The sequence below is a fragment of the Pezoporus occidentalis genome, unplaced genomic scaffold (genome assembly GCF_034315485.1).
Source record: "Pezoporus occidentalis ecotype Australia unplaced genomic scaffold, CSIRO_AGI_Poc_V1 ctg18, whole genome shotgun sequence".
NCBI classification, from domain to species: Eukaryota; Metazoa; Chordata; class Aves; order Psittaciformes; family Psittacidae; genus Pezoporus; species Pezoporus occidentalis.
The window spans coordinates 7,554,392-7,698,570 of NW_026913640.1; the positions used below are offsets into that span (position 1 = coordinate 7,554,392).

Here is a 144,179-nt window from a genome sequence, read left to right on the forward strand (position 1 = left end):
TTTTTTTGCTAGGTTTACTAGTTTTTAGTTCATTTAAGAAATGAATCCATAGGTTTTCTTTCTTTTTCTTCCTTTTATTTTTAATTTAGTACTGCACAAGTAACCAAAGAACATATGTGACACCGATAAAACCCTCTTCTCTGCCTGTAAGCAGTATGCCAGCTTTAATTGCTGCTTACTGACTGCCATGCAGCGTTCTTGTTACTTTTCAATAATTTAAACAACTGTTATAGACATCTGGTACTTTGAAAAGCCTGATGCTGTACAGTGATTTCTTGTTTGCCATCAAAACAAGTTTCCTTATCAGGAAAAATTCACCCTAGTGTTTCAATTTGTTCATCCTAAGATGAACAGAAAAGACACCTGAGATGTTCATAAAGACCATGAGATAAATATACCTTCTTTTTCTTTTCATTTATGGTGGAATGTTTTGGCTTTTGTGCTTGATTTTCAGTTTATCTTCTTCTCAGGGCAGACAGCGCAGAAAAAATCCCTCACTTTCATGGAGCAGGATCCCTATGCTGCCCCTTGCCACTGCCATTTGCCCAAGCAGCAACATACTGCTCACCACGAACAGATGCTCAGCCTCCCTCCGTTCCTTCTGACTTTTTAGTTGTTTTGAGACACACACAAAAAGTGTCTGTTGACCATCATAAGGAGTTGTGGAGTTTTCAGTTTCAGAGCTATTCAAAACCTGACTGGACATGGCCCTGAGCAACCTGCTCTAGATGAAATTTCATTGGCAGGGGTTTGGAACTGCATGATCTCCAGAACTCGCTTCTATAAGTCTGTGAATCCCACATTGCTCCTTACATATTTTTTTTTCTCTTGTGTCTTGATAACACCCAGCCTGGAAGGACAATAAGCAAATATTCATCCAGCAAAGATTCTGGCTTCCAGGAACTCTTCCCTAGCAACCACTCCATCTGAAAATTACCATGCATTTTTTGAGTCCTGGGATGCTTTTCATGTCATTGTCACAAAGGGGACCACAGCCTTAATGGACAGCACAGGAGACAGAGCAGAGATGATGTCTATTTAAAGGTTGGAAAATAGGATTTCTTTCCTATGACATTTGGTCATAAAACAGTACTTGGAAGAGCAAAATAATATGTTCCAAAAAGCAATCTGAGTTAAAATACTGGCACAGTTCAGACATTTTAGAGGAAGAAAAAAAAAGAAAATGAAAGAGGTGTTATTCAACTACAGTAGTTCCGTTTCTCCCTCCTCCCCACCCCCTAATGAAAACAATGTTTTTCTAGGCTAGAGATATCTGAGAAAGGAATTAGAGGCAAAAAGCCTTAAATACATTTTAGAAGAGTATAGAATCATAGAATAGTTAGGGTTGGAAAGGACCTTAAGATTATCAAGTTCCAACCCCCCTGCCATGGGCAGGGACACCTCACACTAAACCATATTACCCAAGGCCTTCTCCAACCTGGTCTTGAACACTGCCAGGGATGGAGCATTCACAACTTCCCTGGGCAACACAATCCAGTGCCTCACCACCCTTAAAGTAAAGGACTTCTTCCTTATATCCAATCTAAACTTCCCCTGTTTAAGTTTTAACCCATTACCCCTTGTCCTATCACTACAGTCCCTAATGAAGTCCCTCCCCAGTATCCCTATAGGCCCCTTATGCATTAACCTTTCCCCCTTTGATTGTATGTACATATTCCACATAGTTTTCTAACTCTGGTTTCGAGCAGAGACTTGAAAGGGTGTTCAGCCTGAATTTTTATTCTGAACTCATATAGGAGCTCATTTGTTTTGGTTTCACCTTCTGGTTTTCAGTTTATTTTCAGTTCTTTTTGTACCATCAGAGTTTGAAGTTCAAGCAAAACAGAAATCTTACAGTCCCCTCAAATCACTTTTCACTACTTTAAAGATAAAATAACTGATTTTTTACAGGCTTTTACAGGCTTTTAGAACTTCCATGAACCCATGTACTTTCACCTTGCAAAAAAAAAAAAGGCATGAGTTTTTAAAAAAAATCTGAAAAAGTTATGAGAATCCTGATCTGACCTAGTACTGTAGATTAACACAGGTTTGTTCATTTTACTAAGTTACTTCTGTTGTCGGTAAAGCTTCACCACTTTGCTAGTCATGCTGACCTAAGCAGTTGAAGTGTTGTCAAAACTTTTTGTTAGGTAGAGCTAAAACACTGACTAAACAAAAAAACTACTTGTTTGCTTCTGACCTTCAGAACTGCAAGTGGAAGTTAGTGTTCTTATAATGGTTAAATCCGAAATTTTTCATATTCAGAAAATCAGGCACTTGAGAGTGAGCTGTTCTGAGTACTGCTAGGTAAATGTGGTCCTGATCACAGAAAAGCATTTAGTCAGCTACCCTGTGCACTTCCACTGAGGCAAATTATCAAGAAAAGGGAAAACAAAATAATGTAGCAATTGCTTTTAGTCTGACTTAAGTACTTTAATGTTTGCTGAATAACCAACTTTTATTACTTAGGAAATCTGCAGGTGCCTCTTCCCCATTGTCCAGGGAACAGTTTCATTTGTGTTGCTGATCACTACAATTATGCCTTGAAATCTCTGAAAAAGTCAGCAATAGTTTTCTCTCTATGAGAGAAAAACTATGAGCTTTTAAAATTCTGAAGCCTGAACAAGAGGTGCAAACCGCTAACCCCTATCCTGAGTGTTCAACCTGCCCTGATAGGAGTCATGAATGAGAACAGCTCAGCATCAGTCAAAACTTAATAGTCAGATTGGGAATGTAAATACACAGACCCCCCATCATCATCAGAGAAACACTGAAAAGGAACCCTGAATGGCTAAAGTAGATCTGCCTAAGAGATATGTAAATCTAAACTGCAAAGTTTGTGCAATTGGAACGAAAAGAGGTGTATGGCAATGTGTGCAATATTTTTCTTCCAAAATCATGGCATTCACCTAGATCTTCTCATTTCTTTCATGGTGAAGAAACCTAAACTTCAGAGAAAGGTTTTTCTGTAGTGCTCATTTGTTTGCAACTGGAAGCAACAGGCTTTCCTCATGGGCTCTTGAAAACAAAGTCTTCTGTGAAAGTGTCAGTTGTTCTGCCCTTTATCTTCTCCCCTCACTTTTCTTATCAATGCATATGACTTCCTTTTGCAGCACTAGGTGGAGCAAAAGAGAAGTGCTGAACAGCACATCCCAGCCTTCAGGTTGGGTTAGTGAGGAGCTGAACGGAGAGGAGAAAGCTGTGGAGGATGGTAAGTCTGAAGCTGGGGCCCCAAGCTGCTTTCACAGACTTGAAGATCTCTTGCACCAAAGAAGACGTGAGAAACTGAAGCCCTGCTCTGGCTTCTGGCTGCAGAATGCATTCAGTGCATCTTGCCTGATGGGGTTTCTGGCACAGTAGGACATTTTGGTGGGATGTTACTGCACAGGAACCTTAGATGTTTTGTGGGATCCTTCTGCCTATGGTAATGCTGTCTGCTTGCAAACCCTTCCATCCAAGGGCAAGCTGATTCCATTATGTTTTGCTATCTGAACTAATGTGTACGAGCATGCAGAATGTGAAGAAAACATAGCAAAAAAGATGCTGTGCTTCTTCCCTGGCCTAAAGATCTGATGCAGTTATGTTACTGGTAAGGTCATCAGTGTTGAAAGCAGTGTAAGAAGCCATGACATGCATGGTCTCGCTCATAGAAACACTGATGTCAGTGCTCAGTAGACTTAGCTTTCAACTGGGAGGTAAAATCAAAAGTCAACTGGGGGGCTTGTGAAATAATTGAAAAGATCTTCAAACATATTAAGCAGATTAGGTCTCACAAGACAGCTGTATTAATATAAAACCTGTAAACTTAAGGATACCATTTTCCATTCACTGTTGCCACTCAGTAGTAGCACATCAGTGGAAGTTCAGTTTTACAGTACATTAAAGCAGCAGGTTAGCAGTTAGACAAAGGGGTCATTGAATCCTCTGGTGGGTTCTGCAGAACATAACGAAAATATACTGTAAAATATCTATGTATAAATAACTAGACCCATACAAGCAAAACTGTAATAACACGTTTTACAAGCAAAGATTATGTCCCATTTTAGACTTGGCTATCACCAAAGCCAAGTGCCAGAGAACAGGGAGATTTCAAGTAGTGCCATAGTGCTCCCTGGTGGAAGCAGAGTATCATGTGCTTCACTAGGCAAAAGAGAATCTGGTCATGGGAAGTGTTTCAATGCAAGGATGATAAAAACAGAAATGTAAGCTCCAGAATTTGTATCCTCTGGAAAACTATTAAATCTGCTGGACTGCAGGCGATATCAGGAGCTGCAAAACAGTTTCAGAGTGGAATGGTGTTTGTGGTTAGCCCATCATTAGTATGTGAGGGAGAGGAGAGGATAGAGGAAGGGGAGAGGAGAGGAAATGAGGGGAGAGGAGACTGATACGTAAATATTCCTGTGCTTGTAGCTTCTATTTTATGTTCTACTATTAGGTAAATTAATGGAGAACTACCCCGAGCCTAAGAGAAGGCTTAACAGGCAACATATCACCTAATCATAAAATACATACAAAGGATTTACTGTTATTGCTTTTAAAGTATTCAGGATTTTCTTTAAAATGCACGAAGGTGTTAGTCAGTGACCTAAACTCTGTTTAAACTGATTTATTGGCAAGCACATCTCTCAAGGTACGATTAGAAAACACAACCATAGCTTTATCAGTCGGAAATATCACACAGACATAAATGGATGGCATAAACATACAAATAAATAAATTTTAAATCAGATGTGCATGTACATATGTAATAACTTACTGGAATTTATTTTAGAGTACTTCATAACATTAGTGCTTACAGGCAGTGAATGAGATAGCTCAACGTCTCATTACTGTTCAAGTCCAAGATATAAAGAAGATCTTTTCCTGTTCTAGAGGGCTTAAATATTAAGTAAAGGAGAATAAGCATAAAGAATTATTATACCCTTTGTCAAAGCTGAAATTAGGTATAAAAAGCCTGAGTCAGTAAAACGCATAAGCACATGCTTAATTCTATTCAGTTCTTCAAACATTTTTATGTATTTTGCTGGATGAAAACAGCATTAAGGACATTCCTATCGTCTTCACTGGATGAGGGTTATTTGACTTGTTTACACTCAAGAAAGGACTTCTGAGGCAAAAATAAGAATTTGCCTAGGAGCTGCCCTTTCTAGGCCTACTATCCTAAGCCCCTAATTTGCAAGTTTTAGTCACCCAAGGCAACCTATGCAGGCTCTGCAGAGTAAGTAACTGGATTTAGTGAAATTACCTACAGGGAAAAACACTACCTTACATTATCCTACCCTGAAATCTATGTTGGTAGCATGGCAGGAAAATTATAGGTGAGGTGTTTATGAGGGGAACATATCACAGAACTGCATCTGATGATTCATTTGCCAGAATACCATATTTTGGGTCAATATTTGCTGTACAAGTTAATGTTGGCTGAGCATTAACATGAAACAAATGTGTCTCATAGTGATATCTGCCAATATTTAACAAGGAGCTCATGCAAACTTTTCTCCTTTGGCCTTTTATTAACTCTGCTTCAAGGACCTGTGTCCCTGAACACTGGAGACTTAGGGCAATGGAAATCTGGACATTTCTTCTTCACTATTGTGAAATCAAGCAAGAAAACAGCAAACCAACAAAAAGGAGAAATAGTATACCCTTGTTTCAGAGAACACTGATAGCCCAGAGGAAGTTTGCTGGTGCAGCAGAGCACATCTGTACTTGGGGCACAAAAGGAGAATTAGTATTTCTAGATATAGCTGGAATAATTCAAATCTAGGTTAAAGCATGGTTAAGATGCTAAAGCATCTTAATGGAGCCTAATGGAATAATACTGAGGTGTAAACCATGAGCAGCAAGAAAATAATTCCAACTCCCATTTGACTTTGTGGCGTTATTTCTAACTGGATATCCAGAGAAATTTCTTCCTGCTTGATGCCGGACCAATTTTGTTGCCTGTATGTTTGATGGTACTGGTGGCGTGGAGAACCAGGTCATGAAAAGACACTGCAGGCTCAACCTTTCTGCCTTCACCCTCCAACTCCTGGATCCCTGCAGGATGTTCAGTTACTTTGTTTCCCACACTCCCAGCTGCTGAATAGTAAAAGCAATTGTGAACATTAGTTACCATTTGTATGAAAAACAAATCACCATGCATTTCCTTAACATCACTATTCGTGTTCATCCAAAAGAATTTAGAAACTGGACTTCTCTTACACAAAAAAAAGATGAATGAAGTTGTTTCCTGGAGCTGAAGGAATTGACTCTCCGGGGCTCATCTGTTACTCCTGAGAGATGTCAAACAGCTCTCCGTTAAACTATATAGTGACTCAAACTCAGATGTGTTTTTTCCATTTCTTTTTAATGACATTATTTTCTGTCTATAAATTCAGGTACAGGTACAGGTTTGTCTATTTACCCATCAGTTTCTTTTGGAAATTACCCAGGATTTTTTCTTTTCCCCTAAAGTAATTTGGTTTCCAGGCAGACAGATTAAATCCCACTGCAATGATCATTCCTGTAATGTGACTCACGTGTTGCAATGTAATTGATCTAATTGACTTAATTCTGTAAATGAAGAGGAGATTATTCAAGAAATGTCCTTGAGGAAACAAATGTATGCACTTCTGCAAGTCGTTTCCAGAAAAATCAGATGCAGCAAGTGAAAATTCAGTTTAACTTTCCCCTATATGACCACGCGGTGGCCACATAACCCTAGTGATGCGGGATGCTGCTGCAATAACACAGAAATCGCTGGTAATTCCAGTACCTCTTTTCTATGCACCCCACAAGAAGAGAATTCATCTACACTAAGGTCTTCTGTGCAAATCCTACAAACTCACTAACATCTGAAAACTCAATATAATTCCACAAAATATGCCATCTGATTATTGGACGTCTGGTTATTTAGACTGAAAGTAGTTGCAATCAAAATATAAGAAGTACACATATAAATGGATGAGAATTGTAAACAATCTTGAAGAAATCCTCAAATTCCATTTTAAAGTTCTTCTGCAAATAAGTGAATTTACTGCAATAAACTATGATATTTTAACATTATTTACATTTTACTTTTAATGTAAACATTATCTAAATAGCATAAACAGTTTAATGTAAACATTTATTTTTAATGTTAACATGTAACTTAAAGATCATAAACATATTAATGATTAATTCATTACATCAGTTTCTGTACTAAGATTGTTTTACTTTAAAACAAATACCATGTCTGTTCTGTCAAAATATTTTTACAGAGAACTAAGCTCAACCCTGATGTAGGATTATAGTGGGCACACTTTAATCATTACTACAGTACTGATTCAATCCTCAGGACAATACCCAATGCCTCCTGGCAACTGGGGATTGCGTGCAGGTACTCCAAACACAGCCTACAGGAACAGGACCAAAAGGGTTTGATACACATCACCTGCTCTCCTGGGATGCCTGGGATACGCCCAAGAGCTGACTTCAATCAGTTATCAAAACATATGTCAAAATTCAGAAAAAACTACATATAAAAGCCAAATACATAGAAAATTGGGTGAAGTCAACCTGTTAGACTTTTAACTGAAACTGTTGAGATGTTATTTTTATTTCCCCTAGGAATAGTATAGCATTCTTGGGAGAAAAAAAATCAAAACCTGAAAAAATGAAAACCTTAGCATTTTCCACTGAACACACCAAATAGTGAATAAGAAACTCTGCCATGGGACCTTGTAAGAATTGTAACCTTAATGCCACACGCATCCATCATCTGCTGTGAGCAGGTTGCCCTGCAAAACAGGGGTCTAGGTGAGGGAAAGGAACTTACCAGGAGCTGCCCATAATACACACTGAAACAGGTCCTTTGGCCAGGATTCTGTCCCTTAAACTGGATGGAGACATGAGGCAACCAAACCACATCTCCCATGAGGCCCTGTGGCACCATATACAAAACAAAATATTTTTGATCAAAATGCAGAATCTTTTCAGGTTTAGGCCTTTTCCTTTTTGGTCTAAATAAGTATTGAAATTTTCCATGGAAAGCAAATACTTCTCTCAAAATACATACTTTCTCTCTTTTTTTTTTTTTTTTAATTGGAAATAAATTACAAATGATGGGGTTTGATCTACTTGCAAAATATGAAGAAGCATCTCAAATAAAGTTAGAAAAATTGATGTTTAGAAGAAACTTCATTTAAACTTATTAAAACCCTATAGACTGCTGTTGTATGTTATCATATTTCATAAAAATCAGTAGCAAGAGCTTCCAGGACTGCCCAGCTTATTCTTAACCTGTGCAACTCACTGGAGGTGATCCAGCTTTTACAGGGCTGCTCTTACAGTTTCCCAAAGCATGCCATAGCCAAACCAGTGCCCACAATGGACTAAGTTGGGGGAACAGGATGCAGATATGACAAGCCAAGGCTTCTCCATGGTAAAGTCTTATCCCCGCTGTCCCATGGCATAATACATCTGCCCAGGTCTGCTGGCAGCATCCTTCCTACATGAATCTTGTGCTGCAGTTCTTCTCAGGTGATTGTAGCTTCTGCAGATAAGTACAAACTATCAACACCGACATGGTAGAATTACCTTCCTTGCTGCAAAGAGGATGATTTCCAGCCTGGGTTAAAAAGAATGTGGGGTGAGCCAGGGTCCCTAGGTGGGTGACCTAGCCCAGACTTCAATTACCTAGACAGCCAGCTGGTAAACACACTACTACTACAAGCCCGGATCTAAAGCACAATGTTTAAAAATCTGCCAGTGACTCGCCAGGGAAAAGAGATCATGCACAGAATTCCCTAATGGACATATCTATTCAGCCAAGGGGGAGAGGACAGGCAGTGTGCAGCTGGGGTGGGGACACTGCAGACAATTTCTGCCATGTCACAGAGGCAAATTCACAATGCCAGAAAACATCACCGAGGGACTATCACTCTGCAGTTTCCCACACCGTTTCCTCAGGATTTTTGCACCAGGCTGTAAAGTCATGGGATTTAGAGCAATGAGAAATTCAAGTTCTTTCTGAAATGGCTTTGTAATAATGAGCATTGTCTTGGAAAACTGTAATCATGTCTCGCATATTCCTGAGAAAATGCCTTCATTGAGAAGGGATGCATTTCAGGGAAATACCATTATTGTTTCAGGTTGCCCCTTTGTGTGTTCAATAAATCTTCAAAGTGATTGTAACTATAATTCATCTGGGCCGTGGGCAGAAGGAGACAGTTCTCCCAAGAGGGGGACAGACTACATGTGTGTGTGGTCCAAGAGAAAGCAGCTTTAATCATGCGCTGAAAGTAATAGGCATTGTACTGTGACTAAATTTACTGTGCTTTCTGGCAGACTCTTTCTGCAGGGAGAAGTGGTGCATTTCAAGCTCTAATCTTTGTTTTGTCTGTAGATTTTCACTCTTTCTATATTAACTCAATACTAAGGGCCTGATCTTCACAAAATGGGGCCCAAAGTCAGCATCTACTTCTGCAAACTCAAGTACCTAGCACATGTGTGTCTGTGTGCAAATCAGAAGTGACTCACAAAAAGCTCTGGACACGTGGCTCTGCAAAGTCCCTTTTTGCTTTCATGTATCTTATAGATTTTACACAACTGTAGTTGTGTTTCTGAGAATAAGATGCTGGCTATTTAGTACAAAGATACATTTTATTCTCATCTCATCTCATTGCCAAAGTGTGGTTAAAGGCCCCAGCTCGGCTTTTCTACAAATGTAATTAACAAAGCTAAAGTCTTTTCAGAACTTTTCAGGTTTGGTCATCCTCTTTGTACAAAATTAAAATAATTAAGGCTAAATCCAAGCATAAAATAAAACCATAAGGCCCTCATTGTCCTCATGAAATGAACAAACATGATGTGTTTTCCTTAGTTTGATTTATACCATCAGCATTTGGAAGCACAGTCATTGTTTAGCAAAACTTGCCAAATGTTTTCTATTTAATTATACCATGCAACCACAAACTTTCAGGAAAAGATTCTTTATTTATTTACTTAAGTCAAAGAGATACAACCAAATAACTTGACATTATTCTCAGAGAAAAAAGTTAATGAATAAGCAGTATTTATAAGCAACGTAAGAAAAAAGTAGTTGGATGGTTAGTTGTTTTTTTTTGTTTTTCTTAATTTATCTCAGAGCAAATAAGAGGGAAATGCTGAAAATGGGACAGAGGGGTTTTTATTTTAATTGCAGTAAGTACAAAAATCAGTAAATACAAAAATCTATAGAAAAATTGGGGGATAACACTGTAGTGAAGCTGTGTGTCATTTTATGCTGCAAAGAGCAAGTAAGGGGTGTGTAACATGCTTCCTCAGTCTTCCTTCTGTCCATTTGTCCTTCTGCCCTGCTCACTGTCTGTTGCAGCCAGTCCATGCTGTCAATATGGAGTTTGGCTTTACTTAGCTCTGAGAAGAAAGTGTCTCATTGTCAAAAGATGTAACGATAGAGAAGTTCAGATTCTTTCAAAGGTAGATTGTACCTTTATAAATAAAAATATCATCTGAAATTGCATTATTTTGAGTCATAAGTATAATCCTTTAGGGCATAAACTGATCAACAACAGGCTTGACAAAGGAATGTCTTCAGGCAGAGTATTATTACCAGTGATGAGTGATAAGTTATGTTATTTTCCATACAGAAGTACTGTCTTGCAGTCAGAATGGACTTTTAATTTATTAGAACAGCATGACAAGGAAGTAAAACCTGTAATGCATTTCCAAGAAAAATGGGCTCGTGTGCATAAGGCATCCACTCGGCACAGACAAGGCAGCAGGCACAGTGCTGGAGTCACTTTTCAGATGGCAGACAGTTTTCAGATTTAAAGCAACATTAAAAAGCCACCTTAAACTGGTCACTAAAGGAGGAAAGCCTTCTGATCAGAAAATTCTTTCCTCCTCCAAAAATATTCCCTCCAAACTCTTTAGCTCATAACCTCATAGCAGGATTATGATGTATCTTCTTTTGCTTTCCATTGCTTTTGTGGTGGGAAAAGCAGCTTGACCCTAGTAATTCTTTCTCTCAGATTTTATTTTTCACAGGTCTTGGGGGCTTTGGTCTGAGCAGCTCCACTCCTGGCCAGCACATTGCCACTTGTCTAACACATCTTGTTAGGGGACTGAGAGTGATTGTCTTACTTTGCAGCTCCTGGCAAGAGGAAAATGGGCTCACAGGCAACCAGAGGCTGCTGAGTGCCCATAACCGCTCTGGAGCAGTTGCAAAACAAAAGAAAACTGGTGTTTTCAAAGCAAAAATAGTGTCCTTCAATACACAGTAGCATGGCTGCCACTCCAGAAGGATGGGCTGCTGGACATTACCAGGGAGAGGGTAGATAATGTCAGTGTCCAATCTTCAGGTGATGAACTGGTGGAAGTGGTGGTGGTGAGAGACCCTCAGCCCCTGGAAGTTCTCCCCACACATAATGGTGACAGCACACAGAGGTGTGGCTTTCAGCAGCAAAGAGGGGACAACGTCCCAACCTGTCAGTGGAGAAGAAAGGGGTGGTAGAGCAGTTTCTGAAGGCACCCCAGGACAAGGGTGAGCTCAAAGCCTGCAGGGACAGAGCTGAAAAGTCCCCCAAAACACAGACTCAAGTGTTCAGCCTTCCCAGATCCTTCTCCTCCATGTGCAATTTCCTGAAATAGGGTGTATCATTCTAAGTGTTTTTAAATGGCTTACACATCCCTCATCGTTATTTTAATTTTAAAATGTTCTGCAGAGCTAATTATTTTTAATGGTTGAAAAAAAAAAAAAAAAAGGTGTGGTAAAATAATATTTTAACTCTAGCAATTTAAATTGAGAACTCCTGTAAAATTACCAAGTCTTTTGAACTGCTGTTCAGAAAGAGATATTCACTTTTATCACACTCACTCCCTTCTTTATATAATATTTAACCCATGAAGCTGTAAAGGTTATACTTTGGAAGGTTTATTCCTCATCCTGCTGTTATGACACACAAATAAGTGACCAAGTAAGCAGGTAAAGCTAAATAAACGAAGCTGGAGAAACACAAGCCAAAGTGAAGTATTGCTTGTTCTTAATCCTGCCTCATTTGGGGCACTTCTTTGTGAGAATCCCAAAGTAGCTGAAGATCCCTTCAAAGAAAAGCTAGTTATAGAAGACTTATCCTTGGCGCTCATGTGATCAGGTAATGTACTTGATTCACACAAACAGGTAATCCACAGGGCTGCACTCTAGACGGTTAAGTGGCTTTAACATAAACTCCTATTGCAGAGGGCTGGAAAGCAGATAAAAGCTTCATTTGTCTTCTGAGCCCTTGCCGAAAATCTGCCCATTATACAGTGCAGATCTATAGGAAGGCTTCTGGTGCCTTTTTGATGTGGGGGATGGCATGCCTTCAGCGAAGAGTCATTGACCGGCGCTCTCCCAGCTCAACTCGACTGTGCCCCACGGCAGGATCAGACCATGGGCAGGGGCTTTGCTCTGTCACCTGGCACCAGCGAGCTGCATTGGCTGCTCAGTCGGCCCAAAGGCATCTCCATGGGAGGATATGTCCCTTGGTTCACAGATAGAGACAGCAACAAAGGTTTGCTTATGTCTCCTATGAAAAATAGTTTTTTTGTGTCAGGATATTTATCATCTGCTCATGTCATCATTCCTGGGTTTTCTGGTGACAGTTGTGGCATGGACAGCGTACAGAGCCTTTTATCTGTGGATGTTAACATTTCTTTGAAGACTAAGCACGAAATATATTACAACAAGTTTACTGATAGAAGAGCTGGAATGACTTCATAAGAGAAGAGGATCACAGAAACAGACACATAACTGTTTGTGGCTCTGCTTAGAAAATAAAGCTATGTTCAAAAGCACAAAACTAAACAAATTTTGCATTCGTTTCAGAGGTCTGAATTTGGGACACAATCCACCCCTCAGTGAGCCAGCAGGAGTCTTCCCATTTAATTCAATGAGCTTTTCATCCAGCCTCTGCTTGGTCTTAAGTTCTTTCTGATTAAACTTCTTTCATTCTTTCTTTTAATGCAGACAGGTTTCAATAAAGTTGGCATGCAGTACCTGTTCATCACACCCTGATACATGAGCTTCTAAAAGCGATGCAGGTACCCAGAGCCACTTCCCTGGGAGCAAGGACAGCTGTTGTTCCCCCCAAGCAGCTGCAGTGTGAAGTGGTGGGATACTGTCAGCCTCTGCATCTCCACTGCTTCCTGCAGCTTCTCATGCTCTTATGGTTTAGGAGAACTTTTATGTCAAAGCTTGAATTGTGGCAAGTCATGTTGATACTTCCTGTTTTCTTTGAATACCAGCTGTTCTGGGATTGAGTAAGTAAACCATCTGATTGACAGAAAACACCGGTTTTGATCCCAGAGTTTTGAGTTTATCTTTTAAGTGATGCGCCACAAACCAATTTGCAACTAACGAATGCCCATGTCATCTAACAAAGCTGAATCTGTCACTGTGATGCTAATATCTAAAAGGGAATACTGGTAGCTCCTGGAAACCAGTAAATGCATGTTAAAAATCCCTGTTCTGGAAATCTCCTTATTTAAAAAAAAAAAAAATGTTTTCTTTCCACTAAGGGAATTCGTTAAGTATGGGGCAATTTGTGCTGCTGCTGATGCCATTAAAGTATTGAAAATGTGTTTCTGAATGACGTTAATTCATTACTTTTCAATTCTGAGCTTCTGGAAGCAAAAGACCACGTGGGCTGCATGCCACTGAGATACGCTACACCAGTTCTGCAGTCTTCAAACCCTTCATGATCTTTTGTGTTTGCTGGTAAGGGCAGCCCACCCAGCATAAAAAGGCATGCAAACGATTTTAACAGACAAGCATTGTTTTGACCAAGGTTTCCAGTGTTAAACTATCCAGAAAGATTTAGACAAATTTTTCCCTGTGGTAAAATGCCTATGTTTGTTTAAAGATGAAGAGAAATTGAAATGCATTATTTATAGCCTAAAATATCCTTAATATTACACACGTGTATTTCACTTAATCATTGTTTTGATAAATGCCCACACTGCTAAACACCTAATGTACAATAGGATGTGGTTCCCTATTAAATTAGCAGATGCTACAGTTTCTGATTGTTAATGATGGACCTGTTTGCCAATAAAAACAACTGATGGATCAGCATGTGTGCTACTGAACCTCAGCAAAAGCTCAAACTAATGAGGGAGAGAAAAAAAAATGCTTCAGGTCACAGTCAGCAGATGGGAACTGGCCAGATGTCTGTCTGGGGCAGGAAAAGTGCAGCATGTATTTAAATACATATCTATGTTTTTATATAGCAGCAACCACTGGGAAGTTCAAAAACTTGGATGAACCAAAGTAATGATTTTGAAGTTTACTTTCACAGTTGGGGTACAAAAATAGGCAAAAAGGTTACATCTCTAAATCTGAAACTTCAGCTATCAGACAGTTCTGAAATGGTCATTACATGCAATTTAAGACACAAGAAGTAAAATGTTGCAAGTCAGATGAAAGCCGCATGAGGTGATTTTGGCAATATAAGATGTGGTCTGCAAGCAGCTTAAAATGAAATTGTGTTTTAATTTTCTCTTATGTTTTTTATTAAGCAAGACATGTTATAAAATGTAACATGTCTAAACATTTTTTGCTGAACTGTGTGACACATGCAAATGAATGGAGAATATTAGCTAAAAAAGATGAAACTGTGCCAAGAACTAAGTTATATGGTTACATATTAAAAGCTAAGTTAGTTAATTTCCGAAACACACAGGCAGTAAATGTACAATTGAAAATGTCAGGATTTTTTTAATCACATGCTACTGCAAAATTACACGTTTCATATATCTCTGAGTAAAATAAATAAAACCTGTTTATTTTTCACTGAAAAACTTGCACTTCTGCCCAGATGCAGTAGCCCAGTCACACTGCCTCTGAGAGATTTATTCATCGGCTAAAAGATATGCAGGTCCTTAAGTGCCTGACTGGACTGGGGCCTATAAGACAAAATTCATTATAAGTAGAAATGCAATTTGTTCATGGATTGAAGCAATTTGAGCATTTCATTTGACTCCTCTATAAATGGAATTTCCCTGTACACAGTTCACAGCAAGCATATTTTTCCACAGGGGTCTGATCCAGACCTCACCGTAGTCAATGACCACCTTTCCACCTGCTTTGTTGGGTTCTGGATCTGTCCCCAGCCTCAAGCATGGTGTGTCTGCCTGCCAGCACCAGCTCTGTGCTTCCCTCTAAGGCAGAGTGTGCTCAGCTAATGAGTGCTTTGCTGTTACTTTGAGGGAGCCATAGCACTCAGGAAGGAAGTTGCATGGGGAAAACCATGTGTTATGTTTTCTGATGTCAACATTAAGCAGGCAATACAGGAATATTCCTTTGGAGAAGTGCCCTAACTTCTTAGGACATTTGGGGTGCAGAGGGGTCCCCACAAAAGCAGGATGGAGCAGGAGACAAATGGGGACATTTTTTGCTAAAACCTCACCTCCTGCTCTTGCACCTGGAAAATAGGCTGAGCTATAACATAATAGTGGTGAGAAAATGCTGATAGCAAGTAAGGACAGTGCTGGAGGGCAAAAGGAAGGAGGAAAATCGGAGATACCTGTCTGCCAATGCCTTCCTTGGCTGGTGCAGACACCACTGGACGCAGTATGATGCAGATACACCCACACGGGGGAAAGAAGATTGTTGTCAGACAAACACTGGTTTCTGTGGCTTTTCTCCTGCCTTCATATCCTCTGTGCCCAGGCAAAATCCTTGTTATTCAAGAGCTACAGCTAAGACAGCTGTAGGACAGGAGCCTGTGTTTTGCCTTTCAAAACATTTCAGGAAAAACCTACCCCATGAATCCTATAGTGTCTGTCATGGTGTGTGTGCTTTGCATCCAGCATGGTTCTGTGTCTAAAACATATGCTGCTCACTCATTAAAACGTCTGAGATAAAGGTAGATGTTATTCAAGCACAAGGGAGTTCCTGTTTGATGGTTTGACTGAATAGCAATAGAAATCTGCACCTGCACAAGTTTCTGCCAAAACTGATCTCACACAACTGTTGATCTTGATTAAATTCATTAGGCTGGAAGAGATGGATTTCTATACATCTTATTGTGCATGTTTTATGGGTTATGCTCCTGCATGGAATATAAGGTGGTTTTTGTTCAAAAGACAGTAGGAAAATCATGCTGAGACCCAGGCCTGCTTTAGAATTCAATGTATTCAGCAAAAACTTTGGCCAGGACTTATTTTGGACTTCAGTAAAACTCTATTATAGGAGTTTCCGTAAGTTTAAAGGAACTCTCTGAGAGTTTGTATATATTATAAATCCTATTCTGTACAGATTTTGCCTGCAGTAGCAAAGTAGCAACATTTTTCAACGATTCTGGCTTAAGTTATAAAGCTCTATCCTGGAGCGATGAAATTAGAAAAATACTTTACAAAACCAGAGCACAGGTCACATATTTGCAATATCTTTCTTTAGTATTAGCCCTCTTTGAAAGAAGTTTTATGTCACAGCTGCACAGCACACATTGACTGGTTGCATCCAAAATATAGAAAATAAATCACGGGTTTGTCTTCACTTTTGATAACATAAGGAAAACCAACAGGCTGATACTTATTCCTCCCTTCTGCCTGTGCTGTGGGGATGTATTTTGTATATGTATATACAGACATACAGAAACATACAAATCTAATTTCTGCCGTTTCACTTTCCTTTGATTTACTGTTGTACAAACAAAAGGCTTGAGACCTGATTATAATCTTACTAAGTTAATCAGTCTGTTTATGTCAGTAATTAATCAATTTTGCCTGTAGAGGCTCACAACCTGCCCCAAGGTACATAATTTACCCTTGCCTTTCACTTTGCATCATCATTTGCATCAGTACAAAGGGAGTGTAGACACATGTGCTTCTGGATTCTCTGTTCACCCTTCACTCATTTTGCACAGAGGTACATGACAAACAAAATCTGTGGTCAGTAGAAACATGAAACTGAAATAATATAGCAGCATAAGGAGTATGCCATTGTCTGATGTGAAAAGGGATAATGGCTTTGCCCATGTCCTGGTGAACAGAATCCCTATCCCACTGAGCAACCCTGCCAGAAGAGGACCAGGCGGTGCTCCTGTCAGCAGATGCATCAAAAAGAAAGGGATTGGGTTACTCCAAAGCACAAGCTCCCCTCTTATCCGTATGGCTCATGCAGCTTTGCACTGCCAGAGATAAAAGTCTAAAGCAGCACATTTTGGGGAGCTCTGTATTGTTGTGACTATGCTGAGGTGCACCTATGGAAACGCACAACAGCTTGTCATGACTCATGTTCTGGCCCATTTTGTACATGTGTGTGCCTAAGCGTGCACGTTTGTGTACACATGGGTGTAGCCTTATAGAGCTAAAAACAAAAAGATGTCATAAAAGTGGAGAAACAGAGCAAATTGCTGAACTTCTAGGCTGGAGCTGCCCTGAACTCAGAGCAAACTGTTTATAAAGGAATCATTTTAATGTGAGGCAACCCTCTCTGAGATAGAACACGGGTATTTTTTAAGAAGAAGCAATGACATGATTCAACACTCCATACCAAGAAAATACCCTGCCTGCTATAACAATACCTTTTAAAGTAGGATTCATATGCCCATTCAAACTGAAATCTGGGCAGAATAGGTCATGTGAAAAGGAATGATATCTGTAGTAAACCTACGTTTCTTTAAAGCATGTGTCATCAGTATTAATCTAAATAGGGTTACTGAGTTATTGGATTTTACAAAATTTAAGAAATTGGTGAATATTTGGTTTAAAAGAATTTTTCCTGCTAACATTTCTATGGCAGACTCAGGAAGAGATCACAAAATGAAACCAGTGTTTTCAATACAAAGTGTGAAAACATTTTAGTCCTGACACATTAAAAGAATCTGAAATACCTCAGGACTAGAAAAAATAAGGTAACCTTTAAAAAAAAATGGGAAAAGTGGTAAAAACATTTTCACACACACTGGCACTGAGGACTTGTGCCTGATGTTAAGAAGAACTTAAAAAATATTTTGGTTTAAGCAAAAAACCTACCAGCCAACCGCTTATTGCTCTGTATGTTGCCTCAGTATGTTGATGAGAACATCAGAGCTGTCCTTTCTTCCTACTGCTGCCTGTCACTGAATAAAAACATCTTTCAGGCTTTTGCATTGACAATTATTATCCAGCTACGCCAAGTCTGTTTTTCTAAGGTAGTATCTGAAGTAATTTCTGAGCTGAATAATTGTACATCCAGATGAAAATTTCTACATTAGAAAATGTCTATGTTCTGATATTCTTAGCTAAAAACGGGTTGAATAACCCTGAGGTGGTGCTTATTTCTCCTCACTTATACAGAGACTTACCCAACTGACTCACATAAGGTGCTTAACTTTGAGACAGGGAAAGGGAGGTGAAATAAATCCTATATTGATATGCACTTAGTTACTTTGCCTGAGTTATTCAGTATTAGGGCTGCACCTAATCAGGCACTCAGGAAAGGCTTCACCCCAAACTTTAATGTACTCACCAGGAAACAGGAGAACATTGAAGACAAGAGAAATGACTTGGCAGTATTTTGGGATCCTTCCAGATAGACGCAAAGGATCCTTCCCTGGGGATATCTGATCCCAGAAGAGACCATAAGACTGTGCACAATACCCTTGGTCAGAGGAATCAAAGGCAGCTGAGAGCAGCCCAAGGGGCAATGGGCTTGAAACCATCCTCTCATTTTATTCAGAGAAAAAACTTCCACTGACTTCAATGATGAAGTTTTATCCATTTGCAAAAGACCATACAGCAGTGACACCCGTACTGTGGTTATGATGGGGATATGGAAGTTCAACATATTCTCAAAGCAATTTCCATATTCTTAGCATATGGCCCGTGCACTGAGCCCTTATTTGGGTCAATGAGGGTTTCTCATGCAGAACAAGCACAGAAAACATGCACAGCCTGTGCCTGAGAAGGGGCATATGCCTGCAATAGCTAAACATTTTAACGGGAGAAACACACTTTAATGAAGCAGCTAACTGCATAAGCCTGGGCAGGTTTTATTGAGGGCATTAATTTACACAAGATGTATGATTGTGTTCTCATGAAATCTGCCATGCATAATTACTAAAGATGTTAATAAATAGTCACCAAATCAGAACAGCTGGCTATGATGATATCCAGCTTTTCTTAAGAAAAGCCAGACTTTAACCTCACCACCATTAATACTGTGAAACATACTCTGGCCAGGGCATGTGATGGGATACCCTAAATAGATGACTATCCATTGCACTCCCCATCCTGGATAGTGCAAAAAGGCCTAAGGTTGGCATTTTCTTTGATGTGGACCTTCCAGCATACTTGCCTTTAGTTGAAAAAAATAAAACCCAAAGCAAATCCCTACAAATGATGCAAAGAGAGGAAGGGTTTCTGTTTTCCTTTGAAGTCATGTGAGACATTCAGATACAGAGATTGATGCTGCTTGAGAATGTGGCTAGAATGTAGCTGCAGTCAGTTTTCATCACTTCTTTGATAAGTGTGATCCATTGAGCTTATATTAAAACCACAATTGTGTGCACAGAAATTATTCCTTTTTCTGTATATGATATCAGAATGTTTTCATAATTTATGTAGCTAAAAGCCACTTTGCTTCCATTCACTTTTTGCTAGTTCCAGCTAGCAGTTTTAGAAGTCAGTCCAGCAAACTGTCTGTGTTCTATCTGTATTGCAAAGGCCAGCAAACCCACTCTGCATTTCTTGTTTTATTAATTACAAATTTATTTATTCTGAATTTCCTCCCATCCAATCACATTTCTGTGTCCCTGCTTAGCGTGTTAATGAAGTATGGTTACTCAGATGCTGTTCATGAAGTTCTGCTTGTCAATATATATTATGTGTCAAAAATCTCCTAGCTGGGAGCAGAACCAAAACGGGGGATAACATATTGTTATGGCTGGCTGGCAGCTTGGCACCTGGAGAGAACTTAAATTTCCTCAGCAAATAAGGACTGACATGAAGTTCATGAGCTAACATTCACATAAGCATCGTACAGCGCTCTCCCTGTCTGGATGTATCATCCAGCCTCTTTTGATAGATTGTCTTTCCCAGTAGTTGTATTCCGCACTCAGCTCACAGAACCACAAACCTCCACTTCCCTTAATGCTATTGCATTTGTCCCAAATGGTGGTGTCCCACCATTTGGTGGTGTCCCAAATGCTAGAAGAAAGCCTTACGCACTGGGCATTACCTATACTGGCAAGCTCTTCCTGCTGTTCTGTGCAACCATTCAACCCCAAAAATCAAGGACACCACAGGAAAGTCTCCAATCACTTCTCCCCGATGATTGACCTTTACCATAATCTTTCTGTGGAATTCTCCCTGTCCTATTCAAGTGAGTGACTGGCCGAACTGTTTCTTCTCTCAGGTCTGTGCCCAATCCTCCAGAGCCTTTACAGATGCTTACCTCACCTCCTTTCTCTCACTGACATTAGCTTTTATCAGGGGCTTTTTCATGGTCAAAACTGAGCTGCTTATGTTTTGGCAACTGCCTCTCAAGGCACATAAAACTCCAACCGCACCGAATTTGCCTGTGGCCATCCTGACCAACTGCTGGCAGGCTCCAGCCTCCAGACATGACCCAAAGGAGTTGGCTGCCAACCCCATAGCCAGAGTTTTGGAACACCAATAACCCCTTAAAAAACCACCAATCCCTAAATCTCAGAGATGACAGATTGCGGCAATTAACTGTGAGAGTATGCAGCTCCCTTTGTAACCACAATAGCAGCATCAAATTTGTAGGTAACAGCAGGCTCCTTTGATAAAGGCTTCTTCCAAGTGCCAGCCTGTACACTTCCTGTCAGGAGAAGGACTAAAAGCATTTCAAGGGAAGAAAAGTGGCAGTGGGCAAGTTACGTACCTCAGGAAGCTTATTGTAAGATGATGCTTTTATAAGTGTAGCATTTTCTTGTTTGTGTTTATATATAAATCCGAAAGGAAAACTTCTGCATAGTAGCATTTGACTTTGAAAATGCAATTTTCTGTAGCAGCTCAACTTGTGACCTAACGATCCACTGAAAAAGCCACAGGAACATATTTTATTTGAAAGAGCACTTCACGTTTTTCCCTGTATGACAATCAGAATTATTAGTCCCTTTAATTTAGAATTAGATATGTTAAGTGACAAACACAAAAGTGGACCTATCTTTTCCTTAGATTGGTAGATGTTTTTTCATTTTGTCTCAGCTCTCTACTTTTTTTGATTTTCAGACTCATATTATGAATACTCTGAATCTGCTCTCCAATATATTACAAAATAACATGGCATTCTAGCACTGCAGATGCACTCAACTCTAAAAAAGGTTAATAAAAAATTAAATCCTGATTTCACACAAAACCTATCTGCAAAAACAAAATACATTTTGCATGTTCTGTTTTGTCTCACTTATTGTTTTTTTTAAGGGCTCCAACATATTTTGTCAGAATCTGGATTACATTTTTCATTTTAGAATGCAGAGATAAATTATGGAAAATAAAATATGTTTGTGACCATATTCCCACCTGCAATACTGCTTAAAACTTTCCAAATGTTGAAAAACAAGACAGGCAGTGTCTTTTTTTTTTCTTCTTAAACCCCTGCTGACTGCTGAGAATTTTATCAAGGATGGATGTGAAGAAAGATTAGATTGAAAAGCTTCATGGTTTCCACCCATGGACTGAAGAGAAAAAAAGCAAAGAGGCTCATTATTTCTCTTCTCACATCTATCATAGCGATTACTGTACTCTGAAAATTGGACAGATATGCCAAAGTAAAAAGCTGCTTTTTTTTTTACCTCTCTCCATATTATACGAGATTTTATGTCCTCCCAGAGTAGGAGTGAAAGGAACCAATGCAAATAGATTGTTTATTATAGATTATGAGAATAAATTTTACTGTGAAGTCAGTAATTTATTTATTTTTTGATGAAAAAGTGGGCAGACAGAATATCAAAGGACATAAAAAGCAATGTGGAAGCCCCTGGGGAAGTTCAGAACAAAATATTAAATTGAAGTAATCTGATTTGAAAGCAAGCATCTCAATATGAAGCATGGAACTTAGAACTAAATGACACTTCAGAAAAAAGCAAAACCCGTGATTTGATTTAGATCCACTAGAGACAATTTTTAGTGGAACTAGAATGATTTTGTGCTTTTAACTGACAAGTTAGAACTGTTAATTTAAAAAAAATGTCAACATTTTGTGGCCACTTCTATCACTGAGTCCTTATCTCTGGATTTGGAAGCACACCCATCTTCACTACTACATGTGTGTTTTTCTACTTTGCCACCCATGGGGCAAGCTCCCCTGTACTATCTTAAAGCAAATATTAGTTAAGTTTATGAGGCTGTTTATTTCATGGTAACTTGTGAATGATTAGTCAATGCAAAATCACTGCCTAAAGAAAGCTGATGTCTGTTGAATGAATTGAAAAACTGTGGCCAGGAATAATATATCTAGAAGTCAAGAGAGTAATGATCAAAACTTGGTGTTCTCCATAGTCTTGCAATTTACCCCATCTTCTTCCTCCCAGACAACCTGCCCTGATTTTATGTAGGCATATAAGCATAATGATTTTTCTTGCTGAGATGTGAATTGAGGTATTTTCTGCCTTATGTTAGATAAATCTAGAAATCCTAATCTTCCTTGTCTTCTCTGGTAAGCCCATGCTACTTAAAATACTAGCTCCATACACTGAATTCTGTCATAAATCTTCCAGTTTTGGAAAATAGCTGGAGATCCTTTTTGTATCACAATCTGTATAAAAAAAGTTTGTTCTAAATTTGAAAAATTTATTAGAATGTACTTTCTGAAATTATATTAAAAAATATGAAGCCAACAAACATCAGTATGTAACTCTGTTTCAATTTTAAAATACTTTTTAATAATGAAGAGTCCCATGCTTCATGAATTAGAAGAGTGCCATCTGAATGCTCAATTCAAAGGCAGCCCTGCAGAAACTTCTGTAATTAGCAAGTGAGGAATCTGCAGATACTGACCAATAATTTGACAGTTGCTGTAGCTGCTATGAGATATTTGCCAGGGAAAACTTTGAGAAAACTGGTGAGTCAACTCCAGTTTCTACTTATGGTGATTATACTGCTCCACATTTTGAGTCCATTGCGTGACATGCTTTGTGTGTCCATCAGTGACTTGTCACACAGTCGTGTTTCCAAATTAATCAAGCATAATCATTCCATAAGTATAGACACTGAGGAACACAGCAGCTAAGAACACATTGCACAAACATGAATGCTGTAGCGGTGTCATTGCACAATCTTTTTTTTTAATTATTTTTAATTGAAAGAAAAAAAGTTCACTCATTTGTCTAGTAGCTTGACTTGGACTAATCAAGATAACTTGTACCCTGAATAACATATTTAATGCCTTAAATATTTTTTTCACAAGACAGATCCATTTGCCTTTTTCAATATGAATGTCTGCTCTCCTGGACACAATGGATAAGGGCTGTGTCTACCTCCAAAGAGTGCAGAAACACGTTTCCTTCATGGCACTTCCTGGGACAGAGACTACAGCTGTACTCTTATTCCCAAGTAGAACAGGATGAAACATCCAAGGGCTGGTGGGCTCATGGAACAGCAGGGGAGTAACCTTATAGTACCTCAGTTTCATCGTTGTCTTCCCTTTCCATTCCTGGAGCAAGAGAGTTCTTAATTAAGCATATTATGGTCATGATCAGGAGCTCCAAGCAGAACTCAATCTCTAATGTCCTACACACATGTAAGAAAACATCGTTTCCAACCTTGCAAAGAAAGACACCTTTTCGTCTAAATAGGACTGTCTGTTCTGGCAGGCCATATGTTGCAGTCTTACAAAGCCCATTTTGGCTTTATCACAGTTTTGCTTTCTGGGACATCTCCACTGAAGAGACGCTTGCTGAAGAAATTGAGGCAGACTGAGATTTTTGTTTTAAATTATCCTCCTTCTAGCGGGTGAACTGTAAATTACTGCTTTGCCATGTGGTGGAGCTGGTAGACAGCAGTTCCCAAATTTCATATTTTTTTCGTTGTGGAGGTTGTTGTTATGTTCGGAATCTTTCTTTTTTTTTAACAGTTTTCACAACTATGTTTAGTCTGGCAAACTACCTATAAAACTTAATCTTTGCTTTTGTATTTATATTATAAACCCTCAAAACTAAAGAAAACATCAAAGCTTGATTTTTGGGGTAAGAACTGCCAAGTCTGACAGCAGCTTTCCACACCAATTCTTTATGACAACTCAACTATTATTCCATGAAGAGCAAAGTCTCTGAATCTGTAGATCTCATTTTTCAATTTCTAGATGACAAAAGAACTTCTAAACCACCGTCAAGGATGGTCACTTAGAGTAACGTAAACAGCATAGGTAAAGCTGGAAACACATCTCAGAAATAAAAGATTGCAGTGATTTGTGTCTTAGCAAAATTCCTCATTTTCAGCTCATGAGAAGCTGATTTTGGGGATATCAAGTGGATCTAGATTGGACCAACTGAGTGCTGTGTTCTTAAAGTAGCCAGTACCTCAGTGATGTGCTGTTGTGGAGACACTTTCTGCGGTTTTCCGGTCCTGCTCAGCTTGCAAGGCTCAGACCTAGGTGCTCACAGTAACTCTTCCTGGATCTGCACAGTGTTTTGGAAAGTCCTGATAGGTTTCTGCCCCAACTTTTCATATAAATCTTTCCAAATGTGGTCCTCAATGCATAAGAAGCACCTCAGAGAGAAAAAGGTCTTGTGATTGAAACAGCACAGTATAACTCAGAATTACTAATCATATTCTCTGCTTTCCCATTAACCATCTGTGTTGCCTAAAGCAAGTGGTACAAGTTTACTCCTCTGTAACACTGGCATAATATTTGCCTGCATTAAAGAATTACATGTGTAAAAATTCATTTGACATTCTCAGATAAAAAGTACTTTGAAAGTATATGGCACTATGGTCATTAATACTTTCAGTTTTCTCCTCATGTTATTTTCTAGACTATTTATTATTTTACACTTCTCTCACCTCTCAATACAGTAATCAACTGTTTCATTCCTGAGAAACTGCATTTTAGAGCATTTCATAGAGATGTTGGTGGCATATGGTCAAATTCCAGTATGACCAGTTTGCCAACTGAAATTCTCCCAATAGTTTTAAGTGGATTAAGTACTTTTCTCTTCCTCTAATGTGTTCAGCAAGGCTGTCCACCATGAAATATCCTTTGTGTTTGATTCCCATGTAGCTGTGCGGTAATGAAACGAGTTTATGTTTCTGACTGCTTTGACTACAAAGTAGTTTGAATTATTCAGGGAAATGCAAGACAAAATTAATAATACTGACACTGTGTATAAAACACGAGTGTCTGAAACCACATTTGTGAATAACTGTTTTATTTCAGATTCCTTATGGGATGGCCCTTGCACATTAAAAGAAGACATATCCTGTCCAATCTCTTGTGTGGATTTTAAATTATGGAATAAACCAGAAATTCACCTATTTCTTTTCCTTGCCTGCATTCCCATAGCTTAAAAATAGTCTTATTTGTTAAAAAAAAAAAAAAAAAGACATTATGCACAGTTTACAATGTGGATGGACTCAGTGAGAATCTATTGGATGCTAGATTTATTTGGGCTATTACAGAATGCTCTTTGAAAGCTTATTAAGAATAGTACACACAGCTATGTTAACTTTTAATGGGTCACTTACATTTTTGTGTCTGGAGAAGAGCAGGGTACTTACATTTAAAAATCCCCAGAAAAAACCTACCACAAAACCCACCAACATTCTGTGTCTACTTGTGGTCAGTTGTAAGAAAAATGATGACAGAAAAATTCAGTTTTAAAACTGAGTTTGAATTTGAACTATCAAGGAGCTCATTTGGGTCTGGAAGTACTAGCTGACCTCATGTTTACACAAACTACAGTGACAAAGTATATCTGTGGATTAAACAATGAGGGCCAGATTTTTAGCTAGTGCAAATTGTGGTAGGTCCAGTGAATCCAACAGAAATAAACTGATTTATGCATCTTTTAAGAAAGAAATTATTTGTTTAGAGAAAAAAAAAAACTTTTTAAACTCTTCACACATATATTTGCATGGATTCAGTTGTAACACGAACGTTTAAAAACTGTGGATAGTTCACCTTTAAAAATGTGTTTATTGTATATGGATCAATCGTGTGAAATAGGGACATGTTCTTTCTGTATAAGAACACATTGCAGTAAACTGAACATATATTTAAAACTTTTAAGCCCAACAGGACCTTGAAGGGTTAATTTAAAACAACACTTGATTTTTCTTTTTTTGCTTTTTTTTTGCTATGTGCTTTTAAAAAAGGGTTTATGTAGGACATGTTGTTCACTTGATGTTAAATTTCATCTTACAAGGGTGTTCTGGAATGTGTTGGAATAAATCTCAACAGTCATATTCCCTGAATAATAGCTAAATGTTTGAGTGCAATAGGAGGTATAGCTCAAAATCTTTCATGACCAGAAAAAAACTGTTATTTTAAGACTCAAATACTTAGTGCTTTCCTGTTTTCTCTCAGCATTGTATCAGTAGGTACATTCTTTAAAAGCAATCACATCTTGGTTTCTTTAGTCTGCAGAAACCCCATCTGTGTATGCTTCTGATAGAAACCAGATTCTGCACTGTGGAATCCGCTGGAGCAACATATCTGCAGCCTGTTTGTGCATATTCTCCACCTCATTTACATATAAATTACATAATATACAACCTAGGGACTGGTTTGTCCCCTCAACAGGGAGGTCATTCTAGGAAAAGGGGGTGCAGAGGTGAAAGCCACCCCTGGCCCATGCTTTTCCCTGGTAAGCATGGAGTACCCATCACCCCCAAAGTGGGCAAGGTCTGCAAAGGTAGGCTGGGCAGCGGCTCAGCAGCAGCGGCACCCACCTGGGGTTTTCCCTGGGACTTGTGTGCTGGCAGCTGGTGTATGACATGGACAGAGGTGCAGTCTGTCTGGGAAGGCAGCAGCTACCACCCGCTGTTGTTCAGGCATGAATTCCTCAGCTGGCACAGTTGCCCTAAAGCCCTTTATATCTGTTTGATCCCCATCTCCCTTCTTAGCTTTAAAAGTACTTCCTTGAGTGGTGTAATCATGGGGCAATTTTCCTCTCATGCCAAGTTTAGATATTGTATATACTACTTATAAGTTGACTAGGGTGACATTGTTTCCCAGTTCCCAGTGAGATAGGGATCAGACCACCTCTGTGCAGCTCAAAGACCAAAGCGTTGCACCAGACAGCACAAGATTTCTTCAGAACATTTTGGAAGTGGAAATTGAAGTCATTTGAGGATTAGTATTTTGTTAGATGGGGAGATGAACCCCAAAACACAACATCCTGAAATTGCTCGGCTGTTGTTCATTGCTGAAGGTTTGAAGGCAGAGATTGCAATCTGTTCATGCTCTATCTGCCTGCCGCAGAGTTTGCAGAACAACAAGCGAGACAGGTCAGCACTGGCCCCCCTTTTCTCTGTCTGTGTAACCTGGTATTAGTGAAAGAAAGCAAAAAGGTTTAAAATCCTACTTGAAGTGGATACTGGTTACTTAAGTCAGCATTATGTTCAGTAACAACAGACACAGCTGTCTTGACCACACACAGACCATTTTAGCAATTGCCAAAGAAAAACACTTGTTATACAGCCAAGTCTTAAATTATGGTAAGCAATAAAATAACCAAAGATATTTTAAAAGAAAGCACATCAGTTTCATTAATATGAAATTTACCTTTCAGATAATTCTTGACTTGCAATAAATATACATTTGCCAGTTTTGTGAGAAAAAGACTATGGAAAGTAAGAATTACTTCATAAAAATATGCTAGCCAGGATTTTATATGAATGGAATTTAATGACTATGCAATTATAATCTCTAAGTGCATGTAATTATTAAAACAGAAACAGACACACAGTCTTCTGCTTTCTGTAGCATTTTTTTATTTACTTAAATCAGATTTGTAATGAAAATGTGTACCAATCATAAAGCTTGGAAGGACAGCAAGTTTAGGCTTAAGTTCAGCAGAGAAGTTGAATATGTGTGTATAATTGAGCATGGACACAAGCTCTTTTCTGAGTCTGAATCCTAAGAAAAGCATACAAACCTCGTCAGGGAATTTTTGTGTTTTCAAATATTTTGAGTTGGGCAAGGAAAAGATGAATTTGGATTTACCCAGATCGCTTTAGTTGCATGTAGTTTTGCCATGCTTTTGCTTTTGGAAGTGGGGGAATGTTAATTTCCAGTTTCCTTCTACTCAAACTCCTTCTATGTAAAACTGGATTAACAATCTCTTGTTGGCCTTTAAAAGTCACACTATGTTCACAGTATGCCTTTAAAAGTCAGTCTAACGTTACACAGGAATGTGTGCTCCAGGGAAGGAGACTCCACAACCTAAGTCAGTCTAGTGCTGGGGAAAAAATGGAGACTAAAACACTGCACAAGGCCATATTGCTACCAAAGAAATGAATGAAAGAGAGAATTATGATTCAATGATTTCCCAGAAGTATATGCAATTTATGTGATGTTTAACCTTGTCCAAGCTCCTGGAAGCCCACAAAACCCTAACTGCTTCTCTAAATCTGATTTTCCTCCTTCAAGGTAGATCCGAAGCTACATGGCATCAAAGAATAGCATCAAATCTCTCTGCATTTGAAGGATATTGCAACTTAACACTTCTCTACTTTCAACTGAAAGTCCACCCCTTGTTCCTACCTGCATACCTGCACTATTCATGTCTGTCAACATTAGGTGTAAAGCATAGTCTCACAGCCCATGGGGGAAGGGACATTTAGAATCATAGAATCATAGAACAGTTAAGTTTGGAAAGGACCTTAAGATCATCTAGTTCCAAACCCCCTGCCACGGGCAGGGACACCTCACACTAAACCATGTCTCCCAAGGCTTTGTCCAATCTGGCCTTGAACACCGCCAGGGATGGAGAATTCACAACTTCCTTGGGCAACCCATTCCAGTGCCTCACCACCCTTACAGTAAAAAACTTCCTCCTTACATCCAGTCTAAACTTCCCCTGCTTAAGTTTTAACCTGTTACTCATCGTATCACTACAGTCCCTAATGAAGAGTCCCTCCCCAGCATCCTTACAACTTATACAACGAGGTGGTTGGCAACAGCCATCACAGCTTTACTACAGGGAAATCCTGCCTGACCAATTTGGTGCCCTGGGACACCACATCGGTGTTGAGCTCAAGGACCCCCTGGTACCTTCATCACTCTTTCTCCTCAGCTCCAGTTACATGGTACTCCAGGTTGTTTTTTCAAGGATGTTTGTCAGTGGAAGTAAACTGAGAAAAAGATTGCAGTTTTCTTTAAGCAGTAACTTGTGGATTTATTTACTACAGCAAATTTTAAAGCGTAGAAAAAATTGTATGTTTAGGTACATTTCAATGCCTCATGTCTGGCAGTGTTAGAGGCCCCTGCATTGCCCGAGATCCTTTATCTCTCCCTGCCTTTTGCAAGCTGCCTCTCTCTCCAGGACAAGGGAGCCTAAACTGTTTCTCTGTCTCTTTTCTTCAATTCGCTCCCTGAAGGAGCCAATTAAGGACCTCACCAAATAATAAACAAATATATTCCTACTGTCATTTGTCAGGAAACCTCCTGTTCCACCTCAACATACAACATAATCCAGATGATCTGTCACATGGCACCTTCACTGGTTTGGTTCAGACTTAAAAAGTAAGTTTGCCCTGAACGCCAGCCAACTGTGAGTCTATTAGTAGGTTCCATGTGAAGTGCCCAGTATCAAACAGAACTCACAACTTACATGTAGGTTTCTCAATAATTAAATTTCTTCACTCTTCCTCCTAGGTCTCTGGAAAAACATGAGATTTTTCCTATTTTTTCATGACTTAGAAGTATTGCCACTGCATAAAATATGGAGCATTCACATTTAAACCAGGAAGAATACTTAGCTTTCATTGGGTTGAAAGCTATTGTGGACCCCACAGTAGCCCCCAAAAAGGGAGAGAACACCAAAACAGAGCAGGAGAACCACTGTCATCAGCAGGAAGAAGTTGAAGACAACTGATCAGGATGCCTGGAGGAACTGATGAGGGTAAAAGCATTGGTGCCTAGGAGAGAAGAAAGCCTCCATCACAGAGGGCAAGAGTACAAAGCCCATGGGAAGGTACTATAAGGACTGAAGGAAGCCGCTGGCAGGAGCAGGAGCAGATCAGGAGCAGCCTGAGTGTCAGAGCAGCAGGTCGGGACAAGGACAAGGCAGTTCGTATGGCTGTGCCTCACCTACCAGCCTCAGAAAGTGAAGTGGTTGCTTACTCACCACTCAAATTATCCATTACTCCATGTTTTTTCAGCCTGAATGTGGGAATTGAGCCTTGCTATTTTAAATTAGAGACAGTTATATGAGCACCACAGACATAAAGTAAGAATTTCAGTGGCAATACTTCGGCATCCTGAGGTGATTCTTTGACTTGTACTTCAATATCACTCCAAGTGCTTGGTAATAAGGCAGGACTTAATTTCTGCATGAGTCAAATGCCATACTGGTGTAAATAGACACAGTCACACTCACTGCAGTATGATTTAGTGTATTTGTATCAGTGGAGGAATTTCCTTCCATTTAGTGAGACTTTAAGGAAAAGAATATACCAGAAGAAAATACAAATATTTCTTTTCTTATCCACCAGTTTCTAAACTTAAACTTACTTCCTCCTATGCTGTAGTATTTTAAAACCAGAACAAAGAGCCGATGAGAGTAAGCACAGCTATGTGCTAATTTATAACTGCTCAGAGTAAAAGGCAGCTCCAGCTGACAGTAGCTTCAAAAAAATTGTGCCTCCTGTAAATTAGGGTAAGGGAACTGATCACTGAAGGTAAACAGGTGATGAAATACTTCATTAGTACCTCATTTGTAATTTATGTCTGCTGAAGTAGTTGACAAAGAATCAAAACGTAAGTGGTAGATTTCTCAGAAGTGTAGCCTTTGAGGTCACTGAAGTGGATTAATTATAACCCAGTGTAAAGCACAGCCTGTCTCTGTGTCAATTACCAGTATTTGATAACTGAAATTATGTCAAGCTCTGTTCTTCTTCAAGATGCAGCCACACATTTTAAAATCATTATGACTGTAAGCATGAGCTTCACATAGCTAATGAGTTCAGCTCATTTATTAAAGTTCATTTTGACTTAGATAGCACTTGAGATTCAGAGGGGAGTGGGTGGCAAGGGATCCAGTACTGCAAAAATAAATGCCTTTCCTTTTCCCCTCTCCCAGTCTTGTGCGGGAGAAACAAAGTAAGTTCACTTTCCAAAGAATCGTTTAAATCTACTGTAGGAGAAAGACTTGAGGCAGTCAACTGCTATTAAATATGACCTGCTTCTAATGGCTATCAGAGTTCTAATTATTCAGCGAAAATACTGGGCTTAATGGATACCTCCTGTTCATATTCATAATAGCAAAAGGACTGATAACATATCTCTGCCACATTTTGGGATTTTCTTTCCCTTCTTCCTCCCTTTTTCACACTCTTCCCTGGAACTGCACAAGCATTGGGTAGGGTTAAATAGCATCTGTTCATATGTTATCAAAACCTACCACACACTCTTTGGTGAGTAACTCTATCTTCCATGCCTGTGCAATCTGCTGCCAGCACAGCAGGCAAGTAGTGCACACTCGCTGCATCCTGACCCACAGCAGCACTGCCTGCACACAGTAAGCAAACTTTGAAAGCAATGGCTTTGAGGTTGTCTTTTCTCATGCGAAAGCAAATAATAAACTGGTCACCACAACACCAGCTTTGCTGCATGTTTCATGTGCACTTTATTCTCAGCATACCTGCTGCACCAGGGCCCGTGAAATACCTGGTGATGCTGATTCCCACTTCTGGGAGAAATGTGGTCATGTCTGGGCTGTATGACCAAACAGAATGGCTCCAGCTTCAGCTGAGGTCAGACTTTGACCAGAGGCTAAGGAACAGTGTTTGGTCTAGTGAGATATTCTTTCACTATTCCCTGCTTTCACCTGAAGCATTTCAGTTGTAAATGTCTCCCGCTGAAGTAACTAGTAATGTATGATCCTGTTGCATAGGTAATTCCTAATTCTTTTTGCTCTAGATAAATGATATATATTCTGGGGTCAGACAGTGTTTTGAGTGGAATCTCACATTCATCATGGCTGTGACTTTATACGGAGACATATTCCAGTATTCATCAGCAATCTTTTAAAGAAAGCAACAAGTTAGCTCTTTGAGGTGGACATAGTATAATCAGAAGATTTTCTTCTAAAGAATAAATTTCTTTTTAAGACTAACAACATGTGGTACTAATGTTTAAAGTATGAATTTTAGTTTGTCAGTGCAACTCATCATTACTTATTATACATTGTGAAATCATTTTAAGATTCTTTGTGCATCTTTAAGCCAAAAAAATATCTGACAACCACCCGAGACCTCTACTATGGTATCCAGAGTAAGTATACAGCTGTGACTTAAACCATAGATATTTAACCTGAACCTAGTGAAAATAATTGAGGAAAAGATTTATTTGTGTCTCTGATCTAATAATACTCTATTCTCCAGCGGAATCAATCATGCCAATTTGCATCGGATTGCAGTTCATATCTTTAGTAACAGGATAATATGGTTGTTAGTTTTAGAAGTACCTAAATGGATTAGGTATGTGGAGAGAGACTGAGTGAAATATTCACCACAGGGTGGCTTTCTGGCCCTGCAGAAATCAGCAGAAGTTACAGCATCTACGACAATACATATGGGATTTCAAATCTCTTATTTTAGCCTCCACTGTCTCAGGGAAAATATTTTACTGGATAAACAGCCAAAATATTGAAACAATCCCTTCCTAAATATTTTGCAGCAATAAGACACTGATTTCTCCATGGCATAAATCAAACTGTTACACTTTAAAACATTCATTTCAATATAAGTAAATAAAAATATGCTACAGATTGGAAATGAGGGAAGATAACTTGTATGAAAGGTATTACAAGCTAAGTCTAGACTTACCTGCTGGGAGAAATGATGGCTTCTGTCCAGTCCACACCTCCAGTTTTCTTTTCTGTGAAAATCAAATTGCGAGAAGGTAGGAGGGAAGAAGGAGGGACAGCTGGTGCATGCCTGTGTTTTGTCCCAGTAGGGAGCTGGGATGTGAGAATATGCAACTGGAAAATGGAAAATTCTCCCCCCATCCCTCATCAAGATACAACTAAGTGCCCGCAGTGACCAAGGAAATGGCTTTTTTTTTTTTCCTTAGGAATTCAAAAGTGTTTCCATTTTTTCCACTCATTTGGTTAAATGCATCTTTATAGACTCAGACTTTTTCAAAAAGCTGGGCAATAGATGGGTTTATTTCCTTGTGTGCCACTTTAATGGTACTGTATTTGAGATGGGCTTAGTAACTCTGATGACTCAAAGTCAGGCTTTTACAAAGGTACAGGAACAGATTTGCAAACTCCTTGTGTTTCTGTAAGAGCTCCTACATGCCACCAGACTAATGGACATATTGCAAAACCAACTCCCACTGCCTCCCAGTTCCAATTCTGCCACCTGATCTTCGAGTTTCAATAAAATATCAGTGCCAGAAGTTCCGAGGACTTGCAAAAAAGGTTTCATGCTGAAACCTCAACTAGGCATCAGTCAAGAAACACAGACAGAACAAACTGATTTTTCTAGGCTGCTGCTCATGCTTTCTGTCCCTTTTAGCAGACATTTATCCATGGCTGGTAGGAATTTGTGTACGTCTAGAAAAGGTGTGCGGCTGCACCCGCCTGGGGAGGGGTGTGACAGCTGGCCCCGTGAGATGGGTCAGGCAGAAGCAGATGGCCCTGAGCGACATGGCTGGCGTGGAGACAGATGGCAACACGGGACAGCTCGGGAAGGGGGACATATGGCAACATGGGATTGGCAGGAGCACAAGTCCTTACACTGGGCCCAATTACGGGCCTGGTGGGTCTGGATTTGCCTGGGAGAAGGTAAAAGGGCTTTTATGTTTCTCCATCCCTCCTCAGACCTGGGCAGGGATGCCATGGACCACAGGATGTGACCATGGCTGTGTGCTGTACAGTCTGGACAGGGATGTCAGCCACTGCAGACTGCTGAGCCTTTCTAAATATTTTTTCTGTTGTAGTTTCAGCATCTAACAAGTTTTCAACATTCTTACGCACACTTATATGTTTTGATTTACATCAGCACATGGTTCATCAGATAAAAGGCAACATGTGCACCACTGAGATTTAATGGGCTGATTTGGCATGCTGTTGTGTCCTTTGAGACGTGTAAGACAAATGAATTTGCCTGTTCATCATCTTAGAGAGCTGCCATATAATAAGTATCAAAAATACTTAAAACACAGAAAAAAACAGAAAAACATGTAACACTGTAACATATCCATTTTATATTCGCCCTCCCATTTTCCCTAGTCTTGGGGTGATAAAGACACTAACTGAGAAATTTGCTTCAGTTCTGAAGGAGCTTTTTAGGCATAAATACTTTTTCACCGCTAACCACTAACTACCACATTGCACATCTAGGGCATAATTAAGAAGAATAATAAATTAGGAGTTGGATGTCTTCCCATATTATTTTGAATATAGGAGGCAAAATTAGAAAGCCTTACACGCTGAACATTATGGAATATATGAACCTAATATTTGTCAGTATGCCTCCTGTATTTCTTTGCATTTAATATAAGTTGTCCACCCAGAAATGACACCTTTTGTGCATATTTTAAATATATGCAGGGGAAGTAATTTGGTTTGGTCACATTAAGCTGCTGCAGGACTCAATAAATAGCACATACAGCACATCCTGCTTCCCTGGTGAGAGCAGGATGAGATTTTTTATGGACAACATTAAGTATATTGAGTAAATTGCATTCACCATATTACACTGTACTGTATATAACTATTGCTATTCCTTTTTCACTTTTTCAGCACACTTCATCATTGCTTTCATCACCTCTTTTATTGAATACAGTGTTAACAGAGCAACATCCATTACAGAGGTATAGGAATTAATTAACCTGAAGCAGTTCTGATCTCTGGATAGTGAATATAACAGATTTGGTGTTCCATGTCACTGAGGCCAATTTCCTGCCCATGGAAAAGAGAGCATGCAATCACAGAATACTATAGATTGAAGCTCTTGTTAATAGGATTAATTTTCTTTTTCTGGGAGGAGGGGAAGGAAGGGGTGAAAAAGTTAAAAATTATTCTCTAGGTTTTGGAAGGGATTTCATTTATTCTAAAAGAGACTGCTCTAAATTGTGAAATACCTGTACAGATGTGGATCTGGACTGCTCCAAAACCACAGACATGTTCAGAAATGGGTTTTTGTGGTCCTATCTTATTTAGATACAGAATCAATGTCAAGATGGAGATTTGTACTTTGAAATCCTTCTGAGCCAGATTGACTGATACCTGCTACTTCCTTTTACTTTTTGCAAAAGGGGACTTTCACAGTTCCTATAAGGGAATTATTTTAGCCATTCAAGAAATACAAAAGTTTTTATAATGCTTTTTTTTTTTTTGCTGAGTATATTTACGTATTTAAGTCTTTCATCCTTGAAAGACTAGAAGTCTTGCTGCATGTGCTTTTCATACCTGTATGACAAATATGGCTGGGTTTGCTGGTAATAAAAATGCGCAGAGGACTTTCTGTATCTATTGATCAATAGCATGTTTTTATCTGATACTGAATATTATCTCTGAGATTGCATATATCTTTATGAGTACTTGTCAGGCTAGTATACAAACACCAAAAGGTCAAAGTCACAACTGATGTATGTTGGGATAGTGGCACTCAAATAGATGGAGCTATGACAATTGATAACCACTGATGACTAGACTGAATATTCAAGTTTGACAATTATTTTGTCTAATACAATTTCTTTAAAAAATCAGATTTATTTAAAAGGGTCCATTCTTATTGCCTACGTTTCCCATAGGTTTTAATTAAGGTCTCTTCAGACTCAGAATATGGTGTTTCTTTTCCTTTTATGCATGAATGCTTTCCTATATTTTGTTAAGGTTGTCCTTGTATTTCATAGCTGTGAAATGTCACTTAGTTTCACTGTCTTACTTGTTACAAATATATGTATTCTGCTCCATATGAATGACCTTTGGATGATACCAAGATACTACAGAGCTTATAAGCTTGCAATCCCTCCACAGAAACATCCTTAATAATTTTCCTGTGGAAAGAGATCTTCCCCACCTGCAATTTTGACATGATGTTTTTTGCCTCAGGAGAATGGGAAAGAAAATCCACAATTTATTTTAGTAGTTTGAGGCAACATTCTGTCCACTGCATTCAAAAGGCCCAAGATCCACAAAATATAAGAATGAAAATAAGTGTTTTCATAAGCAAAGCACCATGGTTAGTCACAATGCTTCCAATTTGCGACATCCCAGAAAGATGAATGACCTTGCTTATATTTGTTATTTTAGTTTTTCTAAGGGATGTATGATCAATGAGATTTTCCAAATGTATTCATGAATAATAATGTAATTTTAATGATATTGCATCTTTGCATACAGCAGATGATTATAAAGAATGCCAATGGGGACTGATAACTAGGTACTGTAATTGAAATCATGTCTATAAGAAATACTATAGCATGGCTTTGCGCATTTCAGGACTACCCAGAAACCAATATCTCTCCTGAAAATGGTAGACTGCCTACAGCTATCATTCCAGCTATTTCTGAGTAATGGTAATAGCTCTGGAATGACATCTGACTTGAAGCAGTCAGGTATTAAAATACCAGACAAGCACGGCTGCCTGTACCTGACTGCACTACAGGAGCAGTGATCTGTGGCAAAGTGCCATAGTATTATGTCCCTTTAAGAGGTACCCTCTGTGAAAGGCAAAAGTTCAAGAAGTTCAAGTAGGCTCAGTACTGGTAAGATCTGTTCTCTTATATCCAGCTTTTGTAAAGGGAGTTCTGTAGGTTTTTTAACTCTTCTTTTAGCAGTTGCACAAATAACGGTAGAATACTAGAAAAAGCAATGTAAATAAAAAAAAAACAAATTCTATTTCGAAAACCTGAAAAGTAAATATGAACTTTCCTAAACCCTAATGTAATGTATTTTTTACATTAGAAGAAATATATAATGTATATTAAGCTGAAGGGTAATGGTGAAAATCCCACCAATGTTGTTTCAGTCAGTTTGTTCTGGTTTCTCTGGCTGTCCTGTATAACTGCTAAGCTTCTTTCTGGTCCTTTTTTTTGTTGTTTTTTTTTTCCTTCTCTCTCTCTTTTTTTTTTCCCCGAAATAATAGCAATAACTTAGATGAAATTAAAGGTTCATATTCTTGGGCATCATCCACGAGCCTCAGGAATAGCTGATGAAATATCCTTGCATTTTAAACCAATTGTAGTTATCCAGTCAACACCATAATTGCACTCAGAATCCCTTAGGCCCAATTTGAGTGTAAGGAAAAGCTACTGTGCTATTGTTAAACTTCTTGGGTTTAATTTTTTACCAGCCAATAATTACAAAACACAGGAAATGACATGGTAAATGATGGAACTATTTTGAAGTGCAAATTTATGAAGCAGCTGCAGCAAATAAAGTGGTAATTTAATTAGGTTTATGTCCTAAAGCTGAGGTGTAGTGAAGAACATTTCTGAGATACAAGCTAATTCAAATCTGCAATAGTAATCCCACATTTAGTAATTTCACTGCTATAGCTCAGTTAATTACAGCATATTAGCAAAATAATGAGATAATTAATCTTCAAATGCAGTTCTTGTCTACATGCATATTACAGAAGAATTTGACTTATCCTTTCTTTGTATGTTTTTCCAAGAACAAGTTATGACTAATTTAACCTAGAGAAACCCTTCTTCACCAAAATGCCTAGATTCTTTTATTTTCCAAACCTATCAGGTTTCGGACAACTCGTTTGAACAAGAAAATACTTTCCTAATACAATCTGTGAGAAGAATCTTAAAAATTATTCAATTCATTTTATTTGTCAATTAAAAACTATTGCATCGATTGCTTTTGCTTTTATAAGCAGAATATGCAGACTATTGTTGAGCCATTTAGTCTGTCCTACTCCAATTTCTAGTAGAGCGGTTTCTATTTTCACTTTGAAAACATGTGCTTTTAAAACCAGATATCTATTGGCACACTGCATGCAGTGTATTGTCTATAAAGTATAGTACCAGAAAATAATACCTTTTCAGAAATATTGATTGTCATAACTTTATATTGATTGTCATAACTTTATATTTTCCAGTGAATTATTTTTATTTTGTAAATATTACTATAAGTATTAATTTTCTATGTTGAGCCTTCTATTTTATGCACAGAACATTCAGCATCACCTTAAATATATACATACCTTTTGTTCTTGCTTGTATGCATACTCAGCTACAAAAGGCAACTGCTGTATGAGAAGTGTGCTGCAATGTTTTCATCCAAAATTCTCTGCATTTTTTGAGGTTCTATCCATTGCAATATTTGCATTTCCCATTTGATTCATCATCTTACTCACTTTCCTTGCAAGTCTATTGGTTTGCTTCAACTGCTTTTATGACAGCCATGGACTATTTTGAGTTTTCAATATTTAATGCTTCCTGTTACTTTTATCATTGGTATAATTGAACCAGCTTTTCACATTCTGCTCTTACTTCCACAGGCTGTTTCACTGGGACCATAACCCATGAGCCTCAGGAGCAGATGATGAAATAGACTTGCATTTTTAACCAATTGTACTAATCCAGTCAACACCATAATTGCACCGAGAATCCCCTAGGTCTAATTTGAGTGTAAGGAAATGATGAGTAGGGTTTTGCATGCTGGGCACATAGCCACAAATATCACATTTAAATGCATTATTTTTAGTGTCACAAAGGCTAACGTATTAAGTAACTGCATTAAACCAGATTTTATCCTCCCATGGTAGGTGAGAAAATACATAATACTGGCAAAACAAAAGAGGAGGGAAAACACCTCCTGGGAAAGAGCAAGACTTCATATCTGTTGCTCCATCTTCCACATTTGGTCAATTCCACTTTGAGGAGCTGATGAGATCTGCGGGTCCTAAAACTGGTGGCCCAAATTCAACAGACGTGAAACTATGCACTTCCTCTCTAATAATAGGCAATGGCATAAAGATCATGTGGCTTTAAATCATTTTACCTAAACAAGAATTGCATAGTGTTTATCTCATGTAATTGTTGGCTTTGTAAAGTCAACTGGAGAGCTGGTATCTGTAGAAAAGGACTAGTCCAAACAATGCAGATGTTTGTATTCAAATTGTACTTTACTGGAAAACTTGGAGGATGATAAAACCCCCTATATCCCTCTTAAATATTCCTGTCTCACAATGCAAAAAGATGTGAACAAATGTATACATATATTTTAAGATGAGGGACGAAATAATAAAGTAATAATGTTGACTGTTTTTTTTCACTGTACCCTTGTGGCCTGTGTCATATCAGGCCTGGGTGGATCCAATACTCTGTAGATACCACCATATCTGTAGTCCCCTCTTTGCTGAAAAAGCTACACAGGTTTAGGCTCCGGGCATGACTCAGTGCAGAGAAGCAATCCAGAGGCTTCATTCAGTTAAACATACCAATTTTTAGACATTTACAGTGTTGTTTTTCTTTTTTCCTGTGTGTTTGTTTGTTATGATTTTGAGCTCCAATGGCTTTTTTTTTTCTAAGCTTCACCTTTAAACTGGAATTCCCGAGTTTTTACTTGATTGTGACCATGTTTCATGATGGACAGAAAAGCGTCTCCTGTTCTTTTCTGACTGTAGATGGCAATTTTTGTTCTGAAGTGCTAACCTCAGTAGTGAAAAATGTGAACCACAATAAGAGGAAGATGACCAGAGCAAGAGAAGCTGCCATGAGCCTCTTTAGACTGAGGAAGCATGCACAAGGCATTTTAACTAGGGAACAACAGAAAAAAAATAGGTTCCCTCCAGTTTGTTCACTTAACTGAAGTGTGTCGTGATAGCCCCAGTACAAAAAACAGGTCCCTCCACAGTCCCCGTCTTCTGCCCAATGCCAGCTGCTGGGTATAGGCAGAGGGAGCACAGGACTGCCTCAGCAAGCCTGCTAATCTTGCAGGAGGCTCAATTAGGGAAAGCTATAAGATATGGTTGCCTTCATATGTCAAGCTTTTTCCATGAAGACATTTCATTGAAGCTAAGAATGGGAAACAATAGTTGGAATTTCAAATTTCCACCACCCCTACTGTTAAAAATCTTCTGATCAGCTTCACACCCTTGCCTTGCCCACGCAGACCTATAGATTGATGGGGAAAGGCAGCCTTTTGAGGACTCCTTGTCTTAGTTTACAGTTTAGAAATTGCAGTGTGGGTTGTGGGAAGAGCCAGCTCATGTCACTGTGATGGGCTGAGGCAGAGTACAAGAAGATCTAATTTGTCACTTGTCTAAGGCTTAGTGGTTGATCTTGGTTAAGTGAAAGCACTTAAGTTCAACAGTGGAGTATTTTAACCCAAAGCCTAAAATTAGTTCCCAGGGAAGAGCACTTCTTTGTTTTTCTTTTACTTAAATGCTATGGAGTTGAAAATTTTTTTTCAGTAATTTTGTTTCACTCAGAGACTGGCACCAGACACAACTGAGGAGTATTGCCTGGGGGATGGCACTAATACAGGGCACTGGCTGAGAGATTTATAACAATTCCACCTTTCCATCACCTTTCCCCATAAAGTCAACAGACATATGAATCTCCTTTGCCCTCCCAGTGATAAAGCCACCATGTAGCAGAAACTGTTATTGTTATGTTTGTTGGCCAGAGGTGCGCTAGTTAGATGGGTAATGTTTGGTGACTCCCTTCAGCATGATGATTCCTCAGGAGGAATTCATAATTTGACTCATTAACCCCACAGTCCTCAGGCAGGTGTCAAATCGTTGTAACTGAATGGCAGTTTAAAATTATATGCTGGTTTTATGCAAAATTACTCGATTTCATAATACCTCATATCCTATTAATACTGGAACTGCATTTTCAATATAATCCCCTTATTATGCAAAGCGATTTTAGTAACAAGAAATACTTAATGTCATTTTTCTTCAATACTGTGCACCATATTCATTATTAAATTTCCCTTAGAGATATTTAATCTAATATTTTAAATATTTGTGGAGAAAGCTAGTCCATGACTAAGACATTAAAATCTTTCATCTGGTTTCCATTTCAAAGATGAGGAGGGTCTCTAATCTGGTTTACACTAACTGTCCTGGACTCTTGCTCTTGGTCACTGAGGCAGCCAAGTAGCAACATTAATAGAGAAAAATGTCTTATTAGAAAAGTGTTTACAAGAACTGTAAGGTTGTGTCCCTTAAATACATCCTTCCTCTCCAGAAGGTACTTCTCAAAAATCCTTCCTGTTTTGCAGGTCTTTACACTCTGGGATGATTCTAAATTCTTTCCTCGCCATTGCACCAGGCATCCAATCTTCACCCATTTCTCTTTTTTCTTTTTACTTCATGGAGTTTTCTACCCGAACTTAGACTCTTGTTCTCTTGAAATTGCCAGCCCACAGGCAAAAGACATGATTTGTAGAAGAGAAACAAGCTTCAACTTTTATGGCCACACTTGAGATTTATTTTGGAGGGACAGTTAGAAAATGTACCCTACATAGATTTTTGTGTTTTCCCACAGATACATGAACTGAGCACAGCTGCTGAAATGATTCAGCCCCTAATGGTATCTCCACCTCCATGGTGTGCTCTGCAGAATAACTGACCTTGATAAGAAGAAATAAAAGACTCCGCATGCAAAATCAAGGTGTTGGTATGATGACAGAGACATAGACTCTTTAACACAAGGCAGTGTATTTCCTTGGTAAAATATATAACAAAACAAAGTTAATGACCCCTTGTAGTGATTTCTGGTATTTCTAAAGACAGAGCGCTTCATAGACTAAACTTGATCTCAGGGTGCCTACTTCTGTCTCCCTTCACACAGCTTTCAGCTCTCTGTACCTCCATTTCTCCATTTGTAAACCGTAAACAAGAATTCATTATCCTTTAAAAACAATCTGAAAACTGTTGTTGCCACTATTATTAATTATAGTAAATGGACACAATAGTACATGTTAGGAGAAAAAATGTACAGAACTCTGTACAAAAATTATGTAGTAACACAAGCAGAAGCAGACAACACAAACCAAGGTAAGCAATCAAACATAGAGATGTAATGCAGGATTATACTTAGTCTGCCTCATGGTGTAGTTGGATTTTATCTTAGAAGCAACCTTTCTTCAAAAATGAAAGCCTTTTTAGTCACAGTTTGAGTAAGGATTGATTTTCATTCTATACATTGATTTTTCAGGGAGGCTGGGAGTGGAAATCTGATACCAATGAGATTACAGTGAGTTGTTTTCTCTCTAGGGTGAGGCAGCAATTCAGCAAGTATTTAAGTGTGTAGCTAATTTTAAGCATTTAAAAGGTCCCAATTAAATTTCCTGCAGAAATCTTCCAGAACACAAAGCTATCGAGGCCAAATGCTATCAAGCTCTATCGTCCAACCCCATTTTCCTTTGTTTTTCATTAACTTTCAGCAACAGCTTTTTACTTCTATGTGTGGAAAGTTAATTTTAAGCTGTCATACTAGCAGGCAGGTTCAGCAGAAGACCATGATCAATCCTAAAAGCATTATATTTCACATGATCATTTTTTAATGGAGACAAAAACATTCCCCAAAACTTCCTTCAAGTATGCTGGCACAAAGGATATTAAATTATATAGGAAGCTACATTATGCAGTAGAACTGTATCACTTTCAGCAGATGACTTCCTGCAAGTGTGGCCATGGAAAGTCCTGTGCATATTTTTTCCAAGCATATGCTTTGGCAAGACTTGTGTAATCCAGGAAACAAAAGGTTATTATTGTGTTTGAGGTTTTTTTTCCATCTTTTAGTTTTTCTCAAAAGATTCAAGGTCCTAGTATGTTCTTCAAGTCTCTCTCCTTTTTCCCTTTGGCTACACTAGTTACTCTTTCCCCACTCCCCAGTAATGTAAATATGTGACACTTGCTGGAAGTAAGCAAGAGTACATCATGATATATCTTGCATTAAACCCTCATGGACCTATGTGTCCCAGGGTGGATTTTCCAGCATAACCACTATCTCCTAGCACAGGACTCTGTGGACTCTGTGTATCAAACTCTATTGCATGATTTAGAGATGGCTTAAGAGAGTTTACACATTAAATAACAAGTGCTATAAGCACTAAAGATGCTTGGACAGCAGCTGCCTAATGGGCCTGAAACCCTGATCCAGTCAATAACCACAATGTTCTCATTAAAACTTTTTTACTCTTCTCATAAAGAAATTTAATCACTTAAGCAGAGAAGAAAATGCCCTTCTAAATGAGAATTAGAGTGTGAAAACCTACTAAGCATGAGATTGGAGAATGTGGTCTTTACTCTCTTGCCCTGAAATGGGGAAGTCAAACACATTTAATATATGTACTGTTTCTAATCATGTTTCCACATTCACTCACTACTTGTGATGCTGGTACCCTAAGCTGCCTCACCAAGACACATTACAACCTGAGGGGGTCCCACAGAGGACAGGCAATGACAAATATGCTACAAAAAAATCCAAAAGCACCTCTTCAAACAAGGGTCTAGTCATGGCATGGGTTCTGTAGCAGAGCTCAAACCACTGCTCCTCAGCAAGGCGGCACAAATCTGCAATACTTCAGCCAGAGAAATATCTCATTGCATGGCAAGTGCAGAAGGATGCTCTCATGCATCTGGACCAAGCCACAGAGAAGATTTGATGCATGCTAAGGCCATGGCAAGAACATAGGCTGAAAGAGAACATTCTGAGGGACTAGTTTATTAATATTTAAATGGGATTCATCACTGCACAAAGATTTTCTTTGTTTAAAGTCTCCAAACATGTGGAGTATTGCAGTCTGGGAGTCACTAGAAAGGTGAATAATAATTTATCAGGTAAATGAGTACATTGGTGTATAAAGAAAGCTGATTGCAGTTGGAAAGGTGCCTCTGGATTTGGTTTTGCTTTCTATGATACAATAAGATTTGGGCTTGTGCTGTAGTTGGCTGCCTTGCCAATGGCTATTTTTACAGGGGGTTACTGTGGAAAGAAGCCAATTAGACATAAAAGAATATTTAAAAGTGAAAAAAAAGCTTTCAGTGGATGTGGGGAAAGGGTTCTCTTGAGAAAACATAGCACATGCTTAATCATTTGAGCCATATTCTTCCCTCAGGTAAGTGTAAAAATTGATTCTTTCCAGTGACTTTGAATGAATTACTCTGCTCTTAACTGGGGGCAGAATCAGGCCTATTTTGTTCATTGGATCTATTAAAAAAAAATGAAAAAATTACTTTATTGCCAAGCATGAGTCTGTGCTGGACTGCTTTCTATGTTGGCTTCATTTACGTAAGCAGCAAAAGTTATAATCCCTTTTTCTCTGTCCTGGTTTGTATATTTTTTAATTAAAGCATGAAAAACATAGGTATGCAAAATCTGGTGTGAGCATGTGGTGGCTGCTTTCAGTGCATGAAAACAACTTTTTTTTTCTGTCTTTATATACAGTGTTATTTCTGCTGTCTTCACTGTTAAACTTGTGTTTTGTTTTTTTTTTTTAATTTGGAGCTGGATTTATTTAATCAAGACTTTACAGCTGGAAAAGATTTTGAATTTCAGTGCAAGGTGGGACACATTCAATGTGGATTGCTTGCATGTGCATGCATACACACACAACACACATTAGCAACTAATAAAAGATATCTCTTTGGTTCATTTACACAGTGGACATCAGATTATGAAAGGTTAAACCATTAAACAAATGCTAATGCACTCTGATGCCTGGACCTTGTCCAATAGTACCTGTAGCAGCTGTCAACCTAATTAAGCCAGATGTGTGTTAAGTGTAAACGGACCTCCCAGGAGGAACAATAACAGATTTAAGGTCCTTAGGGGGCTCAGGGCACCAATGCATATAGTGTTTCTGAAGGAAACATCACCCCTACCTTGTGAGTTTTCTGCTCATTAGTACATCCTGATTGTACTCCTCTGGGGGAGAAGTCTCTCTTCCTTCCAGCTAAGGCCAACAAGAACGCTCATTTTCAATTGAACCTGGCAGACATGACATTTACTCAACACTCTAATCTCTATTTTTTTAACCTCCACTTTACTCTGTCTATAACATTTCTTACAAGTGACATTTATCGTATGCCAATTTTGCCAAAACCCTCTAAGTATATGTGCAGACCATAAACTGATAGAGAGGATCTTAATAAGCATTTTAATATTAACAATCAAGGGAAATCTATAGAGCAGGGACGTATTATGTAATTATGAGCATGCAGTGTGCAATAATATGTTACAATATAAAAGAAAAGCCTTTTACAGTGTGAAAATATTATGTGAAATTAACAAAAAACACTTTTCAAATTTAAAACCTGCTGAAACTTGCAGCTGAATTGTTTCTTGTGTGCTGTTAACTGCAATATGTCCAGGAGAAAGAGGCTAGAGAAGTAGACTTGCAGACCTTCACACCTGGTCAAGGAAAGACAAGTCTCTGAGAGTTCCTGTACATGTTCAGCTTAACACCTGCTTTCCCACTCACTTCACAGCCAAGCTATGGCACCTCTTTCCAAAGAAGCAGAACTCATAAAGCTGCAGCACAGAATAAAATGGAGTATGGTTGCACTGGACCAGATCATCTATGATGAAAAGATGTCCTCCATGGATTTCCTGGGAGGTCTGTCCACCTACACTGTCTTTGGATGTAGCCCCAAGTTCTCCTGAAGTCACCTGTGATGATCTAATGAATATGTATGGTGCCATGTTGCCTTAAACAAACTTTTAGCTGAAAATGTGCAATCATGTAATAGTTTTGTTTTTCCTGGCACTCAGCATTCACTGTCTATTCAGGCATTAAATTTTCTTGCAGCTGTACTAAAATAAAGTATGTACGGGTTGGGACCCTAAGATTCTAAGTGTATATTAATGCCATATTCATAACAGATTACATTTTTTAATGAGTTTTCCTGTGAGATCTCTTTCTGTGAAACCAGAATATTATCCTTGTTATAACTAAGCACATTGGTATTGTGTTGGGATATAAATTGTTGAGCAGCCTTCCTATCCAGTGCTACAAAAGCCAAGAGGGCATGGAAGATCTTTGAAGACAGCAGGTTTCCCCTGTTCCATCATTACTGAGCAGTGCTAAATGCACTGTTTATTTGTGACCTTAATACCACATTTCCTTGGCTTACTGATAATAGGGTGGCCAAATGAATATGTCCCTAATGCTGGGAGGTAATTATTTATGGTCTGCCGAATCTCTACATTTTCAGTTCTGCAGTTCCAGTGCAAGGATGCAGATTTTGGGACCCAAGCTCCATGAGCTGCAGCTGCTGTTGGCCAGGACCCAAGACTCATTCTCCAGCAAGTGCCAAGCTTCTAAGTCAGGCTCTCACTTGCACCACTTCTGAACCAGCTCCTTTTGAGCTTTTCTGCAGTGCCAGGCCAAATAGGGGACTTACATAGTACTTTATACACTATATTAATATGATATATATTGATGATGGCTTGGCTTCGCAAGCAAAGATTTGGGAAGGGCTTTAACCACCCTTACTACAAGGACGATGACCAAGGGCATGTGCGATATGCAAATCTGGTTTGAAAAAAAAAAAGGGTTCTTAGGCAATCGGGAAGTGTCCGACCAGGACTGTCAACTCCTGAGCAATCTCGAGCTACCCATGCGCTGGTCCGCCCGCATGCAAGGTTGGATCTGCAGCTTCCCATGCACCTTTTCACCTACCGTTTCGACCCTCGCCTGTCCATACAGACAAGTGAGAGTGAGCCCTTCCAGCCTGCGCAGTGGATTTTTTAGGTGAGGCGTAGCTTGTGCAGAACTGGCCCCACCCTTTACACCTGAGGTTTAACTGCCACGGCCTAGCTAGCTAGGACGGTGACAGCAAAGTCCACAGGTAGTAGGTTTTGTAAGTGTCCTTCTCCTAGATGGAAGACCTTACAAGGCTAGACGAGCTCCATCTGCCAAGGTTTGAAGATAGGAGCTTTCCTTCTCCTATGAAGAAGGCCTGTCTTCACTAACGAAGATTCGGGAAGACCTTCACCCATGCATTCTGAACAAGACTGTCATCTCCTGGGTCAGTCACAAGCAACCGATGACGCAGTAGCACAACATCAAGTGTCTAGGCGGGATTCTTAGAGGCATTCAGTCATAAGCCTGCAGATGGTAGCCTCACTCCAGTGGCTCCTCAGCAAAGCGCAAGCACCAGGGGTAGATAATCTATATATATGTGTAGCATACACACATATATATAAAAATATACACACACATGTAATACCTTGCGGAACACATAAATTACTGAGGTATTGCCAGGATGGGTATTGGTATGATTGCTTCTCTGTGGTCAAGCACAAAAGGTAATTCTGCTGAGTTGTCTGTACTGCAGAGCCCTGTAGCACTTCAAAATCCCAGCTTGTTCCTAGCTTCCATGGGGATGTCTATTACAATATCCCACTGTGTCATGTAAAATGGAGAGGAAACCTATCTGGGTATTCATCTGAATAATTACAGTGCAGAAATCTAAATCTGAAACAGTCTTCCTAGACATCTTGTACCATGACTGGAGTAATTGCGGCACCTTGCATCCTAATGCAGAGAACTAAAATAGATCAGAGGGACAGCTCTCTCACAGTGCCTGCTTCTCCACATTAGCTGCAGATGTAGCCTTGTCTAACTGTTCAGCCCTTCTTCTGTATGGTAGGTGTCTGAGGTTACAGGAGAGGAGTTTCACTTACAGTTTCTGGAATGAAATAACTTTGGTAGACGTGAGCTAGATGCAAAGTCATTCAGCCCTGTTGGAAATAGGTCAGTTCCAGTAAAGCACAGAACAACAGCTCTAAGCAATTAAAGAGCTGCAAGGTCAAACCCTTTGGTGCCTTTGGAGTCTAGTGAATACAAGGATGGGTAATAGCTGAGCATGACATGTTGGATTGCAGATTTGAACTTAGTTTGCCAAATCCCATGAAAGGAGATAGAAGTCTCTTTAGGCACCTAAAGCCTTTATTTAATGAGGCTCAGAGTCCTTTAGATACTGCTGGTGAAATGCTAATAAAGTCGCACATAATTGCAGCGTGCATGTAACAGAGTTTAGTCTCTAAGCACTATATTTCAATATTGTTTTCATGTTACAATTCATCAAAAATTTTTTTTGTACCATGACATGGAATATGTTACACAACTAAGTGACAAAATGAAGACTGTAGGTTTTCTGAGTCTGAGATGTTAAGTTGTAAACTGGAAAAAGTAATGACATTTATTTCAAGCATGTTTAATTCAGAAGAAGTAAGATGGTGTAATATAATTTCCAGTAACCTCATTTCTCTCCTGTGAAAAGGAGACTAATATCAGTGGAAATGCAGTGTATTTGGAAGGCTTTGAAACCAATTAATAACCTGCAGAATTTTTCATAAAAATCTGATTTCATTTGGGACAAAGTAGGAGCTGAAGTAATTTAATGATGTCAGATTAAAAAACTTTTCACAGGTAAGCATGCAATTCCATGAGAATCAGAATTAATGACTCCTGCTTTCCAATGGATCTGTTTATTGTGCCTATGAAGTGGCATACTGATTTAAGCTTTCCCTGCTTTTGGGGCTGGGGTTCCTCGACATAGGTATTTAGAAAGGAATCTGGGCTTGCAGCCTGGGTGAGATGTACAGTGCACTGCAGTATTTTAACTGCTCTGGACTGAAGCTACTGGGGGAACCATAGAAATGGTATCTGCCTTGCAGCTTTAACAGTGTGAGTGAATTCAACGAGATTATGGACATTTTAATTCTTCACAAATGTGTGGTGCGGTTTCACTGATCCATCTTAATTAACACCAATATAATTTTTCCAAGGTTACTACTTAAAAGGGAAAAAAGATGTAGAGGGTATAAAAATTAGTAGAAGACCGTCTGCAATCTTCTGGTTAAGTGGCTTTAATGTTAATTAAGAAATATTGAGTATCCTCTAAGTTGCAGGTTCAGAACTGATTTAATCTTTCAACTAGAAGAAAGATAAACTGAGATCCTTTCAATATATTGTCTCACTTTTTTTCAGATATATTAGCTACGTTCAATTTTGTAGAGCTTCAGTTTAGCACACAATGTTTTTTTCTAACAACTGAGTTTTACAAGGTTGCAAGGTAGATGTGTTGTCACTGGACATATTTTCTCCTTCCACTTCTGTCCTGCACTCTGCAAAATGGTTGTGGGCAGTAGCCCACTGCTCCAAAACCCACTGCAGCTCTCTGCACTTTTTCATACAATATTAGAAAATGAGTGAAGATGAAAAGCACCACCATAAATGCATACAAAAGCATTTAATTTCTTGCATTAGCTGTTCTGAACAAAACAACAGCTCATTTACTTACCTGTATCCCTCAGCAAGAATTTTATCTTTAGGATTATACATAATACTGCTGTTGCAGTGAGGTAATATTAGCTTTTGTACACTGGGCAAGTGACAGAAGGAGCGTATGAGCATATCTAAAGAACTCTGACTGCTTTTCTAAAATATTTTCAGATTTAACATTCCTGTAAAAAAGCTCATAAGTTTTAAGCTCCTGAAAAAACAGTTTAGCCATGTAACTTTTGATAAATATTTAGCCTCACCTACTGCTTCCTCTCATTCATTAGCTGATCTTTTTTGTAAGGGTTTTATTTTTCAATGATCCATACATCTGTGGGTGGGAGGGATAAGCACATCAACTCTGAAAGACAATGCCCAGCCTCTTGAAACCTGTCCTTTCTCTCTTTGATCAAAAGATACAAGGAAAAAAACACGAAGACAAAAGAAGTTATTAACAACTTGATTTCGTTGATGCGGGACTAGTCATATAACTGGATCACATATGCAGGGAAAATATTTTTTTCTAAGTGTCAAATGCAAGGATTAAGTTACAACTGCAGCCCAGTTGTTGCTTTATGAAATGCAGCTGTTTTCTGTCATTTGATAGCTAAAGCCAATCACGGAATTAAATACTGAGAAATATTTTTTGTTACTTTTTGCTTTTAATCTCACATTGGCAGTGCTGCTGTGCTTATCTGAGGCCCTTCCACCATGGTCATATACATTCTGTCGGTCATTTGATTCCCTCCTAGCCACCATCTTTGTCCTACTTCCCTTTTCTCTCCTCATGCTTTCCCATCCTTCCCTCTCTGTTCCCATAGTCTCTTTGATCACCTGTGTTTCCTGCCAATCATCTCCTGCCTCTCTTCTTTTTCCTGGGTCATTTTTATTTCTCACTCCATTTCTGCTTTTCCTAATTTTCCTTCCAGTAATCAGCCACCCAGCCCTGAACAAGCTTTCAAACTCATCCTCTTGCATCTCCTTTCCTCTCCTGCCCTAGCCGTCCCTTTGGCCACCACAGAAAATTCATGCTCACTCCAGAGCTGCTCTTTGTTCCCCACATCCACCTTCCCCCACAGGTTCTCTATCCTGCTCTCTTTACACCCAGTTTGACTTCTCCAGTGCCAGGATCTTCTCTCAGGGCATGTGTGGGGGCACAAAGCCCAGCAACAAAAGGACGGTAGGCATATGAGTTCATTAGGTATGGAGGCCACCCTTGCAGCAGTCCCCATGGGGACTTCACTGGTGCTATCAAGCTCATGGGGTCAGCTATGGAGCAACCTGGACTACCCACAAGGAAGTGGCATATGGCAGAATGTTATAAGGTCTTTTACAAGATAATGGCCTTTTTTTTTTTTTTCTATTTTCCAACATAAAAATATCCAATATTCTTGTTAGTGCTATCTTGATAATGAATAACTGATACTATTCTTGTTTTGTATGGAACTGTTTTGTTAAACCTCCATGGTTTTATATGCATATGCACACATATATGCAGGGTGGTGAGGCGCTGGAGCAGGTTGCCCAAAGAAGTGGTTAATGATCCATCCTGGCAGTGTTCAAGGCCAGGTTGGACAGAGCCTTAGGCAATATGGTCTAGTGTGAGGTGTCCCTGCCCGTGTCAGGGGAGCTGGAACTAAACGATCTTCAAGTCCTTTCCAACCCTAACCATTCTATGATTCTATGATTCCATGATACATCTAATACAAAATCTCCTGTTAAAATCCTCATCAGTCAAAAAACATTAAAGCTGCCACTGCTCAGATGAAAGCTTATTAAAGTTTCAATTACCTGTGCTATAATTGGCACAGGTAATTTATATACCCGTTATAAAAACTCCTGATCCTATTTGAAAGGACTTTAAAAAATCTGGCCATAAAAATAAACACAATGATACCTCAGAAAATGGTAATGGATTCACTTCTGTCCTTGATCACTTGAGTCACGTTTCCAACTGAGCTGACTTTGTAGAACTGAGAGTAGAGCTGATCTCAGTGAATTTATGTTGGAATAATGCTTAGATAAATAAACCAAAGCTGGGGGCTGTAGGTAATCAAAACTGAACACAGGAAAATGAAGACTCAGATGTACTCAAATGCTGAAGACAGTCATGGCCCATTTTCCTGGTATGTAATTTAATATCCTCTTCTAAAGCTGGACAATAACGATATGTTTATTTGACCGTTTCACCAAGGCCTCTGCTTCCTCATTGAGACTGATGCCCTTACACTGGTACATTGAAGGAATTTCAAGGAAAAGGAGTGATCAGCCTTAAAGTCACCATAAAATATGGTATGCATTTTCATCATTGTTCACATAAGGCACTGAACTTATTTTTGGTTACATAACTCTCAACCATTGATTATTTTGAGGGCTATTGGTCACTTTTATTTGAGCATTTGAGGCACATTTACTATCCCTTCTTTTCTAGTGAAGAAAATGCTTTGGTCCTAAGGAAACAATTCATTTTCATTTTACTGAGAAACAGATAATTTATAGGGACCATTGCACCTGTGAAGCTTCTCACTGTCTCAGCAACTCTGTAATCAATGCACTCTGAAGTAAGCGTAACTTTCCCTCTGTTTAACCAGCTTAAACCTGAAATATCTACATCTGAGGGGAAAATACAGATGGGACGTTTGCTCATGTTACACAGTGGACAAATCCCTTTGTAATTATGCTGCACACTTGTACTTCCCCACAATGGACAAGGGAATGAAAAAATAATTACAGTAATTTGCCAAATCGGTTTACTAGGCTTTTGGAAATAGGTTCTAAGAAAATAAGGCTTGTATTTGAAGATAAATTCCTTAGCTTTCACTCTGTCAACATATAATAAAGACTAGTATTGTATGAAAGAACTAAGAGGGTAAGCAAACCACATCTCACTCTAGCTATTTTTCCTTACAAAATAACATATTGTTCCTTTATATTGTAAGTCAGAGTGCTGATTTCAGACAGTCCTTCCATTACGCTAGACTGAGAGTATAATCAACTACAATAGCGGAGAACCTTTTTGTAAAACCAAATTCAGTCAGAATATTTTTGAGGGTAAGTTCAGAAAGGAAAATACTTTTGCCTTAATAGCTGCTTGCAATAGATAAGACAACAGCTTATTGTTGGTTTTTTCTTCTTGAGTGTCCTATCTCAAAACCCCCTTGGCTATACACTAACGCAATATAATTGCAGCCCAGCCTGCTCTTTGATGTCTGTACCTGCGCTGGTCAGAAGGCTGTCACTGGGAGTTCCAGGTTGGTGCTTTGCTCCAAGATGGGCACTGCAGACACCAGTCAGAAAACATGTTAGAACATGAGGCCATTTTTGAATCTTTCCTTTTTTTCTTTTTGACTTTTCAATGTTTTTCAAACTTGGAAATATTGTTACTAGAAAAGATTTATCATAAATTTGTCCTTGAGATAGTATGGCTCATGGAGCCACTACGACCCCCTTAGCCAGATAAAACTACCAAACTGTGAAAGTAATCCACAAACTTGACATGATTTTACACAAACTAATCATGGTATAATGTGCCACTGGACATTAAACATAGTGATATCTACTGTGATTATTCTTACGGATGCAAGAGAAACTTTAATGAAATAAGAAATCAGTCACCATTTTCATTCCAATATTTTGAATGAAGACAAAAAGTATTTTTCACATCATTATTAATAATAATAATATCCATAAAAGCACTAATCAAACATTTGGAAAATAAAGGGTTTATGCTGGCTCTGTGCTGTGTGTTCCAATCTGACGCTTAGACTGGAGGAGTAGGAATGTCACTACAGAACCTGGTAAAATAATTCACATTATAAAAAAAAATAAAATATTTGACTGAAGAAATGAATCTGAATTCACTTATTCTTCCACTGGCATGAAACCAGGCTTCCTCACAGTCGCTAGGGAAGGGCACAGCACATTAATGTAAATTAAGGCAGTTCTCCCAGTAGACAGGTAAGGAATGAACTCTTCCCCCAAAGGGTGATAGACTTTGGGACTAAGGGACACACATGTAGAGCAAGGTACATCATACCCGGTGAAAATGCCAGACCTGAAGCACACAGTGAGGGAAGGGTGTGAGACTAGTCTCACAAATCTCGTTTCCCAGGAGGCTGGGATGTAGCCAGGGCATCCTCTGTCCAAAAGCCATTACCTCAGGGAGAAAGTGGTTTGCCACACTGCACAGAAAGCCCACTCAAGGAGGGCTTCACCAGGGGTCAACCAATGACCAGGAACTCCCAACCACCTGTCCTATGCACTTTTCTACTTCACGATTTAATGTTATTCTCATTTAAACTAGCTAGCAACATGGGTCTATAAAGGACACCAGAGAGTATCATGTTCTTCCATCTCATGGGGTCTAGGAAGCTAGATAAAAGATAGAATTAAGACATTTTTGCAGAGGATAGCTGCTGTTTTAAGCACCATCCAGGTAATGGTGGAAAACCTACATATCTAAAAGCAAAGAACTCCAATACGGAGCTGTTGTTGGTGTCTTAATTACAGAGATGTCATCACTTCTGCTGTGCAAGCTGTGACTGCTAATTTCACTTCTCATCCCCCAACTCTCTGGTCAATCTGGCCTGCTATGACTTTGGTCTCACTTACCTAACCAGTAAGGCTGGTGGTGGGTGTCCATATATGTTCTACTGCTTATGTCTATTTTTTTATTTGAGGGTCCCAGAGTGATGTGAGACCAAACCTGCAACACCTCTTTGTACCTGAAAGTGCTTCTTTGCCTTACTATGATTTTGATCCTGGGATTTGCTTTGCATTGCATGTAACGTATTTCCAGTAACATCAGTAAGATCCATATTATTTGTATCTCCTACTAAGCTAAACAAAAATGAAGCATCAAAAGCAAACTTCCCAAGAATACTGATGATTACTACCACAGTTGTACAGAAGGCAAAATGATAAATTCAAATTAGTTTTGCTTCAGCAGCTGAGTCTTCAGTAAACTTCTGAGTTTGATAACAGGCAAGTTGGCTGGCTTCTTAGGATGTAAAAAGTATTAACTGCCTCATTGTGCATCAAAGGTTTTTGACTGGAAGTGTGGACACTATGGATAACCATGCCACAGCAGGACACAGCTCACTGCAGAGCTGCCAAAGGCACCACTACATCACTGAAGCTGCCAAAGTAGGTGCCTGACAAAAAAAAAAAAAAAAAAAATCTCCTTAAATCTTGTGAATTGAAACTTTGTTCATTTGTGGATTAAATTTCTGTGCTGTTTTATATATGTTACCAAACATGGGTAAGTGCCTTTATAAATATTTGTCTCTCACTACTATCCTTTTTCCCCTCCTTACACCATCTCGGTTTTTAACTTGGGCACTCAAGAAACTTTCAAGAAAGACACATGCTCTGTATAAATAGTGAGCTTTGCAGCCTTGAATCCAGCTTAACTGAATGACACCAGAAAATTTCCATACCTAGAGATGTCCAGGTTGGCAACTCACTTAAAATAGATGCAATAGACGATGTCATTCCTGATACATTCCTGTCCCATTAGCTGTACCCTGCATTGCATCTGCCCCTTTCACATACATGGACAACAGACATTTGCACAAGCGGGTGCAGGTGGGTCAGCAGACTAAAGAAGATGGCAGAATAATCAGATAGGCAGTGTAAAGTTTATGGTTTCTCAATATGCACTTGAGATGCATCAAATATTTGCACATTTTAGGAACACAGCTGTGAAGCTGAGATTGAATCTGGCCCTGAAATATTTTATCTGAACCAAACCCACTGCATAATAGGCTGAATAACAGAAATAGAAATCGGGTGATTGATCAAACTAGAATGAATTATGCCACTGTCTTTCCAAATTCTCCACTGAAGTAAAACAGAAGCCTGCTTTTCTTTTTTATTTTTTACTCGTGGCCATGATTAATAACAACAACCATAACAATAATGTTATTCCTTTAGGTTCCTTCACATCTGGTGAAAAATTTGCCCTATCATAAGTAGAAATGAAATTTGAATATATTAGAAAACTAAAAGAAAAGAATGCAAAATTGTAAAGATGTCAAGGATTGCTGTCAAAAGCCATTTGCTATAAAAAGGTTGTGGTTTTTTTTTTAAACAAATCAATAACATAATCACTGGGAGATCAGAAGAGAAGATCCTGTGCATTTGGCACTGAAAGTCTAAATACAGAAGTGCCATCTACATTTGCCATATACAGCCCACGCTTTCCAGGCAGAGAAAGAGCAATGCTAAATCACGAATCTTGGATCTTTTAGTAGCAAAAAATGTCTGAAGATAAAGAGTCTGAAATAAATGCAGTCAGCTTGGCTGCTCAGGATTTGGGTAGAAATCCCAGGGTCCTTCCACCTCCACAGCTTTTCTGTCAGATATGTCTGTGAGCTACACAGTAGTAAGTTTATCATTATTATTTTTACTATTCTACTTGCAATATAATGGTTTGCAGAGAGCCCTGTGTGCTGGCTATTGCACAAGAGGCAAATCAACTAAACGGGCAAACAGGTGTTTGCTGGCTGCATGCAAGATAGGAATGGCACAGCCAAGCCACCTCTTCCCCCAGAGCCATCTTTGTGCTGGGGTCCTGCAGGAACACCATCTACAGAAAAGTAGCTTGTGTATTTTCAGTCTGTTTATTTGCAATAACAACTGAAAATAAAGCAGTGCTTGTTGCTTTAAAACAAAATCTCTGGAATAAAATGTTCCAGCTGTTTCAGGTCTTCAGCTCTGCTTCCATTCATCTTGAAAGCACTCAGCAAGTTCTGCTCTTGTGTCTATACCCCTTTCAGCCATCCTATACTTTCAGCTTCCATACTTTTCTCTGAGAAAAAACAATTACCTCTCAGCCTTTGGAGTTAACCTTCTCTTCTTGCGAAATTCAGTCCCAAACAAAGGCTCTCGGACTTTGCTTCGGTGGGCTGTATTCTCAAGTCTCTGCCACTTGCTTCTCAGCATCGATTTTAAGCATGTGAACAGTCCAGACACATTAGGGGAAAATAAGAGTATCTTTAACTTTGAACTTAAATTTAGTCCTGCTAATTTCAATTGAGACTAACTAAGGGTTTAGGAGCTTTGGAGGAACTGAGTCTCCAAAATACATGAACAAGTTTTAAACGAAAAATAAGCTGGTCACTGGTGTGAGTGAGTATACGTTTGGATGTGCTGAGATACCAGCAGTTCCCACCTGAAGAAGAGAGACACATCACATTTTGTAAGTGATAAGGCATAAGTGAGAAGGCATCACATTTTGTAAGTGATAAACAGTGGTCAAGCTCCAGGATTAGGCCATGAACTGATATTTGTGAGATGGACATGCCATTCCCAGATATACCACTGTCCTGGGTTCAGCAGTAGCAGTCATTTTTGTCCTTCTTAGTAGCTGGTGCTGTGCTGTGTTTTTGACTTTCAGCCTGGGAACAACGCTGATAACACAGATGTTTTTAGTTGCTGCTCAGTAATGTTTACTCTGACCAAGGACTTTGTGAGCCTCATGCTCTGCCAGGGAGGAGGGGAAGCCGGGAAGAAGCAGAGACAGGACACCTGATCCAAACTAACCAAAGAGGTATTCCATACCACAGCACGTCATACCCACTATATAAACTGGGGGCAGTTACCCGGAAGGGTGAGATCACTGCTTGGTCGGGCTGGGTATCGGTCAGTGAGTGGTGAGCGGTTGTGTTCTCTTCCCTTGTTATTTCCCTTATCATTATTATTTTTATTGGTGGTAGCAGTAGTGGTCTGTGTTATACCTTAGTTACTGGACTGCTCTTATCTCAACCCTTGGGAGTTACATTATTTTGATTCTCCTCACCATCCCTCCAGGAGCTGGGGGGGGGGGGGGAGTGAGCAAATGGCTGTGTTGTTTCTGGGTTGCTGGCTGGGCTTAAACCACGACAACCACTCAGCTAGGTTTCAGCTAATCTTTCTGGGCTTCTGTTGCCTTCCCAGCTTTCTTTAGCCCTGCAGGGAGACTGCAAGGTCTTCAAGTAGGTCTCATCTCTACATAACTTTTTGTGGGCAAAAAGCATTTCTACACTACAAAAAAATATTACCCAACTGATAAGGCTGTTTTTAAAGTATTAAAGACAAATACTCCAGAGCTGGGATGTGCTAACAGCAATAATAATTTGATCTCTTTGTGTCTACACATTTTGATATAGTCTTTAATTAAATGACCAGATTGGTTTTTAACCTGTGGGGCTTCTGGTTTGCACAGTGCATGAAACACAACAGCTTTGTTGTTCTTTGCTGCTTTCAGGGAGCTTGGAGAAAAGATAGTTGGGGTGGGTTCCTCTCTCTGGGGTTCTTCCCATATGATTGTAGCCTAAGTGGCAGGGTGCCATCTCTGCCTGGACTTCCAGACCACCACTGGACTGCTGCCTCAGCAAAAAGCAGCCTCACAAAAGTGTTCAGCTGGGGACTAGCTTCAAAGCCTTCTTGACTGCATTGCTTCTCATTTTTTAAATAGGGAGGAAAACTCCATAATCCTTGTTCCTGCATCCTTATTTCTCATGACCTTCCATCTTTCCCATGGATCTGGGTAAGATCACAAATGTCTTGACCCCTTTGCCTTGGCTATGCCCCTTAGATGGGCACATCTCTCAGTTTAATCAGTACCTAACCTTGCCTTGCCCAGTCATTTCTTCTACCAAATGGCAAAGATGCCCCGTGGCTGTCCCATGCCAGTTCCCCCTTCCCTAGCGTAGTCAGATGTAACAGCCTCAGGAAAAGAAACAATCTCCAAGTAGTCCTGGCCATGAGCAGAGGCTGTGGACTTTCTTCTTTGGAACTGGGCATGAATTTCCTGGGCATTTATAGCAACCACAGGAAATCTAATTTCACTCAGACTCTATATATTACGCTGAGTCTTACTGCCAACATCTATTTCTCTGCTGGGCAGACACAAGGCTTCCCGTGTCCTGTGGCCCAGGAAATTGAGGGTGGATGACACTACAGATTTGACATCACCTTGCCAAAAGTTAAGTATTTTCATCTAAGGACAGCCTTGGAAAAAAAACCAAACAACATAACAAAACCCCAACAATAGCAACAACAAAATAACCCAGAATCACTTAATGCTGAAAATGTATCCCCTTTTTTAGATTCATTTTCAGAAAGAGCTAAAGAGAATTCAAACCGTGTCCTAATTTTCAGCCTGATGCAGATACCCAGCACAAACAGACATCAATGGCAAAGTTTTAAGTAACTGAAGCTTGTATTGCAAAATGAAATACTAGAGTCAGAAAAGCCTGTTATCATGCATCTGTTATTTGGTTCAATGTGTCTAACATCTGGAACATTAAACTGCTGTTCCGATTTTTTGTTAAATTTTTGTAAAATTAGATTTCTTTTTGTGTTATTTTGTTTAAGATCTCTGAGGGAACATTTGCAGTCTTGGCAGTTTCTGCTATCTCAGCTCTAATAATGCCCATATTTTGAAAGAAAAAATGTATATTGATCATGCCATGGATTCCTGTTTCACCAGATGCATTGTTTCAGGCCTTTGTGATTTCATACTGGATTTCATCTCTTCTGAAAAGAAAAGAGAGACATTCAAGAGAGGTTCAGGAACACTTTTCCCATGAACATGTTTGTCTTAAATATGATTAACAGTGCCTGCTAGGAAAAAAATACAGTATTTTGCTTTCAAAAATTAACATGTATTACAACTTGGTCAAAATTCATTTTTTGTATGCCCAGTTTATTAGATGTTTCTAAGGATTTTATTTTTGTGCTTATTACAGTAGTAAAGTAATTCTCACTTAATTGATCTCTTTCTTGCAAAGATATTTGGAATAGAGCTTTAAGAAGTTTCCTAATGATCCTGAGCTGCATTTTTTCTCTCTGTACTAAAGGCTGTGGATATCAAAGATGAATGAAGATGTTGGGGTGAACAGGAAGAAACTGTAATGATTCTTTTTTGCATTCAGAAAAACAGATATTTGGACTGCTTTTGCAGAAATGAAGGAGGAAAATTATAACGTTTCTCTATTCACCAAGAACCAATGGAAATCTGTCTTGCAACTAGTCTCATATAGAAAATAATCAGTCTGTCAACAAAGCTCTACTTATTGAAATCCTCCTTTTGTGCTCCACATTGGCTTTTATATGAAAGTGTTGACTGACAAGCTTATTCAGTGTTAGTTTAGGAGTTTTCTGGAAGGAAAAAACTTGCTTGAATCACTTCTAAAAATTAACTAAATATAAACCAACAGCATCCAGCGGCAAGACTGGCTTAGTAGTGCTGCTCTGGATCACATGGCTACAGAAATCACACTGAACCTTCCTGAACTCAGCATCAGGACATTAAGCAAAGGAAGAGAGACAGTAGGAGCGGAAAAATGTATATGTACTGCACATGAAAAAATGCTCTCTCCCCCCTTTCTTTCCCTTCTCTTCCTCACACGTACTTTGGCATTTATCTACCATGACAAGCCTCATTTCTCCTTTAAAAGAATGCATAAATTAGTTATGAATATTTGATCCTTTTTTAAACAAATATTTTGGCTTGACAAATCACAGCAGATAAGACTACCCAGGATGGTAGCCAGCTGCTCTGGAGGAGGGAGCATAGGTAGAGCTGGAGCGGGTGTTAGAGGCATCACCTTTCCCAGACTGCATGCAGGCTGCTGCTAAGGCAGGACATCGGCCACAGAAACACTCTTGCTGCAGTCTGGTTTCGCACAGGCTGCTCTAAAGCTGTTGGTGATTCTGCAGATTGGTACCATGCAGAATTCTGCTCCACTTCAGCACATGCAGGAGAGACCCTGCTGACTTTGGTGGAAATAGTCACGGTTTATAGTCAAATACCTCTGTGTGTCCTTCCAGAATCACATCTTAACCAGTGCACAAATCTCTCCTTTAGGGTTTTTAGGAGGTTTTTCTCTGTGTTACTGGGCAGATTATCTGACTGTAGTCAATTCTGATCAGCTGCTTTATAGAGAAGCTACCAGCCTCACACTGCAGGGAAATTTAATAAATGAAATTAATAAGGGGCTTTTTGGATACCCATTTATGGATTAGTTCACATTATATTTCAGGCTGGAATTGCAAGGATATTGTAATGTGCATAAATGCTTCCCAGGCTTTGTACTGCGCTGATAAATTGAGCCAGTGACAAATAAACAGGTTTTCAAAAAATATCTGTTTTGCACAGAGGCTGGAAGCATGTGAAAGCAGTATTTGAAATTCAACAACTCCAGATACTCGTATGTGAACTTAGTTAAAGTGTCTTTTTCTCTTTAAAACTTATTTTAAGTATATTTTTAATGGGATAATATAGGCGGCCTTGGGAGATCTTTTTGTTTGTCATACAATTTCAGTTGAAAATTGTCTATTTTGGGGAAAATCTCTGGGTAAAAAAAAACTAATAAAATAAAACTGCACTCACTATTTCAGTTTTTCTACAGTTGTCACTATGGAAGATTTAAAAAAGAGCAATGCCCATATTCTGTAAGCTTCTTCTTCATTCATCTTTTGTTCAAAGATAAAGGGTCAGCTTTAGTTTTCTTGGTGAGTAAAAAACTGAAAATGTTAGATTAGATGAAATTACATGTTCAGAAACTCAGGGCATTCTTTTCTGCTTTGTTGTAAATTTACATCATGGAGATACAATACGAGATTCATTAATGCAGTGGGTTCTTTATTTCAGAAGACTTTCCATTTGGTCCAGAAGGGAAAAAAGTTATTGGCTGTGGAAATCTTTTTACTGAGGTGACCCCTTTCCTATGTAATTTTTTTTTTTTTTAAGTATTATTTTATTATAGCTTTAAACTGAGCAACAATCTCGACATTAGGCAAAGCTGAAAGTTACCGGTAAGCACAAGAACGAGGAACAATTTAATCACTGCATTAAAAATCTTGTCTGGGATAGTTTGTGATTTCCACCTAAGCCACCAGCAAGACACTCATATTAATCCAGTTTCCAAATATTGTGACCCTCTTGTACTTTTCAGCCTCTAAGATGTGCATTAGCAGGATGGCCCTGGTATAGCTTCAGGTTATAAGCAGAGCCTTCCTGGATGTCACCTCACTGATGCAGTGACAGGCACATTCCCTCATTGGCTAAGGGATGACATATACAGTGAGATTGAAGGACTACATTCCTTGGTGTTGATAATTCAACACAGCAATGTTATAGGTACCATATATATTTTTTCTACTTAAGTATCCTCAGCAATTAGACCCTGGACAAAGCTTACTGAAGGGCGCCAAGTGCTCTAAAATGTTGCAGAATTCGTTGCTGTTCAAATACAGATTTCAGAACATCAGGACTAGAACTCAGTTATTCTGAAATACAAAAAAAATTGCAGCCCATTAGCAGTAGAAATGTCACAGAAATATGGTTTACCTCCCTGCATTGTTAGGGGGGAGTTTGTGGAAGAACGGTGGGATTGGTGGGAGGGAGAATGTGCTTTTTTGAATATATAGTATACATTCTTTTGTATTAAGCTTCCACAGATGAAAGTGCTCACGGTAATGTGCCCTTGTGACATTCTGTTTGACAATATTACTCTTTCTTCAAAGAAGAGAAAAGGAGAAGCTGTAGCTTTAAATTGTATGAGCATGGGAAAATCAGACATGGTAATAAAAGTGGATGTTTGAGTGTGTCAGACAAAATTTATTAGATAGGGGTCCAGCTCAGTGCATTCCTATGCAAAATTCTTGGTAAGCTGCCAGAAAGTGAACTCTGAGCATTAGCACAGTAGAAAATAATAGTGTAAGGCTGCTGGCTGTGATATGTTTCTGCACTTTTAAAATAGGTTGCCACAAATTCAGAGATGTCAGTAGAGGTCAAACTGCAGGGAACTAAATAATTTAATGAATCAATTATATGTTTACCAGACAAAAAGTATTACTATTGTGAAAAAAAAAAAAAGGAAGAATTATTAACATGTGAAAGTAATTTCTGAGCTGCAACAACACATACAGGAGCAACCATTAAGTTTCTAGATATGTACAATCTAATTGCTTTCCCAGTAAAGTCAGCACAATAGATTTCTTTTGTGCTCTTTTTTTTTCTTTTTTAGCATTATCTGCAATACGAATGACTGTGTGAAGACATTCTTCAACACACCTCAACAATGGCTTCACTTACTACTGCTGGCTCACATTTTATTGAAATTGAGCCCATGAGAAGGACTGTTAAATAATTTTCAAATATATCCCATTACTTCTACTTTAGAAAGATATGGACTTTGCAATCAGTGACAAGTTCTATTTGCAATAAATAGGGCTACTTTGAGATCAGACTTTTTATTTCTTTTGAATTTTAGTCCAAATTCTGATAGTTAATACCTTTTTAATAAATTTTTAAAACTGTCCCATCTGAAGGAAACACCTTCACACACAACACTGGTGCAAAGAGCTGCCTTGAACATTTCCCTGCAGTTGCTCTTCTCTCCTTCCTATGATTTGCTTGTACATGTAGAACTTGTGGTTTTTTCACTTGAAATCTAAGGGGAAAAAATCCTGCCCAAAGCTGCTTTGCTTTGCCGGTGGAGACCATATGCCTTTGGACTCAATGGAGTCCCATGGGGTCACAACAGACTGTAGGTACAGCAGCACAAACAGTCAGTAACTGAATTACAATTACCCCAAGGTACAGTTGACACAAAATAGAAGGTTGACCTGGCATCTACCGAATCTTAAATAATTTTCCTCTTAAAAATAAAGGTAAAATTATGTATCAATCACCTCATAGCTATCCAAGGCTTTAAGTCCTATTTCCTAATATGTATTTTTTTAACTATTATCCTGCAGGCAAAATTGCAAAATAATTTGTTATTTATTTGAGGTTTTCACAGCATTTGATCCTTGAAAGTTTGTCTTTTAATGACAGAAAAATGTAAGACCAATATAAGGCCATTTTCAGAGTGAAATGTTTTGCTTTTCTTTGACTCCTGATTTTCTGTGAATTCATGCTTCTTTTGGATTATGGAGGTGTTCACCGCAATCTTCTCCTTTTATTTTTATATTTAGTAGTACACTAAAATTTTCCTAGCATCAATCCCAACTTCCATAGAGTATTTCTATCAGTCAGCCTAACAACTGTTTGATGAATTTAGGCTCATCACAATTTCACATTTATGTAGGTCCTGGAATTTAAGAAAATACACAGCAAACTCTCAATTAAAACTCACATACTCATTTCAGAGCAACTTTTGAAATATGCAGGCCAAAAACAAGCTAAAGGCCATGTTCCACATCTGGTACTCAAATTTTAGAAGAAAGATGTAAGTTTTTGCTGAGGTTGAAAGGAATATCCAAAAATAGAATGTGGAGGTATGTATAAATAGAGAAACTGGGCTGAATGATAAATCAGCTACTCTCTTCCTGTACTTTACTAAGTCAATATTAATACTTCAAATGAAAAATGAAGCTATAATGCATCAAGTTCTTAAAAAATAATGTCATTGATGGGAATGGAACTCACATGTAATGCTGCCAGACTTTTCTGGACTATAAAGAGTTGCAAAGGTGTTTTCTTACTCTATTTTAGCAGTAGCACATCTTTGTTAATCAAATATACATGGTTCCCTAAGCTGATTCAGGAATAATTTGTCAGGAACAAACATATACGTAAGTTAACCATGCACATGTTGGCTGCTCTGACATAGCTGGTGCACATGATTCCTGGCAAACAGAGAATAAAATGTGTTAACTGAAGTTCAAGCTAACGTATCTTATTTCATAGTATTAGCAAGAAAACAGCATTCATTTGGACTGTTAACAGTAATTCTCTCCTCCAAACCAACTCATTAAATGTATTCAAGCCATGACTTGAACACAATAAGCAAAAAATCAAGAAGAAACCACACTTCTATCTTGAGGACTTCCGTACATGTTTATCTTCTTTTTCGTCTTCTTATTTGCAAAGCCACAGGTAGCCTGTGTTATGCCCTCCTTAGACAGAATATTGTTCTTATTAGACAGCCACTTTAGAGATGAAAAGCTCAAAATAATGTGCTCAAGATAGTCACAGATGTGGTAAAATTTACTCATCTTACAGAGGAATTTTCCTTCCAAAGTGTAGGCAAAAAGTATTGCATAGAAATTGCAGCCATGCGGGACTTTATGTCACAAAGGGCTCAGCTTGCATTAGAGTAAATATCTACTATATAGTCAGAGGCACAATTTTGCTAGGCTGAATTAGAGAATTTACTATCACATCTCCATAGCCATGACTCTCTGTACTAGGAAATAGTTAATCTTTTATTACAGTGGATAGCCTTGTGGGATTGCTTTAGTTATTCATTATAGAAATCAAAGTAAATTCTACAGGATTGTACAGTTTGGCTCATCCAATTGGAAAAACCCTAATGATCAAAAAAGCATGTGTTCTTACTCAGATATGTTTTATGACATGGCTGTAAAATGTACCTACCACAGCTTTTCATTGTTTCACAGACAATAAGCACAGTCATTTTCAGGTTTCCATTGTTCCATAGCTAAAGCCATGAATATCCTTTTGGTCACTGACATGAATGACAACTATATTTACATCTACCGAAGAGGCATGATTAATTACTAAGTTTCATCAATAAACTTTATTCCTTAAGCCTATAGAAATTATAGCATTGCATTTGAGACATGATTCCAAAGAGTATGTCAGCTTTTCAACCATAAACAATGTCTGAGAATTTATAACTTGGCAGAAAGGCCTTTTTGAGCTAAATCTTAACATGTATGTTAGTAGTCCAGAAATAATTTATTTTCTGAGATCTGCCAGCCTTACTCAGACAAGGTAGTGCTTCAGCTGTACACAGAGATACATTCACTTCAATGGAAATAACCAGGCAGGAAAGAGATCCTGGATAATTTAAGAATTTCATTTCAGCAATTTAACTATATTCTTCTCAGAAAACAAACCTGGAACAAAAAAGGCAATTTTTCTTTTTGCAAATATTTTAAAAAGAAACTTACTACAGAACTAGCAAATGCTGAAATTTCAGTACTACTGAAATCTAAAGGAGTTTTCATATTGAATCCCATTTGTTCAGATCTGTATTTGAAAGCATGTAGTTACTTTTTGGTAGTCATTTTATATTACTGAGCTATATTTTTGTATGAATTTATTGTAATTGTATTTGAGTAGGCGATTGGTAATAATGAAAAAGATTCATTCCTATTATGCCTGAAAGAATAGAGGTTTTATAGAACTCAGTGGAATTGCAGGCGTACTGTTCCTCACAGGAATGAATGTTTGCAGGAAGGGAGAGAATGTAAGAATTGGATAGCTTGTCTTAATTTCCCAGGTCTTTGGCTGCAGTAATTCAGTTACAAAAATCCTGAATTTTCATCGCCAATGCTTATCATGTGGTCAAGAGAACTGTCCATCTTTTATTATTGCAGAAAAATCCAGACCTCTCTGGTCACCATTTGCTTCTTGTTTTTTTTGGAACTTCCTTATATTACTCCTATATGCCAACATTTCCAAACCATATTTTCCCACTCAATCCCCAGGGTATGTGCTGAACTCACATTAAATTTTGAGCTGCCACTTGGCATCCTAATTAAAGAGCAAGCCTTAACATATGCTTTGAATGTTGCTACAGCTCATCAGCTGTCAAGTAACTGCCATGATGCCCCAGTCTCTTTAGTGATTATTCATGGTATTAAAAGTTTTTAATGAGGGGAACTGTTTAAAAACAATTGCTTCAGTTATAACTCTAAGTGATAAATATCTGAAAAGATCTGAATTGCCAGTTTCTGGGTGCCAGTAATGCTCCATTATCTAGAGTGTGCCTGAACTACATGCCGGGGAAGGGAAGAGGGAATATTATAAATTAGAGATTACAGAAAACAGAGATGTGGCTTGTTGGCAGGTAGTCTTCCATTTACAAGCATGGAAGTGAACTAAAGTGTAAAAGCTTATAGAGAAAAAAGTGAATAGCCTTATCTGGAAAAGAGGAGGCTTTGCAATCTGTTGAGAACAAAAGTCTGCTAAAACATAACTCAGCCACCAACAGCCCAAGCTGTAGAAACTCAGGTCATATACAAGGTCTCATTTCACCTTGCAAAAGGGATCACACTGTGGCCCTCTGAGACATCTGTGTGGTTCTAGTCACATCTGCTCTGCCCAGGGCCAGCATCCACAGAGCCAGCCACCTTGCCCTGACTGCACAGATCAGACATGTGTGCACTGCTGTCTGCACATGCTTCCGTATCTGCGTGATGTCTCCAATTTTTTTCCTTGTCATTGATTGTACAAACAATGTGCTTTTTTCAAGGGTTCTTGATATTGTATAGCTTCAGAGAGTTGCCATATTTAAGTTGACTTTTAAGGACTGTTCTGTTACACCATACGAAAAGTAAAGTAATGCAGCCTAGCAGACTTGGCCAAAACTGAAGCACCCCACTCCTTCCTTTCACTTCTTGTTTCCCAGTGGTCTGGTATGTGATTGGGTCATCTCAGTGCTATTTTTTATTGTTGTGGGTTTTTTATTTTTTTTATTTTATTGTTTTATGTATCCTTGTCTTAGTTTTTATGATTCAAGCATTGCTCCTTTCACATGTACAACTACTAGCACAAACCAGCTACAGTGCTGCCAGAATAATTGTCTTTCCTAGTTCAGGTGTTGATCCTGTTCTTTGATCCATATGAGTGGTAAAACTTGCCTGTGCAGAGGCATTTGCAGAAAGGAAAGCTTGGAAGCATGGCATATCCTGGTTAATAATTTGCTGTAAAATTAGTGCCCTGCGCTTTTTTCTTTTTAGTTTGCTTGGTTTTAAGTAGGTGATAAATATTGAGTAAATACACAGACTAAAATATACAGACTGATATGTGATCATATGGCTTTCCATGCAGGGAGACTGCAAAATCCAGGGCTTTCCAGGATGGAAACAATGCAGAAGTCTGCAGTGCCCGTGTCTTTCGTGTTTAATGATGAATTAACTCCAGAACTTCAAGGTGGTTTGGAACACATTTTCTTTTCCACTATAACGTTTCATGAAGTGTGAGTTGTTGCAATTTTTTTCTTTCTTTTTTTTTTTTTCTGCAGATGTTGCTGGCAGAGCTACACCACGTTTGCTTATTGATATGAGAGAGGTGAGGGAAAAGGAATGTGGAACTGAGGTGGGTCAGTTCTCCCTGACACTGTTCTCACTGACAGAGTTGCAAAATTTTTGCAAGACAAATATTGAAGACCCACTTCGAATATTTACAGAATCAGTACTTTAACATACATAGACTCCTAGAATCATAGAATAGTTAGGGTTGGAAAGGACCTTAAGATCATCTAGTTCCAACCCCCCTGCCATGGGCAGGGACGCCTCACCCTAGATCATGTCACCCAAGGCTCTGTCCAACCTGGCCTTCAGCACTGCCAGGGATGGAGCATTTACCACTTCTTTGGGCAACCCATTCCAGTGCCTCACCACCTTCACATCTTGGCCCCTCTGCTCCAATAATTCTTTTAAAGCCTGTGGCTCTGAAAAGAACAGACATGAATAACAAGTCATGAAGTGTAGAGAACCTTATTTTTACTCGAGTCAGCCTTGCCACTTTTTTTCATGTCTTTATTACATATATATGGCATATGGCAATTCCTGTGATATGGCACAGCAACCCCTCTCGCTTGCTCCACTGCACACCAGTGAGGGGCAAGCAAGCATCACTGCTGGCTTCCCAATACTGTTGGAGCTATGACTCTGCTCATGGCAAGGAAAGTAGAAATCCCCAGGAAAGCAAGGCAAGAGAAACCAGCTTATTGCTAGCAGCTCACCCTAGATTCTGAGAAGGCATTGATGCAGCAATTAATCTCACCTAATTTTAGAGTTGGGATTCAGCTTTAATTTAAAACACTTACATCTCAGTGTCTACACATGAACCTGAGCTCTCTTTACAGGCAGTGGACACCCAGAGAAGCCTGGAGCCCCACCAGTAGGGGGGAGTGAGATTCAGTTGCCTTATCATCAGCATCTTTTACTACCTCAGATGTCCTCAGGGGTCTTGTGTGCCCACCAGCTACTGCTCTGGAAGGGGCTACTGAAGGGACGAGTCACCCACAGGTCCTGGGTCTGTATGTTCCAGCTCTGAGGAAGCCTCAGAGATCTGCACTGGTGACAAGAAAGCACGCTCTTTGGTGCTGAAAATGGCCTTAGGAGCTTATGCTGAGGTGAACATGGCTGAAATTCACATGCCTGAGCTACATGTTGAGACTCCTGTGAGAGAAAATGTGAAGAAATTAGCATTTCTCAGGGATAGCTCTCCTAAGCTAATTTAGGGTTTATCTTGAAAAGACGTTACAAAGGAGTCTGAAGTGATCCGTGTGCCTAGTTCCACATTAAATGTCCAGAGGTCAGAACATGTGTATGAGACTGGTAGTTACGACCGAGGGCCTACAAGAGACATGGAGCCTTTGTCCAGCTACCAGAAGCCAGGGAGGTTGTCTTTAAGCATCACGGTTACCTCTAGATGCCTCTGTTTTGGCACTGGGCCTTCATTTCTTCTCTGACTAGCTGAGGTGTAGCTCCTACACTGTCCAAACAGCTACAGATAGGTGGGATGAATTCTGTCCAGTCTGGGGCTATAAGAGTAAATGAATTGTCCTTCCCTGTTCCTGGCATCCTGTTTGTTCATGGAGGCTCCCAACCCCATTAAGCTGGCATGGATTATGGAAGCAAACACTCAGTTTGCTGACACCCACCATGCCTGTGGCGCAACTCTGCCTTCTTTCACGTCGCTCCTTTCAGTCTATGCCATTGCTCAAGAAGCAATCTTCTGGAGACCAAACTCCAGCTGGCAGCTTCCACTGGCTTTCCAGACAGCAAGGCAAAAAGCTGGAGAAACTGAGAGTAGAAACCCAGACCTACTTCAACAGCTTCTCTGCGGCAAATCATATTTCAAGGGGCTTAATTGTATGTTAAGGGATGGACTGAAAAGCAGGCTTAAATGGGAATGCAATTTTGTCGTTAGCTACAATGCAGCTAATTTTAGGGATAATGTGAAGGAAATTTCCTTCACAGATACGTTATACCTTACAGAAAACTATAGTAAATTCTAGCTGTTGTAGGAGAATTAATAAGGAAACAATGAAATAAATGAATGGGAATGAGACTTCAATCTAGTCATAAAAGCAAAGGATGTTTATTTAAGAAAAACATTGGAAATTAATAATTCAAAGTAGAAGAAAATAAAATATTGAGAGTAAAAAAAAAGCATAGAATAATAAATATGAATTGGTGGGATTGGGTAAAAGTATGCTAACACTTTAAAAAGATAGATTGTTTCAGTCCCATCAAGTGATATTAATTATATTCTTACTGTAATTCAAGCTTTAGTAGCTTCATGCTAATATGTGAATTTTTGATAAAAAGATTTGTTCATCAGAAACCAGAGTGATATTATAAAGGCTCCACATACTACTCAACCACTTCCCCTGGACAGCCTGTTCCAGTGTTTCACAACCCTTTCCATGAAGAATTTTTTCCTAACATCCAATCAATGTATATAAATACCTGAAGATGAAGGAGCCAGGCCCTTCTCAGTAGTGACTAGTAACCATACAAGAGGCAATGGGCACAAACTGTAACACTTTTTTCCTGTGAGGGTGATAAAACCATGGGATAGATTGCCCAAAGAGGTTGTGCAGTCTCTGTCTCTGGAGATATTCCACAGTATCTGGACATCAACCTGGGCAACTTGCTCTAGCTGATCCTTCTTAAGCAGGGAATTTGGACTAGATGATCTTAGGTGCTTCCTTCCAACCTCTCCCATTTTGTAATTCTGTAATTTCTCCCATCTCACTGATCTTCCTAACCCCATTAAATACAGAATGTGTGGATGGCAGCCCTAGCACCCACAGCTGATACGATAGCCCAGGTCAGAGCATTGCCCCAGGCCTGAAGACATCTCTCTGACATGCCTAAGCAGGTCTTCCTAGAGTGTCCTTTCAATCTAGCATTTTGAAACTGGTTTGGTCCATGGTCCACTTGGTGGCATGGGCACTTGGCAGAAACGCAAGTCCTAGGGCTCCTGGGAAGGACAGATCCTGCTGTCCCACACTGTCCAGCCGGGGGAGACAGAGGCCGCCTTGCAGAGCAGGGCACTGCTACCGGGTGAGAAAAAATCTGCAAGCTCCTGGGGCAAAGACAACAACTTTATTCTATATTTGAACCATACCTTCCTAGAGCGTGTCCCGCTTGGTCCAGGTCAAACACTCTCTCATTCTATTGTCAGTACAAATGCAAACAAGCTCTGTCTGAAAACTAAACAGTAACAGGAAAGCAAATAGAAAGAAGGCAAGACCCATACAGCCCTTAATTTATTACCAATTTTTTAAGCTGCAAATCGTCAGTGGTGCCAGTCAGCAATAAGAACGGTACAAACACCGCATTAGGGAAAATAGAGACACATTTTTAGTGATTGAAAGGCTCTGACTCAATGGGGAAGTATTTTTTTGTGACAGTATACACTACTGTAAATCAAGGTAAGTTTTGGGGACATCCCATAAGCAACCCAGTTCTTTTCAGACTCAGCCACTCCTAGCTTTTCCAAAAGATCCAGATTGAGCCAGGCTGTCTAAATCCTATTAAAGTAGGTAAATTCATGTAAAAAGGAATGTTCCTTGGACTACAATAAGGTTTCCTACCAATTTTCCTTTGATTATATTGCAGATGACAGTTTATAACAGAACTGCAGGCTATGGTAACACGGAAAAATACATAAAATTTAAAGTTTATGTATTTCCAGCTCCTTGTCAGACATCAGAGGGATTTAAAAAATTAAGCTAGGAATTTACAGCTTGACACAATCACATGTGCAGTAATAAGAATAACATAAATATCAAATGTAATCTTCTCCATCCCGTCCTTCCCCCAGTCTTGAGAAGAAGCAACATTGGAGAAGTATTAAAAAATAACTTGGACTCCCAAGGTGAAGATGATACTAAATACAAAAAGCCACAGGGAAACAATTTTCTTTTGCCATGTGAGGAGATTCAGTCAGCAAATCCTCTATATGCTACAGAATAACTCTTTCTGGAAAACCTGTGCATAATGTATGTACTACTGCTTTTTTTTTTTTTCTTTCTATGGGTAGCTTTAAAAAGCTTTTAGAAGAACTTGAGTACCCTTAAAGAGCAGCAAAATGTTTAAAACCCATATTTGACCTGGGAATTTTTCATGAATCACTCAGTAAAAATTGTGGGCATAATCACTCAAGTACTTCTGCATAGGAGCAATAGGTGATTTGTACAATGAGTTTCCCTGAGAAGAGTCACATTAGTAAAGTGATGGTTTTCCAAAGGAGTGTGAAGGACTGCACCCAGTAACTGAATCACTGCGTTTTGCATGGCAATCTCAGTGGCACAGGCAGCATCACTTCATGGAGAATATGAATATTTCTATGGTGTTGGTTCCTTCCCAGCTCTCCTTTACACTTACAACACACAGCCCCTTTGTATCTTTACCTTTTGGTAAAGGATGCAGCAGTGTTTGTTTCACTATATATAATTTTTTTCCATGGTTCAAAACACAAGCAAAGGCATTAAAAATTCTCTCTGAGGTTAAGAATTAAAAAAAAAAAAAAAAATTTCTATATGTTCAGAATAATTTAATACATCATATAGCTGAAGGGAAAAAAAAACAGCTTGCCTGTGCTATAGTAACAAACTATTTGTGTAAAGGACATACAGTGTAATAAGACAGTATATGAACAGTAGTTAGCATTAGCAGATTCTCAAGTTTAGGACTACAGTGTATGGGTAAACATTAAGCTCTGTTAAGTATGAAGTTAAAATGTTTTATCAGACTCCCTGTGAAAATAATTTTTGAGAGTAATAGAATTACCACAGAAATACAGGTAAGCCTGGAAGAAAAGGCATTTTCTTCTGATGAGTTTGCCTTGGTGTTCTAACTGCAGTGCAAAGGGAATGAGATTACAGTTTTATAGGTAATAAAGATGCATTTTTTTCAGCACTTCTGCAGCTAATTCTGAACTGTATTTTTAAACATCAGATTAGGAAAAGTTTGCCCCATCCAAGACTAGTCTCCTCATTAAAATCTTGTAGACACTTTCTGCCCCTGAAGAGGTTTGGGGAGTAAGTAAGAAGCTGGAATATGAAAAAAAAAAAAAAAAAAAGAGAGAAAAGAAAGCCAGCCTCATCCAGCGTGCAATCCAGACAATGAGGAGCCTGGTGATGATGTAGTGAACACTGCAGACAGGGAACTCAGTTTGAACTCTGTTTGCTTCATGCAAAAAAGTCTTCACAGGTATGAGAGCAGCTTTAGATGCCAAGATACGAGCTATCTGAAAACCATTGGAAACATTAAGCAATAGGGTTATGTGAATTCAGTTGAAATTCTGCCTCCTACCGGGGAAGAAAATTTCTATTTCTTGTACTTAAAGGGGATGACTGAGGTTCCCCAGATTCCTCAGTATTAAATGCAAATCAAGAAAAACTCAGGAGAAAAGTTTAATTTACCACTGAATCCCTGACCAATCTGAGAACAGTGTGAACTCCTACAAGGGCTGAGTTGATGGAGAGAGCATGGAAAAGCTCCTGGCACTGGATTTGAAAGATTAGGGGGCAAATGTCTGGTCAAGAAGTGGTGCAGTGAGAGAAATGGAAATGTTACAGAGAAAGCAGAATGAGAGTTTGAATCCTTAAGGCACTTTCTCAAGATTTGGCAGGATGATGGCTCCCACATTAAAAAATACAATAAAGCCAAAGACAAGGACTGAATTCAGTTGTGTGTCAGTAGTGACAGGATGCTGTTCCTTTCAACGCTGCAATACTGCTGAACTTGCCTAGTGTCACCTTAATGGGGCAAACAAAAGGCCCCTCTGTTCTGCACTACAGTGGGAATGCCGGAGCCACTGTGGCGCAGCCTGGTGACAGAAGCCAAGCAGGCTTCTTTTTCCTTGGGGTTGGGTAAGGACAAGGATGGGAGTGTAAGGTTGGGAAAACACTTAGAGGTATGTGAGCAACAGCCTGATACCGCCACTGAACCTGTGGACCAGGCAGAGGTTCAAAAGGAAGAGCCTCTTGACACAAGACAGAGCCTATGTGTTCCACCAGTGAAAGGTGGGCAAGGATGAAATGGTTCAGGCAAGGCTGGTTGTTTTGTCTGTGAAACTGAACCCAAAGAGACCACCATAAATAGACCATATTCAGACTATTGCTTGGTCTGAAAAGCTCTCTCTCTGTCCACTGCCAATGCAAATGTTGTCAGAACAGTCTGCTCAGTGCTAAGAAAATTACACAACTGAAGTAAGCAAAATAAAATTCATCTTTTCTAAAAGCTCTTAGTTTTTTGCCAGAGGGTAGTGAAAAGAGGAGCAGGAAAAATGATGAGTTAATTTCTTGCTGTTGTAAGAATCAAACACGTAATAGACCATACCATGTTATTTTGCTCTGAAGAGGATGCATGATACTGTGAAAAGGATATCGAGGTACCCATTTATAAATCTGTGTAGGAAAAGGTTATCTGAACTATCTTCAAAAGCTTAAACTGTGTGGAATATCTCTATTCATTGATGGTTGATCTGGAATGCTTTGGAGATTTTTCTTGCTTACTTTTAGAATGAATACTGTTTGTGTTTGCAAACATATGGACATAACAAACCCAATGCTCTACCTCCTTTAAAACTAAACACACAAACTCCTTGATATTTCCTGAAGCTGGCAAATAAATGTTTGCCAGATTCAGAAATCAGTTCACGTTTTGACATCATAGCTCTGAAAGTCTTGTATAACTTTTTCTTTCTTGATTGTTTCCAGAAAAACTGCCAGATTACCACACTGTGCAATTACAGTTTCAAATTCTCCATAGAAACAAACTTTTCAGTTGCTATTTAGAAATATTATTATAGAACAGCAATTACAATGCTGCTGAAAATGTCAATAACTCCTTTTCTCCTACTTAGTTTTCAATGACTATGAACAACTCACTTTATTGGCATAGCTAATCTAATGACCATTTTATCATGGTCAGTGAATTACATACACAGTAGAACTATGCTAGCTGGATACCAACCCCATGTCTGCAAATATTCTTGAATAAAAATTACAAGACTTACAAAAACAAAATCTCTGTAATGATTATGTTACTGTATTAATAATAAATTCCTCAATAAATTATGGTTGAGGAAATAAACATACAATAAATAGTTGTTTGACTTTACTATTCAGTGTAAATACTATAAATTCATGCACCTAGAGTTTGTGCAATGCCATTTACTTTAAAAAAAAATTGTTATTATGCTTTATTAATTTGACTTTGCCAGAAAAAAATTAATTATACTGTGTTGACTTCATATTGAATCATATATCTCAGTTACTACAATCTTTTTTGCTTAAGACTTGTCAACATAATCCATAATAAGTTCATCTAATTTTGAAATGAAGTTACCAAAGTAATCAATCTTTGGCCTTTTTTCAAACCTTCAAACACTTTCATATTTGATTTTCTAAGGAAAAATATGGTACAAGATAAAGAAATAGAGAAGCCACAAGTCGATGTCAAAAAGATCCACAAGGATGGTGAACTAGTCCCCTGCTCAATTATTCTGCCATTATGAACTGAGTGTGAACTGATGGTAATTGAAGCGAGAAAGGCACTAAAACACTTTCCAAAGCAACATCTGCAATGAATCAAAGGAATGAAGATAAAATGACAAGGACATTTAATGACAGCACTGTTCCCCTGCCTGACTTTCTGCTTAAAAAGGTCTGGCCAAATTCCAGTTAGAAATTATCCCAGCACAATGAGTATACCATTTCTGTGTGATGTGTAACTGGGTTTCACTGAGATATTTGAAGAATGCAGTTAAGTATCTCTTTGAAATCTGGACTGTTCCCAAACTTTCTGGTGCTCATGACACTCTGGGTTGAGCACTTCTTTCTCCTCATGTTTTTTCCACCCACAGAATATTTTCTGTATTTTTTGGGAGGGAGCATCACTGATAATGAATGCACATTGGTATTACACCTTATGAGGAAATTGAGAATATGCAAGACCATCCCAGGGCCCATGACACTCCTCCTCTTCTTCATAGTTCTCCTTACTCAGTCTTCACCTAGTCATACACTCCCATAACACACCACAGACCCACACCTGCATGAGGCTCACACTTCTGTTACATATACAGACTTCCAAGAAAGACAGAACCCCCTTTGAGAGTAAGTTCTTCCAATATTTGGTTACTTTCACTGCTAAAAATACACATCTTATTTATAATCCTTTGATTAGTATTTTCTTAGAAGTTTCTTTATCATGAAATTCCAGATTATGACCAATTAATCTATAAACGGAGAAATTCTCACATGATTTTGATTTTTCTGTATTTTCAGACTTTGGGGTTTTCTTGTAACTTCTCTCTGATGTGGGCAAAGAAGTGAACAAGGTATCACACATTGCTAGAATGATAAAACACTGTGAAAAGCCAAATTAATAGATAGAAGCAATGGTATGACTGTGGTATAGAACTGGTATATGCTGAAACTGATGAAAAAGAAAAAGGCAGTTGAAAGAAATCTTTTTATCTTGAATAGGTTTTCAATTATGTTTAACAGAACCCTCACATTTAACTAATAAAATGAATAATACTGTGATCTTAAGTGTAAAACAATTTCACAGGCAAAATATTGATTCTTTGCCTGTTATCTGATTACCTAAAATTAGAAATGGAAAACATTCATAATTTTTTGCTTACAGGGAAGAAGCAAACAAAATTATTTCAAATCATGGGAGGATGGTGAAACCAGACTGTACAAGATGCTAAAGAGATGAGGTGCTTGATCTGCAGTTCCCACACTGCATGGACGTTTTTGCATAAAAAGGTTTTGGCTTCCTAACAAAGCTGAAAACATTTATGGACTTGCAACTCAGTTTTTCAATCAACTGTATAAATTCCTCCTGCCCCTATAGGTATATTTTATGAGAAATTTGTTTTGTCTGAACTACCCTGCCCCCTCCTCAGCTGTCCATTCACAACATTTACAGTATAAATTTTTTATCTGTATTCTAGATTAGTTCTGGATCAACATATCTGATTGTTACTGTATGCAATGGAGGGCATAGAATTAAATTTTTGCAGTTGTAAACGGTTAATGTTAATTGAAAGATACAAGTCATGTCTCAACAATTCTTGACTATTTTTTCTGTGTAGTAAGTAGACTGAAAATCAAGAAAATTCACTTATCTAAGAAATACTTCATTAAACATACTGAAAATACATGGTACGTAGGAGACATGTAATCTCTATAGTGTTGGGATCCATTTGACCTTTGATACCCTTTTCAGTGGAAAGACAAATCAAAGCAAAAGCAGAAAAATGTGCAAGGCTTTAGTTCAGAGCCCTCTGAAGACACTGGGAGATTTACCAGGCTAAAATGAGAAGAGATTAGATTTTTAAACTATTCAATTTCTACCAGTACTTTAGGAAAGTGAAGTGTATTTCCGCTTAAAAAAGCCACCTGTCAAGTCATGCATAATCAGTATGAACGGTGAGATTAGTGGAGTGTTTTCCACAGTAACTACAGCAATTACTGGCTTTTGGGGAAGACCAAACATATTTGAAAGTTTGAGCAAATTCAACAACCAGTTCTGAATGAGAAAAGGAGAAAGTTTTGGATTAGAATAAACACATTGTATTTCAGTATTTGTAAATAATCTGGGTAGGGTTTTTTTTTTACTTTTTTCAGTTTGGTGTGCTGTTTTGTTTTTTCAAAACAGTGAAATGAAATTTAACTTTTCTTTTGAATTATAGAAAAACAGCTGTAAGAATAGGAGATGAATGCAGTGAAGGTAAAGGGGAACATGAAATGTACCTGCAAATTATAAGAGAGAAGAAAAAAATTTGAAAAAGCAAGAAAACGCTCTCCAGTTCCGGAAAAGGGCACTGAGTCTTAGCCTGTGCAGGTGAGCAGAGCCTGGGGACCCTTCTGTCCACTTATTTCCATTGACCTGCTCACAGTGTTTGGCAGATCCACTTTCCATGTGTTGCCTATTCTATATCAGGGGGAGGGAGTGGTGATGTAGAACAGAGACAGGTACATATTTAGTCCTGCTCCATGACACTAACAGCAGATGTCTGAGACACTGCATCTCCCCAGCAGTCCTTGCTATAGGATGCGTATAAAGGAATAGTTGAGACATAAGCAAATATAAAAGACAGAGTAAGATGGCAATTGTTTGAAACACAGGCTGCCTTAATAGTCCTGTGAGTTCCTCAAGGGGATAAAAAAGATATTACAGCAGTCAAAAGTTATGTATGAAATAAACACATTTTTCCATATCCACATTCCGTATTTCTTCACCTGAAATTAGCTAGTGTACTGATAAATGAATTTATGCGGTTGATTTCACAAGGGCAGTCTGTATATTGCTACCATCTGTGCACCAAAACTTTTAAAAAGTACAATATCGGGAAAAAAAATGCTTATAAACATTCTAAAAATGTGAGTGAGTATTCCAGGCTTTTTAAACTTTTTTTACCATATTAGGTTTGAATTAGAGTTTGGTCTAGGGTGAGCAGGGTGAATTTCTAAACCTTAAAAGATCAGGCAAAAGAAAAAAATTATATCAAGTAAATCCCTATAAAAGCAGTATCACATCCAGAAGAAGCATGTCATTCTGTGTCTTCCAAATACTTTGAGAAGAATAAAATGTGGTTTGGAAAGAAATATGGTATGCTTTGAAATTCCAGCAGAAAAACCAAGGAAGACCTATTTGTTTTCTTTTGTCTTTTCATGCAGCCTTCCTGGATTATTTTTTTTTTTTTTTTAGTATCTGTAAAGCATTTTTAGACCATTTTGTATGACAGGTTGAATATGCATCATTATTTTTATTGCTAGGACAAATGAGATAATCGTAAATGTTTTGTCTCCAAAAAGGAGACTGCTATCAGTTTCATGTGGGATACGCAATAAAGCCATGCGCAAAGTGAAGCTGGCGCACATGGTGATTGCCAGGTGGAGATTAGCTGCTTTTGGTGGCAACTGACAGAAGAAACAAGCCCAAGATTTTGATTGAGAAAAGCAGTTATTTACAGATTTCTCTTCTGTCAGTGGCAGACTTACTGCAACAGATACCTGAGTGTCTCTGGCTCTTCTCTAAGTGTGACAGGCAGGAGGTAAATCACTAAGTCACACTTAGTTGTCAATGGTTTTGTGCTTTTAAGTCACCAATGGCTCTGAAATTTCAGAGATAATATTGACTTAGGGGGTGATCTGCAGCACTAGAAGTGAGGGGGGAGAAACCCTCATCCCTCTGACATCTGGATGATGATAAGAGTGAAAGAATCCCTGAGGTCAAACTTGGCCCAAAGAATCCCTTCAAACACCTGCGTCTTGAAAGGAATTTTCCATCCTTTCAGCTCTCACTTTTCTGCCAAGGAGGTACAATAAATGTAGGAATATGGTTCAGTGCAATCTTTTCTTAAAGCTACACACATCTTTCTGTCTCTTTAGTCTTTCCCAGTGGTCAAAAAGCCAAGAGTAAAACACACAGGGTGAGCATGTGGTGATCCTTCCCAGCTTCTGGACAACAGTGGTTGGGGGCCTTCCTGCATTAAGGATGCATTCGTGCTATTACAGTTAATAACCATCAACAGATTCATTTCTGATTAATCTGCAGAATCCCTCTTGAATTTATGTGTATATTTTTCCTTGGCACCATCTGACAGCAACAAATTCTGCATTGTATTCTGAGCTGTGTGAAAATACTCTTATTTAATTTGAAATCTTTATCTTCAAATCTCACTGAGCATCCCTAAAGCCCATGTGAGAAAATGGAATATTTTCCTTTACTTTCATATTCTCCATATCACTTACGATTTTATATTTCTCTTTTGTACTCCTCTTGCTTTTTCACTTTCTAAGCAGAGAAGAACTTTTACTCAGTTTTTCATTGCCTGATAGCAACTCCATATATATTATCATGCTTATGGAATTTTCCATTATCTTTTCCAGTTGTCCTATATCCTTCTGGGGTGTGAGCAGGGTGAGATGGCATCATAAATCAACAAGATGGCATAATAACTTCTTTTTTTGTAATTCAACAGTTTATTTCTTAATCATTCCTAACACACTACTTAACATTTTTTCCCCACCATCACTGATCGCTGAGCTAGTGTTTTTCAGGAAACAGCCACAAGGACTTCAAGTATTTTCTCCTTTGCAGCAATAGTTTTGACCCCATGACTGCATATTTGTGACTAGAGATCTTCTGTCCTACGTGCCTCCTGAGAGACCTAGATGCTCTCATTAGGACAATTTGCTAACATCTGTGCTCATGAGAAGGTAAAATATAAAACCAGCAATAACAACAAATGAAGGTAGAAGTTTAAAATCTGCTTAGGTTTTTAAAGGTGCCCATCTATTATCTTTCAGCTGACTGCTAATTATATTGTAGACCAAATGGGTCAGGGAAATAGTTTTTTCTTACACTTTAAAAATTAGGTTAAAAGAGGCAAATTATGTGACATGCTACCTATACGCATCTTACTTCTTATTGAATTAAAACTAGCTATTTGAGAATCAAAGGAAATTATTTTAGCACACTCTGGTCTGCTTGAAAAAGTATGTTTTAAATAGAGCAGGTAATCAAATTATTATGCAGTGGAGATGGATGAGGAAAATGAGGACTACATGATACGTCACAAATGATCCATTTCTAAGTCTGCAAGAGACCAAAAATGGCACAATTTTTTGTTAATGCGGCACCTGGCTATATTTTTCCCATTTGCCACTTATTTACTTGTACAATGAGCTCCTGGTAGTGGAGCGGGGAAAGCCTGAGCTCTGCTAGCAGGGACAGGGCATCTGGATCACAATAAACCAGCTGTGTTGGTCTGTATCTGCACTGCCTTAAATTGGCAGTCAGTGGCTTATCTGAGTAGCAGGAACTGTAGCTGCAGCGCAATGGCAACAGCTATAATAATGTTTCTAATGCAGTAACTCATTAAAAAAAAACAAACCTCAGGGAAAATGTGCATCCATTTTGCTTCATTGCCCAAACAGTAGTGTTTATTAAGGTAGTGAAAAGGGATATAAAGCATGCTTTGCTCTACATTAATGATGAGTTCTTGGATAGTACATTAGTAGTGTCTTATCTAAATGATAACTTTAATTAGAAAACTGATCCCAAGGTACTTTCTGCTAAAAATCTCAGAGTGTGCACCTGCCACAGGAAAAAACTGCTCAGCTCATCTGTTTTATACCAAATTAGAACCAAAGTGCTTCATTGATTTATAAATTATACATAATTAACTGGCAACAAATTAATTATACCTTCAGGATCAATATCAGCAGTAAAACAGATAAACTGAAATACTAAACACTTGCAAAACATCAGCAAACACCTGCAAATTTCTAATCACCATTGTACAGTTAATCCAGGGAAGTTTTGGTTGCACATACACACTTTTACACACACTTTCACAAGTACACCCCACCCACTGTTTGGATTACAAGGTCACTCAATGCAGTCTGCCAATGCACAGACTAGTGGGAATGGGCTCACAGGCACAGACCCAGGGCGTGGGTTCCCCTTTGCAGTACCCTGTGCTGTCACTCTGCTGCCTGCATGGTTTTCAAGAGGGAAGGCTGTGTGGGCATCCCCACATAAACCTCTTGGCTTGTCATAGCCTTTTCCAAAGTTATGTTGTGCCAGTGAGATCCAGAACTACACCCACTGACATACAGAAATATGAATGCCTATTAGAAAAGTGTTTCAGCCATGACACTTGCATGAGCTGGTTTATTCCTCACAGGAGCTTCAAAAGGGAATTCTTTGCTAGGGAATTCTGATCAGAAATCTTGGAAAACTTGTAAAAATTCCTTACACTTCAACTGTCTGTGTAAGTCATTGGCATAGTCTTTCATCAGTAACATTCTAATTAAATAGAGAGCAGAAAACTGTTGCCTGTCCAAGTTTCATGGGCTAGAAAAAGAATTATATTCAGTTTGCCGTATGTGTGGCTAACATAAAAATACAGAAAGAATACATAAAAAAATGAATTTAAAATAAAGCCTTTTGAAGGAGGGGCTGCACATGATGTGACTAGCCTCGTAACTCCCTGAGAATGAGGGCTTCCCAAAGCAGTCTGGCAACCATGGTCTGATGTGTTTACAGAGTGCATCAATCCAATGCTTTCTGCTTTCAGTGGGAGCCAAGACAGTTAGGCAGAGCTTTATAAAATCTTCTAAGGCATGGAAATATGAAACAATATTGATAAACTGTAAAATTACTGACTTCTATGGTGTAGTAGTAGCTGGAAAGTACCAGAAAACAGAATATCCTTTACTTGTGGTAATGGAGGTGATCTGGCGCAACCTAACCCACACCCTGCTCTGAAGGCAGCTGCCTCACTACCGCTGTCCGAAGATCATTTTTGTAGACCATTTTAAAGTAATCTGGGAAAGGTTGGTTTCTCAAAGGCACATACCAAGAAGCATACATACCATTTACTACAGCATCTCTCACAGGCCTGATACTGGGAGGCCACAACAGTGGGTGCAGAGCTATTCCAGGAGGCAGAATACCTGCTTCTGCTTACCTATTGGAGGGGCCTGATGTGAAACCATGGATGTGGCTTGGGGGTTGCCAGGAACTGAGATGGCTACTGGTGTTCAAAAGACCATGTAATGGTCTAGGTTAGGCAAGAAGTTATGGAGAGGAATTTCCAAATCCCTTTATTTAGTATTTCTGTTTTAAAGGGGTGTTCTGGGTTCAGAACCACAACGAGGGTATAAACAGTTGCAGATAAAGGTTTAATTTTGATTGCATGTGCACTGATATAAATGAGTGGGAAGTTCCCCCATCAAGATATCATGGCAAGAAAGAGTGGGCTCAGACAATGAAAAGAGGGGAGGCCTCATATTCCCTCTGTATCCTTATTTCAACTATGCTTCATTTTAGCAACTGCATTTGCTTTCCCCATATCATAAATAGTTTATACTCTTTCAGCCACTAGGTTCATAATTTAAACAGGAAGGCATTTAGCATTGCTGTTCTCATTCAGCTTAAGGATGTGCTTCAAGCACAAGATTAAATCCTCAACTGATGTAAAATAGTGCAACCCCACTGGGTTTGAGGGAGCATCTTACCCCTGTGCCAGCAGCATTTCTGCTTCCATTACCTCCAGAAGAAGCCCCAGGTCCTCATGGGAGCTCTTGTCACACCACCTCCTCCCATATGAGCTCAGAGCTGAGCAGGTTCGTCACGCAATGGGCTTGGGTTGATTGCAGCTGATGCTCCGCTCCTGCTGCCCCAGGCAGCCCCTGCTACCGATCCTGCAGCATGCAACAACCAAACTGCACTGCAGATAGAGCTGAAAATAGGAACCATGATTCCTTCTGAAAGTGGAAGTATCTCATCCTGTCACTGACAGCCAGCACATCCCCAACCCAGAGAACGGGAAAAACAGTCAAGTCAGATTTACCTGTGACATCCCTTCCAACCTAGCAAGCAAGCACAGGCTTGCAAGAGTTTCACCTTGTGATTGTTATGGCAATGTAAAGCAATTATAAGCCCACAGCACCTAGAAAACTAAAGTGCATTTCACTTTTGCTTTCATGTTTATTTTGTTGAATGTTTTCCCCATGAAAGCTTGTGTCATTACACATATTTTAGCTGGATTTTGCTGGCTTATGTAGACTATTTAACTGATGTTTCCCCTTAGCATTGCTTGAATGGGTGATCATGGAACTGATCCTGATCAACATCTTTGTCAGCAACATGGACAGTGGGATTAAGTGTGCCCTCAGCAAGTTTGCCAGCGACACTGTTATGTGGTTCGGTTGATACACTGAAGGGAAGGAAAGCCATCCAGAGGGACCTTGACACACTTGTGAGGTGGGATGATGCCAGCCTCATGAGGTTTAACCATGCCAAGTGCAAGGCCCTACACGTGAGTCGGAGCAATCCCAGGCACAGCTACAGGTTGGGCAGAGAAGAGATCCAGAGCAGCCCTGCAGAGAAGGACTTGGGGGTGTTGGTTGATGAGAAAATGAACATGAGTCGGCTTCAGTGTGCGCTTGCAGCCCAGAAAGACAACCGTATCCTGGGCTGCATCAAAAGGAGCGTGACCAGCAGGTCGAAGGAGGTGATCCTGCCTCTCTACTCTGCTCTCATGAGACCTCACCTGGAGTATTGTGTGCAGTTCTGGCATCCTCAACATAAAAAGGACATGGAACTGTTGGAACAAGTCCAGAGAAGGGCCACGAGGATGATCAGGGGACTGGAGCACCTCCTGTATGAAGACAGGCTGAGGAAGTTGGAGCTGTTCAGCCTGGAGAAGAGAAGGCTGCGTGGAGACCTCATAGCAGCCTTCCAGTATCTGAAGGGGCCTATAGGGATGCTGGAGAGGAACTCTTCATTAGAGACTGTAGTGACAGGACAAGGGGTAACGGGTTCAAACTTAAACAAGGGAAGTTTAGGTTGGATATAAGAAGTAAATTCTTTCCTGTTAGGGTGGTGAGGCACTGGAATGGGTTGCCCAGGGAGGTTGTGAATGCTCCAACCCTGGCAGTGTTCAAGGCCAGGTTGGACGAGGCCTTGGGTGATATGATTTAGCGTAAGGTGTCCCTGCCCACGGCAGGGGGGTTGGAACTAGATGATCTTAAGGTTCTTTCCAACCCTAATGATTCTATGATTCTATGATCATCCACATACAAAGCATAAAAGAGAAAGCTGCATGCAGCATTCAACTTGAATGTAACAAATAATTACCATAAGAATCAAAACAGCAGGGCATAAGCAATCCGGGAGGTTACTGGAATGCATTGATGATAATTTCCTCCTCCAAGTGATAGTAGAACCAACAAGGTGAGGGGTTATGTTGGACCTTGTTCTCACCAACAGGGAGAGGCTGGTGGTGATGGTGAAGCTTCAGGGCAGCCTTGGCTGGAGTGACCATGAAATGGGGGAATTAAAGATCCTCAGGGCAACGAGGAAGGCACAGAGAAAGCTCACTACTTCAGAAGAGCAGACTTTGGCCTCTTTCGGGTTCTGCTTGGTAAAGTGCCATGGGATAAAGACCTGGCGGGAAGAGGGAGCCAAGAAAGCTAGTTAATATTCAAGGATCCCCTCCTTCAAGCTCAGGAACAATTCATCCCAACAAAGAGGAAGTCAGGCAGAAATACCACATGGTTTGCGTGAATGAAGGAGCTCCTGGACAATCTCAAAACAAAAAAGGGAAGGTGACAGAGGGTGGAAGCAAGGGCTTGTAGCCTGGGAGGAACACAGAGAAATTGCCCGAACAGCCACAGTATTTGACACTGTCCTGCAAGACATCTTTTTCTCTAAACTGGAGAGAACTGATTTGATGGATGGATTTGACAGATAGACCACTCATTGGGAAAGGAATTACCTTAATGGTCACACTCAAAGAGTTGCAGTCAACAGCTTTATGTCCAAGTACAGTCCAGTTCTGAGTGATGTTCCTCAGGGTTCAGTTTTGGGACTGGTGCTGTTTAACATCTCTATTGGTGTCATGGTTTAAAACCAGGCAGAGGGCTCGTTCACTCACTCCCCCCCTTCTTTCCCTCCCTCTACTCCCGGAGGGACGGAGAGGAGAATCAAAAGAATGCGACTCCCCCGGGTTGAGATAAGAACAGTTTAGTAACTAAGGTATAACACAAATCACTACTGCTACCACCAATAATAACAATGATAAAGGAAATAACAAGGGAAGAGAACACAACACCTCACCACCAGCCAACCGATAACTCGCCCCCCCAGCCCGACCAAGCACCGACCCATACCTCCTCCAACCCCGCAGTGCACGAGGCCTTCCGGCTAACTCCCAGTTACATCCTGGGCATGACGTGCTGTGATATGGAATACCTCTTTGGTCAGTTTGGGTCAGGTGTCCTGTCTCTGCTTCCTCCTGGCTTCCCCTCCTCCCTGGCAGAGCATGAGGCTCACAAAGTCCTTGGCCAAACCAAAACATCCTTGTTATCAGCTCTGTTCCTGAGGCGAAAGTCAAAACACTGCACTGCACCAGCTACCAAGGAGGAGAAAAATGACTGCTACTGCTGAACCCAGGACAATTGGCAACATGGACAGTGGGATTAAATGCACCCTGAGCAAGTTTGCTGATGACAAAAGTTGTGTGGTGTGATGTACATGCTGGAGAGAAGGGATACCATCCAGAGGGACCTTGACAGGCTCGGCAGGTAGGCTAGTGCAAACCTTATAAAGATCAACGACGCCAAGTGCAAAGTCCTGCACATGGGTTGGGGCAATCCCAAGCACAAATAGAGTCTGGGCAGAGACTGGATTGAGAGCAGCCCTGAGGAGAAGGACTTGGGGGTGCTGGTTGACAAGAATCTTAACATGACCTGATAATGTATGCTTGCAGCCCAGAAAGCCAACCGTATCCTGGGCTGCATCAAAAGAATTGTGACCAGCAGGCCAAAGGAGGTGATCCTCCTCCTCTACTTCGCTCTTGTGAGACCCCACCTGGTGTGCTGCATTCAGTTCTGGGGCCCTCAGCACAAGAGGGACACGGACCTGCTCAAGCAAGTCCAGAGGAGGCCATGAAGATGATCAGAGGGCTGAAGAACCTCTCCTATGAAGACAGGCTGAGAGAGCTGGAGTTGTTCAGCTCAGAGAAGAGAAGGTTACAGGGAAATATATAAAGCAGCCTTCCAGTACATAAAGACAGCTAGTAAGGGGTTTTTAAAGAAGCTGTGTAGCAACAGGACAAGGGGGAATGGCTTTAGACTGGAAGAAGGTGAATTTAGGTTAGATATTAGGAAGAAATTCTTTACTATGAGAGTGGTGAGGCCCTCTCACAGGTTGCCCAGAAAACCTGTGTCTGCCTGTTCCCTGGCAGTGTTCAAGGCCAGGTTGGATGGGGCTTCAAGCAACCTGGTCTAGTAGAAGGTGTCCCTGCCTGTGGCAATGGGGTGGTAACTGGGTCATCTTTAAGGTTCCTTCCAACCCAAACCACTCTATGATTATGTGATAAGAAGTTTTGCCCTTTAGGGACATTTCTATCTATTGTTTTCTTTTGCTCTTATTTTTTCTGCCTCACAAAGCTAGGAAAGCAGGGCTATTAAATCATATCTATAGAAAAATTCCATATACTCAATCACTTTAAAGTGTAGAATTAGATATAAATAGCAAAATGTGTCATATATGCTATCCTACATATCAAAACACCTCCCGTCTTCCAAATATTTTGATCCATCTCAACCATTCCTACAATGCAAAGCCATAAAAATATGTAGTTTTGTAACAGTCATCTCTAGACAAGTAACAACGTAGCCCAACAGGGTAAGAACTCACTAACTCATTGGCTAGTTGTGGTGAGGTCCAAGAGTCTGGGTTTGGTCTGCACTGGATCTGGAATGACAGGGTTTAAGCAGTGCCTGGAAAGCAGATCTTGTCCAGGATTATCAGCCATGCAGTCCAGCCATCAGACATACAACCGAATAAAGAGCACAATCCAGCACTTTCTGGATACAGGTGGAAACAAGATCACTAACTTCAATCCTGCTAAACCAACTCACCCTATCAAGCCTGTAGGGAACTGAATGAACACCATAACCCTACAATATCCCCTTCTCTCTAGTATGCCTGATATGTCCAGCAAACAGTTTGCTAGAAAGCCAGGGATATGGCAAGCTTAGATTGCATTTTGCCATATTATCAAATAATTCATGGTGAACTGGAAGCCATTCAGGGAAGGTGAAAATAAGACTAGAAAGATAAATCACTTACAATCATATAAGCATGTCACATACAATATTAGGTGAGAGAAAAGGGAGAAGAGAAACTATTTTCAGAATTGGATGAAAAAAAAAGGCAATAAATGATCAAGAATTATTAGGTCTTGTTCTATAAAGTGGAATTTCAAAAAAGGAAAAATAATTAACTTACTGTGTCTTAAAAATGGAAACCAGCCACAGATTATGAAGGTGCTGGAAAATCTATTTTAACAGCAAACTGTAGGCCTTTTGAGTTTTGGAATTTTTTTTCCCCCACTGCAATTTATTTTCCATTTCCTTTTTTTTTTTTTTTTTCTACTTTGTGTACTGATCCCAACTCTGCAAACTAAAGGCATTTAAAGATTACTTGAATTCAAAGGAGTATTCACATGAATACATGTGGGTTGACAAGAGCGCAAAGAGGTGGGGGTGAAGGTAGGGTGTGTTGCAAGCCTCTGAAGTCAGAAATTTACCTTCTGATTTATCTGTAGAGACTACCTTAGCATGAGATATTGCAAGAATAATTGTGAATAGTTTGAAAGAAAGATCTCAAATGTAAAAATGTGTCATTTGCCTCAGAGTGAGGCTTACACTCAGGGGGACCGGGTAGCAGCCTGTAAATGTGCAAAGTGAATAGACCCCAAGGACCGAATACAATTACTTAGGAGGTAATGAGATGAGATTAAGAAGGGAATATTTAGACAGAATGCCAGGAAAAACTTGAGCTACTTTGAAGTGTTGAACAGTCTTGTGAGGGAAACGTGAAAGCGCAATTACTTGAGATACTTAAAACTGTAAGTATGCTCATATTTGCTGCAGGGAACATGTCTCCCTTTGCAGGGAGATAGAATGAGTGATGCAACCATGTTTCTACCCTTATTTTTTTTTCTTCCATGATCCAGGGCACAGTGCCATTCAGATGCCCAGACACTGCAATAACAAAGGATGCTGCAGTGGTGAGCAGCCTGAGGCAGGTGGTGTGTAGGTTACAAAATGCATTAGAAAATTTTTGCCTCCCATATCGCAAAGTTGTAGAGACTGATGGGTTCCTCAGTCCAGATATTGTTATCTGTGTACATATATATCACATTCGTGAATGCTTAGGGCTACAACCAGTATCATCAACTGGTGATAGAGGTGAAACTAGAGGTGAAACCTCTATGCTTGACATCTTAGGAGTAGTGACATGGTGCCCTTGGGGGGGAAAATAAAACAACTTTTGCAGTCTAAGTATTAGATCTGTCTCAATCCAGACTGCCACCACCCAATCTGCTAGTCTCACCAGCCATCAATCTTTCCACTTCTCTGCCATGAATCCAAAGGAGTCTTAGAAAGCGGATCTGTGATGCTCCTTGCTAATGGAGGTTAGAGGTGCAAAAAGCTGACATGGAGTCATGGGGAGACTGAGCAAGTACTCACAACAGAAGCTGGTAAAGGACTATTAAGTAGAAGAACTACATCAAGCTCAGGAAATTCCTAACCTGGACATAGTCAAAGGTTGGAAAGCAGTTTGGGGATGTATCATGTATGTTTGCTTTGCTCTTACTTTTCCCTGGGTAGCTGCTGATGGCATGTGCTGGAGACTGTGGTCAAGATGGACTCTTGCTCTGAAACAGTGCATCTGTTAATATACTTTTATGTTCTTAAGTTTTCCAGAACCTGGATGAAAGGCTGCCTGGCTGTGATCCCCTTTTACTTATCATTTTTGTATCATAATGATCAGGGAATTAGAATAAATAGGGTGGTTCTGTATTCATAAATTATTCCTGTATTTTTATATTTTCCAACAGATACTGGGTATTTAACTGACAAAATGTGAGGGTTTTCTACTCTTTTCCTTTTTTTTTTTATTGCTAAGCACTTTTTATTAGTGTTGTCCTAATAGCCAAGGAATAGTGCATGCCTAATATTACTAGTGAGAGGAAGCAAATCTCCTGTATAGTAAAAGAGAAAAGGAAGACACCTGTAAAGGGCAGTTGAGAAAAAGAGTGGGATTGGCTGGTCCATTATTTAGCTTCTGGTATTGGCTTTACATAGTTGTTGAAATAATTTGAAATACACAATAGAAATGACAAATGGTGTTTATTATAACATGTTTTATGAAGCTAATTACTAAGAGGTAATTTGATATAGGTTATATTATTAGCTAATATGTTTTTCTATCATGGATATGTCATTGCCATTTTAACTGGTTACATGGATTAAAGTAACCCAGCAAAATACACTTGCTTTTTAGTTGAAAAAGGATGTTGATGTAGCACACTCTGGGAGGACAGTGGTTCTTCAGCCTTCACAAAAAAAAAAAAATTATTCAATTATCATTATTGTAAAACACTAAATAATATTTAAACAATACATGTGTGATCTCTGCAAAGAAAATTCACCAAGCTTTTAAAGTGATCTGAATATTAAAAAAAAACAAATAAAGGAGAACTTTTTGAGACTTCTAAATGAAAGTGAACACTCCTCAGAATATTTAGCATTTCTAGACCCTCGACCCTCTTCTATTCTGGGTTTAAAGAAACGAAAGGAGGCAATTTGCCACAGAATGGCAATTTCTTGAAAGCATTCTTGAAAGTTTGAGAGAACCGAGTTTTTAGAAAAGAATCCCCGGCAGGAAATTGAACTCACACAACAGCAAGGAGCCACAAACCTGGGGAGCTGAGCAGCCTTCTGAGCTGCTGTTTGAACAGCCCATGTGAATACTCTCTGCCAAATCAGCAAGTGAGATTTTTCCATTAGGAAAAATTTCAGTAAGTTCTGCTACTGAAGTGTGGTTCAGGTGAAGAACAAAATTACAGACTTGAAACTGCCCAGGAAACAGAAAAGAGCAAGGTAAGTAGTGGATTTCAAACCTTAAGCAGAAAGTAACTGAAAGATCTCTATCATCATAAATATTTATCAATCGGATAAAAAATAATGCATTAATTGGGTTGTTTAAAACCAGCGAGAGTGGTAACAAACCTAATAAGGAAAAAGCTAGTGAGATAGGTGAATGGACAATGTAGAAGAGATTTCATGTCAGTCCTGAGTGCAAAAATTACACTCATATTTGACAGGGTTCTTGGCTAATAGTGTCCATTTGGAGAAGGGATCATGGCACAAAAGCAAGACAACTAATAACAAAACACAGATTTTTTTTTTTTTTTTCAGGGAGGTAACTTTTTATATTACCAAATTTTATTTGAGCATGGAGCATCAGAAAAGCATTTGGGGATGGGAAGTTCTGAAAATGCAAGTGCAGATATTTTTAAAGTCAGGAGACATTCTCAAGTGTGAATGTTCCCTCTTGTTTTGTGAAAGAAATGGAAAATTTATTTTGGTTCAGCAGTAACTTGAAAAACATGTCAGAGCTGTGATTTGGACTGCCTCATTCTGCTCTGCTCGCCAGGATAACTTTGTAAGCTGAACCCATGAGCTATGATGGCTCCCACAACAAGTTTTCGTGCTTCACTCCAAAGTGAAGAAATAGAAAACAGAAAAGAAAAATTTTGTAAGTCTGAACTAGATTAGAGGATCTTCACTTTTTGTGTCTTCTGAACAGGTTTCAGGTGTATGTTGAGAAGATGTAGCTGCAATTTCTTGACCTTGGTTGCTCCTTCCCAGTGAAATGCAGAACAGTATAGTTCCTGCTCCAGTTTATTGTTCAAGGAACAAACCCTTTAAGGCCTTAACTAACAAGGAAAGAGGCTGAGTGGAATCCAGGTCCACTGTGCTCTTATATATTTATGGAACATACTCACCTCATCTGATCCTGCTCTCTGGCCATCTTCCCTGAGTACAAGCTGTTGGAGAATGGTCCAAGCAGCCAGAAATGTTATTACTGAAAATTACGATCCAGCTCTGTGCTGAGGTCCTGTAGTTCATTGAAATAGTAGTTGAAATACCTACATTTTCATAAGGCCAAATGCTATGGATCAAACTGAGTGCCCCATGAGGGAATTCATTGGTAACACCTGTAGGAAGGGATAGATGTGTTGCACCGCATATGCCACCACTCTGATCCATCACTTGTCCTGTACAGTCTTATTAAAGTGCTCCTCCATTACAAATTACAAATTACATTACAAATAAGAAGTCTGCTTTTGGAGTGAGTCTCTCCATTGTCCCATTTAGGTAACTTGGAGCAAAATAAACTGGAGTACACAAATATAATTCCCTGTCAAACTGAAAGATGTACTCCAGGAGGGCGCATGATAAAAATACAGGTGCTAATGAGCATTTGGTCAGTGGGACCAGATTAAAGCTACTACAAAACGCATCCATGAAACAGCAAGGTTGTAAATGCTGGGTCTTCAGCCCAACTGGTTTGCTCCACAGATTCCTTCCTGCTGCACCACAGCAGCTAAATATAAAGACTGCTGGAGTGCACTGGCACCCCCTTCCTGCCTCTCCAACCTTACTAAGAAAAAAATGGTGCGTACAAACAGATGGATCCAAGAAGGCTAACATGGTGCCAGAACATAGAATCATAGAATCATAGAATCATAGAATAGTTAGGGTTGGAAAGGACCTTAAGATCATCTAGTTCCAACACCCCTGCAATGGGCAAAGACACCTTACACTAAATCACATCACCCAAGGCCTCGTCCAACCTGGTCTTGAACACTGCCAGGGATGGAGCATTCACAACCTCCCTGGGCAACCTAACCAAAGTGTCAGAATATAACCAATATAACAGACTGGTGGCTGTGGAATTCACATAGTCTGGTGTAGATATGGCCACAGCAGTCATTCCAGTGAAAGTTTCTTTAGGACTAAAGTACTACTCAGTGTTGTATCATAGAGATGGGATTTGGCTGTCAGTATTTTTCTTAACAATAATGCTGTGGTTCTTTTAAATTTGCCCTTAGGCCTATCTAGTTTTATGCACATATGCTTCTCCAAAATGTGGCAAAAAAGACTAAAGTGAACTTCACATCATGGTCCTGTAAGCTGCAGAATAAGCTTATTGCAGGACAGACACACTTTGCAAACCACATCTATTAGGGCTTTCCAGGTTTTTCTCTATACCATCTGTCGTGGTTTAAACCCAGTCAGGTAATAAAGGAAATAACAAGGGAAGAGAATACATCATCTCGATAACTCGCCCCCCCAGCCTTCCGACCGATACCTCCCCAACCCTGCAGTCTCCCAGCCCTTCCGGCTAACTCCCCGTTGCACCCTGGGCATGACGTGCTGTGGTATGGAATACCTCTTTGGTCAGTTTGGGTCAGGTGTCCTGTCTCTGCTTCCTCCTGGCTTCCCCTCCTCCCTGGCAGAGCATGAGGCTCACAAAGTCCCCGGCCAAAATGCAGCTCTGTTCCGGAGCTGAAAGTCAAAACACTGCACTGCACCAGCTACCAAGAAGGAGAAACATGACTGCTACTGCTGAACCCAGGACATTATCCACCCCTTATTCCATTCCATTCACGTCATGCTCAGATCCCACATTTTCAATATACCCTCACTCTTATCTCAGTGCACTCTTATCTTAGTGCATGGACCAGTCCCTATAAAGCTGCTGTGTCCATCTGGTCCATGATGCCAATGCAACTCCCCCGGGTTGAGATAAGAACAGTTTAGTAACTAAGGTATAACACAAATCACTACTGCTACCACCAATGATAATAATGATAAAGGAAATAACAAGGGAAGAGAATACATCATCTCACCACCAGCCGACTGATAACTCGCCCCCCCCAGCCCGACCAAGCTCCGACCGATACCTCCTCCAACCCTGCAGTCTCCCAGCCCTTCCGGCTAACTCCCCGTTGCACCCTGGGCATGACGTGCTGTGGTATGGAATACCTCTTTGGTCAGTTTGGGTCAGGTGTCCTGTCTCTGCTTCCTCCCGGCTTCCCCTCCTCCCTGGCAGAGCATGAGGCTCACAAAGTCCTTGGCCAAACCAAAACATCCTTGTTATCAGCTCTGTTCCCGAGCTGAAAGTCAAAACACTGCACTGCACCAGCTACCAAGAAGGAGAAACATGACTGCTACTGCTGAACCCAGGACACCATCTTAAACGATTTTAAGGAATTAAAGAAACATGAGAATGACTTCAGGGAAAAAAATGCTTGACTGCAATGGGACCAAGCTGGTTATATGGCTCACTGAGCAACTTGGCCCTATTAGTAAACATCGATTTCCCCCCTCCCTCTCCATGCCTTTCAATCTGCAGCATGCAATTGCAACAAATTCAGCAGGAGGAGTTCACCTATTTCAATGCAGTAGAGCAACTGTTTCATTTCATACATTTTATGAGTCTAGGTTAAAGAGAGCCATTTAAAAGCAGTATTTAAGCTACAGGCTCTGTAAAAATGCTGTGATTTCAGTAAATACAGTATGACTGTTGTGTCTGGGGCAGAACTGACATCAAGCCAGATTATTCTTTTCAGCTGTCTTCTCACATGGACCTGAATCTGAAAGGCCTTTCCAAGATGAATTACATAGTTCTCATTCAGGAAGTTTCCACCGAATTCCCCACAGCATTCGCTGGGATCGATATTTCTCATGAGGAGCAGAAATTGCAAAATGTTGTCATCCACAAGCAACAAGTTAAAATTGTTTTAATATTTGTCAGATATTGCAGAGCCCTTGAGGAGTGTAGATCAATTCTCTGTCCCAGGTGGGCACATCAAGCTCTCTCTGAACAGCCAGTCCCATTTACCCTGCTGGAAGATTTACTGGTGCAGTTACACTGCTTCCTCTGCTGTTTTCTTCAGCATCTCACCTAGAGCTTCAACTTGCAATGCAGATAGTCCCAGAGTGAGCATCCAAATCTGACTCCAAGGAAAAGAAATACCCGCTGGTTTCTGAGGAGCTCTCTCCTTTGCTCCCCCCTCACTCTTCTCAGTATATGAGTTTCAGAGCCCACTCCAGCTTCTCTCACATGCCTCCAAGCAAGATGCAGTTTGCACAGTGACAGTCTCAAAGATAAAAACATGGGTTGTCCAACCAAAATCATACCTGTGTGTGGCTGATGATGCAACGATGCTTACTGCACTTCATGCCAGAAACTGCAAAATTTTGACCTCCTTTCCCACATAGACACTACTAATCTGAGTCTCTTTTCTTGACCCAGGTAATAATGTGGGGACCTCATAGCAGCCTTCCAGTATTTGAAGGGGGCTACAAGGTTGCTGGAGAGAGACTCTTCACTGGGGACTGTAGTGACAGGACAAGGGGTAATGGGTTAAAACTTAAACAGGGGAAGTTTAGATTGGATATAAGGAAGAAGTTCTTTCCTGTTAGGGTGGTGAGGCACTGGAATGGGTTGCCGAGGGAAGTTGTGAATGCTCCATCCCTGGCAGTGTTCAAGGCCAGGCTGGACAGAGCCTTGGGTGATATGGTTTAGTGTGAGGTGTCCCTGCCCATGGCAGGGGGGTTGGAACTAGATGATCTTAGCGTCCTTTCCAACCCTAACGATTCTATGATTCTAACTTTCACTAAATTCATGAGAATCTGCACATTAGAGACATATCTGTGCTGGTCAAGTGCAGCTGAAATCAGATTGAGTTCAAATGGTCTTATACAGGCAGGCTCTCAGGTGAGCAGCAGAGAGGCAGGCAAACAATAGAATTCCCTGCTAAACCTTGTTTCTGTTTGAAATCAAGCTAAAAAACAGACTGCCTTGGGAGGACCAAAGGGTTTTGGTTTATTTTATTGTTTTGGTTTATTTTAATAAATTGAGGGATTTGGTTTAAAAAAAGATATGGAACAGCTTCTAGACATGAACAATTGAGAAGGGTATGACTTTTCAGCCAGAAAAAGAGATTACTTTAAACAGCGTGTGATAAAGACCTGTTATTGTTGGTTCAGCCTGTCTTTGCTCATAATACAGTGATTTTTAATTTACTGGTCAATCAGTAAAAAATTTCCAGGAATGTTTGACGGTGCCAATGAGCCAAACCCTTCTAGTCCAGGGAAAATTAAAAGCAGAAATAAAGAGGAATGGAGAACACTCTTGGCCATAAAATTAACACTTAGCAATTATCTTCATACCTCTTTCCTGCTTTTCTTCTTCCATCTTAGTGCTGCCATTTCTAACACTTCAATTTTCACAGACTGGCACCTTGCCAAAGAAAGAAGAGAAAAAGACTGAGGGAGAATAAGGAAAATGGTAGAACATCTAGGCTGTACAAAATAGGGATGAAAATAACTCCACTGCACATGACAAGTCAGTAAAAAAGTTCCTGATTCGTTGCAGAAAGGTCAGTGGTATGAGAAATTTTAGAAAACAAGGAAATGGGTGAACAGTGTGGAAAAAAATGGACAACCAGAAATTGAATAAAGGAGAAGAAAGAAAAGCAGAGAAAAAAAATGGCTCATATGTGTAGGCTGAGAAGTTTTGAATGAAATCCCTGAATACCTCAGGACTGTACAGCAGCAGAAGGGGAAAATGGACTTGGAAGAAGCCCATGATGTACACTGAGTCGAGGAAAGCAACAGTGTTTATTTATCACAAAACTTATTCAGCTTGTAAAACCCAGACCAAATGAACTATCTGCGCACTACCTGCACATGCTCTGCATGCCATCTGCCCGCTGTCTGTAGCCCTGACGGCCCTGGCAGGAAGTCAGATGTGTCTCAGAGGAATCTGGTCCATCCTGGAAACTCCTCCTGGGGTTCTGGTGATTTGTGTTTCTGGGTGAGAGTGATTTGTGATTCTCTGGATGGGAATACATCGATCTTTCCATTGGTTACTGAGAACTGTTATCATTTGAAAGCAAATTCTTTAGGAGTGATTTGACCTCTGAGGAACCAACCAAACTCGATCCCCTCAAGGTGAGAGTGATCTGTGTTGCAATGCAAACAAGGCGCCATCTATGCCCAGTATTGCCACTGTAGGCATGCTCTGTCCAACTCTGAGAATGCCTGCCTTGGGTACCCAGAGAACAGTTTATATTAGGTTTATGGATTATTCCTGCTTCTGTGACACAAGTGCTGATATGCCCAGCCAAGCAGCAGTTTTTAACCTTCTTTCAACTTTAACTATCCAGACAAGTTATAAGAGACCTATTTCATTCACAGCATGATTTACACCAAATTTCAGTGGGAGAGGATGACTGAGCAACTAAGCAAGAACATGGAGGTGCTTCAGACATAAAATCTCTGACTGGGAGCCACAGAGACATTTTTGGGGTAAGTTAAGACAAATACAGTGAATTATAAGACATGAGACCTCCAAGGGGTGTTTGGATATGACTGGAAGTGGTACTGGTGACTCAGATGGGCAGTGTTTTACCCCAGTGAGAGAGTGCATAAGCTGAAAATTACACAGCACATTGCCTTCTTTCTGGAAACAGAAAACAGTACTTTGCCATTGTAACTGGGGGAAAGGAAGGTGTTTGGTCTGGAACACTAGTCCTCTCTGTGTTTCTGGTTTTCTGTGTACATTTGTGATTGGCAGAAGGTAGAGCAGCCTTGGAGCACATGTGGAGAGTGTTGTCTGGTGGCCACAGTGGGAACCTGTGACCTAGCTTCTGCAGTCTGTACCATTCACAAGACATGCAGCCATACAGTCATCCTTTATAAGCTGTCTGAAAAAAATTATGATTTTAAAGTTGCCTTTCATGTTCTCTGAATGATTGAAGGACTAGCCAAACTTCTCTGAAACTGTAATCACTTGAGCTCAGTCAGCTAAAACAATGGCATTGCCCAATACCACAACCATCTTTGGTTTATGATCTGCAGACTTCCCAGGGTCCATGGGCTACTTCTAAGGGGTCAGCAAAAGGTAACATAGAAAAAGCACCTTTTGATTTACAAGCTTATTTACATCCACAGGAATATTTTTAGGTGACCACAAGTGGGAAAAGGGTTGAAAACCAAATTTGTATAGCATTCTTTGCGACCTCAAAACCATTATATGTTATCAGTGTTTCTTCAATGGAGGCCGCTGAAACTCTAAAGTCTTCCCAATCTTAGAACAAAAACGAAGCTGTATTTCTGTGACTCAGTGCTGAGTCATTACAATCCAGATAAAAATATCAGTGAAGGTATTTGTAATTTTTCAGATTTTTGTCACCACATTGTCTGATTTCTCTACAAATATTTTCATTTCTAGAAGAAATACAAGGCAGTAAGCATTATTAACAGAGTAGCTTATTTTATATCATGACAAATCTTTTTCTCTAAGTCAAGCTTTAAAATAAAACTAATGTTGGGTGGGTTTTTTGTTTTTTTTTTTTTTTTGTTCTTTTTTAAATGGACTGTATGAAATAAGACTAGAAAAGAATGCATTATAGGACCTAATAAAATGAAACTCTCTGTTTACGCTGTGCAAAGCTTAGTCTTGTCTACGCCCAGAGTGTTTGTGTGTACATAAACACATGGAGAGCAGCTAGCACAGACCAGCTCTAGCTGTGAGGCAACTAGCACAGACCAGCTCTAACTGTGAGGATTTTAATCTTCAATCTCTTGGGGCTACAGTAGTAGAAGTGATAAATCAAAAAACAAACAATAGACCAAAGGTGAGAAAAACACAAAAAGCATGTGATTCTTTTCTTAGGTTTCATCGGTACCACCTGAGGCCACTCATAGCTTAGCCATATTAGCTAGCTGATGTTTTTCAGATACTCATTTGAAGCAGGGCTTGAAAGACTGGAGTAAAGACAGGGCAGTGGTCAGGGATGTCAGTTTTCAGGAGGCTGTTTCTCAATTAGGGAACACTGTGGGCGTGAGGCAGGCACAACATATGTTTACTATTATACATAATACTTCAATTTATTCAAGCTGCAACAGTGTTGAAAACAAACCTGATATTTTCCATATGCACACGAAGGCATAGTCCCTTTTCCTGAGAGCGTAGGGCCTAGGAGAAGAGTTAGTGAAAGGGGAGCACCCCTTCACACCAGACCTTCACGTTCCTCCTGGAGTAAAGGTGCCACTGCACTCCAACATTGCTTCTCCCTGTTCCCAGACCCTGTGTGCCAAAGCTTGGAACTGCCAGCTGGCTATGGCTGAAGCATGGTCTACAAATGCCATGTGGCAGCTTTCATGTGTGCCTCGGGGTAGGACTGAACATCAGGCAGCCTGCTGGAAGACTCCCCTGTTTGCCTTCTTGGTGCTGCACTCCTACCTTCCGCTTCAGCTGGTGCTCTAGGTAAGCTCAATGCTGGGACTGATTGCTGCATCTCATGTCCAGACAGAGGAGCTTTCCAAGGTGTGTCAACTGGAGTTTTACCTTGCATTTTTAAGTGAGGAAGCTCTGGCAGTACCAAATAATAATTGTGAAGTAAAGAATTCATGGTATTTTTTTCCTCTATACTCAGTTCTTGAAATATCTTTTCACAACTGGATTTTTTTTTTCTCATGTGACCAGGTCGGATCAGGAAAACCTTTTCTTAGTTCTTCAGCTGCTCAGCTCCCAGCCTCTTAAAGATTTTCCTTTCTGGACCCCATTCCTTCCCCCCATAGTCTAGCAATTCCTCACTGTTATTTTGCATGCATCAGTTAGGCCTGATTTTGTGATGAAAGAACAAGAAAAACCAGACACATTTATTTTAATATTTCAGAACTAAAGATATGGGAGTGGCAGCTCCATTTTTCAGTATCAGGACACCGAGTCCCACTGCTCTGACTCAGAAACCCTCTGAGCAGGGGAAATTTGAAGAGCCTTTAGGATAGGAGCCCTCCCACACAGCTTGTACAGATACACATCTGATCTTACCTTTCATCTGAAAAGGTCTCCGAGGCAAAAGGAAAAGAAATAAGAGTTTCATAGCTAAAGCGGCAACTTCTTTCAAGCTGAAATGCAGTCTCATCCCACTAGAGGGTGGTCTGATCACCTTCATGTTACAGCAAACCCTTTCGGAAAGCCTGAGCCCGCTCTATTTAGATTGAGCAGCATGGAAGTATTCCTGTTACGAGTTTTTCCAAGTGCCTCATGTCCCATTATCAACACTGAACCTATCCTGCCATTTAAACAAATAAACACATCGTGCTTTTCACTGAAGATCTGACACGCTACAAATATTAACATGCTCTGAAGTCTTCTACCAATGCTACAACTGTGCATGCATGAAAGAGCAAAGTGAGACGCTGCTGAAGAGGAATGCACTTAGTTTGATACCACTGTGAAACCTTTAAAATCTGTTTATGTGGTTGGCATTTTCTTTAGATCATTTTCCCAGGAAGCTGTACTACTACATGTAAAACAAAGCAAATTCTTTCTTATGAGCTGGCCTGTGCTTTGACTGCCTCTTACAGTGAACCAGAAAGGGCTGTACCAAAACAAATGAACTGGAGGCTCTTCCACCATCTTTGCGAGAGCTGGCTGTTAATCTCACAGCCAGCTCTTTCAGCAGCTGAATGGGATTCACCTAAAGCACCTTCTTCTGCCAAGCCAACCCTCTCCCTTGGGAGCCATGTCACCTCTGCTCCCCTTACCAGGGCAGCCTGCTCATGTCCCTCTTTTTCCTCCTTCATCTGCTCAGACTCAGATGCACACATCCCTGCCTCCATGCTTCATGGCCCAACCTTCAGAACTCCTGGTTTTGTTTCTCCTTCTGAGATGCACATTATGACCAATAAGAAAAGGTAATTTCAACCTGCTTTCTGGTTCACATCACTTCTGATGATGAGAAATTCTTTAATACCTTTGCAAGGGAAATAAAGGTACAGCCTTACATTATGGAACTGAAGCTATATCAGCTCCCAACACAAACACCATAGAGTTCAATCTGAATTTTGAAGAGATTTTAGATCATTTCATCCTACATGTTAGCTCCTACCTCAATGTCTACCCATTCTGGAATTCTCCCATTCTCATGAAAGTGGAAGCAAAGACACAACAGCATAAGTGATAAACTGTGTTTTGTGTATCTATGCAAAGATTCCTCTCCTAGGTTTTTTTTTTTTTTTCCAAAAAATGAATTAGGCTTTGGATCCAGTTGCTCTGATCAGGTTTCTCTTTATTGACTCATTTTCTCAAGTGGTGTTTTCAAGTAGTTGGTAAATGAAAGAATTTATCTCAAAAAAACATGTGGTGGTAGGTATTTTCAGTCACAAAAATTTGCCATGTCTAAAGATGCTCCAGTGTGGATGCAAGCTCACTAGAAAAATGTGAAGGCTCTGTGAGCAAAGCTGGGCATTAGTCACAATTACATTAAAAAATATATGTGCTCAGATGTCCAATGACACAGAAATAAATGTAAAGTGATGGGGAGAAAACTTGCTTAATTTGCATGAGTTCACGTTCTCATCCACTTTAAGAGATTTTATTTGCTTATTTGGTTTTGTCTGTCTCACATAGTTCTGACAGCAAAAATGTTAAAAGATTAAAGAATTCATTATTAACCTCATGGCATTTGAATCATGTCAACAGATATGGCCCAGCTGCCAATGATAATCAAGAGTACCTTCAGCTGTGAGTTTGGATGCAAATCACAACAAAACAGGACAATCTGTTCTGATACAATATAATGAATTATTACATCATTCATCTAGTCTATATAAACACAACATGGCAAAGAAATAAAGTCCTTTCTCTTCATAAATTCTTTACACTTAAATGTCTTGAGAGCTATATAGGATGTGGCATATTGTTTGGCTCCTGTAGTAGGGAAGGAAGTGATGTGGATGGGAAGTGTGACACTCAGGTCTTACAAAATGCTTTTGCCTCTTGTGCTCCTTTTTGGTGGCAGCAAAGTCATGGATGCCTGGCATTGTCTTTAATAAGTGCTATATACTTACAATTAGGCTACATAAGTAGACCTGTCCTCCGTAATTGGTTCCAACATCTGGATACCACTGTTGAATAGGTTTGGGGAGGAACATGTGGTCCTCATTTAAACGCTGCAAAAATTATCATGATGTAGACTGTGAAATTTAAAGTAAGACTACTGCTGTTTTGATTATACTCTAAGATAAAAAATAAAAGTGGACAGCACTCTAAATAATGTAAAACTGCAAGAACACCAACATCCTTTAAGAGCAGATAAAGCAGCAACTTTTCTTTTATAATGTAACTTATTAAGGCATAGAACTTATATCTTTGTTTTCTGTTTCCCATGTGAATTTATTACAGAAGGGAAGAAAAAAGCAAAAAAAAAATATTCTAAATGTAGCTAATATTAGCAAGCCTGTCCTTTGAATGCTGTGTTCCAGAATCCAGGGCTCTGCATTGCCATTCTTCTGTAACCCCAATTAATTAGGTATTGACTTGTTTTTTCATTCAATTAAAGTATAATTAAATGTCAGTGGTCTGCCTCTGAAAAGCAGATGAAAAGGTTCTGTTAAGAATCTCTAGGTTAATCCAGCTGCTTAAAATGTGTGTTGTATTTGACCATTTGCCAAGAGACTCTGTGAATACATGAGCCAGCTGGCACAGGGAGGGCTGGTGGGAACCTGTCAGCTGTTTAGGACAATGGCTGAAGCTTTTTTAACCAAATCAATTTTTCAAATACCTAAAAATGAGACACCCTATCTTAGCAGTTCAGGAATTATGGCAGCAATGAAATCATAAGTTTGGGGGATTTTTTTCCTTTTCAAATATGAGTTTTGACTCATATTCTGTGAACCTCTGAACTGAGCTGTTTATTTAGATGACTGTTAAATGTCTGGCAAAGAGACACAATGCATCAAAGCCTTATTTTTGTAACGATGGAGCCCGAGTTTGCTATTTTGAAAAATACAGCTATTCAGAAGGGAAAATCTGTGTTAATGTGCTGAATGGAATTGCATCACCCATTGCTGTTTGAATCAGGCAGGACTCCAGGCTTGGGTCCAGCTTTCAGGGCATCACCCCTCACCCCACAGGCCCTCAGGAGGATGTGAAGGTGCTCATTTCGCCAAATGCACACCCTGGTGAGCGGTTGCTCCTGTACACCCTGCTGTTGGCTCTGGCTACTCATGGGAATAACTGCTTACCAGCCTAAGCCAGAGCTCTGTGAACAAGCCTTTAATGCACAGTTTCCCACTAAGTATTTTAGACAGAAGAATTAGCCAATGGCATTTAAAAACCCTCTTTTGCTCCCTGTATTTTTGCTGTTGAATGGAATGAAATGATTACAGACAGGAGTGATTTCTGGAGCACAAAGGTGACAGCGAATAGCAGGACAGCTCTTAAAAAGCCAGGCTGGGTGCTTGCATGTGGAGGCTGGGCTGTCTGCACGCCAGGTGTTGATGTGAAACTTGCCATGCTAACAAGAGCCTTGCAACAGGATGTTTGTTTTTTTCCACCTGGTGCTTGCTGCAGCAACATGTCTGCCTCATCATGTGAGTTATCTGAGGAGCTGTCATAATCAGGGAAGAGATGGGAAGTTTTGAGAAACCTGGTCTGGCTTCTCAACAGTAACACTTTATGACACTTGTATTTTCAATCCAGAACTTCAGATGCTTCATTTTCTTTCCACCAAGGCATACAAGTTAATGAAAGCACTCCAGCCCATGGAGATGCTCCGGCTGTGTGCTCTGTGGGGTGTCTCACTGCTCTGTCCAGGGCTTCTCTTCAGCTTCCAGGCTCCTGCCAAAAGTTCAGAATGACCTTGCTGTTTGTGCAGAAAAATAAAAATGCAAAATGTAAATATCTCCATAAGCATTTGCAAGATGAAAAACAGCAGATCTCCTTAATCCATTTCTGAAAGCTTCAGGTGTGTATCTGCATCACTCTATACCCACCAGTTTTACTGAGCTGTGGCCTTTGGTGCTCCCAGAAAGTAGGAGAACCCAAACTGCAAATGTTAGATAGGGAGTTAATATGAAAGGGACAATCCTGAAATCACAAATGCAATGAAAGAAGCTGGGAAAATATAGCAGAAGGACTCATATGCCTGAATTCCTTGCTGCTCACCCAACTGAACCAGCAACTGTGTTTAGGAAAAGCTTATTGCCCTGCGGTACCCACCTCACTTTCTTTATTTCAGTTGACCAGCAGACCTGTACAGTGTCACAGAGGCTGGACAATGTATTGTGGGAAGGAGGAATATTTCTTTTCCTCACCTTTACCCAGACCTAATTCTTTTCCTGTATGCTGTAGTTTGATTGCAGAACCACTTGCTGGTTTCAATGAGCCCAGAAATGTTGGTGTTTTGTTTTTCCTAGCATCACTGTCAGCTGTCAGTGACAGCACTTCTCATGGACACATTTGCAAGCAGCCAGGCTTAACGAGAGATGTGTAGGCATCTGATGGCCTGTGAAGTTGCCCACACCTCAATTCAGCTCCTATAACATCTGTCTGCCTCCCTGCTCCTGCAGCCAGGAGCACAGGACTGTGCAGCTCCTGGCCACTCTTACCATCCCGTGCTGCTCATGGTGAGACCTTGTGGACAGGATGGGAAGATGAAGGTACTTCACTCCACTCAGCAAATGTCTTCAAGCTGATAAGGAATAACATGGTGATGGGAGCAGGGGTCTCACACCCAGATCTATACGGGAGTCTTTGGGACTCCAGAAATTCATGACTTTTTTTTTGTGTACTTTGGAAGCTGCATTTAGGTCACTAAGTCTCATCTCCTGCCTCTATAGAAGGAATCAGAAATCTAGGGGGACCCCAATGCTTTCACTAGAGTTATGGTTCAGAGAGCTCTGACTCAGGAAGGCTGTGAGAAAACACAACAGAGAGAGAAAAAGAGAAAGAAAGAAGGAAGAGAAAGTGAGGTTTGTTACAGTTTGGACCAAACCTTTTCTTTTTCTTTTTCTCTTTTCTTTTCTTTTCTTTTCTTTTCTTTTCTTTTCTTTTCTTTTCTTTTCTTTTCTTTTCTTTTCTTTTCTTTTCTTTTCTTTTCTTTTCTTTTCTTTTCTTTTCTTTTCTTTTCTTTTCTTTTCTTTTCTTTTCTTTTCTCTTTTCTCTTCTCTTCTCTCTCTCTTCTCTTCTCTTCTCTTCTCTCTCTCTCTTCTCTTCTCTTTCTCTTCTCTTTCTTCTCTTCTCTTCTCTTCTCTCTCTCTTCTTCTTCTCTTTCTTCTTCCCTTCCCTTCCCTTCCCTTCCCTTCCCTTCCCTTCCCCTCCCTTCCCTTCCCTTCCCTTCCCTTCCCTTCCCTTCCCTTCCCTTCCCTTCCCTTCCCTTCCCTTCCCTTCCCTTCCCTTCCCTTCCCTTCCCTTCCCTTCCCTTCCCTTCCCTTCCCTTCCCTTCCCTTCCCTTCCCTTCCCTCCCCCTTCCCTTCCCTTCCCTTCCCTTCCCTTCCCTTCCCTTCCCTTCCCTTCCCTTCCCTTCCCTTCCCTTCCCTTCCCTTCCCTTCCCTTCCCTTCCCTTCCCTTCCCTTCCCTTCCCTTCCCTTCCCTTCCCTTCCCTTCCCTTCCCTTCCCTTCCCTTCCCTTCCCTTCCCTTCCCTTCCCTTCCCTTCCCTTCCCTTCCCTTCCCTTCCCTTCCCTTCCCTTCCCTTCCCTTCCCTTCCCTTCCCTTCCCTTCCCTTCCCTTCCCTTCCCTTCCCTTCCCTTCCCTTCCCTTCCCTTCCCTTCCCTTCCCTTCCCTTCCCTTCCCTTCCCTTCTTTTTTAATTATATTTGCCATGAGTCAGAAACCCACTTTTTTGTAGCACAATTTTCTGCACAACAAATGTATTAGTTCAGCTGTTGTGATGATACCTTATAACAAACAAAATATATTAATATCTGAGGAAACATAATGGTGCCAGCCAAAGATATTCCCCCGATTACGTTTGTTTTTAGTGATTTATCATTCATGAAAGACACTAAATTAATTGCAGTCCATTTGCATTATTTTAAAAAATATCTTCACTAGAGCAATGTGAAACCTAAATGAAGAGCAAGGGAAAAAGCAAGGAGTAACAACCACCCCTCCTCCAAATAATTTAAAAAGTCATCTTGGACAGGGAAAAGAGGAGTAGCTGAAATATCTGGTGAAGGAGTTGGAGGATGTAAAAAGGTTAATGGCAACAGTAGTGTGGGATGGTGTAGATGAAGTGGGAGTAAAGTCATAACAGATTTATTCCCCCTGGGTCTCCAGTGTTGTGTTTGTTACAGCATCCTGGGGAAATCAGTCCCTTCTCTCAGGGCCTGTGCTCCTGGGGACTGGGGCTTTGCTGCTGGGCTCGATATTGAGGTAATTCAGGGGCTGGTTTAAGGGCACTTTTCTTTCCAAGACCTCCCTCCTGAGACCAGTGATTCACATCAGACTGGCCACCACTATGAAAGTTATTTACAGTGTGGTTACAAGAGGACATTCCTTTTACCTCAGAGTCTCAGAAGTTGAGTAAAACCCACCAAACTTGAACAATAGTCAGGGTCTGACCTTGCAGAGAGCCACCAGAGGAAAATATACGGAGTCACTGCAGTAATGTATGGGCAGCCATTAATTTAAAACAAACCACATTGTTTCTTTTACTCAGTGTAGGTAATGAAATAATGAAAGGAACCCACAAGCTTTCAAAACAGCAGCATTAGCCGGATTTCCACTGCCACAAGATCAAAGCAAAAGGCTTTCTTACTTGTAGTCAGACAGTATCAGACAAGGAAAGTCTCTGGCAGCCTAGCAGAGCTGAGTCAGTCCCTCAGCCCATCTCCGACCCCTCCAGCATGCTCAGGCACATACACAATCACGCACAGGGTCTGTACTTACATCATTTTCCTCTCTTGCTCCATCATCTGATCCATCAAGCCAAGTAAACTCTGTAGCACCCCTTTGTGTCTCCAGGAATTGGCATGTTTCTTTCCTTATTTTATCAATGCAAAAAGAAGCAGCAGTGAATATTCTGGTAATCGCTGTGTCCCCCACTTCCACTGTTTGTTCAGGCACCATCTGAAAATTGTGTTTCTGGAAGCACCTATAGCTTGTGCTGCACTGTTTCTACCTTCATCTAGATTTTATGTCAATTTTTCCAGCTAGATTTTATGTCCATTATGTCCATTATGCCCAGCTAGATTTTATTGCCCATTTTATGATGGGCAATATTCTTCCATAGTAAGCCACAAAAAGAGAGGATCTGGAAAAATTCAGAGCCTGCTTTCTTAGAGTCAAGATCTTTTGGTAATTTGCATCTGAAACACATAAAATGGAGGACATCCCATTAATTAATTCTTTTCAATTTTGACAGTCAGGCCCTGCTACGCTATTGATTTCCAATGTACAAATGACCCTAAACCACAGCTCTCAAAGTGTTTCTTGCAGAAAAATGAAAGTGCTTGTGTTGGACTATTATGGAAACAGATTATTTACGCTGGACTTGCATCTGCCCATGGCTCCTATTCATTTCATTTTCACATAGCCATTTTGATTTCGTTCTTCTCACCTTCCACCTTTTTCTTTTCTGATTAACTTTCTTTCTGATGTTACTATTTCATAATTAGCTTTTGAAATATAAAATTAAGCCTAAGTGGCATCACCTTCTGAAGGCCACAAGGGACAGTTCTTCACTCCCCAGCAACCTAAAGCACAATATCAGAAAAAAATAAGAGAACATTTGTCTATTTTGCAACTACATGAACATTACATATTGTCCTCAAAAGGGAAGAACCCTCAAAGAACTGTAAATTTTAAATACATTTTAAACCAAGAAGATTAATGCATACTTTTATCATCATTTTACAGAACAATTCATACTGAAGCCTTTAGGTTCAAGCCATCTTAATTTTTCCCACCAGAGGAAAACGCAAACAGCAGATTCTGACCCAATGCAAGTCTGATCCCCACCAGGCCAGAACCCAGCAGGGTCAAAGTGCCTGTAAAAAAGGTGAAATGACACAAAACCTTATCAAGGGCTCAATAGGGATCCTAGGGTATCACAGGGTGAGTGCAGGAAAAGCTAAACCAGGCAGCAGAAAAGATGCACATTTGCAGTCAAAAAATGCCATTGCTAGGCCAAAGCAAGAAGAAATGAAAGATTCATTTCACATGGGCATGGAAGACAGTATGAAAAGTGAATAGTTTCAGACTCCAAAGAGCAACTAAGATACAAAGAGAGGATGGGGAAAAACAGGTGTCCAGAAACTGTCCATATTGCTGCACAATTTTGGTTGGTTGTGAAAGCTTGGTATAAAAACCTTAAAACACACTGTAAAAGGTACTTGGATAGCTAAGTTATATCATGGCTTTTAGCCAACTTAGGCAAAGACAAACTATAAACCTGAAATTTTTATCGAAAATATGTTAGTCTGCCCAGTGTTTTAGTTCCCTGAAAACCTAAACTTGAGAACGATGGATTTATTTGCAACTGATTAGTGAACTACTGCCATACATGTTTTTGATCCTTGAAACTGGAAAAAAACTGAATCACAACCATAGACCTGTGGAAGGTAGGTTTGGAAGAAAAGCGACTGTTACAGCTGAAACTAGGACAGTATTACAGCAAGAAGGGTTGCTGGCTTCTTATTTTTGCAGTTTATCTTTAATAGGGCTCTCTGTGAAAAGGGATTGCACACTCACATGCATTGTCTGGGAAGGTGCTGCAAATTCTCAGAATGAATTTAAAGTTACTGTAGCAAGTGTAACATCTGCCATGCGTGGTTCCTTCAAAACCAGTGCTGCCAGATGAGTGCATTTTATGATTACAAAGCGGAAGAACAAACTATTTTATGTAGCCACTAATTGTCAGTGGTTTCCTTATGTTTCCCAGACATTCTCAAAGATAGTGGGAAATGGTTTCTTCACATATGGATGCCTTTGAGTTTTTCATTCACAGTTCCTTTCAATGTGGGAAGACTAATCATGATCTCAAAAAACTTCATGAACTGTAACTTTGCAAAGACTACTCAAAGAAACTTTATAAACTATTTTTACTTTCATTATTTTCTTCAGTAATTTCACGATACATATATGTTTTGTTGAGACCATTTAACAAGCAGTATTTGTAGCTGTTACTATAGATAACATTTTGAAATAAAGGGTTGTTTCAAACATGAGAATGGTACTTTTTGCTTTAAAATGTCAAAATGAAACATTTGGATCATTAAAAAAAAACATTAAATTTGTTCTGCTATAAAACATCACAGACATTTCCCATGCATTGTATTATTTTTGTTGAATTGGCATTTTCAGATAAAGCATGCTTAGCTTCAGAATTCCCAGTCCTCCTTAAACTAAATTTATCATATCATTGCACCGCTGCCAGGAGAACAGTTCAAGGTGCATAGCTGTCAACATCATTGGGTCCCAAGGTGCCATATAAGGACAATTCATTTTCTCTTCTTATCTTGCAAATCTTTTCATAGTCACATGGTCATTTCTGCAACAAAAGAGATCTCCTGGAACTTCTACAAACCATGCAGATGGCTTTAAAGTAAAGGCAAAAAACCCAAACTACAAGCACTGAATCAGATTTGCTTGTATCTACAAATATCCTGGTTACACCTTTACATCACAGACTCGGGCTATGAATATGCACAGAGGTCGAACAAGGTCATTGACACAATCTTCTGCTACACTTCCAACATCCCCATGAAGCAGGTGCGCTGTTCTTCTCCCTAGAGAAATAATCAAGCCCTACCTTGTAAAAGCTGTGCCAAAATACTACAGCTGAAAGAAAACCTTTCTAGACTGCACCAGTTCACAGTGGTCTCTCATGACCTCTCCTCTTTGCAACCTTCCATTTGCCTTTATCCTAAAACCACAGCATCCCCAGCCGCTGAGCAATAAAGGCTGCGTGACTGCAGCTGGGTGAGCCAGAGCCCTAACCTGGGAAACCAGGAAAGGCCTGTTGGGCTCAAGCTTGAATGTTGAACCGAAGTCTCTCAGTATGATCTCCTGCCCTGCTCTGCTTTAGCCTTGTGGTTGAGTATGTCACTGCACCACAGGCATGAGGCTGATGTGTCAGTCTGGTTGCTGCAATTCATCCTTTTCAGGTTCCGTAAAACGTGGATGAGGCCATGGCATTCACTGACAACAAAGACATGCGACCCTGATGAGCTTTGAAATTCTGTGAGAAGCAGGAAGGCTGAGCTGAGATGCTGGTGCCAGCCAGGGCTGCCCTGAGAAGGTGTGCCTGGGCTGCCCTAAACATCAGTACCTTTCTGACTGCTGTTTCATCCCATTGAAGAAATATCTGAACTCTCAGGCACTCAGGAGGTTGGGATGAGGTCTTCCAGCAAAGCAGAGATTTAAACAGTATTAGTGCTGCATTGAAAGAGCTTGACGCCAGAGAGGAAACCCAGATTATCCCAGTTTACAGATGAGAAGGGGAATGTGTTTTTCCAGGCCTGCTGTGTGGTTTTCTTTCCACTTCAGCTTCATTTCTGTGTTGCTTCAGTCTCAGGCAATTGTAGGTCCTTTGTTACTGGCTGCTTTCTGCTTACTCGCTATCTAGTCTTGCACCATCTTGAGGGTAACAGAGTGATGGAGAGGAGTGGCAAGTGGATTTTCAGCTCACTGCTTCAGTCGTCATCATCTGGACAGCTCACCTTGTGACCTCCTGCAGATGTTGTAGCAGCACTATATGCTGTATGTGCTCCACTTTTACACATTCAGATAGCTGTACTGAAAGAGCAGTATTTTGTGATAAGCCGCCTTCTCACTTCTTTCCCTGCCTGTGGCCAAGCAGTCATCCTGCCCCCTTCATCCACCACTTCCCAGCTCATCCTCCCACAGCCTTATGCATTTTTCCGATCAGTAAGTAGCCTGTCATATTTCTTTCTCCCACCTTCAAAACTGTGTTCTTCTATGTCTTATTAAGCTAAGTCATTGCTTCACTAAAGCCTGGAGTCAGAAAAAGGTCAGTTTATTTTTATGAATGTTTACATTAAATACAACCTGCCCAAACACAGCCTCTTCTTAGTGAGGCTAACAAAACAAAACACATAGAACGCTTGTGGGCCAAGTTATTTTGAAGGTATGATAACCCAAAAAACCTAGGAAAGTGTTCCAGAAATGAAGGGTGGAATGTTTTGATACACCGTGTGTTCAACTCCAATTGATCAGGCATCCTCGGGGAAAGCTCTGTCATAGTGCAAAGTAAAGCTGGCAAAACTTCAGAAAAGAGGGCTTATTTGAGGTGATTGTTGGAGGCATAAAGATGAAAATGAAGATTCTGCCTGGAAGCCAGGTTTGAGTCCAACTATGGAGCAGCTACTGCTGTTTCATAGAACTGTAAGTTTTGGCAACAAAATCTATCAGAGTAGAGAGAATAAATGGAACTCCACATGGACTAACTAAGAAAACATGTGCTTTTGTTTTCAAAGAACAGCTGAGACTGGGTCAGCTGGTTGTGATAAAGAAGGAGTGTTTCTGAACTCATATATAGGTAAGAATTACGGGGTATTCCAAAAGTCAATGGAAAAGCAATTCCAAAACAACTCAGCAATTCTAAGTTCCTTTGGTATTTGTTGTAATAATATTTGTTACTGGAAATTTATTTGGTACAAAATGTAAATGTTATCTATCATGCTTCCTTTGGTATTCAGCATTGTAAAATTAATGTGCTGGGTTTTTTTTGCACGGTAAAATGTAGTGCTTTTGAGCAGTGAGAACACTGTGAAACAGAAGGATTAAGAGCTCACTGGGGGCACATCAAATTTTGTGCTGTCACAGTTATATCTCCAGGCTATCATGACTATATTAATATATTATAGCAAGGGAGGGCTCAGAAGGAGCCAAGCCCACTCTTACCACACTGTTCAGATGCTAATTTACAGCCCAAACCTAGGGAACATGCAGTTCTGTTTGATAACGTGTAGATTATGTTCTGATGTGATAGTCATTAAGAGGGAAAAAAAATCTTTCTTGACCTGGCCTAAATCTGTTTTACTACCACATAGTTACCCCTTAAAATTGTACCCTGCATTCTCCCTTTCCTGCTTTCTTCCTAAATTCCCCTTTCTCTTCCTTCTTTTCCTTTCACAATTGTCCTCTTTTGAACAGTAAATTCCTGAAAAATAACCCACTTTTAAGAGGAGTAGCCTGAACATCAGAGGTGTGTACCTGGATGTGAAATCAATGCAGTGCAGATCCCTCCACTTAAAAATTTCAGGAATTCTTGCTTAGCTGCAGCTTTCCAAAAACACCGCCTACTTGTGCTTCCTAGTCTGTAAGGGTGCTCTCGTCACTGGCACCATGTAAGACTGTGCAGCTCCATTTCACGTCACATCTTCCAAGAATCACTTTTTCTTTTCTTTCTTTTTTTTTTTTTTTTTAAGCAAAGACTAGTGTAACCCTTTTCAGAGGAAATCTCCTATGCCTCTGACTCTGCTTCCTACCACCTCTGAGGTGGAATCTGTCCCTGCTCCAGCAAGTAAACCAGCAGACGGAAAGTATTTCTCTGCAGTACAGGATCCTTCCTTCCTCTGTTAGGAATCTAGTTTTTGTTGTTCCAGACACCCAATCCATAAAGAAGACAGCTCTCAGGCATTTCTTCAGGACTCATCTTTAGACACTTCCTTGGATGTTATCAGTTCTTTGCTCCCCAGGACCCCTGTCTTGATGTGTCCTCTCTGTACACACCTTACAGATCCCGCAGGTTTCACCCCAAATGCTCTGGCTAGAAAGACCAGCCTCTGAAAAAGGGCCACCAAAATCCCTAAGTAAGCAAAAAAGGACAGACACACACACCTATATTACTTTTCGATACAGAGGCTTCACCTGTTTTATTCTAATGCTTTTTTTAAAGCAAAATATTTTAAATTATGTGTCATATGACCCCAGCAAAAATCCTTTTACTTTAGCCTTTTCTATGATGATGGGTCTCACCATGGAGTTTATAAGAGCTGGGTACTGGCACCACTTCTTTTTCCATAGGTGATTTGTTCTTTATTTCCACTGAGATGAAAATGCCTCATTTACTGCTTATTCATCACAATCTATCTTTTTTCAACTAGTATAGGATCATCAGGAAGGTGAGATCAAAGCACAAAAGGCAACCTTAAAGCAGGTCAAGAGAATAAGCAAATAAGCTGAGGTAATGGAGCCTTTTTGAGAGTGGAATTCTGACTGACCTTGAAAAAATGTCCCAAAGTTTAAAATTGTAAGTGTCTGATCCTGCACAAACCATCCTCCATCCTCAGTTTGGTCAGCGAAAGACTGAGCCACCTAATTCTCTCTGTGGCTCCCAGGCAGTGGGTGGCAACCAAAAATCAGAGACTAGAAGAGAAAATGGAAGGTGACAATAAATTTTTAACCACCATGAAAAAAGTTCTAAAAACCTCAGAAAATTTAATTATATGCCAACTTAATAACATGCCCTATTGTGACATTAGAAATGAGACTCTTCACCCAGAGGCATTAACTGTCAAACTGCAGAAAAAAAAAAAATTAGAAGTAGTAATCTTTGTTGTTTTATCAGTGAAACCCAGGTGAAGAACTCAGTGTTTGTGGTGGCTAAATATTTGGATTTTACATGAGCTACAGGAAATGAAACAAGTCACCTGAAAAAGATTAACTATTCATTTTCTAGGGTTGATGAGTTGACAGCTACATAGTGTTTCCCAGATCGGGTTAGAGGCAGCACAATAGCACCTTATTGAGGAGGAAGTACCACCAGCTAATGAGAGAAGATTGAAAAGTTGCTATAGTGTGTCACAAAGGAGGATTCTGTTAGATGTTCCTCTTAATACAAACAAATGCACCTGCAACCTGCCTGGTAATGTAAGCAGAATTCCTGCTCCTCCTCCATTTTCTTAACAACATCTAGAATGGGCTCAAAAGGTACATTTACAGGAATAAGAAAAAGAGGATTGTTTATAATTTAATAATAGTTCAATTTTTAAAGGCAAAAAAATGAGTTAGGTTATGAGACAAATAAAATGTGACTTAAAGCAGTTCTTAAAAAGGTGTGGATTTTAGAAATGAAAACAAATTTGAGAACAAAAGCCTTGTAACTTCAGTAGTACCCAGGCATGTAATTTAATCTACTTCTATTTGTTTTGAGACAAGCTTTAAGTTATGGTGTGGTGCAGAGTGGGAATCAGCTTACAACACCAAGACTTCAGTGGGTAAAAAGGTAAAATAAAGGTTCCTAGAAATGCCATTCTGAATTCCCAGGAAGGTGACTGCCATTCTGCAAGAATGTGTGTTTGAGAAGTCTAAGCTTATAAAGTTATATTTAAAGACTTATTTCTAAGCACGTATTTGATAGCAGATAAGGAAAATCAGTGGTTTCCAAGATGATGGATTTATGCCTTTGTGTTTTCCTTTCTTAGGATGCTGACTCCATAGCTGATGGTCAGCAGGCAACCCTGGAGTTCAGGCAGAGATTTAATGTGCAAACAGGAGCTTTTGTTGAATCAGTTGTAGGACTGGAGCCTTTCCTAAGGCTTTTCCCTTCCTTGTTTGTCAACAGAAAACAACAAGAACCAAATCCATGCTTGTTTTTTTTTGTGTCCATAGCTCTGAACTTGGAAGACATAAAAAAATCTCAAATGCTTTATCTCAAGAGAAGCAACTGACAGGAGGAAGAAAGCCAGGATCTCCCTCTCTCCAGATTTCTACCAGCAACTGATTCTCAATCCAATATAGCGTTTGTGAGTTTGAAGGAAATTTTTCTATATATAGTCTAATTCCTGATGCCACTAACTTTCCAAATGTTACTCATTCTGCAAATAGATTCTCATTTTGGGTTGCAGCCCAGCTGTGAACAGAAGATGAGCAGGTCTTCAGTGTCACACAGACTTTCTGCAACAAAGAGGACTTCACAATAAAAAACGGACAATGAATGAAAGCTGTGAGGGGGTTAAACAATGATTACAGAAGCACTTCTGTGCAGAACATCTTCCTTCAGGCAACCTCACTGTTAGAATTTGGCTACGCAAGTGCAAATGGAAGTCAATAACAAAAGAGGACAGTGATGTACCACTGACAGTTTGGGGGGTTGTCAGGCCAATCCGCTTGGCCAGCAATTGCTGTTCATTGTGTAGGAAATGTGCCATGTAAACAGTTTTGAAAAAGCCAGGACATTCAGATTCAAGTGTGTGAGTGAAGGGTCTTCCTGGTCTCTTTCCAGTCACAGTGAAAAACCCACTGAAAACTGCACCACTTCTCACCAGCCAGCAATGACTGGCCCGAATGTGTGAGAAATTACTCCAGTGTTTATGAGGGGAAGAAAAGTATGAACACAGCATCTTCAGCCACAGAGATACAGCTGAACACAAGCCTCTGAAATGATTCCTCTGTTGGCCATTCACCACCTCTGACGTCCGTCTCCCAGAGCAGGTGGGAAATCCAGTGAATGTTGGTGTGTCATCCTCAGTGAACAGCTACAGGGCAATGATAGTTGGCCATTTGCATGATATATCTCTGAAAGTGTTTCTGAGGCATGTGCGACATGTCACAGCAAATTACTTGAGTGTGACGGATGCTTCAAAACACAGTTCCTTGTATGTCATGGCACTGGTCCAATTTTACTTCATTAAGTTACTGTAGTGTAAAACAGAAGTAAAGCAGTCCTTCTGAGAACTATAATTGCTCTACAATTTAGCAGTGACCTTCCATCTACAGAGCAGTGACTGTCAAAAAAGACCCTTCGCAATTATCCAGTCTCAATTTTCATGTGCAATGCACCATTTCTTTTTCTTTTTTTTTTCAAATTCATCATTATTAAATGTGAAGTATAGTTTCTTCTTAGATCTGAGTATGTACAAAGTTGTTCAAAGAAATATAAGGTTTAAAACCAAATATTGTCATTTCAAGAGAAAGTTCTCCTATACCACATGTTAACACACCTTTTCTAACATAGCAGAAAAGTTTCTGAATAACAGTAAATGATATAACAGATTAAAAACTTTCAAATGCAAGTGGTAACAGACTTACTGCTAAGGTTAAGGTCTGCTAGATGTCTTTACTATAGAAATCTGAATATAAAATCATAGAATCATAGAATAGTTAGGTTTGGAAAGGATCTTGAAATCATCTAGTTCCAAACCCCCTACTACGGACAGGGACGCCTAGCCCTAGACCATGTTGCCCAGGGCTTTCTCCAACCTGGCCTTGAACACTGCCAGGGATGGAGTATTTACCTTTTCAGGTAAATGCTACCTATTCCAGTGCCTCACCACCCTCACAGTAAACAACTTCTTCCTTATATCTAATCTAAACTTCCCCTGTTTAAGCTTGAACCCGTTACCCCTTGTCCTATTACTACAGTCCCTAATGAAGAGTCCTTCCCCAGCATCTATATAGGCCCCTTTCAGATACTGGAAGGCTGCTATGAGGTCTCCACACAGCCTTCTCTTCTCCAGGCTGAACAGCCCCAACTTTCTCAGCACCATATGGGAGGTGCTCCAGTCCCCTGATCATCCTCGTGGCCCTCCTCTGGACTTCTTCCAACAGTTCCATGTCCTTTTTATGTTGAGGACACCAGAACTGCACACAATACTCCAGGTGAGGTCTCACAAGAGCAGCATAGAGGGGCAGGATCACCTCCTTTGACCTGCTGGTCATGCTCCTGTTGATGCAGCCCAGGATACAGTTGGCTTTCTGGACTGCAAGCACACACTGAAGCCAGCTCATGTTTATTTTCTCATCGACCACCACCCCAAGTACTTCTCCACAGGGCTGCTCTGAACCTCTTCTCTGCCCAATCTGTAGCTGTGCCTGGGATTGCCCCAACCCAGGTGTAGGACCTTGCACTTCGCATTGTTGAACTTCATGAGGTTGACATCAACCCACCTCACAAGAGCATCACAGTCCCTCTGGATGGCATTCCTTTCCTCCAGTGTATCAATCGAACCACATAACAGTGTTGCTGGCAAATTTGCTGAGGGCGCACTTAATCACAGTATCACAGTATCACAGTATGCTGGAGATTGGAAGGGACCTCAAAAGATCATCTAGTCCAATCCCCCTGCCAGAGCAGGAACACCTAGATAACGTTACACAGGAATGTGTCCAGGCGGGCTTTGAATGTCTCCAGGGAAGGAGACTCCACAACCTCCCTGGGCAGCCTGTTCCAGTGTTCCGTCACCCTCACTGAGAAGAAGTTCCTTCTCAAGTTTAAGTGGAACCTCTTGTGTTCCAGTTTGCACCCATTACCCCTTGTCCTATCATTGTTTGCCACTGAGTAGAGCCTGGCTCCATCCTCGTGACACTCCCCCTTTATATATTTATAGACACTTATAAGGTCACCTCTCAGTCTCCTCTTCTCTAAACTATAAAGACCCAGCTCCCTCAGTCTTTCCTCATAAGGGAGATGCTCCACTCCCTTAATCATCTTGGTTGCCCTGCGCTGGACTCTCTCCAGCAGCTCCCTGTCCTTCTTGAACTGAGGGGCCCAGAACTGGACACAATATTCCAGATGGGGTCTCACCAGGGCAGAGTAGAGGGGAAGGAGGACCTCTCTCGACCTACTAACCACCCCCCTTCTAATACACCCCAGGATGCCATTGGCCTTCTTAGCCACAAGGGCACAGTGTTGGCTCATGGTCATCCTGTCGTCCACTAGGACCCCCAGGTCCCTCTCCCCTACACTGCTCTCTAGCAGGTCGTTCCCCAACCTATACTGGAACCTGGGGTTGTTCCTGCCCAGATGCAGGACTCTACACTTTCCCTTGTTATATTTCATCCCGTTATTCCCTGCCCAACTCTCCAGCCTGTCCAGGTCTCGCTGGATGGCAGCACAGCCTTCTGGCGTGTCAGCCACTCCTCCCAGCTTAGTGTCATCAGCAAACTTGCTGATAGTACACTCAATTCCCTCATCTAAATCATTGATGAATATATTAAATAGTACTGGTCCCAGTACTGACCCTTGAGGCACTCCACTAGTTACAGGCCTCCAACTAGACTCAGCCCCATAGACTACAACTCTCTGGCTTCTCTCCTTCAGCCAGTTCGCAGTCCACCTCACTACCTGGTCATCCAGTCCACACTTCCTCAATTTAGCCGTGAGGATGCTGTGGGAGACTGTGTCAAAGGCTTTGCTGAAGTCAAGGTAGACCACATCCACCGCTCTGCCATCATCCATCCACCGTGTTATTTCCTCATAAAAGGCTAAGAGATTGGTCAAACATGATTTCCCCCTGGTGAAGCCATGTTGACTGCCCCTCATAACCCTCTTATCCTTGATATGCTTTAAGATGGCACCAAGGACAAGGTGTTCCATCACTTTCCCAGGTATGGAGGTGAGGCTGACCGGTCTATAGTTACCCGGGTCCTCCTTCTTGCCCTTTTTGAAGACCGGAGTGACATTTGCCTTCCTCCAGTCCTCAGGCACCTCTCCCGTTTCCCAGGACTTGGTAAAGATGATGGCGAGTGGTCTAGCAATGACTTCCGCCAGTTCCCTCAGCACCCGCGGGTGCATCCCATCTGGACCCATGGATTTATGGACGTCCAGATTGCTCAACTGATCTCTAACCCATTCCTCATCGACTAAGGCAAGTCGCTCCGTCGACCTGACTTCATCTAAGGTCTCAGGGGTATAGGGCTCTTCAGGACTGCCTGCAGCAGAGTAGACAGAGACAAAGAAGGCATTCAGTAACTCTGCCATCTCTGCATCTTCTGTCACCAGGGCACCCATCCCGTTCATCAGTGGGCCTACATTGCCTCTGGTGTTAGTTTTGTCTGCCATGTACTTGAAAAAGCTCTTTTTGCTGTCCTTGACCCTTCTTGCCAGGTTTAATTCTAAGGAAGCCTTAGTCCTCCTAGCTGCCTTCCTACATCCCCTAGCAGCAGCCTTATATTCCTCCCAAGTGGCCAGCCCCTCCTTCCATGACCTGTAAACTCTCCTCTTCCACTTGAGCATACCCAGCAATTCCCTATTTAGCCACACAGGTCTCTTGGCCCTCTTCCTTGACTTCCTACGTGTCGGGATGCTCCGATCTTGAGCACAGAAAAAGCAGTCCTTGAATGTCAACCAACTATCTTGGGCCCCTTTTCCTTCAAGCAGCCTTGCCCATGGGATTTCCCCTAGCAATTGCTTGAAAAGGCCAAAGTTTGCCCTGCTAAAGTCCAGGGTTGCAATTCTACTTGGTATTCTACTAGTCCTACCACACAAGATCCTGAACTTCACCATCTCGTGGTCGCTGCAACCAAGGCAGCCCTCTACCCTTACTGCTTCAACCAGACCCTCCTTGTTAGTGAGGATGAGATCCAGCAGCGCTCCTCTCCTGGTCGGCTCATCCACCATTTGCAGGAGGAAGTTATCATCCATACACTGGAGGAACCTCCTGGTCTGCGGCTGGGTTGCCGAGTGGTCCTTCCAGCAAACATCAGGGAAGTTAAAATCCCCCATGACGACCACGGCCTGTGACTGTGAGGCCTCTCTCAGCTGCCTGTAGAAGGCCTCGTCAACTTCCTCACCCTGATCTGGTGGTCTGTAACAGACACCTACAACAGTATCGCCCCTGCCAGCCTGCCCCTTAATTCTCACCCACAGACTCTCAACTCGCTCATCATCTGTCCCCAGACAGAACTCGGTGCATTGTAGTTCCTCCCGCACATAAAGAGCAACCCCACCACCCTTCCTGGCTGGCCTGTCTTTCCTAAAAAGGACATAGCCCTCCATGACTATATTCCAGTCATGTGAGCTGTCCCACCAAGTCTCTGTAATTGCCACCAGATCATAGTCTCCTGACTTGCTGACAAAGATGTTGATCAGGATCAGTTCCAACACCGACCCCCGAGGGACACCACTCATTACTGGTTTCCAGTTAGACATTGAGACATTGACCTCAACTCTCTGTGTGCAGTCATCCAGCCTATTCTTTATTCACCTGGTGGTCCATCCATCAAATTTATCTCTCCAGTTTAGAGACTAGGATGTCATGTGGGACAGTGTTGAGCATTTTGCACAAATCCAGCTATATAAAAAAAAAATTTTTCTTCACCCTTTGGCTATGAAGTCAAACTTATCTGCCAAAATCCAGGGCCATATTTCACAAGATCCTCAATGTGCCATGTGGATTTGTGCATATAACTTCTTTGCATGCTCTCTTTCTGGTGCCAAAATATTTTGTACATTCAAAATTCAGAGTCAGAAATATCATTTTTATGCAGCGTCGCTCCAATTCAGTGAAATACGTGCGTGCATGTTTAAACCTCAGTGCACTAATTGGGTTTTAATGCACCAAAGCTAGACTAGCTATTCCCAGTGATCACGGCCACTGGAACATCTACCGTAGGTCATTACAATGCTTTTCTATTTTTCAGATTATGGTGCAGATATTTTCTCTGAACACTCTTGGATAGCTTATGGATGGTGTTCAGTGTTTGTAGAATGGAATATTAATGGAAGAGTGATCTGGTCCATCAGCAGGCACCTAGATTTTCTGTGCTTAATGGGGCAGCCTTCCTGATTTTAGAGCTTTCATGTATTTCAATTGTAATGTACCCAGAAGCTCAAGGGTTGAAAGAGATGAATATGTTTGGAAGTTGCCTCTGAAAATTTGGCTCTATACCTATCTCCCTCTGATTTCTCCACCAGGGAAACAGGAAAACAGTTAGGCTCAGTACTTTAGGGCAGAACTGCTGTGGTGATAAATCAGATACTGGTCTGAGGGTATGAGGTAAACCCAATTACAACAGCAATGGAGCTGCCTCCCACTGGGGGCTTTAGGTCAACATTTTGTGCTAATCACCTTAGCTGGGCAAGTGCTCGTAAATCAGGAGCTGCTTGGAAGTTTTCTGGTTTTCTCTTCGCGTGGCTGAGATGCTCAGGGCAGCCTGGCTGCTCTTCAGCCAAGCCTCCCACTGCAGAGTGGAAAGTGCTGTGGGGAGGATGGGAACCAGGACTCCTCAAGTGGAAAATGTACAAGTTAGCAGCTGTAACAATACTTTAAAAAGGAAGCCATGGGAAAGAGTATTGTTTCTCATGTAGCTGCAGCTGGACTCGGAAGCTGGGCTTCTCCCTCACCCTTCTTTTGCAGGGCAGTGAAAAGTCTCTCCTCAGACAGACAAAAGGGCAGAAGAACTTATCTTATTGTAAAGCCCTTTACGGCCTTATGTTGCAATGGCTCATCCCAGGCAGATTAGTGCAGTCTGGTCAGCTTTCAAGAGACAAATATGTTCTTCTCCGACTTCCCCACAGTGACCACTGTGGTGGAGAGAGGAGAAGCCTGGCTGGAAGCAGTTGCTGCAGCCCTGTGGAGATGCTGGGGACAGTTGGAGATGCCCTGAAATCTTTTCACTTTTCTCTTGTAGCCATCCACTGCCCTCAGGACCCATCATATTAGCTCTTGTAAGAGGAAAAAGAAACAGAAGAGACAATCACAGTGTTTTTTACAAGAATTTGTTTTTTTCTTAAGATTGTATGGACATAAGTCCACTACTAGAGGTTATAAATAGGCAGAAGATACGGGAAGTAGTATAACGTAGTGTACTCATATTTTAAACCCGATGGGGTGACCCTATTTGAAGCACTGTGTAAAAGAGAGGGCAACAGACATACAGAGCAGTTTTCAGAGAGTAAGGACTTTCTGCCTGGTTAAGGCAAACTGTGGATCTCTAAAACTAGTCAGCTGTAAGAGTCTGAGCAAGAGGCAGTAATTCACTATTTTTAACTGTTCAGGAACTGGGACACCCATTGAAATTATCAAGAATTACCAGGTTCAAAACATACCTCAGGGAGTTCTTTCTAACACATGGTGTAATTCAACCCAAGGGTTCATTGCCATAGTATACTGTAGAGGCCAAAAGTATAAATGAGTTCATAAAAGGATTAGTCAAATTTATGGAAGATAGGTCCATGGATGGCTATTAAAAACAACGGTCAAGATGCAATGTCTGACATTAGAAAGTCCCTAAACTGTTGACTGCCAGGATCTTTGGGATTGTAGAAGGGGAAGGAATGGTCCATACATGCCTTATTTCTTTTCTCTTCCAAAGCATCTGGCACTGGCCACTGCTGAAGACAGGATATCGGGCTAAACAGATGTGTGTTCACAGCTCACAGCAGTTCCCATGTTCCTCACAGAAATGGGAACCAGTGTTGCCTCATTTCAAGCTTCTATTTGCTTTCAAGTAAGCTCTTAAGGCATACTCATCTCACAAGTATATGACTACCTGCCAGTCAAGCATTAAGCAACATCATTAACATCTGTCACTAACACTTGGACTTACTTCGGTGAAATGTTTTGGAACGCTTTCATATATTTCCTCTTGTTAACCCCAGAGATTTTTTCCTGCTCTAGATAGCAGCTGTTCCCCCGTCTCTGAAAGAAAGATTTTTGTATCATATTTTCATATCCTCTTGCAAACTGCATCTTCCTCACTCAACACTTTGTCTATGGTTAGAGCTGCACTGATTTTCAGTTATGACATTTTAAAACACTGCTCCAAACTTCAAGTGCCCTGAATTTATTTTAAAGTTAAAATTATTTTAAGCTTCTCTTTGACTTCTTCAAACCTTGAAATAAGACACACTGGATCTGTTGCTGCTGCTACTTGGAAACACAAAGAAACCTTTGCGCAGAGAGGGAGACTTCCCAAGAGTTACCTCCTTTGATGCATGAAGCAGAACTGTGCTGGGTGATGGCCAAAAATGCTTATGTGCATGGGAGGGGAGCACATGGCTAGGGACATGCTGTCAAGCTAGGCAGCAACTGGGATTTGTGACTTCTGGCTCTGCTTTACATGTGTGGGATGTGGCCACAGCAGCAGAGGCAGCAGGAAGCAGTGCTTGAGCCTCACACTAGGTGCGTGAGACCCAACGGCTCTGCGTGTAGGATGAGTATAACCTCTGTCAAAGTCATGTAAAAGCATTGTATAGTAAATGAGAAATAATTGCTTCTGATTCAGCTCCAAACCCTCCTTATCCACTGTGTTTCTTGCATTCTAGTCCACAAAAATCTGTCTTAGATCTGCCACATTACTCTAGGTGTCTCAGAGAATGTCCCATAGACAGATCTGCTAAGGGGATCAGTACACGAGTTTGCAGTTCATACAGGGAAAAAGCCATCAAGATCTGCTCCACCTCTACTCAGGACCAAAAAAAACCCAAGCTCTTATTGGTTCAGACAGAACAAGTGCTGATTTTCAGCACAGCTATTCTCGGTTTTCATCTTTCAAGAAATGCAGAGGTGTCAAATAGTCTCCGACTTCCTCAAAAGCAGTGTGTATGTTTAATTCTGTGATGACACACATATATTCTCATCTTAGGCCAGGGAATCTCAGCCCTTCCAGACATGCCATCCATTCACCTCAGCACTCAATCCGTGGTGAGCATTATTTAGTAAATTCTACAAATTAAAAAGAATGTGCCATTGAAATACTCCACCATTCAGGTACAGTTCATGAAGCTGATTTTCCAGTCATTACAAATGGAAAATGAAGTAAGTGACCTCTGCATGAAACCTGTAGCCATGAAGGAAAAGCCGCCTGGAAAAAATAGTCCTTGACCCCTGAAAGCAGTATTGATGCTAAGGGAAATGGTGATAAGGACTGGCTATTTCAAGGCTAATTAAGTCAGGCACACTGTATGCCTAAATCTAGCTCCTGCTACAGAGTCAAATTGTCCACCTGGTGTTCAGGTATTGCTCCCCGATGCACCTCTGAATGAGCAAGGCCAGTATGCTTTGAAAGTGCTGCCCAAACTTTAGCAGAAACTCACCATGTTCAAAACCCCACTGTGGAATATTCATAGCTCAATATACTTCAGTAAAAAACGTTGTAATGTTAACGATTTGGAAAGCAGAATGACACAATCAGCAAAGCGAGGCCAATTCATCACATGTTTCCTGAGCATCTTAGGGTGGTCCAATTGCCCCTCAGGAGTTACAGCTTCTCTCCACTGACATGGAGAGCCTGTGAGTAAGGTTAGAAATCTAACATATGGGTGGCTACAGCTGGTGAAACAGATGTAATCCTAAAAGCTTAACCCCATTCCCAGTGATGTTGACTGGAGTTACTCTGCTGCTTTCAATAAAATCCAAATTGGGCATGTGCCTGTTATTTAGTTTATGTCCTACTAAATCCACCAATCTTTCTTTTCTCCCCCAAGAAATGAAACCAAGTTAATATAACAATAATACCCATTGTTCACAGAGCACTAACAATGTGCCCTGCTTGGCTACCGTACAGATGACAGAATGAGGCTAAGCCTAGCACTTTTCCAAGAAGTTGTGCTGGCAGCACTTCTGCTGTTTACAAAAAAAAAATAAAATAAATAATTCAAATGCCTCCAATAGCATTTGAAAAAATAACAATCTTTCCCAGGCAAAAGAAAGATGAAGTTGGTGTAAAAAAATAAGTCAGAGACATTTAAGAGAACATTACAAGTAATAGAAAATACATAAATTAAAAAATAACTAAATATATATGATAGCAGAAATATTGTTATGTGTGTAACCACTGATGCATTTAATTATAATTTATTATGTATGTATCACAGAAATGCACAATTTCTGAGTCTTCATCACTTGATGCTGGACAAATTTTGCAGTAATTGCGTCTATTCATGTCAACAAGCTCCAAATGACAGAGACAGAAGTTTTGAATAATCTGTTTTTACACCAGATATTTCTGCTGCTTTTCCCTGTTAGTACTTTTCTATTTCTGCAGAAGGAACACTCTCTCATGGCACACGGTGTTACTTCTGAAACTCTCACTGAATGACTCCTGCAATGACCTGTAAGTACCTTCCAAGACTCTCATGAATACTCACATGGGGCCACAAAATTACTAAATTAAGTGTGTTGCAGTTGCTGTTAGAGGAATATTTGTTGGACAGGGCCTTGAACAACCTGGTCTAGTGTCCCTGCCAATGGCAGGGGGTTGGAACTAGATGATCTTAAGGTCCTATCCAACCCTAACCATTCTATGATAACTGTGTTAGACCTGGTGTACCTATTCAGAGGCAAAGGCTCTCCAGGAATGAAACATAGGAGGTTTGAGGTACATCTATGCTAACACTACAGGACATTTGAATTTTAATTTAGATTTGAAATGTGCAGTCCAGCTGCTATTGGGTATTTGGTCTGTGGGATCCAGTCAGCACTAGTCCAGAGAAAATCACTTTAAAAGACATCTATAGTAGCCTGAACACCATTTAGCTCTATGGAGCTGGTCCAGTTGTCTTGCAGTTTGCTAACATAAACAGCCTTTCTATGCTGAAAACTGGGAAAGAAAAAAAGAAAACAAACCAAAAATACTTGTGCTGTATTTCTGTTCAGCTTCAGGGAAATGAGACCTAATCTCTGTCCTAAAATACAAAACTTGTGGGTAAATATATACCTGTTCCAGGAAGACATCCTGGACAGGTAAGTGTGGCTTGATCTAACCTGAACAAAATTAGGTGTGTTGCAAGAGCATCATTACACAAGTATTGTACTCTGGAGCTTTTCTGAGTACTAGCTCTCAACCTTACTTTTCACTAATGTTGGTATTTAATTCAATTGGATTTAATTGTGTACCCTTTTCCATTTTCAGTTACTGGGAAATACATATGTGCTTCAGACTTAAACTGCTGTAATGCCACAAGACCTGTGCCCGCTATGCAATATAGTGATTATGTCAGCTTCTCCCCTTTCTGAACAACATATGGGAAAGGGCAACATCTGCCAGTTTGTAAGCAGGCAGGGGTAGTAAGGTTAGCTCTTAACCATGCATTTATTAGCTGGTAATCCCAAGGCATCACAAGCATGGAGTGTTGCAAAGTGTTTTGGGCACAGGCAGCTTTAGCCTAGCCTCCCATACTTCTAAACCCATGGAAACAGTCAGATCCTGGGGCAATGCAGGCTTTTTTCTTTGTTTAGAATTATTTAGGTGCTTGAATCACTGATGGCCGCATCCTGTTGTGCTTTCATTTTTCCTGGCAGGGGACAAGTGCAACATGGGTGTGCTCAGCATGGCAATGCAGCCTCCTCTGCTGGCAGGAGAAATTCCCCCACACTGTCTTTGTAAAACACACCCATCTCTGCATCACAGCATAGCTTGGCTCCCACAAGGGCATGGCTGATGCTTTCCTTCTGCAAAACAAACAGTAACTCTTGAACCTTTTCTGGAAGGAATTAAAAGACCAGATAAATGGGAGCTCACGGCAATAATTTTGCTGGTCTTGTAAATGTCTTGATTATACTGCAAGTCAAGGCACAGCCCAGAGTGGAAGACCTGCAAGTGTGTACGGTAAAGTTTTTGGGAAATAACTGGAGAAGCTACTGCCATAAAACATTTGTGTTACCCTGACCAGAATAAAGTGTCCCATTTTGCTAGTGCTCTGCCATAGTTTGGAGGATCAGCCCATCACTCTCAGCTTTGGCAGCAACACCACATAATGGCTGCCCTTCCATGCAAGGAGTATGATGTTTTGTTTCTGCAGCTTGGAAATTCTTGTATTTGTTTTGCCAACAAGTGAAGAAAGAAACAAAAAGATGTTTTGATTCACAGGTCAATTTATTTTCACTAAATAAGAACACTTCTTATGTTGGTGTCTTATCAAACAAGTTCCTGTCATTGCAGGTATGTACTAAAGGAAAAAAATGTGTTCAGACAAATCTGCATGGAAAGGTTAACAAGATATAAATGATCTTAGGAGAGGTATTCTTCCTCACTGCTACAGAGGTTGGCATGAAGTAAAGTAGTTGGTCCCTTTGAAGAGCTGCCAGTATAAATAGCTTGGAGTTAGAATTTTGGCTTTCATAACAAATACTGAAATGCAAAAGAACTATGCATTGATGAATATACTCTATGATTCAGTGGGACTAGACAACTCAGGCAGCGCTTAACTACAGTATAAACAAAATATCTTCCAAACCTTTGTAAAACTTGTCAATTACGTAAAATGATTCCTTGATAATGACAATAGAATTCAAAGGAAGACGTGTGTCTTTTCTTTAGACTTCCTCAGTTTTAGAAGGCAAAGATCTCACCTGCAAAAACAATGGTGGAGCACAGGACCCCAGCTTCTCTCAACAGCCATCTGCACAGATTATTCATTCTCCTGTTTGCTCTGATCTATCTCTGAATTCGAAGTACCTTTGAAATATTTTTTTTCATTTCTTTTCTACTTTGAAAACTAAAATGGTAACTGTTTGAATTTGCTAGCTTATCAAAGCTTTCCAAGCCTCCCAGAAGGTACCAAACACTAACATGAGAGAAGTTACAGAAATTCCCAAACAGAAAGAGCATCCTTAACTTTGAGACAGATGTAAGTTGGAATTTACTGGGGACAATCCTTTGGATTTTAACCTTGTTATTCATCTGAAAGGTGCCTCACAGGTGTCATGAGAGGGACCTGAGTGCAGATTTGTCCTACCTAACTTAATCTGTCTTAACTGAATATACTTTGTCACAGTTTGTACTTTTTTTTCCTGAAGTTGGTGGAAAATGACGGGCACCTCCAAAGGAGGATTCACCTTTATGTATCCTCTAGACACCTGTCTTAAGATGAATTATACCCTGAAGGTGTACATCTTTGATCACTGACTGCAGGAGGGACCCCAGAGAACCAGAGAACCAATTAGTAGGTGACTAACTCTTTGATGGTTTAAAGAGTCCAGTTTAGTGATCTGAACATCTGGAAAACTCGTGCTGTGCCCTGTAGTCTTCCTTTATCCTCACCTCCCATCTCAATCAAGGATGATGGCAGAAAGCTGAGTGACTCTGCCAGGTCTGCTCCCCCATATGCAGTGTAATAGAGAACAGCTCTTTCTGCTGTGAGCGTGACTGATGTCCACAACGCTAGTCAGAGCAAGCAGCAGAGGCAGCTTTGTTCTACTGTGATCATATGACTAACATGCACATTTACTCACTTATAGGCAGATACAGAGGCAAGCATGTCTGCATTACCTTTAAGGGCCTAGTCCACATGAAACTGAGTGCAATGAACTTGCATTAAGTGGGGCTGGGTTGCAGGGATGCTAAGGCCTGTTTTATAGGTGCCACCTCTGTAGGTGCTCCTGAAACAGGTAAAAGTCCAAAGACTTTTCATTCCTTTCCTCCACACAATGACCAGTCAAAAGGTTGACAACTTTATTCATGTTATTCAGAGATCTCTACTTTAGAAAAGGGTTTAGGAGACAACAGTACCATGTGGAGAATGGTACACCCCTCTGACAGAGCACAGCACAAGCCCCTTGGGCATGAGGGCATAGCTCTGCTTGGCTCCAGGGAACAGAGCAGTTGTATTTGGATTTCCTCCAATGCACATCTCCTAGGCGTCAAGATGATTTAGCAGAACATCCCATATCCGAAGATTACAGACCAAACTAAATAAAGCCCTTGTGTGGGTGTGCAAAGCCCAAAACACTGCAAAAGCTAAAGGTTTCTCTTGCATTTCTCTGTATGGGTGTGTGTGTTGTATGAGTTTGTGAGGCCCAGAGCTACAGAGAGGGCAAATATATATAGAACCAAGTTTCAGAAAGCCCACATAAGGAGGAGCACTACATATCACATCCCCACAAGCTGTGTCTAGAAAGAGATGGATACATGTGTGTTGCCTTACAGGACTTGGTAGAGTCCAAGGAAGGCGGTCATGGACAGCACCCACTCCTGAGCCTTAGCTTCCCACTAGCTGCACAACTTCCTCCCTGCTGCTGCTTTCGGTCTGGGTTCTGTATCAGGAGCTCTGCAATGCTCAAAGTGAAGCAACTACCTCATGCTTGGTGGGGTATGTCCGTGTATTCTAACTGCAATGGCACCACTAATGCCCCTTAACTGTTTAGGTCCCCCTAAAAAAAAAAGAAAAAAAAAAAAAACAACAAACACAAAAAAATCCCAAAACCAAAAAAACCCAAACAAAAAACCAAAACAAACTCCTTTCTTTTTTCAGGTACAGGTTTAATCTTGTGTCTGAGAATTTATCCAATGGAGCCCATAGCACTAGGCTGGCAATGAAAAGACACCAATATCATGGAGTGTGTGGGAGAATAACACAGGAGACTGTTTAAAGGGCATAGCAGATTCTTATTGTTTATACATGTAGCAGCACACATAAGCTGAATGCATCACAGACCCACACTCATTCACTTGCTTGACTTTCCTGACCTATGTACTTGTACAAATGCAGCCAGACAGGTGAGTAAAAGGTTTGCAGGTTCAGGCTCATCTAGTTACAGCAGGCAAAAAAATGTCTATTAAAAAGCTGCACTGGAACTAAAAAAGAAAGTCTGCTGCCAAATTCAAATAGCAGAGTTAGAAAAAAAAAAAAAAAAAAAAATAAAACAAACAACAACAACAACCAAAAAAAAAAAAAAAAAACACAACCAAACACAGAAACCTCTTGAAAATAGAAGGAACAAGTTTCTACATGTACTTGTTTTCCTAGGAGTGCACCATTTGTGAATTCATATTTCATGATGACCACTCTGCTGACAGCTCCTTTGGAAAGGTAAACAGATTGTCCTGCTCCAGAACGGGCTGGGGGGGGGATCTGTCTTTACATTTACTCATTCTTGTTTGCAAAATTTTCAGCTGCTTACTCAGGTCTGAAGTATTTGAAGAGCCAGATGAAAAGGAGATTGATGGAACACATTTGCACTACACAAAGTTCCTGCTCTGTATTTTAATCGCTGCTTTGATGGGCATATCAGAGGAGGTCAGCAGAAGTGAAATGAGCTATGACTTGGGTGGTCTCTCTCAACTGAACCTCTAGCATGCAATTCCTCTTATCTCCATTGAAGTGGGGCAAGAAAGATTTACAAGGCGGCCAGGATCTGAATGAGCTGGAGCCTGGAGATCCTGTCTGTTGCAAAATGCTTCCTATGCCTTAGTGTTAAAGTTTAACAGCAGGGCCTGCAATGTGATGTGCTTTGCATTCTCCTGGGGCAAAACAAATGGACAGATGAAGTGCTCACCTCAGCACCTCTGCAAGAGTTAACTACCCACAGCAAGAGGACAGCTGGTGTGAATCAGGAGAGCTCCTCTGATCCCAGTAAAGCTGTGCAGATTAGCACTACTGGAGATGTTGCTTAATGCAACTCTTTCTAGAATGTACTTATTTTGAATTTGGTTTCTAACAGTGAAGTGGAGAACAAAACCCAAACAACTCTCATCCAAGCTGTCTTGTTTATCAGAAGAAACAATAATTTACAAGAATGAAAGCATAACTTTTAATGAGGTTTAGAAGATCTGCTTAGGATTTGGATCTCGCTAGGAGAGCCTAGTGCATAGACCACTTTCCTAAGCCTGTTTCTCTGTAGCTGCTCTCATTGTAAACGCACTGAGTTGAATCACTCCCACATTGCTGTGCTGTTATTGTGGTACTGGGGCAAAAATATTTGGCAGGCATTTCAAAGTAAGTGCTTCAGATGGAATGACGGCAGCTGAGGAGCAAAATGCCAAGATTAAGGAAAGTGTATGCTCTGCTATGCAGGGAAGCTTTTCTGGAAGACATACTAAAAAGAAGTTTAGTTGAATTTTAACATAATCGCTAGTAACTTTTACTGGAAACAATACAGCAAAGTGGTCAATACTTGTGCAGTATTTAAAGTGTTGTTGAGAACATTAACATACATAAAGAAGACTAAAAATTCCCTACTCCTGAATGAAACAGGAGTTTTAATTTATCAATACTATAAAGAATACACATCCACTGGGGAATTCTACTCTAGTAATAAAAATTTCTCACAAAAAGATTGTGATGAGCTTTGGAGTATAGAAAAAACAGATATTTTGAGTTATTGTAGCAGCACTTTTACCTCACCAAAGTTTGGGCAACTTCAGCTTTTCCATTAGAAGTTACTGTTTTCATGGATTTTTTTTATAACTTGGACATCAGAATTGGCTTCCAGCTATGACTTTGTAAATAAAAGCTCAGCCTGAGTCCCACTTATAATGCCAAAATTTTTTAAAAAATATTAGTTTGGACACCTTTAGTTATAGAAGAGCAGGAAAATAAAACTTTTCCGGTCTCATACCATTTAAAAATGCCTTTGGTTTACAGACAATTTGTTAAGCAATTAGTTTGATTTCTCTAATCCCCTTTGGGGTTCTAAAACATAAATGGTTGAGACACTAGATGTGAAAATGACTTTGCCATATGCAGTGACTACTTTTCATAAAAATTATTAATCTGATATTTTAATCTTCTTTGCATTTGCACACAGTGGAACTGTTCACCTGCTTATGCCAGCAAGAGTGAGTTGGACTTGTGGTGCAGACTGAAATGCACTCTCTGCACCTCCAGGAGTTTGCAAAGTGATTGGAGAATCTCCAGTGGGCACTACATGGTCTTGCATGCAAATGTGGGCATTTTCCATGGTTCCCAGCACATCTTTCAGCAGTGCCCTGAGAAGCCTGCTTCTTGCATGCATGCCACAGAGGATGACGATTCTGTTTCTGTTTCCTAAATGCAAGGTTTGACTTTCAGTTTATTTATGCATTTAAAGTGAAAAAAAAACCAAACCCACACAAAAGAAACAAAGAACACACAAAAAAGACACCCCCCCATCCAAGCCCCCAACAAAATTCTATCATGATAAAATATCTCACACCATAACCCATCAGTGTATTGAGATAAAAGAGTGCAATTTCTCCTGTAGTTTTGCTTTTCCCTCTGGCTTCTATGTTCACCTGAACTTCTGATAGATCTATCTTTCCTGCAGACTATCACTGACACTTGTCCTTTGCTTCCCTTTGGCACTAAAAGCACTGAGTGTCTCCCTACAGCCCTGGCAGTGATAGGGGGCAGCCCCTGTGCTCCAGAGTGGGTGGGAGTCCTGGAGCATTTCCTGACTGCCGCTGCTGAAGCCCCCATCCCACTGCTGAGCATTGCCATTGCCATAGCAAACTCCCACACCAGCCATATTGCCATTTGTCACAACCTTTTTCTTTGATTTCACCTAGCACATTATTTCTTCATTCACTGTCTTCTGCCCTGAATACTTGTTTATTGCCCCTATAGTTCTGCCCAGGTGTTCCTACACAGAAACATGGACACGTGCACTATACTATGTATGCACAGTAAATCCAATGCTTCTGGGAAGCAGCAAATGCTTCCCTTATGGTCTGCAGATACTCAGTAAGTTCAACACCTCTGGACAAGTCCAACTGGCTGTAAATGTGCAAATCTATATTGCAGAGAATGTGTTGTAGATCTAGCAGTTTTTGGAAATACTGCAAACAGTATTTGAGTGCTGTGTCATTGATACATGCATGTACCATAAGTCCATCCAGCTTTTCCTGGAAACTGCACAGCTCTAATGAATGTCTCACAACTGTGTGGTAGAATTTCTCTGTGCGTGCACATCAGATGAATCTGGCGTTTTTGGACATGCAGAAAAAGCTATGTATTTCTTGTAATACATGCAGAAACCTCTGAAAAACATGAAATACTCTCAAAATCTGGCTGCATACAATAGCTGAGTCTAAAAGACGCATTTGAGACCCAGCATACAGAGTAGCCCTCAGTCTGCAGAGCTCTGCATAGCTCCAGCCTTCAGATTTGATTTCTCTTCATCTCCCAGGTGCTGCTAATAGTTCTGCCATGCTGTCCTTCTCAAACCTCTGCTTTTATCTGCAGCAGGGCCCCAAGTTAGCCAAGACTTGGAGGCAGAATTGCCCCACTGTTTCTGAAAAGTGAGTGTACCAAGAGATACTGAAAGGTTTCCAATTTCTAAAGCAAGATTTTATTAGAATATGAACTCATAAACTAGAACAAGGTATCTCTTTAAATTGTGTTAGCTCAGACTACCGGTCAAAGTAGACTGCATGAAATGGTTTGAATACAATCTCCTCCCTTCACATTACACCCATTACTGCATTCCTGCTCTCTAGTCCTGCAATTCTTAGTGGCTTCCTGGGTTTGAACAACTGCTGCCATGTCCTTTTTTCCTCTGTCTTTCCAGCACTGTTCATACTTGGCTTGGCTCTGTTGTCGAGAGCAACTCCCCCGTCCCTTTCAGGAGGCTCCTGCTCCATGCAGCAGGCTTCCAGCTTGGTTCACCTCCTTCCCACCACTTCTTCACCCCACCCACAATCAGCAAGGCTTTCCTCCCACACACAATTACTTTGAGGTGGGAAAAATTCCCCAGTTCCTCAGAAGAGTGATAGCTGGTGCAGCAAATATTGACAACACAAATTCTAGCCCCCCTGTTGCTGTGCCCCCATAGTAAATCTCACTGCTCTGCTGTTAGCCCCACTCTCATCTTCCATGACACCCCCCAGAATCATACCTTCCTGCTACTCTGATTCATATGGAAGCCCTCCTCAGTAGAAAACCTGAAAATGCTCTTTCTCAAGGAAACCCATCAGAGACATTAGTGGGGAAAAAAAATTTGCATGTGAAGGATTAGGCTGGTGAGTGGAATCGGGACTGCTTCAGGCATCCATCCAGTTTCACTGTTCTGGGAAGAGACACAGATACTCCGTGTGGCCTACAAAGAACAGAAATACTTATGAAGTTGTCAAGTATCATTGCACATGCCAAAAGCACAGGTCAAGGCAAGTATAAGCTGGTAGCACAGGAAAAAATGAACCCTTGGAGGCAAGTGAGAGTAGATGTGTTTAGTTTGTTTATCCTGCTCATTCTAGGTTCATGTTCTCACTTCCTTGAAAATCAAGAAGATATGAGAGCTAAACAAGTAGCAGTGCCATCCACGCTGAGCCATGGCACCAGGGAGTGCAGGTAGGACACTGTGACATGTTTTGGTTGCTCGGTGCAAACAGACCAGGAAAAAAAAAACATATTTCTGGCACTTATTTTAACCATTCAGGTTGGAATACACCTCACTTATTCATAACCATTGGAAAACTGGGTAAATGATGTAGGCTGATTCATGATTCTTGTGCATCTAAAGGGTCATGGTCACGTGCATTGGTCACAGAGAATGAGCCTTCGACTGGACACATTCTGGCTGCAACTTTGTGAGCTGGCTCCCATCCCAAACAGTGTGTGCTCTCACAACTCATCCTCTCTTCACTTTGCTCTTTGTGGCCCAGAAGAGCTTACACTTCCAGGGATTCAGCTGACAGGTAGCAAGTAAATAAACTGACAAGAAGAGAAGCATAAGGTGAGGAAAAGACCAGCAGACAATTATGTTTGCTCAAAGGATTTTTTTCCTTTTAAGCATTGCTGTATTTTCAACATAGTGCTGAGGATGAAATAGGTACAGGATTTAGCAGCAGGATCACAAGCTCTGGGAAATTACAAACTCCTGTAAATCCAGATTTCTAATGCAAACAGAATTATTTCAATGTTTTCAGCTCTACCATTTCCACCTTAGACCCACTCAAACAGGAGAGAATCAAGAGTCTATTGGAGTGATACTGAAATCGGTTCAGGACAATCAATTTGCTTAGTGTGCAACATCTTTTTCTATAAATATCGTTTATGCTGCAAGTGACCAGCAGATAGATTGGACATAGACACCTTCACTACTTCCTTCTGTTTTTCTTATGTGTCATCTTTATAAATTAATGCATGCATCTGAAAATGGTACCATTTGTTTTGATTCCAGAGAAAAATCCAAAGTCTGCACTTCCTTTTGTTCTCCAAAATGCACTACATTACTCAGTCCTCTGCTCCCCAGCTATTTTGAAGAAATGTCCTTTCCTTTCATGTGTGAGTTAGGTGATGCATTGCAGCCAGAGGGAAGCAAAAAAAAAAAATGGATCTAAAGAATGTTGAAATACAGCCACAAAATTGGGCAAGTAATGTATGTTTTCCAGTCAGAAAAAAGCCTCACTTAAAGAGTGATAGCTGAGATGCCCTGATACCAGTTTTTCCCTCAGCCAAAAAGTATGTTAAATCTATTGGGCAGCTGATAATATGTCAGTTTTATGGGTGTCTGTTAAAATTGTTCATCTGGTAAAGTTGGTACAGTGCTAAGTATTTGCCTTTGCTCGGATAAAATAACTACTCAATTAAGGTTAATCACATTTGATGGGCTTGAAAATCCTTGTAGTTTTTCTGTATGCCACAGCCCTGCCAATCTTTTTCTGGATCTGCAAAGACAAGTGGAATGAAAGCAGTAGACAAACAGGAACACCATCAGGCTACAAGATAAGACAGAAAGGTCTAAAAGAGCAAAGGATATACTCAAGTTTCTTTGATGGTAAATGATCTGTCAACCTGTGGAAAAGCCCAGGTGGTAGAACAGATAGGTGCATTTCCTAGGGGTGCTTACCTAAGCAAATCATTGGAGGAATGAATTGTTGTAGTTACTTGCATTGCTCCTCTCCCCACTTACCTGCAAGGCTCAAAGGTAACTTCTTCTATATTTTAAGAATTTTCCATATTTTATCCTAAGATGCCCTCATCAGGAAAAAGCCCTACACCCTTACTGGCCCTTGCCCAAAACTGGGGTCCTCCTTAGTAGCCCATGTGTTGTTTTCTGTGCCTGCCATCTATCTTTTTCTCCTTACTCTGAAGAATGTGCCAGCACACAGTTTAGGAGCAGCTTCTTGGTCTGGAGAAATGATCCCAGGGTCTATGAACACCAGGAGTAAAGTCCTCTTCTGGGAACAGGCCAGTGCTTAAGTCACTGCCCTTGTTTGTCTCCCTTACTTAAAGCCACTGTCAAAATTTCCATCTCTTTTTCCAGAGACATGGTTAGCTCTTCTGAAAGGGGTGGTCAGAGGTAGTACAAGCTGCTGGTAGCCCTCTGTTTCTTCATGTCTCTAAAAAGATCTCTGGAGAACTTTATAAACCTAGAGAAGAAAAGCACTAGGAGGAGAGCCAGCAGGATGATTTGCTCCCACTCCAGAAGATGGCTTGCTAACATGGACAAGACCTGTCACAGGGCTGCCAGCCAGGACTTATGTTACCACAAGATATTTTGTTACGTAGCATGCATGAAGGAGCCAAATAGAGAGAAGTGCTGAACACCTGAAACCACATTTGGTGTCACAGGGAGATGGAGATGCTCTAAAACTCCCACAGTTTGGCCCAAGCAAATATGTCCTTCAGAGGGTTTTCTCTAAGCACTTATTTTCAGGAGAATAGGAAGCAACCATTTCCTTTCCATCTTCCCTGAGATTTTCTTTATTTTTAGGTAGAAGCAAACTTTGGCTCTTCCCCTTTTGTGGAGCATCTCACATGACCGCTGTTTCTTCAAATCTCCAGGTTCTCAAATTCTCTATTTTCTGCAATTCTCTATATTCTGCAAATTGAGAGTTTCTGCCTTGAATACCCAAAGGCACTGTATTACCTAAAGTGCCTCACAGCTGCAAATGTTTAGGTTACAAGTACCTACCTATTGAAAAAGCAGAAATTTGATTTCAAGGTTAAGGCATAATATTCCATCCCTGGCAGAAATCTAAAGAATTTTCTAAATAGGAAAAAAGCATTAGGCGTGTTCCCAGCCCTCCTGCAGTCAGCACTGGAAATCCCAGGTGCATGGATGGGCCCACAAGGACATCTTTCAGAGAAGCTTTCATTCCCAGCAGCCAACTGTAGGAGATATGCTAAAGAAAATGCCAGTCAATCAAAGATGTCTGGGACAGGACTCATCTCACCTAATTCACCAACTTAAAAGATAGGCATTTAGTTTAACCTAAGTAATCAACTACTTTTGGGAAAAAAGGGATGAATGCAGAGCTGCAAGTCTCTACTGATGGATGCAACACAGGGACCTTAGGGCTGTTGCCTAACAGTGAGTGGACAAAGTTATTTGGGATGAATCCTACCCTAAAACATTTTCTACAAGAGTCTCAATGTGTGTGTTGATTATTTTTACTTAAATTCATCAGAGAAAATTAAGATCATAATCCAACAGTAAGAACAAGTAAATGAATTCCTCTGCCCACAGAACCCATCTGATTTCCCTAGGATTCTGGATTGGTTTCTGAAGATGTTTTGCCATATTTGGCCTCCTGTCCCTGTCTTAAGGCCTTTTGATAGAGGGATTCTCTTTATTTATAAGTTTCCTGGCTTTCCTGTCATATGCTTAGCACCATCCCTTTGACACTGGTTTAGCATAGTGTTGGGTTTAGCATTGTTACTATAAAAGGGAAAAGTATAAAAAGCTGTATCTGTCTTTTACTAGAGTGAGTAAAGCTGAAATTTGTTTAACTGACCTGGAATTTTTCCTTTCTTATACAGCATCATTTTCATTAAAAAAGTGATAGAGCTCAACTAATCCCAGCAATAAAATGGTTGCTATTGAATGCTGTGGTAGCTTTTGAAACAATAAAACCTCTTTCTGTGTTCACTGAAAAAGATTAAGAGACTCTCAGGTTTGAAAAGTTGTTGGCTCTGCTTAATATTTGCTAAGCACAGTTTAGACTGTTTTATTCATTTATACTCCCTTACTTGTCTCCTTCATGTGTCTTATATAATAATTTCCGAAGTCAGAAACAAAAAAAAATGAAAAGACATCAGCTAAGATAAAATGGCACAAGATTAAAAACTCTTAGCAGCCGTCGAACCTGGCGAGAAAGAACAAAGAGGTTTAAAAATCATCATATTTTACAGCCTTAGAATGCCACATATTAAATATAGATTTTGCTGATTATACTGTTACACATTCCATTGTTCCCATGCCATTGGCCTTCAGGACTTTATTACTTATATAATTCCAAGATCTGACACAGCCAGAGTGAAATGCATCTGATCTCAATGAATGGCATCAGATGAAAAAAAGTGGGTATTAGGAGAAAAAATACCATTTAATTTTACTGTGAGTCCATTGATTTTTGACAGATGTTACCATTCCCATTTAATTATTCTTGATTAATTTAAAAAAAAATATAGATAGGTGTCAAAGTATTTGAAGTCATTCAGATAAAGTTTTTGTTTAAACAAATTCTCCTTACTCTTTTTCTTTTTTCTTCCCCCTCCTCCAGATTTTCCATATGAAGGGAAACCTGATTCAGAGTGGTACATAGAATCTTAGGGTTTCAAACAATACAGCATATTGTTATTAATTAAGGATTAAGAAAGCATGAGGCTGCGCAAAGAGGAAGGGGTAATTTAGTAGGAAGTGTTTTATAGTGAGCGCTGGCATGAAACTCCAACACGATACTGAGTCAACAGAAGCACCTCAAATTGACATTTCTTGACCACTATGTATTCAGAGCTACAGATATGAACATACTTATTAGACATTATTTAAAAACATAACTAAATCCCAAGGAACTGGCCATTTAAAATAAATATGCAATAGTTGACTGATTCCCCACTCTGGAATATGAGCACATACCTCATGTCTTTTGGATAAAGGGCTGAGAAAGAACAAGAATGTGTCTCTCACTTTCTCAACCTACTTGTGCACTAGTGAAAAACCTCTGCCCTACAAGTACCCACAGGTACTTTCATATTTCACAGATGAAATACCCTGTTTATTTGAAATTAGTAATTAGCATTACATTAATTAAAAACAAAAACAAAAACAAAAAAATACCAAAACCCTAATATTTAATTTTCTTGCTTTTCCTACACACTATTTTCACAGGAAATATATTTTACCATACTCTTCATTATAAAGGATTCCAATTGTGATCCAAAAGGATGATTTCTTTAGTTTACTCTCTAACAGTGTAGCAATGTATGCACCTGAATATTATAGATTCAGTTTTTTAGAAGCATGAGACATAGATAAGAAAAACCTCATGGCAATGAGACTACATGTAGACCATTTTTTAATATGATTCAGAAGATACTTAGTAATTTAAAATAAGAAAATGCTTTGAATAAGCAAGTTAATTCCTCCTGATCCTTGGAAACCTAGCAACATTTTGCTGTGGTCCACAGGCAGACGTCTGGTGTATCTCAGGCACTTGAGGCACTTTGAAAAAGACTGCTCTGAGGCTGGAGATAGATAACGGAATATAGGGGCTCAACACAGGTGTGCAAACTGTCAGCCTCAAAATGGTCATCCTTCACCATTAACTTTGCTGACAACTTTATATGGCCCCTGGTATATCCAATTTCTAGTCTATTCTCTCCTTTACGCATGCTGGCCACTGAAACAAAACTTTCACTGATGTGTGTAGTTTGGATTTAAGGATAAAACTGCTTATACAGCAGAGTGCAGCCTCAGAAAGCCCATGGCTGTGGCAGAGCACTTATGGCCCTTTACTTGTGTGTGGCCCCTCTGTGGATCACGGAGAACCTGCTGATTTGGAGCCTGACTCCTGAAGAGGATGAGGAGCTGCTGTACAGCCAGAAATACCTCAGCCACTGCTGTAACAACCCAAATGGGAGATAGGAGCCTTCAAAACAAATCACACAAGTACAGGAATTTTAAATGAATTACTACTCCATTTCAAGACATCTTAATGGGTTTTCACATTTTGTTGGTGAGCCCTGTTAACTCTGTGCTTTTCTACCCATATCTCATTGGAGAAACCTGTGCAAGCGGCGAATGGCCTGGCAGTGCTTCAAGGAATGCTGGCTTCAGACATATAAAGACTGCAGTGAAACTGCAATTCCATGACTGGTGCTTATCAAGTGTAATATTTTACTCTGTATAGTCTTGCTGTCCACCTGAAAAACATCTAATAGGGCACATTGATTTCTCAAAATGTGGCCTCAGATCCTGGTTATGCTCCTGTTTTAAATAACTTGTTCAAGCTGTCCTGTGGATTTTGTGTTCTTAGGTTTCCTTTGATGTGGTTCAGTGTAATTTGTACTACACTGCCTGTCTTTTTTAAATACAATGCTTAATCATGTTTCATTCTGAGAGTCTTGATTTAGCCATGGATCAAAAAATTGGGTGCAGATTTTATTTTTTTGGATTTGCTTCTAAAGCTGTCTCCCTATAATGTAGCAGATGAACTCTGTGTTATTACATAAAATATTACTATGTACAAAAAAAACCCTCTGTGTTTGGAAAAGACATTTCTCTTTGGAACAATCTCTACAGAAATGTATTTTGCTGTTCTGCTAAAACACCAACAGCTGAGGAGCATGACAGATCACTTGGCATTCTTAAAGTTGAATTGCCCTGCACAACATATTTCTGTGGCTGAAAGAAAGATAGTGTTAGAGCTTCAGAACCCCTATTACTGTAATTAAGAAAGTCAGCCTTCCCAACATCTCTCCATGCTGTTGTGCTGACAGGAATGCAAATATATTAACCATTGCAGGCTTCAGTCTTCATGCAAGCAAAACGTGGATAGAATTTAAAAAAAAAAAAAAAAGAAAAGGAGGAAAAGTAACTCCACATCTCTGGACTCCTGGGAAAGCTGGGTTGAAATACATAGCATGAAAAAAAATGTCTATGCTATCTGGCTATAGCACATGTCAGCTGGATCCCAGAACTGCTCTTGGGAGGTGTCCCCTGAGTACAAACTAAGTTTATTCCTTATCTCTCCTAAGGGAATTCCTCCTATAGGTCTTCAGGGAAAAGTGCTCATTTTTACCTGTGACTTGGAACAGCCTCTCACCCGTGCAGAGGATTGGTGTGGAAGGAAAGGGAGCCCTGGTTCTCCCGGCCACCGCCATTTCCAAGGGTGCAAGAAAGTGTAACTCCTTTACATTCCAGCAGTGCAAGAAAGTGATAACATGCCCCTGCATTAAATGCATTAGCACCTGGGTATATTTCTATCCTGGTAAATTGCTGTTTCTCAGTTCTTATTGCACTTTTCCTGGTGCAGATGCAGTACCTGAGGAATAGTGTGTTCCTGCACAGTTCTGTGCTCAGTTCTGAGTACAGTTTAGTCCAGCAGCTGCTCCTAGAAACAGTATGAGTGACACTGCCCTAGCTTCAAGCCTCTGCCTTTCATAGTACTTCAGCACCATGCCAGCAAGCTTTCCAACTTCAGACACCTTCTCATGACCTTCTGTCATGTTGTCGTGGTTTAAGCCCAGGCTGTAAATCAGAATCACGCAGTCTACTCCCCCCTGGCTTTCTTCCCTCCTCTCCCAGAGGGATGGGAAGGAGAAAAGAAAGAATGTAACTCCCACAGGTTGAGATAAGAACAGTCCAGTAACTAAGGTATAACACAAACCACTACTGCTGCCACCAATAATAATAATGATAAGGGAAATAACAAGGGAAGAGAATACAACTGCTCACCACCCACCAATCGATACCCAGCCTGACCAAGCAGTGATCTGTCCCTTCCAGGTAACTGCCCCAGTTTACATCCTGGGCATGACATGCTGTGGTATGGAATACCTCTGGCTAGTTTGGGTCAGGTGTCCTGTCTCTGCTTCCTCACAGCTTCCCCTCCTCCATGGCAGAACATGAGACTCAGAAAGTCCTTGGTCAGACTAAACATTACTGAGCAGCAACTAAAAACATCGGTGTTATCTGTGCTGTTCCCAGGCTGAAAGTCAAAAACACAGCACTGCTCCAGTGATAAAGATGGAGAAAATATTACTGCTACTGTTGAACCCAGGACACATGTCCCAGAAGATGAAACAGTTGCCCTTCGGTTTCTGATGCAGAAGAACTATGGAGCTGCAATATGACCTTCATATTGCAGGCATGTTGAATTAAGTAATTAAATCTCAGGATCATGAGGACAACATATTGGCCACAAAGGAAACCAAAGGGAATGGTCTGTGTAGGATGTAACATAAGGCCAGTTTTCCTGACATAATTGACATGCTACTTACATTGTGCCTGCTGAGCTGAACATCCCCTTGAGGTCACCTGGAACAAGCACACTCTCCAAAGTGCCCAGATCCTCTGAGGAGCCTCACCCAGCAGGCTTGCTCAGAGCTTGCCTACCATCAGTGCAAGACATACCAGCCACACCCAGATAATTTTAGCATTGCTGTGGTCTTTGTATCATAGCTAATGGCTAAATCAATCATGCAGGAAGAGAGAGATTGAGATCAAAATTCTTCCTTGGCCTGGGGGTTCAAAGCTCGTATTCCAAAAAGACTGCCATAAATTGCAGAACAACATACCTTCCACCTCCCCTTTCCCTTATTAAGTATTAATTGGATGAGAATAATAATCCTAAACGTAGACCCTAGGATTGCCTGTCCACCTGAATGCCTGTATGTGTTACAATATCTTGCTCCTTCATAATTGCTCTTACTCTAATGTTATTAATATTGAGAGTGCTTTGGCCTGAAATCTTAGGAAGAGTTCTCATGTGGCAAATTCACATGAACTTCCAGGGGATGTGAGGGAGTACAATATGGACTGATGTTTTAGAGTAATGTACCTGAAAACCAGCAATCTTGAATTTCTTTAAAGCTGTTTGAAATTTCACTTGGTATAACCTTAGGGAAGTAAAGAGGGCACAGTCACTATATTTCCTTCCCTGAATGTAAAGATTGCATTTATGCATGGTGAAATACATGAGGCAGGAGGAAGGAGAGGAGAGCATCTGTGACCTTGGCTGCTATTTCAGAATAACCTGGAGCCAAAGCACAGCTTTGCCCACATTAATCCATGAGTTACTTATTTTTCCGTAAGAGAATAACTGCATTCAACCATGGCTTTTCCTTTAGATACAAAAGACCTAATTCAGTTGTGGTGTTGGTTGCACATTTTTCCTGGTGTCATTTTAAGAAAAGCAAAGATAGTCTGTGAAATGGATAGAGATGCAGTTAATAAAGACTTTCTTGAATTGCTCGCTAATGGATATAACACTTGAATTCACAGGCAACCTCAGTTGCTAATGCAACCTGAAAGTTGTCAGGAAGATGCAGTTGCATTTGGCGTGACACACGCTCTCCTCTTGCTGACAGCTCTGCAAAGTTACATTTTTAAAAACATATTGTCTTAATGCATTTTTTGGCTAACCCAGTTGTCCCCATTACCTCTGAAATGCTTTAGTCTAATTCACATTAACCGGCTTACTGAGATACCAACAACATTCTTTTTATCCTGGATCAATTGACCAGACTTACAGAACTGCTGGTATTTAAAGAAAGTTCAAGCCCTTTCCTGACTGCTGTAGGGCTCTGAACTTCTCATTTATCTGGCTCATTAAGAATATTCCATCATCTATGCACATAGTAGGCAAATAGCTTTAATATTTCACAAAATGACCTCTTTTCCCCTGGTTAAAGCTGATTGTAGTGTAGAGAGCAAGGAACAGTGGATTCTAAACTAGAAACCAGGAGCACACAGGCAGTCCTCAGCCTTTCTCAAAAATCTTTACCATCGTGTGAACATTTCAAATGAATAGACCATGAAAGCTTAAGTTAAGTACTTGAAGCTAAAGTGCTGACTGCCTTATAGCAGATCATCAGTGGTTCACCCCACTTTAGCAGTCATTGCTACACACTCAACCAAAAGAGGATTTCTGGGGTCTCTCAAACTTTGTAGCAGATCTGAGGAGAGGATTTACCCATAAAACCACAGATTAACATACAATTATAAGGATAGCAAAAAAGGTGCGTATAGGTAGCATGGAGTTCTGAAATATGTGAGAGATGGTTTACATGCACAGTCATTTTATGATGTGGAAAAGGTTTCTGATAAAGCTTTGCAGAGAAATTTTGACGTAACTATCAGAACGTTCCATCACAATATCCAGCACTGCCAGAACCAAATACCTATGTGATTTATTTTCCTGGAATTTGGGTTGATATTTTCTATTTACCTAAGAATTTCTGATAGAAAAGTTCTAATGATGCTTAAATTTCATTTTAAATTTAATGTTTTAGTTCATTGTTTGTAGTTGCATTATGCCACAACCAAAACATTCTGTTTAGAATGATCACTATCTTGAGATTAAAGCAATCATGTTTCTTATTCCCAGTAATCTAGTATACATGCTTTTAACTCAGTTGTGTCAGATTGACACAGATGACTGCTAAATTCTCTCAGACTGATGCCAAATGAAACAAAGTGCAAGTTCAAAAGATGTTAAAAAAGATATTTTTGAGATAGATCACCTGCAAATCTCCTGATTCAACTGTCTTATTTCAGCAAGTCACCTCTTTGTTTACTGCATAAGAATAATCACTCTAATGTACAAATTTATCTCTAATTTGGGAACTGATGAAGACATTAAAATTAAAACATCAAGAAAGATATGCAGTGCTATCCTACATATAAATGAATTCAGGAAACCTTGCAGATTCAGAACATACAGAATTCACCTTTCCAATAAGGTTGGAGACAAACTTGCAGTAAAGGCCAAACGATGATTGTTCTGTGTTATCCAACTGTGCTTCAAATGGGCCTCCTTGTCCTCTGACTGCCTTACAACTCAGCTTCCAGAATGCCACCGTAACCAAATTCCTATATGAGGAAATCAAGACCAGTACCACATACCAGTAAGAATGTGACCACAAATTTGCCTCCATAAACAAAAACACTTCTACTGATGCATTTCCAAATCTTCCAGAAAAAAAAGAAAAGAAATCCTACACTGTGGTGGGATACAGCACAGAAAGACTTGAATGGATTTTTACACTCTGTCAGAAGCTCATCAGTCCACTGAATATTAGCTTTAATCTATTAGATGTAGCTATGGTGGCGTAGGCTGTATCACAGTCACTTCTCTTCTGCCAAAGCGTGTATGCTCATTTACTGTACCCCACATTTTCTTCCAGCATTGAACATGAATTTAGCAACAATTGAATGCACCAAGCTAACGTCTCTGGAAAATTGCTAGTAAAGCTAGAACTATCCCTGAAAGGATGGTTTATAACCTCAGCCTTCTGCTCCCAAGAGGTTCTGAGCTGGGGATTTCTTTCAATGGGATGGTAGGCTTTGAGTAGTTGTCATTCTTGTTTCAAAATGTTTGAATATGAAGCACTGAAGCAGTAGACAGGCAGGCAAGGCTCTCCTCTACAGTATTCTCCGTGCGTGTGTGTGTACGTGTGATGGTGAAGGTCAGAGGGGACTATCCTCAGGAGAGAAACATAATTTTCGGCTGCAATTTCTGAAGAGGTGGATCGTGAGTCATGACACCTTCAAAGTCCTGCAGAAACCTGCATCCTTCAGAGCCCATTGACTTCAATAGCAGTATTGCCCAAACATCTCATACTGAATATTTGATGACATGGTGCAACAAGGCAACAGCAGTCTCTCCGCTGTGCTTGCTTCATCTCCTCTTTTCCCTAACCACCTCTCTTACATTTTGTATAAGATGCATTTCTTCCCTTACACTTTTTTTCCCTCAAGGCTTATTTATTTTCCTCTCTGTCACCTTACTTCCCTTTGAAACTTTTTCTGATGTCCAGAAGCATTTATTGTTCTTCTATTCCCTTCTCTAATTATTCCTCTCTCCAATTAACTACCAGGAACTTGCAATTATTTCCATTGCATATTTTAAGCTTCTTCCAAATGTAGTGCTATGATGGGATTCCTTACCTCCTGAAAGAGCTCCTCCCAGGTAGCAGCTTGATGACCTGCTATGTTTTTCTTTATACTTTTCCTTCACTAATATGTACATTTTCTTCTTTTTAAATATGGTGTGCCTCACTGAACTTTCTCATGTCTGAACCTGGTTTTCATTATTACAAACACCATTTATTATGGTGTGTTTTTAAATTGTAGGCACGAGGAGTGCAGAACAGGGTCCGCTTCAACTCAACAACCTGGCTCCATTCTGGAGGGAGAGAGGGAAAGCTGTTCTGGTCAGAGTGACTATGCATCTCAAACAGAATAGCTCAAGATGGAAGACACAGCTCTCTCAGCCCTGGTTTGCTGTGTT

At 40.2% G+C, this 144,179-nt stretch overlaps 1 long non-coding RNA gene across 4 annotated transcripts; it reads left to right on the forward strand.

The window, feature by feature from the left end:
* Nucleotides 1-10,841: 10,841 nt before the first annotated feature.
* LOC134161897 (uncharacterized) lies at nucleotides 10,842-71,787 on the forward strand. Of its 4 annotated transcripts, XR_009964123.1 has the most exons (4): nucleotides 11,954-12,116; nucleotides 12,971-13,263; nucleotides 29,556-29,641; nucleotides 29,774-37,967. It is a non-coding gene; the product is annotated as an uncharacterized LOC134161897 (long non-coding RNA). The 4 variants fall into 4 exon arrangements; XR_009964125.1 differs by lacking the exons at nucleotides 29,556-29,641; nucleotides 29,774-37,967 and adding an exon at nucleotides 67,334-71,787 and having other exon boundaries at nucleotides 11,957-12,116; XR_009964124.1 differs by lacking the exons at nucleotides 29,556-29,641; nucleotides 29,774-37,967 and adding an exon at nucleotides 41,591-44,977 and having other exon boundaries at nucleotides 11,957-12,116.
* Nucleotides 71,788-144,179: the final 72,392 nt, after the last annotated feature.